The sequence below is a fragment of the Coregonus lavaretus genome (assembly GCF_964263955.1).
Source record: "Coregonus lavaretus genome assembly, chromosome: 20".
In the NCBI taxonomy this organism is placed as follows: Eukaryota; Metazoa; Chordata; class Actinopteri; order Salmoniformes; family Salmonidae; genus Coregonus; species Coregonus lavaretus.
The window spans coordinates 35,778,271-35,922,449 of record NC_140007.1 but is presented as its reverse complement, the minus strand read 5'-3'; the positions used below and the strand labels follow the sequence as shown (position 1 = coordinate 35,922,449).

At 42.2% G+C, this 144,179-nt stretch overlaps 1 protein-coding gene across 1 annotated transcript; it reads left to right on the top strand.

The window, feature by feature from the left end:
- Positions 1-36,808: 36,808 nt before the first annotated feature.
- Positions 36,809-108,360, top strand: LOC311148011 (teashirt homolog 2-like). Its single transcript, XM_084184890.1, has 2 exons — positions 36,809-37,093; positions 104,780-108,360. The coding sequence occupies exons 1-2, from the start codon at positions 37,054-37,056 to the stop codon at positions 107,842-107,844; spliced, it is 3,105 nt and encodes a 1,034-aa protein (XP_084041016.1). The 5' UTR covers positions 36,809-37,053; the 3' UTR covers positions 107,845-108,360.
- Positions 108,361-144,179: the final 35,819 nt, after the last annotated feature.

Genomic DNA, 144,179 nt, shown 5'->3' with positions numbered 1-144,179 from the left:
GACGTGTGAGCCCAATAAATCAGTCGGTCACGGACCTCGAGCGGCACGTACCTCCATCCCCCTGGACACTCTGGGGGAGAAGGGTCGGTACGTAACGCCCGCTCGATTTCCGTGTCGACCTCCCACACCACCGGTGCCACGAGACAAGACTCCGGTAGTATGGGAGTGGGCTCAATGGACCTCTCCTCTGTGTCATATCGTCGGGACAGGGCGTCTGCCTTAACGTTCTGTGACCCGGGGATATACGTGATCTTAAAGACAAACCGGGCCAGAAACATGGCCCACCTAGCCTGACGAGGGTTCAGTCTCTTCGCTGCCCGGATGTACTCCAGGTTACGATGGTCAGTCAGAATGAGAAAAGGGTGGTTAGCCCCCTCAAGCCAATGTCTCCACACCTTCAGGGCCTGGACCACAGCTAGCAGCTCCCTGTCCCCCACGTCATAATTGCGCTCCGCCGGCCTGAGCTTCTTAGAATAGAAAGCACAGGGACGGAGTTTTGGAGGCGTGCCCGAGCGCTGAGACAGTATAGCACCGATCCCCGCCTCGGACGCATCCACCTCGACTTGGAACGCCAAAGAGGGATCCGGATGTGCCAGCACCGGAGCTGAGGTGAACAGGTCCTTCAAATGACTAAACGCGCTGTCCGCCTCAGCCGACCACTGCAAACGCACCGGGCCACCCTTTAGCAGGGAGGTAATGGGAGCCGCTACCTGTCCAAAACCCCGGATAAACCTCCGGTAGTAATTGGCAAAACCCAAAAACCGCTGCACCTCCTTTACTGTAGTTGGAGTCTGCCAATTACACACGGTTGAAACGCGGTCAATCTCCATCTCCACCCCTGACGCAGACAACCGGTGTCCCAGGAAGGAGATGGACTCCTGGAAAAACAGACATTTCTCTGCCTTCACATACAGATCATGCTCCAACAGTCTACCCAGCACCCGACGTACCAGGGACACATGCTCGGTACGTGTAGCGGAGTATATCAGAATGTCATCAATATACACCACTACCCCCTGTCCATGCAAATCCCGGAAAATCTCGTCTACAAATGATTGGAAGACTGAAGGAGCATTCATTAGACCGTATGGCATGACGAGGTACTCATAGTGACCCGAGGTGGTACTGAAGGCTGTTTTCCACTCATCTCCCTCCCGAATGCGCACCAGGTTGTAAGCGCTCCTGAGATCCAATTTTGTGAAGAAGCGCGCCCCGTGTAATGACTCCGTCATACTAGCAATCAGAGGGAGAGGATAGCTGTATTTATTAGTGATCTGATTGAGACCACGGTAATCAATACACGGGCGTAAACCCCCATCCTTCTTCTTCACAAAAAAGAAACTTGAGGACGCAGGAGAAGTGGAAGGCCGTATGTATCCCTGTCTCAAGGATTCGGCGACGTATGTCTCCATAGCAGCCGTCTCCTCCTGAGACAGAGGATACGCCGCGCCAACCTGGAGGTTCGCACAATCCCCCTGTCAATGAGGTGGTAATTGAGTCGCCTTCTTCTTACAGAAGGCGCTTGCCAAATCGGCATACTCAGGAGGAATGTGCATTGTGGGCATTTGGTTCGGACTCTCCACCGTCGTTGCCCCTACGGAAACACCTACACACCGCCCCACACACTGATCAGACCATCCCTTGAGAGCCCTCTGTTGCCATGAAATGTTGGGGTCATGAGATATTAACCAGGGAAGTCCCAACACCACTGGAAATGCAGGAGAGTCAATTAAATACAACTGTATAGTCTCCTCATGACCCTTCTGCGTTTTCATCTTCAGAGGCGCTGTGACCTCCCTAATCAATCCCGACCCCAAAGGCCGGCTATCTAGGGCATGGATAGGGAAGGGCACATCGACTGGTAATATAGGGATCCCTAACTTATATGAGAAATGGCGATCGATAAAATTCCCAGCTGCGCCTGAATCGACTAGCGCCTTATGCTGGGAGTAAGAATAAACTTCTGGAAACATCACTTGGAGCTCTGGGTGAGTTGGGACCTTACTCACCAGGAATGACTCATCAGTGCGCTGCCTGCTGCCTCGAATCCGAGGAGACCCTCCCCAGCACCGAACCGCCGTGTGTCCTCGGCGGCCACAGTTGGTGCAGGGGACAGCCTCCTTCCTGGCCTCCCTACTACCAGCACCCCCAAGCTCCATAGGGCTCGGCTCGGAGGTGCTGGGGGATGGAATGGACGGCCCCACCGCTGGACGTCCGCGGGTAGCCAACAGGGTATCCAAGCGAATCGACATGTCCACCAGCTGATCGAAGCTTAGGTTGGTGTCCCTGCAGGCCAGCTCTCAACGAACGTCCTCCCTCAGGCTGCATCTGTAGTGGTCGATGAGGGCCCTCTCATTCCATCCCGAATTGGCAGCCAGAGTCCGGAAGTCCAGTGCGAATTCCTGCGCGCTCCTCCTCCCCTGTCTGAGGTGGAATAGACGCTCACCCGTCGCCTTCCCCTCCGGGGGATGATCGAACACTGCCCTGAAGCGGCGGGTGAACTCCGCATAGTTCACAGTAGCGGCGTCTATCCCTCCCCACTCGGCGTTGGCCCACTCCAGTGCCTTGCCGGACAGACAGGAGATGAGGGCGGACACGCTCTCGTATCCCGAGGGTGCCGGGTGAATAGTTGCCAGGTAAAGTTCCACCTGGAGCAGGACACCCTGACACCCGGCTGCGGTGCCATCATAAGCCCTCGGGAGCGAGAGCCGAATCCCACTGGATTCCGGATGTGAGACGATAGGAGTAGCCGATGGTGGTGGTATCGTTGGAGGAGGTGTGGGCAAACCTCCTCTCTCCCATCGTCCCAAAGTGTTCATAACGTTATCCATAGCGGCACCAAGATTTTGGAGCATCGCTGCCTGTTGTAGGACGCGCTCCTCGAGTGATCCAGTCGGTGCCGTCGCTCCTGCTGACTCCATGGTAAGGTGTGTGATTCTGTCACGACTGTCTGTGAGATGCGGTAAACGAAGTCAGGCGCAGGACACAGAACTCTCGGATACGTACTTTTAATACGAAAAGGATCCAAAAGGACACAGAAAATAACTCCACGCAGGGAGGAAATAACCCGCTCACAAAATAGACAACCGTGAAGGGGAAAACAATCACACACAAATTACAGATGAGAGACAGGGGTAATTATAAGGGAAACAATTAACATAATGACGAACAGGTGTAAACAATACAGACAAAACTAAACAAACACCGATAACATCGAACGGCAGTAGCTAGTACTCCGGGGACGACGAACGCTGAAGCCTGCCCGAGCAAGGAGGAGGAACAGCCTCGGCAGAATCCGTGACAGACTAGAGCAGACCCAGAAGTTCTGACTTAACGGACGCACATTTGAGCACCCCAGGATGGTCCATTTACTTTGCGCTGTTATAATTTATGCTATGAAATCCTGCGATTTCATTGGGGCAGTTCCCCCTCAAAGCAAATAGCTGGCAAAACAATCCAAGTGGGGCACTGCTTCTAATGCCCTAATGGACGGGCCGACGCTGGAAATTTCTGCTTAGCATCAGACTAATTTCTTATTTTTCAGATAACAAGTTCAAACAGGTGCCATTAATACAGGTAACGAGTGGAGGACAGAGGAGCCTCTTAAAGAAGAAGTTACAGGTCTGTGAGAGCCAGAAATCTTGCTAGTTTGTAGGTGACCAAATACTTATTTTCCACCATAATTTGCAAATAAATTCATAAAAAATCCTACAATGTGATTTTCTGGATTTTTTTTCTCAATTTGTCTGTCATAGTTGACGTGTACCTATGATGAAAATTACAGGCCTCTCTCATCTTTTTAAGTGGGAGAACTTGCACAATTGGTGGCTGACTAAATACTTTTTTTCCCTACTGTATGTCTAAGAAGGCTAAAAATGAAGCATTGAATTCCTGATTGACCATACTGCCATGGCCATATACTGAAAAAATAAGCTGTAAGAGTGCTTCCCTGGTGGCTCAGAGGATAAAAGACTTGGCTTGGGAACCAATCATTGCAGGTTCAAACCCCATATGTGCAGATTGTTAACATATATTAAGTGTAAAGAAATATGGTTGTGTTTGTATAATTAAATGCTGTTCAAATGTCCTATGAATGAAATTAAAATGCCATGTGTCTATATATCACATTCAAATATGAATTGCCATTAAATCTGGAGAGAAAGATAATTGGGATGTATTCCAATCTGCTGTCTTATGCTTTAAGGAGCTACAGTTTTGCATGCGCAGATTATTGTGGGAATATTAGTTCAAATTTAAATATAACATTTGCGAAATGTTCTAAGGACCTCCAAGACAATGTAAAATGTATATTGTGTGAACATCAATGGAATATTATGTTTAACCTAAAACAAATATGCTATGAACGTCATAAAACTGACTTATTTGGAAATTGTGGAACGTGCAGCATTGTGGGAATGTTCTGTGCAACCTATGTGAATATCACAATAGTATTTTTGCAACATTCCAGACAACTCCCATAACTTCATGAAATGTTCTGGGAACCTTTAAACTACTTAGACCAGGTGTTCTGTTAACATTCTAGGAATGTCTTGTGCAACCCAACTTAAACATTGCATGAATGTCATCACAACTGAGCATATTTTGTGTTTCGGGAACCGATGTACCCACACTGTTCCCACAACCTAATGAAATGTTCTGGGAACCTTTAAAGAACTCAAAGGCTGTTCTGTCAACATTCTTGCAGCATCAAAGGATGTTTTTGTACGCCCTGATACAAATATTATCTGAATGTCAACACAACTGGACAGTTTTAGTGTTTTGGGAATCTGTCTCTTGGCATATCCCCACAATGTTCCCACAACCTAAATAAACATTCTGGGAACCTTTAAAGAACAGACAAAACTTTCAAAGAACCAATTTTGGTTTGCTGGGAAGACGTCAATATTCTTGATCTGTTTTTTGTATGATTAAATGTAGCAACTCAACTAAATTATATTTTTTTATCATTTGACAGCCCTAGTTATTACCCTAAGACCATGTACTTACCTGGTTATTTCTGTACTGTACCAGAAATATAACATTTGTCAAAGAAATTATTACAATCAAGAACTATCTTAGCCCTGTAACCGGCCATGAGGAGGAAAGGCAAAGTCATATGCTAAAGTACCTAGCCAATATAACGAATCTCTTAGCCCTGTTGTATCCTCAGTAGCTCTACAAGCATCTGACTAATTTCCAGTGGCAATTAGGAGCCTTCTTACATTCCAAACTGTACTGCTCCTACAGCTGCTACCTCTGAGTTAATATAAGGAGCTTAAACATGAGATGTGTTCATTGGAAAGTGAGACATCAAGCCTTTGCCTCATCACATTAGTGCCAGCCCTCAAAGTGACTGTTTACCATGAGGTAGTGTTCACAGCTTTTAATGAGCTCTCTGCCTGTTCTAGTATCATTCCAATTAGGCCCTCTTCTCAGACTATGGCATGATAACCACCATGTGAAGCCTCAGACTCCATTGTTCTAGGTACAGCAGTGACTGGAGCCCAGACTGTTTTTCCTGTATAAGCCAGCACCTGGAGAATTACACCTAGTAGCGTATGATCACACAGGTATTGGTTAATTAATACAGAGGATAGGAGTATACACATCCCTTAGGTCACACCTGTGAAAATTCATATGCGAATTGAATATTATTTTCTAGAATTGTAATTATAGACCACAGGTGGATGGAGGTTATGTGCCACCACAGGTTCAATGTGTTGGATGCCTCCTATCTTACAATAAGATGGTATTGAATTCTTTAAAAAACATGGATTGACAGATGTTAGTAGTATAGATTTTGAATGACATCATTAGATCTCTGATGTGATAACATTTACATTTTAGTCATTTAGCAGACACTCTTATCCAGAGCGACTTACAGTTAGTAAATACATCTTTTTTTTATACTGGCCCCCCGTGGGAATCAAACCCACAACCCTGGCGTTGCAAACGCCATGCTCTATCAACTGAGCTACATCCCTGCCGGCCATTCCCTCCCCTACCCTGGGCCAATTGTGCGCCGCCCATGAGTCTCCCGGTCACGGCCGGCTGCGACAGAGCCTGGATTCGAACCAGGATCTAGTGGCACAGTTTGCACTGCAATGCAGTGCCTTAGACCACTGCGCCACTCAGGAGTTTGATAACAAACCATCACTAAGAATAGAATAGGCTGATCCGATGTGGTGCAATTATCACAATTCTGGCCACTGCCATATCCCCAGCTAGCAGAAGCTATTGTATTTCTGATCAAAACACAGACAGGAGAAGAGTCAGTCATTAGCTGCAGCCATTTACACTGTCATCTTGTTTAGACAGCTTCCGGCTCCCACATCACGATGGTTGTGGCTCTCCAGGAAATGTACCCTCTTTGCCCATTTTACCCCACCCTTTATAGGAGACTACTTTTTATCAGGGCCCATAGGGATCTGGTCAAAAGTAGTGCACAATATAGGGAATATGCCACTTGGGAAGCACCCTTAATCTCATCCTATCGTATGCTGTGTCTGTGAGGATGCTGATTTGTCAAGAAACACACTATCCAGACATTAAAGTGTTTATATTTTGATGCAAGAGAATGCTGTGGGAGAGGAGAGTATGATGGAGGACAACATTATATAGGCTACTTTAGTTATTAGCTATGTTAGTTGCCGCCATCACTGACAGAAAGCAGTATTAGAATTTAATGTACAGTAGCCTATAATTCAGGAAAATGCTACTAAAACAGAGCAAAACAGGAGACATTGATAATGGCTAAAACCAACACCAGATTTAGATTTAGCCTAGATTTGACACTATTCAGATGAAGAAGAGACAGGGAAAAAAATTATACAAGAGAAAGACCTAGGAATGTGACTTCATACAGCACTGTCTCCCAGAAAGAGTAGGATGACTGTCTCTCTTCCACACTGACAGGCAGGCTGGGGCCAAATTGACAGTTATTTAAAGCAGCTGACAGAAAGCGGAATTAATGAAGTCATTGCTGGACTTTAATTGTGTTAATATATATATATATATATATATATATATATATATATATATATATAATATAAGAAAAGGTTACCAAGTCCTCTGTGGTGTCAGATTATCTACTTTCTATGAATATTAATGTAACTAATGAAGACAATGTTTGCTTCATTACCTTCATTATTCTGTATTCAGGTGCCAAGCTTCCACTGCCATTGATTTGTTGTTAAAAAACAAATATGTCATGGGGAAAATGACAGTCATGCCTTTTATCTGAAATGTATCAAAATGTCTTTCTTTTCACATGATGGGATTTTTGGGGGGGATCTTTTTTCCATGCATATTTTATTTTCAAAAATAGATTTGAGTGTGTATGTAATCATGGCACACTTGCAAGTAGACTATTTTGGATAAACTGGATAAGCAATATTATTTAATGGTGAATTATTTAAAAGGGGCAGAGGGAATGTAAATTCTATATGGACATTCCACACTCCATTCCACTGGACAACAAATAAACAGGAAGCCACCAGATCAAAATTGTTATAAGGGTCAATTACTGTTTAGACTTATGTTCATATTTAGATCATACTATAATATATTTCCTTCCTGATTCCAAAACATAAACACAGCTATTCTGTTGTGTCTTAGCAAATAAATATAAGAGAACAAATAGAGAATATATAAGTCTGAAGGTCATCAGCTTTGCAAGGTCGGGGAACGCAAATGTCGGCCATTGTTGGCAGATACCGTTATGTGATAAGATGTTTGATGACAAGTTACGTGCTCCTTCTGCATGCTATGGGCCCTGGGGGAGGGAAACACCAAGTGCTCCCCAAACTTCAATATTAACCGAGCATTATGAACGCCAGCTTCATTGAAGAGACAGAAATACAGAAATTCAAATGAATCTCGTTCTCCATGACAAGGCAACCTGCGTCCTTGTGAAGGATGAGCTATGGCTATTTCTGGAGAATGAAGTGCTGAGTCTTTGCCACAGGGCAAACCCTGAATAGCCAGGGCTGGAATTACTTGAAAAGGGACAGGGCTGATGTACTCTCCACTTGTCATTGAAGGAGTGTCTTTTTTTCCAGAGATCATAGATCAACATGGAGATCGACTGACTGTACAAGAGGACTGATATACAATGGTGAAATCTTATGTGGGAAATTATCCTCCCAAAGTCTTAAAAAATACAACGAGGAAATGTATCTTCCTGATAAAAATGTATGTTTGTATGCAATATAATGTACATCTACAGTACGTGTAAGATAAATTGTATGTCATTCACATTGTGCACTCAATGTGAGTTGTAAATATAATCATCAGGAAAGTCTAAAAACTACTTGGAAGATTGAAATCCCTGTTTTGTTCTAAACATGTCTGGTTGAGGAAGGATATACTGTCATAATATTGATATATTATGACAGTAAATATTAATATTTGTCCAGATGTCTTTCTTTGTCCTGATTGGTTAATAAAAAGGAATAATCACCTTAGCTAATTTATGTCTTGGAGTGGGTGTATACAACTGTGTGAAGAATGGGAAAGTATGTGCCTATGGCCTTCGCTTTACTGCATCTGACAGAGATGACTTTTTAATGTTGTGTCTTCGTCTGTACTGTGCATGTGGGAGTTCCAAGTCTATAGTTTCCCACCAGAGGAGATACAGGAACACACACGATATTTAGTCAAAGCTACAACAATAAACTTTGGCCATCATCATTGAATTACTGTTTTGATGATGATTTGAAGCGTGTTTTTGGGAAATAGTAATTCAGGCCAAGATGATTGTGTTTGTGGACACAGAATAATTTAGGAGGAACATGATGAAAACTTCAGATTTTTTAATTCTATAGATTTGTTATTTTCGTGTAGTTTTATGTTTCAGCAGTCTGTGTAACAAATGGAACCCACGTTACACTAATCTTAAACAATTTAGAAGAGATAACTAAGTCATGGAGAATATTTAGCTTCATTTGAATGTTTGACTTTTCACCATGCACAATGGCTTTTGTTTGAGATGTTGCTCAACCTCAGCCATTGTATGGCACAGCAGTCTGTGACAAATTCATTCTGTTGATTCAGATAGCGTTATTCCTTATTCCTGTTGAAATGTTTAAACATTTACTTCGTGTTAAATTGAAAAAGGTTGTTCTCCTTTTTCTCATGAGGAATTGTTGAATAAGCAATGTTCTCATCACAAAGTTTATTGACTTCCATGTCACTGTAAATACCATTAGACTTTACAAGGAATATACAGTACACTGTATGGTAAACAATGCAGAATATCTTATCATCTCACAGTTTATTTACCATCTTATGAATGTATGAATTACTAGTAGTGTGCCGTTTGTTTTTCCCTCCGATCTCTGCAACGCCACAGACGACCCAGGAGACTGTAGGAAGCGCCTGATCTGAGAGAAAAGCCATGATACGTCCTTCAACAACGCTTTGTCTCTCTTCCACAAGCCTAGTCTGGCCTACCTATTAACACTTCCTTTAAATTATTCATGCTGATGGATAAAACACCTCCACAATTAATTGCGTATGAGCCACCAGCGCCACCTGAAAACGACTGATAGGGCAGATACTGCAGTCACCACATAGCCAACCCCCATTCATTTACTTTGAGGCGTTTTCAGAATTTTACAGGCTCAGTTGTTGCAAAACAAATATAACAGCAATTTGATACTAACACTATTATGTAAACATCTCTTTGGATGCTGGAATGAATTGTATCAGATATTTGGTAGGATACAGTAGATACCCACAGTAAATTAAGGTCTGGTGTCACATCCTTTCTTCATCCTGGCCTCCTCCAGTGATAATAAGCATTGAAGAGAGAGAAAGCTAGACCCTTAAAGATATGAAACTTTCCTAGCTTTTATATTCTGTTTCATGGACAGAACATCAGAGCAAATGAGCCCCACACGTCTGACATGCTCATGTAAATTAGATTAGATTAGAACCCCAACCTTGAGCCCATCCGCTATGCAAAAAGGCATTTCATTTTATATATTCATTATAAAACATTACATGGATGCAGTATTAGTCGCCCTACTTATTTAAGAATCTTAAAGATGGTCTGTTGGAGAGTTTTGGGATCACACTTCATACTGTATACATGTGTGTTCTTCAAATCAAACTCAGTGGGGCATCATTTTTCCCCACACTATGTATCTTCAGTAAATGCTCATATCTGGACAAAACTTCCAAACGTGTCCATTTGAACAGTATCTTAGCTAATTCACTTCAGTGACCAACCACTTTCATGTAGTTGTGGCAGGTAGCCTAGCAGTTATAGCGTTGGGCCAGTAACCAAAAGGTCACTAGTTTGAATCCCTGAGCTGACAAGGTGAAAAATCTGTCGATGTGCCCTTGAACAAGGCACTTAACCAACATTTTCTCAAGGGGCGCCATACTACTACGGCTGACCCTGTAAAACTCCACATTTCACTGCACATATCCGGTGTATGTGACAATAATAAAACATCTTTAACATCTCAGATGCAATTAAACATAAATTAAATCAAACATTTGAACCATGATGTAGTCAGTGTTGTTATTAACAGTTAATAAACAAAACTTTTCTTTAGATTTCTTCTGCATTTTGGGCTGTAGATTCTGTATCATAAGACATACAATACACAAGACATAAAATAATTGTATTTTCAACTACAGTACCTCCATCTAAGACTAATGTGTAGCCCAGCTTTTTATTGCTGTGCTGCTGAGTGCAACACCATGCATGCAGCCCAAAAGGCTTCAAATCATCTGGAGATTGTTAGGCTTTTGTGGAAATTACGGAAATGCAGGGGGAAATGGACGAGCAACACTTCATAACAATTAATCAGAGTCCGCTGATTAATAACGTTTTTTATTTTTTTTATTCTCGATGATTCAGTGGATTATCAAAAGGACACTGTCCTTGTCATATTGATTAAGAGAATGCTTCTGCAAGAGGACAACGCGCTAAAGGGAGATGCTCTCTCTCTTGCCCGTAAAATAAATATTAAATGAGAATATTAACTCGTTAACCTTGACAAGTATTTGCAATTTTCATAAGGAGGGAAAACTATAGCAGATTCAGCACAAAAAAATGCTGTGGGGGTTTAAGAAAGGGATGGGAGAGGGTGAGATGGATGACGACAACACAACAAATGATAGAGAATGAAGAATGCTACTGCATGAATCCTGTCATTTTTATGGGCTGAAATGATTCATTTGTTTGTTAAAATTCTCAATTAAGGCAGTAGGAACTGGGGAGAAATAGAGGATGAGAGCACTGCAGTGCTGTGCAGTGCTGTATTGGCTTTACTAGGACCCAAGGGAAAGATACCTGATACAGTGCATTCGGAAAATATTCAGACCCCTTGATGTTTTCCACATTTTGTTACGTTACAGCCTTATTCTAAAATGGATTAAATCAAAAATGTTTCTCATCGATCTACACACAATACCCCATAATTACAAAGCATAAACAGGTTTTTAGAAATTGTTGCAAATGTATTAAATATAAAAAAACAGAAATACCTTATCCAGCCTGACAGAGCTTGATAGGACCTGCAGAGAAGAATGGGAGAAACTCCACAAATACAGGTGTGCCAAGCTTGTAGCGCCATACCCAAGAAGACTCAACGCTGTAATCGATGCCAAAGGTGCTTCAACAAAGTACTGAGTAAAAGCTCTGAATACTTATGTAAATGTGATATTTAAGTTTATTTTATTTTATACATTTAATTTTTTTTCTAAAAACCTGTTTTTGCTTTGTCATTGTGGGGTATTGTGTGTAGATTGATGAGGGAAAAAACTATTTAATCCATTTTAGAATAAGGCTGTAACGTAACAAAATGTGGAAAAAGTCAAGGGGTCTGAACAATTTCCGAATGCACTCACATAGGCTGAAACAGGGCTAAATATCTACATACATAGGCATTCATATGGGATATTTCAGACATATAGTCCCCTGTAGCTCAGTTGGTAGAGCATAGCGCTTCCAACGCCAGGGTTGTGGGTTCGTTTCCCACGGGGGGCCAGTATGAAAATGTATGCATTCACTAACTGTAAGTCGCCCTGGATAAGAGTGTCTACTAAAATGTAAAATGTAAATAACATAGTAATAATGTATATGTAAGATCAGGCAAATACAAATATTTGTCATTCCTCATATCATTCTGCCTACTGTACTTATTTGTCCAGGTTTCTCGATCAAGCGCAATGCCCTTAAAATGTCAGTTGTCTTCTATTAGAAATAAAGTCCAGATTAACACACACACAGCAGCCTTGGCATCACACTCACAGAACATAAAATATGGAGCTTGCACTTCCTTTTCCCCAGATGGCCAGTGCACTTATTATTTGTCAGAGTGACAGATGTTTTTCAAGTGACGCTGTCCCGTGTGTGTTGAACCTTTACCGAAACCATGAGAGACGATAGCATCCTCTATACAATCTGATTGAAGAAACCTCCATGAAATTAGGAGTCTCATGAGTCTGAGGGGTGTTCCACTTCCGTTGGATGCCCTCGGGTTGTAAAGATCTCCAGCCACCAGCAGAAGATCTCTTGACGGAAGGTCTTGTGGACAAACAGCAAATTCTAGTGAGAATATCACCAATTATACGTGGACAATACAGCCCCTCTTAGCTGGTACATTGGATGAGGCATATGCTCATATGTTCCTAGAACCTCTCTGAGATGGAGACTTCACATCATTCTTGTCACTGATTTGACAACATTGCTGCATTTCGATGGCTTATAATGCTAAGTGTCTTGGGGGCAACCTGCCCAAAAACCCAAACAACAATCCTTTACTGTCCACTCAACGTTAAATCATCAAAACGTTTCCTGACAGCCCAAGTTATTGCATTTGACATACACTACAGTTTTTTTTTTTAAGACAAAGCGCAACTCCGCTATGACGTTTTATGATTTTCCTAATGAAATCACAGTGTGTTTTCCAGATCAGTGGCTGCATTTAATGGTGTTGGCCACCTTTTCCTCCAACAAGGTGTCCTCTACAAATCCAGAACGGCGCGGCATTGACTGGAGCCAGCACTTCACAGTGAAGTGAAAATGCTTATTAGTCAAACAATGCCATGAGAATAATACCAGCGTCAGCCAGTAGTGAAGGATAACTCTGTCTCCATGACACTCTGGAGCCTGTGTTCCACACCAGTCCTGCTTGAGTACACAGAGTACACACATTATGTTTATGAGTAAACCATACAGTACTGCAGGCTAGGCCACGGTAAAGGACAGTCATTTTTAGCAGCAGGCCTCCTATGAACTATGAGTCTTAAGCAAATTCATGAATTTGCATACGTTTTGGGGTTTTACTGGTCAGCTTTTGCTCATTTTTTACTAATTGGGCTATCAGATAGCTAAAGTCATGTCATGCTAATCATCTTGTACTATGATTCTAATACACCAATCCCTTGTTTCCACATGTTTAATACAAAGAGGTATGTCAAAGCAGTGTGTATTTATGAGGAACAATTGCTGGGTACGGAAAAGATGGGAATCAATTGCCCGCTCCTACTGATAATTGATGGCTTTTCTGAGTGTGCTCCCAGAGAAAAATATGACAAGCCAGGTCTATCATAGTTGGAACGGTAGTAAAGCTGCCAAGGCCTCATTTCCTGGAGGCTTCTGACCCCTGAGCAACCCAGTGTCTCTCTTACTGCCTAGAACCAACACTCATTCATCAACCAGGCCTGGAACAGGTCCAACGTGTCAATATCACTGCCACACATATCTTTCTATCTATATGGACTGTATGTATCTACTGTATGTGTATCTATGTATTAATCTATGGGTTATGGTAAATGTGTAAAATCAGAGATTATACATATACACTGAGTATACAAAACATTAAGAACACCTTCTCTTTCCATGACATAGACTGACTAGGTGGATCCAGGTGAACGCTATGATCTCTTATTGATGTCACTTGTTAACTCCACTTCAATCATTGTAGATAAAGGGGAGAAGACAGGTTAAATAAGGATTTTTAAGCCTTGAGACAATTTAGACATGGATTGTGTATGTGTGCCATTCAGAGGTTGAATGGGCAAGACAAAATATTTAAGTGCCTTTGAAGAAGGTATGGTAGTAGGTGCCAGGTGCACCGGTTTGAGTGTGTCAAAAACTGCAACGCTGCTAGGTTTTTCACACTAAACATTCTGTATCAAGAATGCTCCACCACTCAAAGGACATCCAGCCAACTTGACACAACCGTGGGAAGCATTGGAGTCAACATGGGCCAGCATCCCTGTGGAACGCTTTCGACACCTTGTAGAGTCCATGCCACATCGAATTGAGGCTGTTCTGAGGGCAAAAGGGAGGGTGCAACTTAATATTAGGAAGGTGTTCTTAATGTTTGGTATACTCAGTGTAGTTTTCCCAGTTTTACACACTTACCGTAACATATCTATCAATCTATTCATCCATCAATCTACAATCTATCTCTAACAGTGGAGTGTAAACCATCAGTTAGATTTACTGCTTCGCTGCATTTATGTTTGTTTAACATTTTCCAAAACACTTCATCAAGTGAGTCTGCCATCTCAAGATCAATGTCATCCGGTAAATCTGTATGTCCAAGGGAACCTGATACTTTTAAAGTGACAACAACGATGACCTTGAGATTTATTTTTGTCAGACCCAAAACTGTCTCCCTCAACAGTGAGAGACGCGAGTGTCTGTCCAGATGGTTTTGTGTGGCACCGTCTTGCTAATCGTCAGTGATGCCATCAAAGAGATAAAGCAGACCTGACAACATACCTGATGAGCAATGAGATGAGCATGATGAAATTAGAGCTGAAAAACATGTGACTGTTATTTTGTGCAGCTTACCCATGCTATAAAGTACATGAAAATGCCAATTTACACTCCTGAATTTTAAGAATTTTTCATTTGTATCCCCCAAAGACATGAATGATATTATGATACTCAATACTTATTTATATGATGGCACTGTTCAGTTAGCATCTAAAGACTAGTTATCCTGTAGTACATTAACGCTCCTTTACAGTATAAGTAGGGCTATGATGGTCATGATTTTTTTTTTTTTATAATGTCCTCTCCTCCGCTCCTAACTGCATGTGCTGCCATAGAAATAGAATGAATAAAACCGGCGTCCCCATTCAAGTCAATTATGACATAATGGGTGGACTGGCGGCCATTGCGAGGAGCAAAGCAGGAAGTAAAAGCAGGAAGTGTACCCATCAATATGTGCTGGGATTTGTTGATTCAACTCAACTGACATTACAAAATAATACATTCCATTGCATGTGCCACATCAGTTAACATCATTTGAATGAACATTCTACATTACAATGGAAATTAGTGACTCACAATACCAAGCAGCCATTGCGAGTGTACCCATGAATTTACCAGTCAAATTGCCAGGGTTAGTGGCCTTCAGTCCCCTGGAGACACCCATTCATAATATATTCATATGCAGTACAACTAAATAAATATAAAAAATAATTAAAGCTGCAATATGTTACTTTTTAGGCGACCAGACCAAATTTCACATAGAATGTGAGTTATAGATCTGTCATTCTCATTGAAAGCAAGTCTAAGAAGTGGTAGATCTGTTCTATGTGCACCATTTCTATGCTTCCCGTTCTTAAGTTTAGTTTTTGCATCTTTTACTTTCGGTTTGGTACACCCGTTTCAAACAGCTGAAGATACAATCTTTATGGTTATGGAAAATATATTTCACAGTGGTTTAGATGGTACAATGATTCTCTACACTATACTTGCTTGTTTTGTCACAAACTGAAATTAGGAGAACTATTCGAATTTTAGCAACCAGGAAATGGCGGAGCATTTCTGCATAGTGCATCTTTAAATGTTACCAAGTTGGTTAGGATGAAACACCAACCAAACCCATGGCTGTCCTTGCTGATTGCATTACGTACAAAACAAACCACATGACACTTCAGACTGACATGTGCTAAAGTGCATTACAGTTATAGCTGGGATAAAGGTCAGGTAGCCTGCTGTTATAAATGAAATCGGACAGCTCGAGCATACATGCAGTGTCAAGTCTGAAGGAAAATCCCTTGGATCTTTTAGGGACACGCAGATAGACCTCGAAAGATCTCTCCTTCCTTCTTTGTGAGTAGCAGACACTTAATCATCAAATTAAACAGAGAGAGAGAGAAGTCTTTTAACCAGTTCATGTTATAATAGAGAGATAATAAACATGACATGGAGATGCCTCTGTGTTAAAATGTGAAAATGCCCTTTTGATTTTCACTACTGTCTTTCTGAACTAGAAGGTTTGAATCCTGCCAGGGGGTCATCAGTATACTGCATCATGCAGGAACAGTCAACGAACAGTTCATTCTGGCTAATTCAACTCTTCTCCATGATATTGTCTGGTCATCATGTAAATTCAGAGGTCTTATTTATTCTGTTTCTAGAATTTAGTATATCTACATATTCATTGCAGGCATAATGGTCTGTCAGCTACCCTGTCCGGTGAAGCCTGTATAAGTGTGCGAGTAGCAGACTTTTGCTCCGAGGGAGAGAGACTTGAAAGGAAGTAAGCAAATTAATGCAATGCCTCATTAGCATGGTTTTATTTGACCATGCCTCCGCGGCCAATTAGAGAGCATCTGTAATTTAAAACATTCAACCTAAATAAATAAAAACTTAAACCAAAAAAAAACGTTTTTCTCATGGGACTCCATCTTTGCCTTGTTTTAATTCAAATTAAGTTTTTCCCAGTAAAACAATTTATAGCATTACTGAACTGTATACAGATAATATTATGGGTATATTGAGGCTCAAATGCATGTAGATGGCTTATCTACCTTTGCCCTAACGACACAACGTGCAGCTCTGCCCTAACGACACAAAGTGCAGCTCTGCTTGAGACTAAGTCGCAGTCAGAAATAGATTGACAGCCAGTTCGCCGATGAATCACTACCTCACTGAAGATTAACAGGGCATACCTCACAATCACAAACAGAGACAGCAGGGACTGAAAAATGTACAGAAGTAAAAGGCTGCTGGGACATAAGACACATTTAGCAACTGATCTGCACCAATGATAGCCTTACGACCAAAGCAAGATCCAGGTCCCAAATTCTTACTGTGCAGCGGACTCAGAGCCTTAGCCACGTGAAAAATAGTAACACCTGTATTGCTTATACTGGTTGTGAAGCATTGGAATAAAATGTTGAGCAATATGCATAACCAAATGATGGAATAATGAGACATCTGCATGTGTGGTCTCCTCCTTGGAGATACCAGGAACGGAGCCATCTGTGAGGCTGCTGCCAGCTGTTTTCGTTCTTATAACATGTTTATTAAAAGCTGGAGTTGTTGTCCTCTTCAAGAAAAGGAAAAAAATATAAAGTATTGGTGGCAATTGTCACCACTGTCTTCATTAGAAAAGGAGTTGGGATACATTGTCTCCACTGACTTTATTAGAAAAGGAGTTGGGATTTATTGTCTCCACTGACTTTATTAGAAAAGGAGATGGGATTTATTGTCTCCACTGACTTCATTAGAAAATGAGTTGGGATTCATTGTCTCCACTGACTTCATTAGAAAAGGAGTTGGGATTCATTGTCTCCACTGACTTCATTAGAAAAGGAGTTGTACTCCATTGTCTCCACTAACTTCATTAGAAAAGGAGTTGGGATCCATTGTCTCCACTGACCTTATTAGAAAAGGAGTTGGGATTAATTTCCAACTCCCATAAAATATGTTTCTTTTTTAAGAGAGCTATACAAAATAATTCAGAGCCACTGTAAACACAAATAAAAACTGGATAAATATAAATAAAATATCCCTTATGAATTATGATCGCCTTTAATATTGAAGATAGATTGTAGCTACCATCAATTTAATTGTCTGCATCACTTCCAATCCCTCATATATTTTTTGGCAAATATATACACTACCGTTCAAAAGTTTGGAGTCACTTAGAAATGTCCATGTTTTCGAAAGAAAAGCTAATTTTTTGTTCATTAAAATAACATCAAATTGATCAGAAATACAGTGTAGACATTATAAATGTTGTAAATGGCTATTGTAGCTGGAAACGGCTGATTTTTAATGGAATATCTACATAGGTGTACAGAGGCCTCCTTCACTCATGCTGCTAAACATGCCCTCGTAAAACTGACTATCCTACCAATCCTTGACTTCGGCGATGTCATTTACAAAATAGCTTCCAACACTCTACTCAGCAAATTGGATGTAGTCTATTACAGTGCCATCTGTTTTGTCACCAAAGCCCCATATACTACCCACCATTGTGACCTGTACGCTCTCGTTGGCTGGCCCTCACTACATATTCGTCGCCAAACCCACTAGCTCCAGGTCATCTATAAATCACTTCTAGGCAAATCCCCGCCTTATCTTAGATCATTGGTCACCATAATAACACCCACCCATAGTATGCGTTCCAGCAGGTATATCTCACTGGTCATCCCCAAAGCCAACACCGCCTTTGGCCGCCTTCCAGTTCTCTGCTGCAAATGACTGGAACGAACTGCAAAAATCTCTGAAGCTGGAGACACTTATCTCCCTCACTAACTTTAAGCATCATATGTCAGAGCAGCTTACTGATCACTGCACCTGTACACAGCCCATCTGTAATTAGCCCACCCAACTACCTCATCCCCTTTGTTATTTATTTTGCTAATTTGCACCCCAGTATCTCTATTTGCACATCATCTTCTGCACATCTATCACTCCAGTGCTAAATTGTAATTATTTTGCACTATGGCCTATTTATTGCCTTACCTCCATAACTTACTACATTTGCACACACTGTATATAGATTTTCTATTGTGTTATTGACTGTACGTTTTGTTTTTGTTTATTCCATATGTAACTCTGTGTTGTTGTTGTTTTTATCGCACTGCTTTGCTTTATCTTGGCCAGGTCGCAGTTGTAAATGAGAACTTGTTCTCAACTGGCTTACCTGGTTAAATAAAGGTGAAATAAATAAAACAATAATAATAAATAAAAAGGCCCATTATCAGCAACCATCAGTCCTGTGTTCCAATGGCACTTTGTGTTTGCTAATCCAAGTTTATCATTTTAAAAGGCTAATTGATCAGTAGAAAACCCTTTTGCAATTATGTTAGCACAGCTGAAAACTGTTGTGCTGATTAAAGAAGCAATAAAACGGGCCTTCTTGAGACTAGTTGAGTATCTGGAGCATCAGCAATTGTGGGTTCGATTACAGGATCAAAATTGCCAGAAACAAATAACTTTCTTCTGAAACTCGTCAGTCTATTCTTGTTCTGATAAATGAAGGCTATTCCATGCGAGAAATTGCCAAGAAACTGAAGATCTCATACAAGAGGACAAATACATTAGAGTGTCTAGTTTGAGAAACAGACACCTCACAGGTCCTCAACTGGCAGCTTCATTAAATAGTACGCGCAAATCACCAGTCTCAACGTCAACAGTGAAGAGGCGACTCCAGGATGCTGACATAGGCAGAGTTGCAAAGAAAAAGCCATATCTCAGACTGGCCAATAAAAATAAAAGATTAAGATGGGCAAAAGAACACAGACACTGGACTTCCTCTTTGCAACTGAAGCTGCCAGTTGAGGACCTGTGAGGCGTCTGTTTCTCAAACTAGACACTCTAATGTATTTGTCCTCTTGCTCAGTTGTGCACCGGGGCCTCCCACTCCTCTTTCTATTCTGGTTAGAGCCAGTTTGCGCTGTTCTGTGAAGGGAGTAGTACACAGCGTTGTATGAGATCTTCAGTTTCTTGGCAATTTCTCACATGGAATAGCATTCATTTCTCAGAACAAGAATAGACTGACGAGTTTCAGAAGAAAGTTATTTGTTTCTGGCCATTTTGAGCCTGTAATACTCAGATACTCAACTAGTCTCAAAAAGGCCAGTTTTATTGCTTCTTTAATCAGCACAACAGTTTTCAGCTGTGCTAACATAATTGCAAAAGGGTTTTCTAATGATCAATTAGCCTTTTAAAATGATAAACTTGGATTAGCAAACACAACGTGCCATTGGAACACAGGACTGATGGTTGCTGATAATGGGCCTCTGTATGCCTATGTAGATATTCCATAAAAAATCAGCCGTTTCCAGCTACAATAGCCACTTACAACATTAACCATGTCTACACTGTATTTCTGATCAATTTGATGTTATTTTAATGGACAAAATAATTGCTTTTCTTTCGAAAACAAGGACATTTCTAAGTGACCCCAAACCTTTGAACGGTAGTGTACAGTGGGGAAAAAAAGTATTTAGTCAGCCACCAATTGTGCAAGTTCTCCCACTTAAAAAAATGAGAGAGGCCTGTAATTTTCATCATAGGTACACGTCAACTATGACAGACAAAATGAGAAAAAGAATTCCAGAAAATCACATTGTAGGATTTTTTATGAATTTATTTGCAAATTATGGTGGAAAATAAGTATTTGGTCAATAACAAAAGTTTCTCAATACTTTGTTATATACCCTTTGTTGGCAATGACACAGGTCAAACGTTTTCTGTAAGTCTTCACAAGGTTTTCACACACTGTTGCTGGTATTTTGGCCCATTCCTCCATGCAGATCTCCTCTAGAGCAGTGATGTTTTGGGGCTGTCGCTGGGCAACACGGACTTTCAACTCCCTCCAAAGATTTTCTATGGGGTTGAGATCTGGAGACTGGCTAGGCCACTCCAGGACCTTGAAATGCTTCTTACGAAGCCACTCCTTCGTTGCCCGGGCGGTGTGCTTGGGATCATTGTCATGCTGAAAGACCCAGCCACATTTCATCTTCAATGCCCTTGCTGATGGAAGGAGGTTTTTACTCAAAATCTCACGATACATGGCCCCATTCATTCTTTCCTTTACACGGATCAGTCGTCCTGGTCCCTTTGCAGAAAAACATTCCCAAAGCATGATGTTTCCACCCCCATGCTTCACAGTAGGTATGGTGTTCTTTGGATGCAACTCAGCATTCTTTGTCCTCCAAACAAGACGAGTTGAGTTTTTACCAAAAAGTTATATTTTGGTTTCATCTGACCATATGACATTCTCCCAATCCTCTTCTGGATCATCCAAATGCACTCTAGCAAACTTCAGACGGGCCTGGACATGTACTGGCTTAAGCAGGGGGACACGTCTTGCACTGCAGGATTTGAGTCCCTGGCGGCGTAGTGTGTTTCTGATGGTAGGCTTTGTTACTTTTGTCCCAGCTCTCTGCAGGTCATTCACTAGGTCCCCCTGTGTGGTTCTGGGATTTTTGCTCACCGTTCTTGTGATCATTTTGACCCCACGGGGTGAGATCTTGCGTGGAGCTCCAGATCGAGGGAGATTATCAGTGGTCTTGTATGTCTTCCATTTCCTAATAATTGCTCCCAAAGTTGATTTCTTCAAACCAAGCTGCTTACCTATTGCAGATTCAGTCTTCCCAGCCTAGTGCAGGTCTACAATTTTGTTTCTGGTGTCCTTTGACAGCTCTTTGGTCTTGGCCATAGTGGAGTTTGGAGTGTGACTGTTTGAGGTTGTGGACAGGTGTCTTTTATACTGATAACAAGTTCAAACAGGTGCCATTAATACAGGTAACGAGTGGAGGACAGAGGAGACTCTTAAAGAAGAAGTTACAGGTCTGTGAGAGCCAGAAATCGTGCTTGTTTGTAGGTGACCAAATACTTATTTTCCACCATCATTTGCAAATAAATTCATTAAAAATCCTACAATGTGATTTTCTGGAGAATTTTTTTTCTCAATTTGTCTGTCATAGTTGACGTGTACCTATGATGAAAATTACAGGCCTCTCTCATCTTTTTAAGTGGGAGAACATGCACAATTGGTGGCTGACTAAATACTTTTTTTCCCCACTGTATATAGAGACAGGGAATAGAGATCAAAGGTTATTATTATTCTACAATGTAGAAAATAGTAAAAATAAAGAAAAACCCTGGAATGAGTAAGTGTGTCCAAACTTTTGACTGGTACTGTACATATACATACATATATATACATATCTTTATTACTGTCTAACCCTACCACCCCTTCCCCTAATTGGAGTAAACTAGTGAACAACAACGCTTAGGCCTCTACTTCCAGCTTATACATACTATATACATTTTATGGACACAGTCTATTTTACAATAGTTCTATTTTGTTTGTTTTTACTTCCTCTACCCTCAACCTCTCCCATCTATGTATGATGTCCATCTGGTTTGATTTCTATTTGTCATATCTTTCAAACTGTGCTCTTTCACAAAGGTTCTTCACCTATAACTTATACACGTTTTACGGACACAGTATGTTTTACATTAGTTATCTTGTTGTTATTAGTTGTTATTAGCCCCAACCTTCAGCTCCATTCAACCCCTCCCATCAATCTCTTAACACTATCCATATTGGATTTCTATTTGCCATATATTTTTCAACTGTGCTGTGATGTTTCACAAAAGCTCTGAACCTTTCTATTCTCATTGTTTCTACAGATTGTAAAATTTTTTTTGCTAAAAGTATTATTATATTATTGATCGATTGACTATGACTTTTCAGATCACCCAGTAGTGCTATCTGCAGGGTTAGCTCCAGGTAAATATTGCAATTCTTCAGCCATTCATGGACCTGTGACCAAAAACAAGCTACATATGGACAGTACCAAAACAAATGATCTAATGATTCTGTCTCTTCGCAGCAAAATCTGCAGAGCTGGGAAGGTTGTATCCCCATATAAATAACATTAAATTGGTTGCAAGAATTTTGTATAATAATTTAAATGGAAAAATTATACGTTTTGAATCTGGCGTTGTTTTGCGTATCAGTTCATAAACCCTGTGACATGGAATCGGTACATCAAAAATCTCTTCCCAACTATTTTGCAATCTATATGGCACGGCTGTACATTTTGTGGTGTTTAAATGAAACTGGTATACTTTTTTTATTTATCACAATTTTCTTTAACCAATTATGGTCATTAATGCAGGGCCGACAGACAATTTCCTTACTTTTTCCCCCTTCCACTTTCCTCTCCCATTTTTGCGGTAATGCTGCACTTAGTTCGTTGTAATTTTGGGTAAAGCAGACATTTCCATATGTTTTTGTTAGCTGCATGTGCGACATAACTCCACCAGTCCTACCAATATAATTTACGAAGATTATACCTTTTTTTTTTTTATCTAAAAAAATAATGGCTTCTTATAAAGTAGTATATTTGAGTTTACCCACAATATTTGTTGCATTATTTGTTCTGTCCTTTCTGGTGGATGAAATTAAAATTGTAACCAACTTTCTATAGCTTGTTTTAAAAATTGCGATATTTGCGAGATTATTTCCTTTTCAAATAACTGAAAGTGAGAGGTTGGAATTTGAATAAAGGGAAAAAGGCCATTCTTGAACATAGGGTGAGACATTCTTACTAATTTACTAGAGAACCAGTTCAGATTTAAGTATAACTTTTGTATGACTGAAGCCTTTAGTGAGAGGTCCAATGCTTTAATATTTAATAATTTCTACCCTCCGAATTCATATTCATTATATAAATAGGCCCGTTTAATTTTGTCTGGCTTGCCGTTCCAAATAAAATGGAATATTTTTTTCCTCATATAATTAAAAAAACTGTTCGCTAGGTGTAGGCAAGACCAAAAGCAAATAGTCCCGTGTAGCTTAATTTGTAGAGCATGGCGTTTGCAACGCCAGGGTTGTGGGTTCGTTTCACACGGGGGACCAGTATGGAAAAAAAAATGTATGCACTCACTAACTGTAAGTCTATCTGGATAAGAGCGTCTGCTAAATGACTGAAATGTAAATGCAATATTACTAAAGAGTTAATCAGGGTGATCTTTCCACAAATAGACAGGTATTTACCTTTCCATGGTAGCAAGATCTTATCTATTTTTGCTAACTTTCTATAAAAATGTATTGGAGTGAAGTTGAAAACTTTCTGAGAAGTAGCCATTATTTACTATTTTACACCTAGGGTTACTATACATGATTTTAACCCATTTTATAAGAGATTCTCCAATATTGAAATGTTCCAGGCATTTATATATAAACTCCAGTCGTACTTTATAAAAAGCCTTTTCCAAGTCAGCAGGCCAGGTTTCCCAGATTTTTCATAGTGTTCTATTGTTTCCAGTACTTGCCTTATATTATCTCCAATGTATCGTCCATGTAAAAAACCTGTCTGATTAGAATGAATAATGTCTGACAATACCTTTTTAATTCTATGCGCTATACATTTTTCTAGAATTCTTGTATCACAACACTGAAGTGTAAGGGGCCTCCAATTTTTTCAAAGGACTGGATCTTATATTTCCCACTTGTATGCTGTTTCAGTAATAATGAAATCAGACATACTTGTTGAGTGTCTGATAATCTACCATTTACATAGGAGGGGTTAAAACATGCTAATAACGGTCCTCTGAGTATATCAAAAAAGGTTTGGTATACCTCAACTGGTATGACATCCAGCCCTGGAGTTTCCCGGACTTAAAGGCTTTAATTGCATCAAGAAGTTCCTCCTCTGTAATTTTGCCTTCACATGAGTCTTTCTGTATGGCTGTTAATTTTACATTATTAATAGAAAAAAATCCATACAATTAGCTTCGGATAGAGGAGATGGAGGAGACTGAAATGGAAACATATGCTTAAAGTACTTTGCTTCCTCTTTCAAAATATAATTTGGTGAATCATGGGTGACTCCGTCATTTCAGTAAATTATTTTTGGTAGCATTTCTATGTTGAAGATAAAAAGTGTATTTTTCCCCATATTCCATCCAGTTTGCTTTATTTTAATAATATATTACACTTGATCTTTCTTGAATAAGTTCCTCCATTTCTTTTAGTTTTTCCTCTAACTTATTCTGAGCCTCTATGGTACAGTTTGTATTGCTATCTATCTGTTCTGTTAGACCTTCTATTTCCTTTGTTTGTGTTATTATTATTGTTATATATATATTTTTGTTAGTATGGACTCTTTTGACCTAAATTGCTTTTGTTTTAGAGATGAGTACTGAATTGCATGGCCTCTAAAGGCACATTTAAAAGTGTCCCATACAATAAGGGGATTTGCTGTACCTATGTTATGTCTGAAAAATTCGGTTATAAATTCCTCTGTCCTAGTTAAAAACAAGTTATCATCCAATAGGCTTTGATTAAATTTCCAATATCCTCGCTCATGTGGAAATTCAGTAAGAGAAAAGTATATGCCAATTATATGATGGTCCGACCGCATTCTGTCCCTTATCAACACTTTTTAAACTTTTGGTGCCAACGAGAATGACATAAGAAAGAAGTCAAGACGACTAGCTTGATTGAGTCTCCGCCATGTATATCTCACTAGGTCAGGATATTTAAGCCTCCATATATCCACTAGTTCCAATATATCCATGACATTCATGATTTCCTTAAGAGCATGGGGGTGATAGATGTAGTGTGATTTCCTTTACTGTCCATTGAGGTATTTAAAACAGTGTTATAAACTCCCACCATAATAATAGAGTTGTGTATTGCTTGCAGGGTTGATAATTTATTATATATATTTTCAAAGAAGCGTGGATCATCATTATTTGGTCCGTAAAGGTTAATGAGCCATATCTGTTTATGGTACAATAACATATTTTAAATCATCCATCTACCTTGCGGATCTGTTTGGACAATTTGCACATTGCCGTTCCCCTTGAGATACAAGTTTCAAATCTATTTATCATAATATATGTTTGTTAATGTACCATTAAAGAGCACCATATTGATTGAGTGTCCATATAGCTGTACCATGATATTTGCATTGCTACTAAGTAACCCTCCAATTGTTCTCCACTACTCCACCCACTAAAGCCCCTCCCCAACCCAAGTTGGGTTGTCATCCCAGTGACCGGCAGACCACCCCCGTCCCCCCGGATCCCTAGGCCCCCCAAGAGGCCAGGACCCATCCTTCGAAAACAGCACACAGTGCCACCCACAGAACAGAAGCAGATCAACCGCTAAAAGTATTTCCAATGCTCTCACCTCAATTTGCTTTATATATAGCTTTTAAAAAATATATATATATTCAAATATCTTAAGTATCTTAATTTCCATCATTAAAAATGAATATGCGTAATAATGTCGGCAGTTCATGCAAAGTATTCTTACCTATAACCAGGATTGTCATTGCATTACATTACATTTTTGTCAAGCAATTATTATTTTAGCAAACAATTATTGTGATTCATCCTATATTCTCCCTAACATCCTTAGCCCCTTGCAACAGATGTGGGATACATACACACACACATACTCTTACACACTCAACCCCTTTCCCCCACAATCAACCATAAGCTAAGATGCTCAACGGTTGTTACATCCCAGAGCCCAACTCAAGAAAGGACCTGATTTACGAGTGTATATACAGTTACAGCTGTTTGAGAAAGCATGCAAGATTGAGCAAAAATGTGCAACAATTTGAGTTGGGCTCTGGGATGTCCAAGATGATGGAGATCAGATCCTCCCCCTTCCCCTGAACCATAAACGCTGGTCCCCCGTTGTGACCATTTACCCAAGCATCTCTGTGCAGTCAGACCTTTGATTATTTTGTGCCACCAGGACGTATGATCGCATTTGTATGATACTACTATATCAACTGAGTCATATCCTCATTATGCATGCATAATTATTGATTTCATATGTTCAAATCAACTTACTTTCTATTTTCAGAGTCAATTAGAAAAATATCGATTGGCCACAATCAGGCACATTTATGGACAGCAGGCAACCTCCAACCTAAACTCCTCAAGTTAGAATCAAATCAGATCTCCCATAATTAAGGGTGGCAGAACAGCAGACCACCCTCTGTAGCTGTCAACAAGATGCGTCAGGGATGCATCCTGCCATCCTTCCTATGCTGGGTGATGGACACGGAGAAGGAGCACTGGAAATGTCCATCAGCATCCTCTAGCCAGTGCCATGTGCTGAACAAGACAGCTCAGGTCTGAACAGACACTGACAAACCCAGGGTGGACACTGTCGACACAGACTAAAGCAATGCCAAGAGACAAGTGACAGGTTGCTTTGATGCCATACCTAACTGCTCACTGCAGTAGGCCCACATGCAAACAGGGACTCAGAAATAGGCACATGGAGTGGATGCTCCCACGCTCACACATGCATGCACGCACGCACACACACACACACACACACACACACACACACACACACACACATTATTGTAAATCTACAAACCCTAAAGATACATGATACATATAGGCCATCACAAAGGTTTAAACTGCAGGGAAAGGCAAAACGATGTGCAGGCCTACAGTTCACCAACATGTACAATACCTAGATGTACAGCTCTAGACTAGGTATGATGTACAGCTCTAGACTAGGTAAGATGTACAGCTCTAGACTAGGTATGATGTACAGCTCTAGACTAGGTATGATGTACAGCTCTAGACTAGGTAAGATGTACAGCTCTAGACTAGGTAAGATGTACAGCTCTAGACTAGGTATGATGTACAGCTCTAGACTAGGTATGATGTACAGCTCTAGACTAGGTAAGATGTACAGCTCTAGACTAGGTAAGATGTACAGCTCTGGACTAGGTATGATGTACAGCTCTAGACTAGGTATGATGTACAGCTCTAGACTAGGTAAGATGTACAGCTCTAGACTAGGTATGATGTACAGCTCTAGACTAGGTATGATGTACAGCTCTAGACTAGGTATGATGTACAGCTCTAGACTAGGTATGATGTACAGCTCTAGACTAGGTATGATGTACAGCTCTAGACTAGGTAAGATGTACAGCTCTAGACTAGGTAAGATGTACATCTCCAGACAGTGTGTTCAATGCTCAGTACTTTAATAAACAAATGCTCTTTTTCTTTTCAAGCAATTACCTGCCACAGGGCAACCTTATAGGATCAAGTGAAATGTTAGAGATAAATCATTAAAGACACTGACAGGGCATTTATCTTCACTCCTGCATTACTGCCTCAAGCGCACAACACACACACACACACATCAACACGCACGCACACACACACACACACACACACACACACACACACACACACACACACACACACACACACACACACACACACACAAACACACACGCACACACACAAACACACACACACTCCCTGAACCCAGTGGAGTGTTTTTGAACAGCCCTGCTGCCTGGTCCCAGTGTGCCTCAGTGTGTGTTCTTGTAAGAGCACCGTTGCATGTGTCAATCCTCCAGTGGAACCATGTTCTTAAAGCGCTTCATTTTGAAATCAAGCATGAATAATTAAGTCATTTCACGAGGCTGCTTTAACAATATATTACAGGAGAGGAAATAGGTCAAGCGGCTCGATGGTAGAAATATTGTTTGAATAGGATATTATTGGGTTAAAAATACACAGTTTAATCTGGTAAAGAATAACCTAACTTCCACACTCTCTCTCTTCCCAACACCACAACCACCTTCAACCACCGTAGTAAAACATGTACTAACATGGTTGATGTAGCCTATGCCAAAACGGATATATTAGGATATATTATCCTAAAGATATCAAGGCCATTGTTTAGTCAACTTAGATAATAGACACCAAATATTGAATAAAAAAACAACAGAGATATTTAGATCCAAATACATTATTCTTGGAAATAGAGCAATGTCACTATCAAACATGTTAGTCTTGGTGAACTTGGTGAATTACTCCAAATTGTGCAAATTGAATCCTTGATTATATACAAAGTTCTCATGCAGCTAAATGTAATATAGTTTGATATTTAATTGAAGCTCTTTGTTCTTTTAGCTAGTTTTTTATTTTCTAACTGGGTTATATATTTGATTTTGAAATCGGCATCTGCTGTTAACAGTATGCATATGTTGTTGTTCTACTTTGAAAACTATGACTCTCAAGACGGATCACTGGCTGTCCGTCTCACATGAAATTTCAGCGTTGAATCAAAAACAGGTTTGGATTCCCCAGGCCTTCCTTCTTTCATCATGGCTAGAGCATTTTAATTAGACTGGCTATGCAGCTCGGATTTGTAGCAAGCCTACGTAACGAAATAGTTGAACCAAAGATGCAAATGACTACTGGGTTGTTGGGTTGTTGCAATATTGGAAACAGTCAGGAGGAGGTGAAACTAACTGCTCTTAGTGAATTCTGGAACACTGATTTCCTTAAATAAGAAAATCCATGTTCAACATGAGGTAGTGTTCAAAAGGTTTTTGTTTTGTTTCACATTCACTGTATATACGAAAGTATGTGGACACCCCTTCAAATGAGTGGATTTGGCTTTTTTTTTATTTTTTTATTTCACCTTTATTTAACCAGGTAAACCAGTTGAGAACAAGTTCTCATTTACAACTGCGACCTGGCCAAGATAAAGCAAAGCAGTGCGATAAAAACAACAACACAGAGTTACATATGGGGTAAAACAAAACAAAGTCAAAAATACAACAGAAATACATATATACAGTGTGTGCAAATGTAGCAAGTTATGGAGGTAAGGCAATAAATAGGCTATAGTGCAAAATAATTACAATTAGTATTAACACTGGAATGATAGATGTGCAGAAGATGATGTGCAAATAGAGATACTGGGGTACAAATGAGCAAAATAAATAACAATATAGGGATGAGGTAGTTGGGCGGGCTAATTTCAGATGGGCTGTGTACAGGTGCAGTGATCGGTAAGGTGCTCTGACAACTGATGCTTAAAGTTAGTGAGGGAGATAAGTGTCTCCAGCTTCAGAGATTTTAACAATTTGTTCCAGTCATTGGCAGCAGAGAACTGGAAGGAATGGCGGCCAAAGGAGGTGTTGGCTTTGGGGATGACCAGTGAGATATACCTGCTGGAGCGCAGACTACGGGTGGGTGTTGCTATGGTGACCAATGAGCTAAGATAAGGCGGGGATTTGCCTAGCAGTGATTTATAGATGGCCTGGAGCCAGTGGGTTTGGCGACGAATATGTAGTGAGGATGTATTTCAGCCCCACCTGTCTGTATAAAATCGAGCACACAGCCATGCAATCTCCATAGACAAACATTGGCAGTGGAATGGCCTTACTGAAGAGCACAGTAACTTTCAAATTGGCACCGTCAAAGGATGCCACCTTTCCAACAAGTCAGTTCCAACAAGCCTAAGATCACTATGCACAATGCTAAGCGTCGGCTGGAGTGGTGTAAAAGTCGCCGCCATTGGACTCTGGAGGAGTGTAAAAGCGTTCTCAGGAGTGATGAAGCACACTTCACCATCTGGCAGTCCGACGGATGAATTTGGGTTGGGCGGATGCCAGGAGAACACTACCTGCCCCAATGCATAGTGCCAGCTGTAAAGTTTGGTGGAGGAGGAATAATGCTCTGGTGCTGTTTTTCATGGTTCGGGCTAGGCCCCTTAGTTCCAGTGAAGGGAAATCTTAATGCGACAGCATACAATGACATTCTAGATGATTCTGTGCTTCCAACTTTGTTGTAACAGTTTGGGGAAGGCCCTTTTCTGTTTCAGCATGACAATGCACCCGTGCACAAAGCGAGGTCCATACAGAAATGGTTTGTCGAGATCGGTGTGGAAGAACTTGACTGGCCTGCACAGAGCCCTGATCTCAACCCCATTGAACACATTTGGAATGAATTGGAACACCAACTGAGAGCCAGGCCCAATTGCCCAACATCAGTACGCTTTTGGTTCTGGAGGTGGCAGGCAGGGCACTCTCGCATCACCCCAGGTATCGAACACCCACACTTGTTCAGAGCCCTCTGCTGCGCACTGTACCCTACCCATCCACTTCCCTGATCACATTGTAGTTCCCCAGTTTAAGGCACTAGTCGATTCAGGCGCAGCTGGGAACTTTATGGACAGGGCATTCTCACACAGTCTAGGCATTTAATTGGTTCCCCTATCCATTCCACTCCCCATCAGAGCACTTGACAGTCGACCATTAGGGTCCGGGTTTGTTAGGGAAGTTACCGCACCAATCACCATGGTTACCCATGAGACTCATGTCGAGCAAGTCACGTTTTTTATCACTGAGTCTCCTGCTTTCCCTGTGGTACTAGGTATCCCTTGGTTAGCTCTCCACAACCCCACATTCTCATGGCCGCAGAGGGTTCTCACAGGGTGGTCGCGAGAGTGTCAGGGTAGGTGTTTCGGTGTTTCCGTTGGTGCAACCACGGTGGAAAGTCCAGACAGTACCTCCACCGTGCGCATTCCCCCCGAATACCTCGATTTGGCGCACGCGATTTCCAAAATGCAGGTGACCAAGTTACCACCTCATCGGGCGGGGGATTTGCGTGATAAGCCTCCCAGGAGTCATGTGTATCCCCTGTCACAGGCTGAAACGGAAGCTATGGAAACATACGTCACAGAGTCCCTGCGCCAGGGGTTTATACGTCCCTCCACTTCACCCGCCTCCTCAAGTTTATTTTATGTGAAGAAGAAAGACGGCAGTCTGCGCCCTTGCATTGATTATCGATCACTGAACAAGGAAACGATACGATTTAGTTATCCTCTCCCCCTCATTCCTTCAGTGATCGAGTCAATGCATGGGGCGCGCTTCTTCACCAAATTAGATCTCCCGAGTGTGTACAACCTGGTGCGTGTCCGAGAGGGGGATGAGTGGAAGACAGCATTCAGCACAACCACGGGGCATTATGAATACCTGGTGATGCCCTACGGTTTGATGAATGCTCCATCCGTCTTCCAGTCCTTTGTGAACGAGGTGTTTTGGGACATGCTTAGTCGCGGTGTAGTGGTCTACATGGATGACATTCTGGTGTATTCCACTACGCGTGCCGAGCATGTGTCCCTGGTTCGCAAAGTGCTGGCCCGACTGTTGGAAAATTACCTCTATGCCAAGGCAGAAAAGTGTCTGTTTTTCCAGCAGTCCGTCTCCTTCCTTGGATACCGCATTACCACCTCAGGTGTGGAGATGGAAAGATATTGCATTTCAGCCGTGCGTAATTGGCCGACTCCAACCACAGTTAAGGAGGTACAGTGCTTTATTGGCTTCGCCAACTACTATCGGAGGTTTATCCGGGGCTTTGGCAAGGTCGCAGCTCCCATTATATCTCTGTTGAAGGGTGGGCCATCCCGGCTCCGCTGGCCTGCTGAGGCGGACAGGGCCTTCAGTAACCTGAAGGGTCTGTTCACTTCAGCCCCGGTACTGGCCCACCCCGATCCATCACTACCGTTCGTAGTGGAGGTGGATGCATCCGAGGTAGGGATAGGCGCTGTCCTATCTCAACGCTCGGGAACGCCACCCAAGCTCCGCCCCTGTGCCTTCTTCTCTAAGAAGCTCAGCCCGGCGGAGCAGAACTACGACGTTGGTGATCGGGAGCTGTTGGCTGTTGTCCGAGCCCTGACAGTGTGGAGGCATTGGCTCGAAGGGGCGAAACACCCTTTCCTCGTCTGGACGGACCACTGTAACCTGGAGTACATCCGGGCAGCGAGGAGGCTGAATCCTCGCCAGGCCAGGTGGGCCCTATTCTTCACCAGGTTTGATTTCACACTATCATACATCCCGGGTACAAAGAACGTGAAGGCAGACACATTGTCACGGCTGTATGACACAGAGGAGAGGCCCAGAGACAACACCCCCATACTCCCGGCCTCCTGCATTGTGGCGCCGGTAGTATAGGCAATGGACGCGGATACGCGTTACGCACAGAGCAATCTCCACCTCAGTGTCCAGCTGGGCTGCAATACGTGCCTGCTCTTATCCGTGACCGTCTGATCTACTGGGCACACACATTACCATCCTCTGGTCACCCAGGTATCGGTCGTACAGTGCGCTGCCTGACCGGAAAGTACTGGTGGCCTACCTTGGCTAAGGACGTGAGGGTGTATGTCTCCTCCTGCTCGGTGTGCGCCCAGAGTAAGGCACCTAGGCACCTCCCAGCGGGTAAGTTATAACCTTTCCCAGTTCCACAACGACCATGGTCTCACCTGAGTGTTGATTTCCTTACGATCTTCCCCTCTCCCAAGGTAACACCACCATCCTGGTTGTTGTGGACCGCTTTTCCAAGGCCTGCAGCCTCCTTCCTCTGCCCGGTCTCCTCACGGCCCTGCAAACTGCGGAGGCCCTGTTTACACACGTCTTCCGGCACTACGGGGTACCAGAGGATATAGTGTCTGACCGGGGTCCCCAGTTCACATCCAAGGTCTGGAAGGCGTTCATGGAACGTCTGGGGGTCGCGGTCAGCCTGACATCTGTTTTCCACCCCAAGTCTAATGGGCAGGTGGAATGGGTAAATCAGGATGTGGGTAGGTTCCTGCGGTCCTACTGCCAGGACCGGCCGGGGGAGTGGTCGGTGTTCTTGCCATGGGCCGAATATGCCCAGAACTCTCTCTGTCACTCCTCCACTAACCTAACGTCATTCCAATGTGTTTTAGGTTACCGTGGCACCAGAGCCAGACCAAGGCTCCTGCGGTGGATGACTGGTTTTGGCGCGCGGAGGAGACGTGGGACACTGCCCACATCCACCTCCAACGCGCTGTGCGTCATCAGAAGGCCAATGCTGACCGCAACCGCAGTGAGGCCCCGGACCCGGGTGATCGGGTCTGGCTCTCAGGAGAATCAACGAGGTTACCTATAGGTTATTATTCCCCCATGATTACCGTATTAACCTCTCGTTTCATGTGTCTCTCTTCAGGCCGGTGGTGGCTGGTCCGCTCCAGGAGTCTGAGGTGTGGGAGGTCCCTCCGCCTCCTCTGGACATCGAGGGGGCCCCGGCGTACTCTGTCCGTTCCATCCTGGATTTGAGGCATCGGGTGGGGGGCCTTCAGTACCTCGTGGAGTGGGAGGGGTACGGTCCGGAGGAACGGTGCTGGGTCCCGGCGAGGGATATCCCTCCCTGTTGCGGGATTTCCACCGTCGCCCTGCTCCGCGTCCTCCTGGCCGTCCCCGATGCCGGGGTCGGCGCGCTGCTGGAGCTGCGTGTCAAGGGGGGGGGGGGGGGGGTACTGTCACAACTTCCTCCGAATCTGCCTCCCCTTCTTGTTCGGGCAGGCTTCGCCGTTCGTCGTCACCGGCCTTCTAGCCACTGCCGCTCCATATCTCATCATTCCATTTGTCTTGTCTTGTCAATTACACTCACCTGCTTCATATTCCTCTCATTAGTACGTGTTTAAGTATTCCCTCTGACCCCCTTGTCCTTGTGGGTGATTGTTCATTGTGAGGATTAGTAGCTCGGTTGAGCTCAGTATTTTGTATTGCCGGGTTATTTTCCCCATGTGCATGTTGCATTGTTTCAGTGCGCCTGTTTTGCACACTGGACTGGTTACGCTGGATTACGGAATAAACTCTGTATACTGTGATTTACCCTCCTGCTTCTGACTCCTTCAAATCACGCATCACACTGATTAATGTCGAAGTGCATGTTTGTGCCTTTCTTGTGTTTAGCGAACATCGACTACATGTTTCATCATTGAATGAGTACATGTGAGCAACATCATCTGCAATTAAAATTCTGCTAACAAATATGTGATTTTATTCTATAATGTCGGGGCTTTGATATCCTCAGACAGACATAGTTAAAACTAAGTGTACACACATCAATGTGTCTTTGTTTACAGCCTTCTCAGCATGCAGGCAACACAATGCATTTAATTGCTGCAACACGGAAAATTATGGAAGCTTGAAGCCACAAGTGTCTACAGTTAGAAAAATAATCCCACTAAAACAGGTTTGTTAGCATATGTTATGGTGGTGGATCATCAGCTATATGGTGGAAAATCCATAAGCAGCAATGTAAAACTGAAATGTTTGACAAAAAGATGTGAAATCGTACTATAGCGACTACTAGCAATATACTGTGTGTACAAAACATTAGGAACAAATCAAATCAAATCAAATTTTATTGGCCACATGCGCCGAATACAACAGGTGCAGACATTACAGTGAAATGCTTACTTACAGCCCTTAACCAACAGTGCATTTATTTTTAATAAAAAAGTTAAATAAAACAACAACAAAAAAGTGTTGAGAAAAAAAGAGCAGAAGTAAAATAAAATAACAGTAGGGAGGCTATATATACAGGGGGGATTCGGTGCAGAGTCAATGTGTGGGGGCACCGGCTAGTTGAGGTAGTTGAAGTAATATGTACATGTGGGTAGAGTTAAAGTGACTATGCATAAATAATTAACAGAGTAGCAGCAGCGTAAAAAGGATGGGGTGGGGGGGCAGTGCAAATAGTCCGGGTAGCCATGATTAGCTGTTCAGGAGTCTTATGGCGGCAGGTAGCTTAGTGGGTAAGAGCGTTGTGCCAGTAACCGAAAGGTCGCTGGTTCTAATCCCCGAGCCGACTAGGTGAAAAATCTGTCGATGTGCCCTTGAGCAAGGCACTTAACCCTAATTGCTCCTGTAAGTTGCTCTGGATAAGAGTGTCTGCTAAATGACTAAAATGTAAATGTAAATGTTATGGCTTGGGGGTAGAAGCTGTTGAGAAGTCTTTTGGACCTAGACTTGGCACACCTGCTCTTTCCATGACATAGACTGACCAGGTGAATCCAGGTAAAAGCTATGATCCCTTATTGATGTCACTTGTTAAATTCACTTCAATCTGTGTAGATGAAGGGAAGGAGACAGGTGAAAGAAGGATTTTTAAGCTTTGAGACAATTGAGACATGGATTGTGTATGTGTGCCATTCAGAGGGTGAATGGGCAAGACAATATTTAAGTGCCATTGAACAGGGTATGGTAGTAGGTGCCGGGGTGGGTGTTAAAAGCTGTCAGACAGGTATGACTGGGATTGGATCTAAGCCGTGATTGATCACTCCGGTTCAGGCTGAGTTCAGGGGAGGTTGCTGGCATTGTGGGCAAAATGACTGATATCAACATAAATGGGATGATGGAATATTATTATGAAGCCATTTATAATGTAGGGATGGACTGGCCAGGGCAAACCAGTTTCTCCTAAAGGGGTGTTGTGTCAAGTTTGTGAGATCATGTTGCACTGTGAGGACCACCAAAATCATCCATCATATTACCTAAACCTAGTTTCTGATTATGTCATGAGTAGCTTCTCTATGTCATAGGAACACACTTTGTCTAAACATACAGGTACCTACTTATCTCAATAATCTAGTGAGGACATTTCTGGTGAAGCAGTTGGTCAAGTTATCCTTCAGCATCGCAATTCTCAAACAGAAATTGTAGAAATGGGCAGGGTTTAGACATAATTATCACTGTACAAGATATTTCAAAAATATTAGGGCACACACCTTTACAGCACAAAACATGTTTTTGTGAGGGTGAATGTGAGGTTGATGAACATGATGCTGCGCAAGGCTGAATCACAGATTATAAAGACATACACAGGTGTTGTATACTTCTTATACAGCTCCATAACCTCAAAATATAGCATTTACGATGTTTGGAAATAATTTAAGTTTTGAAATGCCTCTTTCTTTCTTCCAACATCTCAGCAAACCATTGTAAAAACAAAAGGGAACTTAAATCAATGACAGCTACTACCTTTTTACAGTTTCGGCAGGCAATATCCTGGCGTTTTCTCTGGCTCCTGTCCCTTTAATAAGTTATTGAGTGTAACAAATGTCTGGTTTCCACTAGCTTACATAGCCACGAAGTGAAAATTGCCAATAAAATACAATAGCTTTTTGGTCTTACTTTAAGGTTAGGGTTAGGCATAAGCAGTGTGTTTAGAAAGGGGCGGGGTATAGACATAATTATGACTGTGTGGCTAGTGACGACCAAATGTCTCACTGCTATCATGAAGTCCAGGCGAAGAGGGAGGAGATTTTAATGTTCCGTTTGTTCTATGGATCGATGTTTGCTGGCATCGCCTCACCCTGCCTGCTCCGTGCGTGATATATAAGCCTACCATTACCCAAACGTTTTACCTATCGATCTGACGGACGTCGTCCTATGGCTTTGGTGGACCGAAACGGAAAGAAAAGGAGAAGACAGTCCGCCCTAGATGATCTAGGAACGGTGAAAGAAGAATAACAGCTTTGACATCTGCATTGCACAGGCAACGTTTTCTGACTCTGGATTTTAGAGTAAGAGGAGAGAAGTAGGCTACTCTAAATAAAGAGTCGCTCGCGCTGCATGGACTATCTTACTAGACCGCATACTGATTTCACCTGAGCAGAGTGAGCTACGTGAACTACGAGTTCAAAAATGCCAAGGAGGAAACAGCAGGCGCCGAAAAGGGCTGCGGGTAAGAGGACATTCACACCTATATTGGTCTTGAACAATATTATATGTTATTCTTATCAAATTGATATCGTATCAGTAGCCTCTTTACTGGCTCAAAGCGAATATCAAAGTGACAGTAATACCAGATGACAAAGGTGCAACTTATTCAAATATGATACTCGAGTCTTTTTGTAATAATAAGTTAAAGTTTTCCGTTTTTGAACGAGAGAGAGATATATATAGGCTATTATGCGCACATATGTGTTGGTCATTTCATTGAATTAGTCTACTTTAGGGTTTGTAATTTAGTCCAAGTTATTAAAAAATAGTTTTACTAGAAAGCAAAAGTGACGTGTATTGCCATAAACAATTAAGACGTGCTTAAAATGATATTTCAGATGTGTGCTTCTGGTAGGCTGTCTGAAACAGTTGAACTTGAGAGAGAGGGGAAATATTTTAATGTTCTCAACGACAACACTTTTTGGTGTGTGTACAGTGTTTATAATGTTCATATACACGTTTTTTCACCTAGATGGAGAACACCTGAGACAATCACTGTAACAGTGTAATGCAAATGAAATGTAAATAGTTATACCTGGCTGTCACTCATGTGGATTCAGTAAACTGAATACATACAGTAGGCCTACATCATCTACAGTGGAAGGTGCAAAATATAAACACAAGCGTAGACCAAACTCTGTTGCCTACTGTAGGTGTTAGGGGTCATCAGGAAAAATACATGCACATCTTTCAAATAAGGTTAGAGTTTGTGTTGCCCGTAGTTTTTGGTGTGTGTGTACTTAAGCATATGTTCTCAGTGTGGCCTTTCTTCATGTCATGACCAATAGTGGTATAGTACTGTAGTGTTAGGGGTCATCAGTGTGCCAATACTGTGTTTGTTATGGTGACCAACTCATTTTAGTGTTAACAAATCGGGTTACTTAAGCCAGATAGATCAAAACCAACTAAGTCAAAAGCATCAGGCTGTCCTACTCCTTCTTTCATCCTTTGTTACCTCACTCTGCTAAATAATTGGTGTTAATTCTCAGTAATTCAGGCCATATAAGTCACCTGTATGATTAACCTTGACCTTGTTCTTGATAGTGTTTCCACCATTGTAATAGACCAGTGGCGTTATTAAAATAGGGACTCAAAATAATTGAGATGATGGATATGAATGAGTTGATAAAGTGTATTGTCAGTGGGGGTAGCTGCATGCTGTTCAGTGGGTTTAGAAGTTATCACTGCTTATTATGGTTGCGGATTTAGGCACCAGATGGTGATTGTTCTCTGCCAATAATGGCAGATCTTTATAGCCGCTTAAGATAATGAAACCCTTATCTAATAGACACACAGTCAAGTGTATGGACACACACACACAAACACCCCCAAACACACACACTCATCCTTATACAGCACAAGTCAAAAGTTTGGACACACCTACTCATTCAAGGGTTTTTCTTTATTTTTACTATTTTCTACATTGTAGAATAATAGTGCAGATATCAAAACTATGAAATAACACATATGGAATCATGTAGTAACCAAAAAAGTGTTAAATCAACATATATTTTATATTTGAGATTCTTCAAATTGCCACCCTTTGTCTTGATGAAAGCTTTGCACACTCTTGGCATTTTCTCAACCAGCTTCATAGGGTAGTCACCTGGATTACATTTCAATTAACAGGTGTGCCTTGTTAAAAGTTAATTTGTGGAATTTCTTTCCTTCTTAATATGTTTGAGCTTATCAGTTGTGTTGTGACAAGGTAGGGGGGGTATACAGAAGATAGCCCTATTTAGTAAAAGACCAAGTCCATATTATGGCAAGAACAGCTCAAATAAGCAAAGAGAAATTACAGTCCATCATTACTTTAAGACATAAAGGTCAGTCAATCCAGAAAATGTCAAGAACTTTGAAAGTTTCTTCAAATGCAGTCACAAAAACCATCATGCACTATGATGAAACTGGCTCTCATGAGGACCACCACAGGAAAGGAAGACCCAGAGTTACCTCTGCTGCAGAGGATAAGTTCATTAGAGTTAACTGCACCTCAGAAATTTCAGCCCAAATAAATGCTTCACAGATTTCAAGTAACCGACACATCTGAACATCAACTGTTCAGAGGAGACTGCGTGAATCAGGCCTTCATGGTCGAATTGCTGCAAAGAAACCACTACTAAAGGACACCAATTAGAAGAAGAGACTTGCTTGGGCCAAGAAACACAAGCAATGGACATTAGACCGGTGGAAATCTGTCCTTTCCTCAAAAGTTGAGATTTTTGGTTCCAACCGCCGTGTCTTTGTGAGACGCAGAGTAGGTGAACGTATGATCTCCGCATGTGTGGTTCCCACTGTGAAGCATGGAGGAGGAGTGTGATGGTGTTGATTTATTTTAATTTACTGTCTGTGATTTATTTAGAATTCAAGTCACACTTAACCAGCATGGCTACCACTGCATTCTGCAGCAATACGCCATCCCATCTGGTTTGCACTTAGTGGGACTTTTTTTCAACAGGACAATGACCCAACACACCTCCAGGCTGTGTAAGGGCTATTTGACCAAGAAGGATAGTGATGGTGTGCTACATCAGATATCCTGGCCTTCCAAATCACCTGACCTCAAACCAATTGAGATGGTTTGGGATGTGTTGGACCGCAGAGTGAAGGATAAGCAGCCAACAAGTGCTCAGCATATGTGGGAACTCCTTCAAGACTGTTGGAAAAGCATTCCAGGTGAAGCTGGTTGAGAGAATGCCAAGAGTGTGCAAAGCTTTCATCAAGGCAAAGGGTGGCTATTTGAAGAATCTCAAATATAAAATATATTTTGATTTAACACTTTTTTGGTTACTACATGATTCCATATGTATTATTTCATAGTTTTGATGTCTTCACTATTATTCTACATTGTAGAAAATAGTAAAAAGAAAGGAAAAACCCTTGAATGAGTAGTTGTGTCCAAACTTTTGACTGGTACTGTATGTATTATTATTATTCACACACGAAATATTTTTGTACCACATTCCACTCAGAAAAAGCCATTTTCTTTCTCCCCAACCCACTATTATCCTGGGAACTTTTGAGAAGATGCCTAAAATCTCTTTAAACGCTCTCAGCTGCCTCGCCTGTAATCTGGTAAATGTGCCAGCCCTATAGAGAAATAAGCCTTCCTGAAGAGTTTCTTCATTGTTGAGGTAATTGTCTCCTCTTTGACAGGCTCATTCATCAGTGGCTTAATGGTCAATCAGAAGTTGGCAGGCAGAGTGTTTCCATTCTTTCCTATCCACTACATTAGGAATACTTAATCAAAATGTCTACCTGTAATGGTTGTGAAGAGTTCATGACTGACTGATCCGTTGTCTGTGCCGATAGAAAATTAACAGCTCGGCACCAGAGAGATGTTGGCCTGCAGATAAACAAATTGTGCATTAATATTTCATCTTCAAGACCTGGGATGTGCTACCAGGCGGCTGAATATTCCTGGGCTGTGTTGTCATTTCTCTCACTCGCTTGTTTCCCTCTGTATTCTCGAAGGCTCTTTGCAGCTGTAACTCATTTCGCTTGATGATTTTACTGGGGTTACAGAGAGTGACGACAAATTGATTACCTGGCAGAGCAAGAATGGAGCGAAGAGAGACACGGGCTGACAGTCATGTTATAATAATATGTTTAATGATGTGTGGAAGGGAACAAGGAGAGAGGGCTATTGAAATAAGAGATGCAAGGATTCTTTTTTTCATAAAAAAAAAAAAAAAGATGTAGTAGGCCTATCCCTCAGTGAAAATGTGATTTTGAAGGTGTAATAAAGAGAATATCCTCAGCTACAGCCCATTCATTTATGGGACATTTGGTTTGAGGCTACAGACATTCAAGTAAAGGCCAGTTACAGTATTACATTTGCTCATCATTCATTGAACGTAAGGGTAACGTAAAGTGACAATTCCTTCCTGGCACACTGCAGAACACACTAAACCTTTAGATTTAAGTCACATTATGCAATTGTGAAAATATTAGAAAACGTTAAGGAATATGGGATGGAATATCGCAAAGCATTTATGAAATGTGTGTTTTGGTTTCATATGTTGCAGACACATGCAACCCTATGAGTGGTTTGTATTTATAAATTGACTAAATAGCTCTAGCTGTGCCTCAAACCGTTAGCCCAATTTGCTTTTAACAAGAAACATTGGACAACAGACAAAGGCTTTAAGTGTTGCAGTGCCAATAAGTGAGAGACAGTAGCTTGTGGGGATTGGCTAGCTGAAAGTTTTTTTTTTTTTCTGGAAACATCTTATCATCAAGGCAGATGTTGTTTTTCATAGTTTAGGTAAAAAGAAAAGGAAGTCCAATTCAGCAGTTTGATTTGAGTGACATAAGATGAAAGGAAAGGGCACATCCAAATAAAGAAGTGTTAAATTATCTGGCCTATTTTTCTGTAGAAGATTACAACCTTTGCTAATTATTGTGTTTTGTACCAAAAAGTGACTTTGTCGAAGGTCTTGATGGCTTAGTTTTGCTCTCCTATTGGGTTGTCCTCATATTTGGTGTAAGAGTAATATGGGGTGTGTTGTGTGATCTAATAATAAGAAATGACATTTAGCAAATGTTTTTATCCAAAGCGACTTACAGTCATGTGTGCATACATTTTTCGTATGGGTGGACCCAGCGGGAATCGAACCCACAATCTTGGCATTGCAAGCACCATGCTCTACCAGCTGAGCTATAGAGATCTCATTGCAGTGAGGTGAGGTGACGGCAGGTGTGGATAGGTAATAGTCTGAGAGGGAGTCAGCAGGGGGGCGCACTGTCTAGGTGATAAGAACAGAGACTCCTGTGCCCTCCAGCGTAGTGATCTCTCCTCCCTCCAGCTCCTGTCCTGTGTGGAAAACAGACTGTTATGATTGGTCTCAAGGTGAGTGCCTGACTGCCTGTGCAGTGTTGCACCGTACCTCCTCAGTCACAACACAACTGCAGCCTGCAACTGCTCATTCACCTTGCATTCCCTCTGAGACCTGCGCTAGTTTCCAGGCAAATTACACAATTTGATATGCCGTTGGGCTGGGTGATTCATGTGGATCATGTGTCCATGTGATCATCGCAGCAGAAAAAGTATTTATTGTTATATTATTTCCTCATTAAGGCAGACAATAACTAGAATATTGAGAGTTTATTGTAAGCAGGCTAAATCTCAAGTATAAAGGAAATTATGCCACAGCACGGTGCTTTGTCCAGGTACCAGATACAATGGTTTAAACACCGAAATGGGGAAAAGACTGAAGAGTAAGGGCAGTTCATCTAAATGTACTTTGAGGATGAAAATGGGAAAGGGCTAGTAGAGATAATGTAATAACACTCTGGTCCTGCTGTATGAAGGACGTTTGTATATTTACATTTTACATTTGAGTCATTTAGCAGACGCTCTTATCCAGAGCGACTTACAGTTAGTGAGTGCATACATTTTTCATACTGGCCCCCCGTGGGAATCGAACCCACAACCCTGGCGTTGCAAACGCCATGCTCTACCAACTGAGCTACACGGACAGTGGAGGTTGTCCACTTGCCAAGCACACTGCATTCTTATAAGTAAGCATTAAGCACGTTTACGCTGTACATCACCTTATCAAACACAGTTTACTCCAACACATGAATGAATAGGACTACCTGAGAATTGTTGACTGAAATGTATAGTTGTAGACCTACGTTTTGGACATATGTGACCGACCGGCTCGATTCGGTCTTATGTAGCAAAATTTGAAATTGTGTTTTTTACATTGGATAAAAGTAGAGACTCAGAGCTAGAAAATGGTATATTGTAGACTACAGTTGAGGAACAATGGGAAAGTAATTATGCTTTGAAAGTTGTTAAACATGTAACCTCACTTTTGACAAAATGGCCCTTGAATGTTTTGGTACCTACTGGAGAGCTCTTCTTTGTCTACACCCATTCAGCATCGTTCACACCCTTTTAAGCTTTAGCCCCACCCAGCTCTTTAAGGATTCACATGTGAGACTATGTACTAAACAACCAAAGATTTCAAGACTAAAGGCTGGTTTATACTACGGGTGTGTTCGTAAATTTTATCTGGAGTGCCAGAGTGTGCTCTGGGCGTTGATAAACTCAGAGCGTTGTCAGAATGGCCGTTCGTAAAATTCAGAGCGCTTCGCTCTCAGAGCGCACACTGGACGCTCTGGCCGAAAAGTAGGGTTGATCCGAGTGTTCTGACCTAACAACAGCAGTCAAGCACCCAAGCTAACAGGCTAACATTGGCAAGCTTACTAGCTACTTCCAGACACAAATGAGAGAACAGCTCACTCTGACCATTTTACTCGCCCTAGCAGAGCTGGTTAGGCTGTTTTTATGTTATCCAGAGCGTTGGTGACTGCAACTGTGCTGCTGGCAACAATTTAATTACGCTTTTTTTGCCAACGTTTACTGACACCGGCCACATTCAACGGGTGTTGAGCGTTCGTAAATTCGTCAGTTATTCTGCGCTCTGGCACACTCAGACGAGAGTGCTCTGAAATCGGAGTAAATAGCCAGAGCGAATTTACCAGCTACGTCTATCGACAGTTGTCGCAGTGACATCATAAATATTCTATTGAAATAGTTACTTGCATAGTGGAGTCTTTTGTTTAGACATATACAGTGAGGGAAAAAAGTATTTGATCCCCTGCTGATTTTGTACGTTTGCCCACTGACAAAGAAATGATCAGTCTATCATTTTAATGGTAGGTTTATTTGAACAGTGAGAGACAGAATAACAAAACAAAAATCCAGAAAAACGCATGTCAAAAATGTTATAAATTGATTTGCATTTTAATGAGGGAAATAAGTATTTGACCCCTCTGCAAAACATTACTTAGTACTTGGAGGCAAAACCCTTGTTGGCAATCACAGAGATCAGACGTTTTTTGTGGATGGCCACCAGGTTTGCACACATCTCAGGAGGGATTTTGTCCCACTCCTCTTTGCAGATCTTCTCCAAGTCATTAAGGTTTCGAGGCTGATGTTTGGCAACTCGAACCTTCAGCTCCCTCCACAGATTTTCTATGGGATTAAGGTCTGGAGACTGGCTAGGCCACTCCAGGACCTTAATGTGCTTCTTCTTGAGCCACTCCTTTGTTGCCTTGGCCGTGTGTTTTGGGTCATTGTCATGCTGGAATACCCATCCACGACCCATTTTCAATGCCCTGGCTGAGGGAAGGAGGTTCTCACCCAAGATTTGACGGTACATGGCCCCGTCCATCGTCCCTTTGATGCAGTGAAGTTGTCCTGTCCCCTTAGCAGAAAAACACCCCCAAAGCATAATGTTTCCACCTCCATGTTTGACGGTGGGGATGGTGTTCTTGGGGTCATAGGCAGCATTCCTCCTCCTCCAAACACGGCGAGTTGAGTTGATGCCAAAGAGTTCGATTTTGGTCTCATCTGACCACAACACTTTCACCCAGTTCTCCTCTGAATCATTCAGATGTTCATTGGCAAACTTCAGATGGCCATGTATATGTGCTTTCTTGAGCAGGGGGACCTTGCGGGCGCTGCAGGATTTCAGTCCTTCACGGCGTAGTGTGTTACCAATTGTTTTCTTGGTGCCTATGGTCCCAGCTGCCTTGAGATCATTGACAAGATCCTCCCATGTAGTTCTGGGCTGATTCCTCACCGATCTCATCTCGTTACCTGTATAAAAGACACCTGGGAGCCAGAAATCTTTCTGATTGAGAGGGGGTCAAATACTTATTTCCATCATTAAAATGCAGGGGATCAAATACTTTTTTCCCTCACTGTATATATATATATATATATGCGAGAGAAAAAAACATATGGGGGATTGGAAGTGATGCAGACAATTACATTGATGGAAGTTACAATCTATCTGCAATATTAAAGCTGATCTACACTCTAAAAAAAGAAAAAAGAAAAGAAAAATATAAAAGAAAAATAATTAGTTGTTTTAAAAACGAAAAATAACCGACATTTCGGTTAATTGCTCAGCACTACTGAATGCTAAACAAATCCAAAACACAGTGAAAACATTAATCTGATTTGCTTCTAATCAAATCCTTAATGGGCTTCAATTAAGATGTATTATGCAAATTAACTCTTAGCACTTACTGTCTACAGTAGCAGGAGCTAGGACAATATTGTGCTAATGGTGTGATCTGTAACAATTACAAAGGTAAACTGACTCTATACTGTGGCTCTCTGCTGTTCCTAGAGGTCAAAAGGCAGTTCAATTTGCATTTTAAATGTTGTTCACATTTAGCATACACTCTCTGAAGAACCCTTTTTGGTTCCAGGTAGAATCCTTTTTGGGTTCAGGTAGAACCTTTTTGGGTTCCATGTAGAACCCTCTGTGCAAAGGATTCTACAAGGAACTCAAAAGGGTTTTACCTGGAAGCAAAAGGGTTCTACCTGGAACCAAAAAGCTGATATCCCTGGCCTATGCTCTCCATTCTCTAGACTGGGGTCAAACGGAGGCTTTTACAATAGAACATTTTTCACCAATTCAATCACATTTGGTGTCTAGAAGAATGATGCTTGTACATGAACCTCTTAGTATACAACCAATCAGGAATATAAAGTGGGCAAAGAAAAATGTTATTTTCAATGTCATTACTGTATTTGACAATCAATCAATTCATTGATCAATCAATGGACTAAACAGAACCGTATATCGGTTTCTTCTGATTTTGGCCATTTCAAACCATTTTCCTATGGTAGCTTCAGTATATAATGTCAGTTGATGGGCCTCTAACATATTACAATAAACATTCATACTGTACAATATTCCTAAAATTCAATACAGTAAATGTAGTATGCTATTTTGCTCTTCACTTTCCATTGGTGTGCATTTCAAGCCTTGAGTTATTTGCCTGCATGTGCTGAGCCAGTCTTTTGAAACGAACATCTTAATTGAATCTCATTAAATAGCACTGACAGCTTAGGTGTCCGTGTTGAATATAGAATAATTCTGCTGTGCTTGCAACTTGATTAAGAGGATTCAAGAGAACATATTATTGTATGTCTTAGTTTACTCTGGTACGTAAAATTTATAAGTAAATCAGTGAACGGAATAACCTGTTTTAATGACTTTTTACCAGGTACTAGGTAACAAGTAACAGTTATATGTTAGTTAGAGTGCATTTGGAAATTATTTTGACCCCTTGCCTTTTTCCAAATTTTCCACAGTTACAGCCTTATTAAAAAATTTGATTAAATTAAATTTTTCCCTTATCAATCTACACACAATACCCTATAATGACAAAGTGAAAACAGGTTTTTAGAAATGTTTGCATATGTATTAAAAATAAAAAACAGAAATACCTTTATTTACATAAGTATTCAGACCTTTTGCTATGAGACTTGAAATTGAGCTCAGGTGCATCCTGTTTCCATTGATCATCCTTGAGATGTTTCTACAACTTGATTGGAGTCCACCTGTGGTAAATTCAATTGATTGGACATGATTTGGAAAGGCACACCCCTGTCTATATATGGTCCCACAGTTGACAGTGCATGTCAGAGCAAGCACAAAGCCATGAGGTCGAAGGAATTGTCTGTAGAGCTCCGAGACAGGATTGTGTCGAGGCACAGATCTGGGGAAGGGTACCACAAAATGTCTGCAGAATTGAAGGTTCCCAAGAACACAGTGGCCTCCATCATTCTTAAATGGGAGAAGTTTGGAACCACCAAGACTCTTCCTAGAGCTGGCCGCCCGGCCAAACTGAGCAATCGGGGGAGAAGGGCCTAGGTCAGGGAGGTGACCAAGAACCCGATGGTCACTCTGACAGTGCTCTAGAGTTCCTCTGTGGAGATGGGAGAACCTTCCAGAAGGACAACCATCTCTGCAGCACTCCACCAATCAGGCCTTTATGGTTGAGTGGCCAGACGGAAGCCACTCTTCAGTAAAAGGCACATGACAGCCTGCTTGGAGTTTGCCAAAAAACACCTAAAGGACTCCCAGACCATGAGAAACAAGATTCTCTGGTCTGATGAAACCAAGATTGAACTCTGGCCTGAATGCCAAGCGTCACGTCTGGAGGAAACCTGGCACCATCCCTACGGTGAAGCATGGTGCTGTGAGCATCATGCTGTGGGGATGTTTTTCAGCGGCAGGGACTGGGAGACTAGTTAGGATTGAGGGAAAGATGAACGGAGCAAAGTACAGAAAGATCCTTGATGAAAACCTGCTCAGGACCTCAGACTGGGGGCGAAGGTTCACCTTCCAACAGCACAACGACCCTAAGCACACAGCCAAGACAATGCAAGTCTCTGAATGTCCTTGATTGGCACAGCCAGAGCCCAGACTTGAACCCAATCGAACATCTCTGGAGAGACCTGAAAATGGCTGTGCAGCAACGCTCCCCATCCAACCTGACAGAGCTTGAGAGGATCTGCAGAGAAGAATGGGAGAAACTCCTGAAATACAGGTGTGTCAAGCTTGTAGCGTCATACCCAAGAAGACCCAAGGCTGTAATCGCTGCCAAAGGTGCTTCAACAAACTACTGAGTAAAGGGTCTGAATACTTATGCAAATGTGAATAAATAAATTTGCAAAAAATGGAAACAACTTTTTTTGCTTTGTCATTATGGGGTATTGTGTGTAGATTGATGAGGAAAACAACAATGTAATCAATTGTAGAATAAGGCTGTAATGTAACAAAGTGGAAAACGTCAAGGGGTCTGAATACTTTCCGAATGCGCTGTACGTGCCTATTAGTACTTACCGCTGTTATTTTCATTTTCCAAGAAAATACAGAACTATACAAATGATTGAGCATCTTAGACAATTATTGCATGAGTTCATAATATGTATTTAATATATTGTAGTATATAATGTTTTGTAATATGTCATGTTTTGTAGTATGTCATGTCTTGTAGTATGTCATGTCTTGTAGTATCTTGTATCTTGTAGTATGTCATGTCTTGTAGTATGTCATATCTTGTAGTATGTGATGTCTTGTTGTATGTCATGTCTTGTTGTATGTCATGTCTTGTAGTATGTCATGTCTTGTAGTATGTCATATCTTGTAGTATGCGATATCTTGTTGTATGTCATGTCTTGTTGTATGTCATGTCTTGTAGTATGTCATGTCTTGTAGTATGTCATGTCTTGTAGTATGTCATGTCTTGTAGTATGTGATGTCTTGTTGTATGTCATGTCTTGTTGTATGTCATGTCTTGTAGTATGTCATGTCTTGTAGTATGTCATGTCTTGTTGTATGTCATATCTTGTAGTATGCGATGTCTTGTTGTATGTCATATCTTGTAATAGCCTGTTACTTTGTTATTACATATAGGTTATTCCACTGGAACAGTGTTACCTTGGAAACTCAACATGCACAACAACTACGTACTGTATATACAGTAACAGGACAGTTTGCATGCAACCCAAAATGTGAATCATTTTCAATTATTGCATTTATTCATGCAGGGCACAATGTATCATCTTAGCTACAATAACAGAGTCAATAGTAGACAGAGTTATGAAAAATATGCATCCTGTATCATCTAAGCTAGCAATAAAAGGCAATTGAAATTGTTTCAAAATTGTCTGTCCTTGTAATGAGCGGATGACGAATGGTATAATTTAGGGAAAGAAAATGAATGCGGGCAAACCAAATAAATAATGATTCTGCTGCATTTTTTTAACACCATGAAGATTCACTAATTCCGCTAAATATACCAGGAAATGTATGATAGCCAGTTACTCATTAGATATTTTCTAACATTGTTATAGTCTGGTGGTAACACAAATAGATAGATCGATGAACAGGGCATAGATAGTCTGTGTATGAAGACCAGTAGGCTACACAAATATTTTCAAAATTGAATCCATTTCTTAGGCCACTTTTTTTTCTTCTTGACCATGAACTCGAATCATCCTGTACATAAGAACATTATTCATTGCAGATTCCAGTACTTGGCCCATGTAGGATCTCAAATTGCAGACATCTGATTAAACCACACAATTCAAATGGAGTCCTTTCACCATTTTTAAGATCATGAAAGGGGGGGATTTCCGAAAGAGATGGATTTAAAGCTCAATAATTTTGTCCTCACATGATTAATAGTAGACAGGGAGGGCTTTGTACAGGAAAGGGCTAAATCTAATTGTGGGCCAAGTGTATCCTAGTGAAAGAAAACATGATGCCAAAGGCTTCCTGTATGAAGTGACATGACTAATCATGAAAGGTTCACTTGGTTGTTGGATGCTGTGATGATGTCACAGACGAGATTTAGGAGACCGCATATGTTTCATGACGGATTGGACAAATGCGTTTCTGGCATTTCCATACAATTCTAAAGAACACCCAGGCAACTTTTTCCAAAGAAATGTTGTTGGTTAAAAAGGTAGGGATTTCTATTGAAAAGGGATGATCTGATGATGGCCAATTTTGTGTTTGTGTGTGTGTCAGGATTTTTTTTTTTTGGGCGATAAATACAATTGGTGCCAGCCAACTGTCTGGGAGAAGAAGAAAAACTCCTTTTGCGAAATAATGCTTTTTAGTCTATTCTTTGCAGGAAATACCAGTCGATGGAAATACATTTGACTGGTCATGCTTATCGGTCTATAGGTACATTTGCATAATTTAGTGGAATTAAAATGGTGTACATAGTATATTCGTTATGTATCTTATTTATCACACTCGTACAGCATACAGATATAGTGGGGAGAACAAGTATTTGATACACTGCCGATTTTGCAGGTTTTCCTACTTACAAAGCATGTAGAGGTCTGTAATTTTTTATCATAGGTACACTTCAACTGTGAGAGACGGAATCTATAACAAAAATCCAGAAAATCACATTGTATGATTAAGTAATTAATTTGCATTTTATTGCATGACATACGTATTTGATACATCAGAAAAGCAGAACTTAATATTTGGTACAGAAACCTTTGTTTGCAATTACAGAGATCATACGTTTTCTGTAGGTCTTGACCAGGTTTGCACACACTGCAGCAGGGATTTTGGCCCACTCCTCCATACAGACCTTCTCCAGATCCTTCAGGTTTCGGGGCTGTCGCTGGGCAATACGGACTTTCAGCTCCCTCCAAAGATTTTCTATTGGGTTCAGGACTGGAGACTGGCTAGGCCACTCCAGGACCTTGAGATGCTTCTTACGGAGCCACTCCTTAGTTGCCCTGGCTGTGTGTTTCGGGTCGTTGTCATGCTGGAAGACCCAGCCACGACCCATCTTCAATGCTCTTACTGAGGGAAGGAGGTTGTTGGCCAAGATCTCGCGATACATGGCCCCAACCATCCTCCCCTCAATACGGTGCAGTCGTCCTGTCCCCTTTGCAGAAAAGCATCCCCAAAGAATGATGTTTCCACCTCCATGCTTCACGGTTGGGATGGTGTTCTTGGGGTTGTACTCATCCTTCTTCTTCCTCCAAACACGGCGAGTGGAGTTTAGACCAAAAAGCTCTATTTTTGTCTCATCAGACCACATGACCTTCTCCCATTCCTCCTCTAGATCATTCAGATGGTCATTGGCAAACTTCAGATGGGCCTGGACATGCGCTGGCTTGAGCAAGGGGACCTTGCGTGCGCTGCAGGATTTTAATCCATGACGGCGTAGTGTGTTACTAATGGTTTTCTTTGAGACTGTGGTCCCAGCTCTCTTCAGGTCATGGACCAGGTCCTGCCGTGTAGTTCTGGGCTGATCCCACACCTTCCTCATGATCATTGATGCCCCACGAGATGAGATCTTGCATGGAGCCCCAGACCGAGGGTGATTGACCGTCATCTTGAACTTCTTCAATGTTCTAATAATTGCGCCAACAGTTGTTGCCTTCTCACCAAGCTGCTTGCCTATTGTCCTGTAGCCCATCCCAGCCTTGTGCAGGTCTACAATTTTATCCCTGATGTCCTTGCACAGCTCTCTGGTCTTGGCCATTGTGGAGAGGTTGGAGTCTGTTTGATTGAGTGTGTGGACAGGTGTCTTTTATACAGGTAACGAGTTCAAACAGGTGCAGTTAATACAGGTAATGAGTGGAGAACAGGAGCGCTTCTTAAAGAAAAACTAACAGGTCTGTGAGAGCCGGAATTCTTACTGGTTGGTAGGTGATCAAATACTTATGTCATGCAATAAAATGCAAATTAATTACTTAAAAATCATACAATGTGATTTTCTGGATTTTTGTTTTAGATTCTGTCTCTCACAGTTGAAGTGTACCTATGATAAAAATTCCAGACCTCTACATGCTTTGTAAGTAGGAAAACCTGCAAAATCCCCACTGTACATAGCCTTTGAGCAGAAAATCTGTCAGACAGCGCAAGAGCTGCTGCCGCATCTCAAACAGAACACATAGGCAACAGAAGGCAGGCTTCATCAGTGCATCACACACCACTTTGCAATGAGCTGGAGGTAGTATGCATTTTGAAAACATATACTTCATTGTTTGAAACTTGAATGTTTTACTACATATTATGAGGCATATCCTACCTTGCTTCAAAGTAGCCTCGCCAAAATCAGACCACATCCGTGGAGGCAATTTTTTAATATTATAAACTGGGTGGTTCGAGCCCTGAATGCTGATTGGCTGACATACGTGATATATCAGACCGTATACCACGGGTATGACAGAAGATGTCTTTTTACTACTCTAATTATGTTGGTAACCAGTTTATAATAGCAATAAGGCACCAGGGGTTTGTGATATATGGCCAATATACCACAGCTAAGGGCTGTATCCAGGCACTCCGCGTTGCGTCGTGCATAAGAACAGCCCTTAGCCGTGGTCTATTGGCCATATACAACACCTCCCCGAACTTTCTTTCATTGTCCAGTAGCCAAAGGCACAATTTTAGTCATACTAGCAACCCATGCTAGTTGTTTTTTTATGTAGCCCAGGCCTACTGGTAGTATGAATTTGGGATCTATCGTCCCACAACTGTCCCAGAGTCTGTTGGGAATAGGCTATTTATTTCTCAACAAGCTGACTAATAGAATAGGTAAACTTTTCTACTATGGGGGATAGTAGATTGACATACAGTGAGGGAAAAAAGTATTTGATCCCCTGCTGATTTTGTACGTTTGCCCACTGACAAAGACATGATCAGTCTATAATTTTAATGGTAGGTTTATTTGAACAGTGAGAGACAGATCAACAACAACAAAATCCAGAAAAATGCATGTCAAAAATGTTATAAATTGATTTGCATTTTAATGAGGGAAATAAGTATTTGACCCCCTCTCAATCAGAAAGATTTCTGGCTGCCAGGTGTCTTTTATACAGGTAACGAGCTGAGATTAGGATCACACTCTTCTCCAAGTCATTAAGGTTTCGAGGCTGACGTTTGGCAACTCGAACCTTCAGCTCCCTCCACAGATTTTCTATGGGATTAAGGTCTGGAGACTGGCTAGGCCACTCCAAGACCTTAATGTGCTTCTTCTTGAGCCACTCCTTTGTTGCCTTGGCCGTGTGTTTTGGGTCATTGTCATGCTGGAATACCCATCCACGACCCATTTTCAATGCCCTGGCTGAGGGAACGAGGTTCTCACCCAAGATTTGACGGTACATGGCCCCGTCCATCGTCCCTTTGATGCGGTGAAGATGTCCTGAAAAACACCCCCAAAGCATAATGTTTCCACCTCCATGTTTGACGGTGGGGATGGTGTTCTTGGGGTCATAGGCAGCATTCCTCCTCCTCCAAACACGGCGAGTTGAGTTAATGCCAAAGAGCTCGATTTTGGTCTCATCTGACCACAACACTTTCACCCAATTCTCCTCTGAATCATTCAGATGTTCATTGGCAAACTTCAGATGGCCCTGTATATGTGCTTTGTTGAGCAGGGGGACCTTGCGGGCGCTGCAGGATTTCAGTCCTTCACAGCGTAGTGTGTTACCAATTGTTTTCTTGGTGACTCTGGTCCCAGCTGCCTTGAGATCATTGACAAGATCCTCCTGTGTAGTTCTGGGCTGATTCCTCACCGTTCTCATGAACATTGCAACTCCACGAGGTGAGATCTTGCATGGAGCCCCAGGCCGAGGGAGTATGACAGGTATTTTGTGTTTCTTCCATTTGCGAATAATCGCACCAACTGTTGTCACCTTCTCACCAAGCTGCTTGTCGATGGTCTTGTAGCCCATTCCAGCCTTGTGTAGGTCTACAATCTTGTCCCTGACATCCTTGGAGAGCTCTTTGGTCTTGGCCATGGTGGAGAGTTTGGAATCTGATTGATTGATTGCTTCTGTGGACAGGTGTCTTTTATACAGGTAACAAACTGAGATTAGGAGCACTCCCTTTAAGAGTGTGATCCTAATCTCAGCTCGTTACCTGTATAAAAGACACCTGGGAGCCAGAAATCTTTCTGATTGAGAGGGGGTCAAATACTTATTTCCCTCATTAAAATGCAAATCAATTATAACATTTTTGACATGCGTTTTTCTGGATTTATTTGTTGTTATTCTGTCTCTCACTGTTCAAATAAACCTACCATTAAAATTATAGACTGATCATTTCTTTGTCAGTGGGTAAACGTACAAAATCAGCAGGGGATCAAATACTTTTTTCCCTCACTGTAGGCTAGTGACTTTGCTGTTCGTTACTCGTCTTGTTGGCTGAGGAAAAGTACATTTGGAAAGTTATTCTAACATCTTCAAAGTGCACATCAGAATTTGGTAAGAAGGACCGCACATTGTTGCTCCCTCGACTTGCATGTTCTGTTAATATTAATACCATAATCTAAATTATGGCTTCCTGCCATCCAGGACTTCTATACCAGGCGGTGTCAGAGGAAGGCCCTATAAATTGACTCCAGCCACCCTAGTCATATACTGTTCTCTCTGCTACCGCACGTCAAGCGGTACCGGAGCGCCAAGTCTAGGTACAAGAGGCTTCTTAACAGCTTCTACCCCCAAGCCATAAGACTCCTGAGCATCTAATCAAATGGCTACCCAGACTATTTGCATTGTGTGTGTGTGTGTGTGTGTGTGTGTGTGTGTGTGAATTTAATGTTTTTTTGGTATTTATTTGGTATTCATTGTTAAAATTGCATTGTTGGTTTAAGGGCTTGTAAGTAAGCATTTCAATGTAAGGTCTACACCTGTTGTATTCGGCGCATGTGACAAATAAAATTGTATTTGAAATGTTCGGAGCGCCACATTTTCTTAACGGAAACCCTGGTGTGTGTGTGTGTAGGCCAGGGAGGCAGGGCTTTGTGGGATCAGCAGTCTAATACCTGCCATTACATTGCCAGAGGGAGTCATTAACGGTTAGCAGGATCCTGTTCCACATCATACTGTAGTCAAATTAATTCTGCGGGATAACGACAATATGCATTTCTGTGGAAACCAGACCTTGATGTTCTCAGGCGTTTCCGCTGTTGTTCCCTGAATGTACAGTGTACATATTTATTTGTCCCTTAGTGTGTTTCAATAAAATGTGGAAAAGGGAAATATCAATAATATTGAGATAACAGTGACGTGATCAGGTACTGGTGGGAAGTCTACAAATTCAGATGGAGTGTTAAAACGAGTCCAAAAGCCATTTTAACTGTAAAAAACAATATTTTTTCCCCTCCCTCTCATATCCTAAAAAACATGCTGACTCAGCATTTCCTTTTTGTTTTGATCAAAGTTCAATAGTTTATATTTCTATTTTTTTATCTTTAACTCTGCATTGTTGGAAAAGGACCTGTAAGTAAGCATTTCACTGTTAGACTACACCTGTTGTTTACGAAGCATGTGACAAATACAATTTGATTTTATTTGAATTATCTCACAGTCCCCTCATGTAATTTTGTGCAGTAGATCACAGCCATTTTCTCCATGACAGTCTGTGGTGTACTGTTTGGGTAAGAGGGAAGCCATTGTGTCTGGTGGTGAAAGTGATCATGTTGGGAGTGAACCATGAGCCAGTCGTCTCCTTGGCCATAATAAGCCACAGCAATCCTCTGTCTGTGAGTCTGTGAGTGACATGACCAGAGCTCTCTTTGGTAACCGTTGCCCGTGGGAAGATCATCTCCACGACAACGTAACAGAGGTCACACACAGATCAAAGCACATTGCCCAGAGCCATGACATCAACACTGGACAGGCTCTTTCTCAGCTGGACAGGGTACTGCATATCCCTTAATATCTACTGGAAACATACATCCAAACTGTCTGCTCCTATACCATTGTTTTGAATTGAGCCAGACTTTTTCAATTCTGTATGTACCCAACAACAATCATTGCATGTCTCAGTACAATATATGCATTCATCCATGGCCCTGTAAGGCTGGCTGAACAAGGCTTAGTGACAGGGGTTGATTCAATTTGAAAAAGGGGACTTTGTGATCGGCTGTTTGATACGTGAAACTGTATATCAGATATATGGAGGATGTAAGCACATTCATTTCTGACGTCTATTTAGCGCCTATATTAGTCAAGGAGTGAAGGGGTTTGGGAACACATTTGATGTAGTTTATATAGATCTGACTTTGTGTTTGTAAACAATGTTAAGTGCATTTCCCTCGGATTTTGACAACACCCCCTCCCCCTTCAGAACACCTTTGAACCTGAACCCCTACCCCTGTTTGCTGCCACTTCCATTTGCTGAAACACGAAAGGGGCGAATCCAGAAGCGCTGTGTTATGACTCATGACTTCCGGTCCTGTCCACTCTCTTACCTTGTCAATCAAAGAGACGCATGCAGCTGTCAGGACACATGTACTATGGCCAAAACAACAGCTGCTATACATTGTCTTAGAAAAACTCTTATCCTTATGTTTGTTGTTTTGTATTGTGTTTGTTCTCTACTGAACATAGGCAATGGCAGTCCTTATACATTGTGTCAGTGGCATGTGTGTGTTTGTATACGAACATGTGTTTGTGCACTTGTTTGTGCGTATTTGCATACATACATGTGTTTCTTTTTGCATGTTCCCTACATGCTCCATGGCAGCCCTCCCATTCTGGCATGGACCCAGCTGAGAAGGTTCCGGCAGTGTCCTGATGCATCCTTTAGGGACCTTATCAGGCCCTGAATGTCTTTCCCCCTCTCCCTCTCGCCTGCCGGAGGGCGTCCATATTAATTTCCTCCTCTGATTTGGGGGAAATGATACAAGGCTAGTTTCTTCACTCCGCTCTTATTTCCTGCATGCGTTAATTACAACACGAACCTGCACACTCATTCACATTTTTCTTTTTCATATTTCTTAAATATATTTTCCTAATTTATTATTTCCCCTAACCCTACCACCCCTCCCCTAATTGGAGTAAAGTAATGGACAACAATACTTAGGCTTCTACTTTCATCTTATACATTCCCATTTGATTTAGACCCTAGACTGTTACACATGATCATCATGCCATGTCAGAGGGTAGGAAGAAGGAAAGCTCCATATTAGGATCTGTGATTACTGAGTGTAGTGTTAGTGAAGTCTTTGTTGGGTGCCGCATAGTTTTTACAGATTTAAACAGTAATAATAATAATAATGGCATTCATCACCCCAGATATCCATATCTTAGTTGCTTCATATACTAGTACACTTTTGTGTCATCTTAAAGATGTTTCTCATCCTGAACCGAAAACCCTCTAAATAAAGTTATTAGAGTTCGATGATATAGAGATTTGAAATAAATAACTATGATTAGACTGCTGGCTGTATATTTATTTTCTTACTGAGGACGTTCAGGAAATGAATGGTAATGAAAATAACAGTCAGTCAGTCATGTAACTCAACTCTGTAATTACTGGCATACTTTGATGATGCCATATGATACAGACAGCATACGCATCTACCTATTTATCCAAAACTCCGGTATCATTACATCTTATCCAGAGCGACTTACGGGAGCAATTAGGGCTAAGTGCCTTGCTCAAGGGCACATTGACATATTTTTCACCTAGTGAGCCCAACGCTCTTAACCACTAGGCTACCTTCCACCCTATCATCAGCACAATTAAGTATCCTTCCTCCTTCTCTACATATGCAGGCCTGGGCGGGGTAGCTTAGCTATAGCTCTGTGATTCTGTAGGCTGTAGTCTGTATGGTTGCCAAGTCAACCAGAAACATACATACACACAACAGCTGCACCTTTAGCTTTGAGAGGATGATCTCCACCTCTGGCTCAGATCATGATGGGTCTCTGTCTCGGCTCTGTTCAGTCAGACAGGAATGTGCTCTCTGCCTCCCTCCTGCCTACAGGCACATTGAGCAGAATGTGTCTGCGGTCTTCAAACAGCCCACATTGATCATTATTCATGACAGAAAGTCATAGGAAGGTTTATGCTTATTCTAGTGAGAACGGAACAGTGCGTTTGTGTTTCGATCTGAGTAACAGAAACGTAACTTGTATGGTAGCTAGGCCTTAACTACAGTTACTGTAAAGACACCCACTTCTTCTTGTAATAGGTGGTGCGATTCAAATGTGGATAACGAAATGGAAACTGAAACAAAATAAATTGCTAAATATTTCTGAGTACACTTGCTAATAAGGTCACAAGATATACCATTGTTCATTATCTTATTTGCACATACCGGTACTTTATAACTGTGGAATTATACATGAGAGAGAGAGATGTGCTGTATTGGTGTATGGGCAGTCTATATACTGTATATGAGCTCTGTTGGGCTGTGACTGTGTGCACCATCTTAAGTCCCCTCTCTGCAGGGGCAGCAGGCAGCAGGCTGGCTATGGCGTCAGTAAGGCACTGGGCTGGCTGAGATTCCGGCCTGTGAGTAATTGACCTGCTCTGGTAAACTCCTCTGAATGACACTGGCATAATTCACCTTAAAAGTTTGCACTGTCACCAAGATGAGCCAACTGTCTCCCACAAAGATATGGGTGCAATTTTCAAAATTGGGTTTATAGCAATTCTTGGGAGAGGAGAGCGAGATGGTGATATTACTGACTTTATTACTGCAGCTGAACACCATCTAGCACCTTAACCCTAAGTATCTCTCTATTCCTCTATTGAGCACTATTGCGAAGCATCGCATGGCCCATACATTTGAGATATTACCAAAGTGAAGATTTGAAACGGTACTTCAGTACAATACAAGATAGAAGGATGAAAAATCACCATATTATTACCCATTCCTACCGTATATTCTATTACTGATGTAATAGTGTCAGAAATTGTGTTCCAGTTTCCTGGTCCTCTAGTACATTACTGTAGTTGCAGCCCTTGGTTATTGTGGTGGTGTGTCTGCTAGCATTACCTTGTTTTCACCATTGTTGGTAATTTTAGAGTGCCTTTGACATTTAAAGTAGAAATTGTGCACCAGTATTGAATTTTAAAAGCTTGTTATATTCAGTGAAGTTCCCTTTAATATTGACCACATGGAGAATGCAATAAATCTGAAAGCTTGCTAAAGTGCCAAAATTCCGCATTTTGACATGTCCCTCTGTTAACCCTGTGTCACTTCTAGGAATTTTGAACTCACTTAATCCCAAAGTTTCACCATCATTGTAAAACCCTAGTTATTTTGTTGCTTTGACGGTCATTTCTGAAGATGATTATTTATTTCATATGATTAGGGATTCATTTACATCTGTCCCGCATTTTAAGGTCAACCCTGTTACGTGAACTGAACTCTCATTTTAATATTGAAACTATTCATTTTACAATATTTTTTTCAAAAGACACATTGAACATCTAATAGTCAAATCATAGAGTAAAAGCAGGTGAGGTGGTTCTACTCTTTGGCAATTTTCTGGTGTTTTTGGTGGAAAACTGAGCGGGTTGAGCAAAACGCTGTTATACATAGACAGGCTAGAAATGTTTTAACAATTTCTTTGTTGTTGTGAAGGTTGCATTCAATTGCCACTCCCTGTTGCACATAACAAGATTCCATTCCCCCTGTCACAAGGGGATTGATTAATGGCTGATTTTAAGAAGAAATTGTCAACCCTGTTACAGCACTTACAATAGTATATTTTTTTATTTAACCTCTTGAGATGGGAAAACTTGTTAATGTGCTCTTTATAAAAGAATGTTAAAATTAGGTGAAATCAAACGTTTTTTTTTCACCAACTTGCACTTCTCGAAAGGTAATGAATTGGTGGAAAGAGCCATTAACATTTATTGAGTTGGCTTGTATTATGTTTCATGTTTGCCTTTTAGTACCCCAGACTAAAAAGGCAAACGTGTGGCTCAGTTGGTAAAGCATGGCCCTTGTAACGCCAGGGTTGTGGGTTCGATTTCCACGGGGGACCAGTACAAATAAAATATGAAAATGTATGCACTCACTACTGTACGTCGCTCTGGACAAGAGCGTCTGCTAAATGACTAAAATGTAGAACGTAAGAACAGCACCACAAAAAAATAATAATAATCAGGAATTAATTACTTTACTTTACACATACAAAATAAGAATTTGTGCCAAGGACTACTATAATATGGAGATTAATTAGAATTACCAATGAGATCATTACGTATGAGTTGTTGTTGAGCTATAAAGCAAAAACACCATTTATTTAAATGTCATCTACAAAAACGTTCCCTACTAAAGCCAACAGGTTCTTTTTCAATCATGATGCATTTTCAATCGTCTTTTTTATTCAAATCAAAACAAAGATTATTGGTCGCGTAGACAGTTTAGCAGATGTTTTAGCGGGTGCGGCGAGATACTTAAGTTACTAGCTTCTAACAATGCAGTAAAATGTCAAACAAGTACACAAATAATCTACAAATATATATAAAATAAAACGAAATCAAGAAATGTTGGAATGAATCGAATTAACAACCCAAGTAGCACTGTAACAGTAATCCAAATGCAATCTTTAGGTATATACACGGATTAATTTCCACAAGATATACTAAGAATGATATGTACAGCAGTAAAGACAGTATATTAGAGTGAGCTATGTCAAGAATCCAGTATATAAATAAATATGCAGTGTTTATAAACAGTGTAACTAAAATGCAATGTACAGTGGTAGAATGAACAACTCATTGTTGAACCCTCTCATTGGATAATGTTCTCATCTTTACTCATGTTCCAAAACGTTAATGTGAACTCATAACAAATCTAATATACAGAGGCTGTATAACACATCCCATAAATTGATTTTGACCCAAGCGTTTGAACAAAAGGAACACTGTTACATTGCCCATGTTAGAGAGCTGATGCCACTCCCCTCTCTGGCTCCCTGTGAATACTCTCCTTTAATAGTATGATGGGTGGTAGCTGAAAAGGTGGCTCACTTTGTGGGTTGAGGGAGAGGAGAGGTAGGATGGGGTTTCTGTGACTGGCAGCAATCAATCACTTTGTGAGTGCAGGCTAATGAAGCGGCCTGTGGTTTATTAAAGGCTAGCAGGGAAAGATTACTGCAGGGCCTGGATTTCCCAGAAACCAAACAGAGGGATACAGACAGACAGACAGAGAGACATACAGGGCTGCTATAGCTGACGGTTTGAGGGCTAGCCATAAAGCAATCAAGGTCTTAACTCAACACTGGCTCCTATAATGTGACCTGGGTGTGAATATGAATGCAAAGCTTTATACATTCTGTCTTTTAGTAGGAGGAGAGGGAGAAAATAGCAATAATTGTATGATTTTTATTAGGATCCCCATTAGCCGACGCCAATGGCGACAGCTGGTCTTCCTGGGGTCCGACACATAATGAAAAATACATTACAGACAAAAAGGCTTTACAATTTACATACATTTAAAACATTAACAGAGACATTACAGACTTATACATCAATATATTTTAAAACTAAAGACAAACAAATGTACCCCTCCCCACAAAAATACATAAACATTGTGTTTGTGCATGTTGTAGGCTGGAGTTGAAAATTACACTACATAGCTGACACTACAGATTGACAGTGTGTACACTGGGAAATTCAATTTAAGATGGAAAAAGATGATAAACTAATCACACTAAGTTGGTTATTTTATTGGTTTATCATTTCATGTAATAGTGGTGTACACATACAGATGTAGGATCTTCATTTTAGCCAGTTTGCTACAGCAGGAAAATAATCCTACAGCAACAGGAAATGTAAATTATTATGTGGATTATAATTAATGGACATTTTTGTAGCGGTTGATACATTTGTCTTAAGGGAAAGTGGAAGTGAAAATTACAAACTTTAGAAACCTTTTTAAACCTCAAATATACAAGTAAACAAAAATGTCATGCTTTGCAGGAAAGTTCGCCTGCAACAGGGTGATCAAATTAAGATCTGACATCTGTATAGCTGGATCCTTTGAAAACAGAGAGACAGGATACATAGTTGCAACTTTTGTAAAGCATTGTCAATGATAACGATGAAACAAATTCTCGATAACCACCAAACAAATTCTTGTCAGACATTCTAACTACATATTCTGATCAGATTGACATGTGGTGGGCTGTGAGACATACGTTTGCTTCGTGTATCAGGTCCAACCTGCAGGTCTCCCAGGGGTCTGACTCTGGGATGGGGGAGATGAACTATATGGCTCCATCCCACAGTCCAGACGGTAGTATATGAGCGGAATCGCAGCCGCATGGGGCGTGTGTGTGTGAACGCGCTGCTCATAAATATCCCCTCCCCCTTTAGGGGCCCCTCTGATGGCGAAAGGATGTTGCTGTCTGAGTGATTGAGTGCTCCTGATCCTGGCCCTGGGCACATCCCTGTACTCAGCGCCCGAGTGGGAGGCCAACCGCTGAGCTGAGCAGAGCAGACCACTGGGCTGGCTGGATGGCCTGAGGGGGCTCTTCTACTAACGCAGGCCGATCAGTTGCAGTCATACAGCTACACACAGCATAAAAGCTGCGGAGACCCTTTCTCCCTTTGAGACCATGGACAAAGGAACACTCACAGTGCAGCCAGCCACACCGTGAACACAGAGTGTGAATGGGGTGTTGTCTCATAGTAGGCCTACATCTATGGGGAAAAACATACATTAATTTATTAAATGTAAAACTTGGTGTGTTGAATTGTATTATTGTTACCGTGACAGTGAGACGTATTGACATGGATATAGTGGAAAAACATGATAGAATTTTGTTTGTAGATCATGTGATAAATGTGTCTTCACGTAACCTAAAGGCATCAGCAGACTTCAGTTCAGCTGGCGGCTAGGCAAACTGAACGAGTGTGCTCGCATACTCCCTTAAAAGACGCTGTTTGTCCATTTTGAGACGCCGTAGCCAGTATTCACTTCCTCAAAATAATCAGAATGAATCTAAGATGACTCAAGAAATCCGTCATTAATTTAGACGTTTTTGCAGAGAAGATCTTAGTCACGCAATTTTAAATTTAACTAAGATGTTTGGTGCGGTATTTTTCAATGAAAAATGTCCCTCGTTGAATGATAACAAAGAAGAATCCCTAATGTTGATCAATCACCGACGAAGGGGTGTAGACTTCGGCTCCGAACTTCGGCTTGCCTCTAGAATTTTTTTTGTGCCAGAACAGCCCCCCCAAAAAACTAACCGAACTCCAAAACAAAAATGCCACAAAATGTTGTCATAATATATGCACAAACTCTTCCGAACTGTTTCAGCTGGGAAGCATGCGGACACCTTAAGTACTGTAACATTATCAATACAGAATCTCTCTCCCCCCTCTCTCTCTCTCTCTCTCTCTCACCTCTCGCTCTCTCGGTCTCTTACTTCTCTCTCTCTCTTTCTCTCCATCTCTCTCTCACCCCTCTCTCTCTCCATCCTTCTCTCTATCACTCACTCACACAGGAATCTGAGATAATCAAGGAGCGGTAATTAGCCTGACTTGCTTATGGTAATTGGGGGCAGGAGGAGGTTGATCTTTCGCTAATGTTTTTCTTTTCTTTCTGATAATTACGTACTTTAGGTTGCTCTAGACAGCTTTTTTCCTTCAGTCTTTTCCTCAACTCGTTCCGCTGAAGTGGATAGCAGCCGTTTTACAGGGTCCTGACCAATTCTGCTGTTTTGTGTGTTTTTTACGCTGATCTTAACCTTTTTGTACATAATGTCTCCGCCATGATTTCCTATCACAGAAAAGAGCTCCTAATCCAAACACTTATAAGAAATCCCGCTATGACTTTCGAACCATCAAACAGGCAAAGCGTCAATACAGGACTAAGATTGAATCCTACTACAATGGATCTGATGCTCGTTGGATGTGGCAGGACTTGCAAACTATCACGGATTACAAAGGGAAACCAAGCCGTGAGCTGCCAGTGACACAAGCCTACCAGACGAGCTAAATGCCTTCTATGCTTGCTTCGAGCCAAGCCACACGGAACCCTGCATGAGAGCACCAGCTGATGACTGTGTGATCTCGCTCTCCGTAGCTGATGTAAGACCTTTAAACAGGTTAACATTCTCAAGGCCATGGGGCCAGACGGATTACCAGGACGTGTACTCAGAGTATGCGCTGACCAGCTGTGAAGTGTCTTTTCAACCTCTCCCTGACCCAGTCTGTAATAACTACATGTTTCAAGCAGACCACCCTAGTCCCTGTGCCCAAGAACACCAAGGTAACCTGTCTAACTACGGGACTATCGCCCGTAGCAATCACTTCTGTAGCCATGAAATGCTTTGAAATGCTGGTTATGGCTCACATCAACACCATCATCCGAGACACCCTGGACCCATTACATTTGCATACCGCCTCAACAGATCCACAGATTATGCAATCTCTATTGCACTCCACACTGCTCTCTTCCACCTGGACAATTGGAACACCTATGGGAGAAAACTGTTCATTAACTACAACTCCACGTCAACACCATAGTGCCCTCCATGCTCATCACTAAGCTCCATGATTCTGGTTGGGATATGTACATATGGTCACTGTGGGGACCCTGGGACTGAACACCTCCCTCTGCAACTGGATCCTGGACTTCCTGACGGGCCGCCCCAGGTGGTGAGGGTAGGCAACTACACATCCGCCATGCTGACCCTCAACACGGGGGCCCTTCAGGGGTGCGTACTTAGTCCCCTCCTGTACTCCCTGTTCACCCATGACTGCGTGTCCGCGCAAGATTAAGTTTGCTGACGACACGACGGTGGTTACTGTTAGTCTACACCTATTGTTCAAGAAGCATGTGACAAATACCATTTGATTATTTTGTTATGTTTTTTTTTTAAACGCAATGACTCTTGTCTTTCATCATCAGCAGCTCAGGCATTTGAGAAATGTTCAGGTTTTGAAACCACTGTCTATTCCTGTTTAGGTTTAGTCAGTCAGTGACCCAGTCCTTCTGCTGAGCTTTCAGCCTGAGCATTGACACTGTCCAGGTCCATCCCACTTGGCAAAAGATGCTGCAATAGAGAAAGGGAGAGTTTATTTCCTGTTCTTGTGAATCATATATCAGTACAATTCCCCTCTGTGCTGTTTGGCAATGGCATAATGAAGGGTGTCATTTATCATACAGGTTGAAAGAGGCTGTGGGAAAAGGGATTTGAATTATTTCGGAGGTGTATGGATTCTCCTTAGTGGAGGATCATTAAATGCTGGAGTTTTTCAAGCAGGGATATGAGTAGCACCTCGTCTAGATGTTACTTTGTGCCCTGTTGCACTGCTTGGCTCAATCACTCATTGTCTCAGAAAATTAGATTTAGATAGTTTCGTATGGTGATGAAGACAGAATGATTGTGACATATCGTTAGCAGTATTATTTTTAGTATTAGGTTTATTAATAGACATTGCAGTATTTATTTGTTTGGCGTTATGATGAGTGGTGACCCCGTCATTCAGGGCCCCACCTGTTTAGCTAATATATATATATATATGACCAGTCAAAAGTTTGGACATACCTACTTATTCCAGGGTTTTTCTTAATTTTACTATTTTCTACATTGTAGAATAATAGTGAAGACATCAAAACTATTAAATAACACATATGGAATCATGTAGTAACCAAAAAAGTGTTAAACAAATCTAAAATATTTTATATTTGAGATTCTTCATACTAGCCACCCTTTACCTTGATGACAACTTTGCACACTCTTGGCATTCTCTCAACCAGCTTCACGAGGTTGGAATGCATTTCACTTAACAGGTGTGCCTTGTTAAAAGTTAATTTGTGGAATTTCTTTCCTTATTAATGCGTTTGAGTCAATCAGTTGTGTTGTGACAAGGTAGGGGTGGTATACAGAAGATAGCCCTATTTAGTAAAAGACCAAGTCCATATTATGGCAAGAACAGCTCAAATAAGCAAAGAGAAACAACAGTCCATCATTACTTTAAGACATGAAGGTCAGTCAATCCGGAAAATTTCAGAAGAAGAACTTTGAACGTTTCTTCAAGTGCAGTCGCAAAAACCATCAAGCGCTGTGATGACTGGCTCTCATGAGGACCGCCACAGGAAAGGAAGACCCAGAGTTACCTCTGCTGCAGAGGATACGTTAATTAGAGTTAACTGCACCTCTGATTAAAGCCCAAATAAATGCTTCACAGAATTCAAGAAACAGACACATCTCAACATCAACTGTTCGGAGGAGACTGCGTGAATCAGGCCTTCATGGTCGAATTGCTGCAAAGAAACCACTACTAAAGGACACCAATAAGAAGAAGAGACTTGCTTGGGCCAAGAAACATGAGCAATGGACATTAGACCGGAGGAAATTTGAGATTTTTGGTTCCAACCGCCGTGTCTTTGTGAGACGCAGAGTAGGTGAACGGATGATCTCCGCATGTGTGGTTTGCTGGTGACACTGTCGGAGATATATTTAGAATTCAAGACACACTTAACCAGCATGGCTAACACAGCATTCTGCAGCGATACGCTATCCCATCTGGTTTACGCTTAGTCCCACTATCATTTGTTTTTCAACAGGACAATGACCCAAAACACACCTCCAGGCTGTGTAAGGGCTATTTGACCAAGGAGAGTGATGGAGTGCTGCATTAGATGACCTGGCCTCCACAATCACCCGACCTCAACCCAATTGAGATGGTTTGGGATGAGTTGGAAAAGCAGCCAACAAGTGCTCAGCATATGTGGGAACTCCTTCAGTGCTGTTGGAAAAGCTGGTTGAGAGAATACCAAGAGTGTGCAAAGCTGTCATCAAGGCAAAGGGAGGCTACTTTGAAAAATCTTTTTTTAACACTTTTATGGTTAGTACATGATTCCATATGTGTTATTTCATAGTTTTGATGTCTTCACAATTTTTTTACAATGCAGAAAATAGTAAAAATAAAGAACAACCCTTGAACGAGTAGGTGTGTCCAAACTTTTGACTGGTACTGTATATATTCTTTTTTTGTGTGCCTGTTTAGCATGTTATTTTGGCCTAGCTCAGTGCTTTCTGTGGTGGTGGGGCAGCCAGCTGAAAATACAGAGCGTAGGGGTTTGTAATGTTCTCTAGTTGCGTCGCGATTGACTCCGTGTTCTACCGTAGTGTTGATTGGACTGATCATGTCAACATCATGCTTTCAAAATCTTAGTTAGCAAGCTAGACGAGCAGTCATCATCATGAATCACGTCGACAATCTACTGGCAAATCCTTTTCAATCCTTGTCATATGAAGAGAAATTATAGTTAAAACTAGTCGATGCTCATCGGCCATTGGACATAAACATTATACAACAAGTTGGAAATCGCAAATTCAACAATGAGTGGTTTGGAAGGAAACAGTGGCTAACTGCAAGCGTTGCAAAGCAATCACTAGCCTGGCATTCAGTGGAGTGGGTGTGTGGTCAAAGTCTGGGTCTAAGGGTCTCTTTTTCAAGCTTAAAAGGATAAACATTCATGCTGTCAATCCATCATGACTTCTGCCACGTTCAAAACAACTGGAAACTCAGAACTGGGAAATCTCAGACTTCAGTGCGTTCAAGACAAATGGGAACTCTGAAAAAAACGAGCTCCGACTAGGAAAATACGTTTTGAAAGGTCATCCAACTCGGATTTCCAAGTCGGGAACTCGGGCCTCTTTCTAGAGCTCCTACCTGAAGATCACTAACGTAATGATTCAACCTTGTTTTTTTCTGAGTTCCCAGTTGTCTGGAAAGCACCATAAATCCAGAGAATGCCAGACATTGATGACAAAGTTTGATGACAAAATTTCCCCACAAGCACTGCCGCGCCACCTTCCTGTTCAAGTGAGCACAGCACAACAAGGTGAGTTCAAAAATGTATTTTATGCTGCTGCATAAATGATGTAATATGCCAGGGAGATATGTATACTGTAGCTAAGAAAGTAATACTAAGTGTATGTTGTGTAGTAAGCTGAAGAGTAGCCCATGTGCCTCACCCTAATAATTTGGTCCCTTTCCCCCTCATAACTTAGCCTACTGTTCTGACTTGGTGGTGCACATGTAGGCTATAGCCTGTTTTAGAAAAATGTAATCATCAAATATTGTAAGAGCTTTCATTGTCTGCTTATATGCCCCCTTTATTTATCCTACTGTTTTGACTTGGTGTACAGGGAGAATACTGTAAGAACGGCCCATGTTCTGAATTCTGTCGCTGTACATGTCAAAAGTGCTGAATAAATAGTTATATTGACTTTGTCCGTCCTAGCTTGCTCATTAATGTCTTTATCGAAATTACGGATTGCCTCTTACCTGCTCGTTGTCCCCTTATGCCATAGTTTGTACATCTCAATTGTCAGTAGAAACCACATTTGTTTAAGCAAGTCAGCCATATCAGCTATATATTTTTTTAAAGGCAGTAAATGAGGCTGAATGAACTGTTTCGCTGCCAGACAAGGCTCCGCTGATAGCCAGGTGTAGCGGTGGTAAGGATTCACTCCATGGTGCTGAAAAGAAAGCTCTGCTATTGGGACAGCTTTATTTAGGCCCTAACAGTTTGTGGGCACCATTTGTCACCGTTATAGTGCAATTCATGTCACCAACTGTCACCAGTATTTACCATTCTCACGTTTTGAATATGGTGATCACATAAAATCATTTCTGATGCACTGTCACCAAGTCTTCAGCTGTAGTAGCAGAAGTAAATGTGTCAAGCCTTAACTTATCCTCAGAAAAAATACTTATCCTTCTACTCTACCCCCAGCTGTTCTAATTGACTGTAAATCCCTGAAACCTGTGAACACACATGCTAAAGTAAGTACATCATGAATCAGGTTTCTATAGACAGACCCAGCCTCCCAACCCCCAACCCTCCTTTCATCTCAACCCCATCAAGAAAAGCTCCTAAACCACCACTATATTGGTTTTCGTGGGTTTGCTGGAATGTGGAATGCAACCTTTGTTGGTCGTATTTCCCCACCAACCCAACTAAATGTTTTATCTGGAAGTAATACTCTGTCGCCATTCCAATGAAAAATGACAAACGTAGACCTAGGCCTATAGGAAATTGCGTGTTCAGAGCATTTAAACTGTCAGCAGTGTTAACTGTCTCTCTCATATGGAGATCACAATGTTAAATGTGCTGTCACCAAGTCCTCAGCAAGAAATACATGTGTTGAGCTTAGCTTATGAAGTACCTCCACCTCCTGCTGCCCGGCTGGTAAACACATAAGCAAACCTGAGCATACTGTAAATGTGGAATGGATTGAATATATTTTCAGTTTTCACTATGTTGTTACGTACTGTAGAGTATTAGAATCTAGGTTCTATGAAAAGGCATATTTGGCCTGTATTTTTAGTCCAATTGGGTTTACTTCCTAGCCACTGTAGACAGACATGGTCCATATCCCTACACAGCCTTCACCTTCACTGAGTGCAGAGTAGAACAGAGGTGTGTCGGGGTGTCTTCTAAACCCAACTCGGAGTGTATGACCTTTTCCAGTAGCAATAGAGTCTGGAGCCGGTATCTTGACATGTAAGGCTACCACTGCCTGCTGAAGAAGAGTGTAGCTGCCCCTGAGGTAAATGAAAACATTTGGTTCTTGCCAGACCTGCTCAAGTCACGTCTCAACTGGGCCACATGGGCAGGCAGGCGGGCAGGCAGGCAGGCAGGTGGCACGTGTACCAGAGGAGAGGAGATTTAGACTAGAGACTGTACCGTGGTGGTGGTGGCCTACTTCTTCTACTGTCTCCGTGCAGGCCAGCGCCACAACCCAATTAGTCCATTCTTCTTGTCTCAGAAACACACCTGTATAAAGCATGACCTGCATGCATTGAGGTGTGTTAACCCTCTACAGACTAAGCCCTGTCTAAACCGGGGGATCGGGGGGGGGGTTCTACTAAGCCATATGGAATTGTTTTAAGAAGGTCATACCAAGGATCCTTTAGCTATTTGATTTTGAATTTTAAGACCTCTTGAAGTATCAAAACAATACATTTAAAAATAATAATTTGATGAACATTTATTTTTGGCCTTATATGAAATTGTTTTAAGGCCATACCAAGGAGCATTTAGCTATTTGATTTAGAATTTTAAGACCCCTTGAAGTGTCAAAAAAATATTATTCTTTTTTATTTGATGGCCTTACTGCTATAAGCCCATACAAACGCATTGAAAAACAGTTTCACTACATGGAACAACAGATAGTCCTCAGTTTGTTCTGAAGTATCTGTGACCTGTACGCTCTCGTTGGCTGGCCCTCACTACATATTCGTCGCCAAACCCACTGGCTCCAGGTCATCTATAAATCACTTCTATGCAAATCCCCGCCTTATCTTAGCTCATTGGTCACCATAGCAACACACACCCGTAGTATGCGCACCAGCAGGTATATCTCACTGGTCATCCCCAAAGCCAACACCTCCTTTGGCCGCCATTCCTTCCAGTTCTCTGCTGCAAATGACTGGAACGAACTACAAAAATCTCTGAAGCTGGAGACTCTTATCTCCCTCATTAACTTTAAGCATCAGTTGTCAGAGCAGCTTACCGATCACTGTACCTGTACACAGCCCATCTGTAATTAGCCCAACCAACTACCTCATCCCCATATTGTTATTTACATTGTTATTTATTTTGCTCATTTGCACCCCAGTATCTCTATTTGCACATCATCTTCTGCACATCACTAGCTCATCCCAGCCTTGTGCAGGTCTACAATGTTATCCCTGATGTCCTTACACAGCTCTCTGGTCTTGGCCATTGTGGAGAGGTTGGAGTCTGTTTGATTGAGTGTGTGGACAGCTGTCTTTTATACAGGTAACGAGTTCAAACAGGTGCAGTTAATACAGGTAATGAGTGGAGAACAGGAGGGCTTCTTAAAGAAAAACTAACAGGTCTGTGAGAGCCGGAATTCTTACTGGTTGGTAGTTGATCAAATACTTATGTCATGCAATAAAATGCAAATTAATTACTTAAAAATCATACAATGTGATTTTCTGGATTTTTGTTTTAGATTCCGTCTCTCACAGTTGAAGTGTACCTATGATAAAAATTACAGACCTCTACATGCTTTGTAAGTAGGAAATCCTGCTAAATAGGCAGCGTATCAAATACTTGTTCTCCCCACTGTACGTGTTCGTGAAACTCTCACCTTTCCACAGAGGGGTCTTATTAGTGTGTAGCCCAAACAGTTCGGACACTACAGACAGAAGTTGGCAGATCGGCTGTACCGACTTCAGACGAATCCCAAGACGTTTGTGAGGTTTGTAGAGCAAAACGGAGAACACCATCGTGTTCAAGTCTCATCTTTCCATAGAGGGGTCATAATAGTTTTATAGGCCAAACCATTCGGACGCTACAGACGATTTTGTGAGAAGACCGATTTTTTGGGGGGATGTCTCATGGTCTGACAAACACCGCTCTAGCTCTGTCACCTTTTACCACAGATGCGGAAGTGTGACATCGGCGGATGTGGTGGATTGAGACACATCCAATGCAAAACAACAGATGTCGCAAGCTTAAACTGACAGATTTTTATGGGGATATTTTATTATTATGCAAATTCCTTTTCCGCAGGGTGCGGACATTGACTCTAGGGGGTTTTAAAGGGTTTATGCAACCTTTAGCCACAGCCTTTACAGCATCAAACCATTATCTAACTTACACTCTTAGAAAAAAGGGTTCCAAAAGGGTTCTTTAGCTGTCCCCATAGCAGAACCCTTTTTGGTTCCAGGTAGAATCCTTTTTGGTTCCAGGTAAAACCCCCTGTGCAAAGGGTTCTACATTGAACCCAAAAGGGTTCTACCTGGAACTCAAAGTGTTATTTTATGGGGACAGCCGAAGAACCCTTTTTCTAAGAGTGTATGATGATAAAAGGCATCGTACTACAGTAACCTATATGTAGTGTAAGTATCCTGTGTAAAATGTTTCTATAACAATATGTTCTTATGTATTTACATAGCTTTACTGCAGTGGTGAGAATGGAAACACAGAGCATATTATTCCTGTCATCTAGTGTAGTGATGTTCTGTAGACAGGCATGACTAATCAACCTGCTGGCCTATCTGTTTTCTACTCTGAAAATTCACCATGGAGGGTTGACACTGTCACCAACTCATATCAACGTTCGCAATTACTGAACAGCCCCTGTATGAGTCCCTAAGGGAACCATGATTGCAATTAAAAAGCATGTGCCAAAAGTTAATTAAGTAAACTTGAAAACAGGAAACAGTGAATGCTTGAAATTCCTTGACCTATAACCCTGTGCTACAACTTAACTTCATTTTATCTTTGTTGCCTGTTGCCCATTAAGATAATGATAATGCTTTATTTCACTGGCATACTCATTATAGTCCCGGTGTCTTAAAACAAATTGCTTTGTTTTTGTTTTTGAAATATTGCTATGAAACATAATTATGTTAAGGATAGCTGATACTATGGATATCATAATTAACAAATTAAAAAACTGTAATTTACAGCTTTCTTTTAAAATCAAACCCCCATCAACTGCATGCAATGGTTCATGTTTATTTTTGTGTTGCTCTTCAGCTGAATGAAATTCTGTTGTAGACAGGGAGAGGAGAGACGAGGAGAGCACTGCAGTTCATGGGGTTATTAAAATCAGTAGAGCAATAGCAGCTGAACTTCTGGCTATCCTCTGTGATTGATGACCCAAGCCTTATTTGCTGAGGCAGAGTGTTTGTTCCTGTGTAATTGTCTACCAGATGGCTAAGCTAAGTGTTCTTAAATGCCTTTAGACCTGCAGGGGTCTGGGGTTCAAACATTTTCAGTACTAATGGTATTGTTGTTCTTCTTAACGTCCTGCAGTTTGAAATGCTGTTTGAGATCACGATTCACTAGCAAGCATTGAGTTGAAATAACTCCTGCTAAATTCCACCTACCTAATGTGTTCAACCTAGATCTTTTCCAGTGACGGTATTTGTAAAACTAAAACAACCCGTCTTGAACGTTGAGAGAAGGCAAAAGAGGAAAAAGCAACAGAGTATATGTATCCACTAGCTAGGCTATCTGAGGTAGAGGAGTCAGATTGTGCAGAAAAGTGGATCTAGGTGGCAGTGTGATCATCAATCACAGGCTCTCAAGGGGAGCTGCAGCTACAGCTGGGCTGAAGTGTTATCTGTCAGCTGCTTCTCTGATACAGGCCCGGAGAGGAGAGGGGCCCTATCAGCGGCCATCAGCTCATATCCCAGCTACAGACTGCCATGTAAACACATACAGGTGCTCCTGTCAAAATAACCCCTGTCCCAGTTCAGCAGGTCACACATATTTCCACAAATGGATGGATAATCGGGCATCCTTGTTTAGTGGGATGAAAGAGGACATGTCCTGTTCTCCTTCACGTTGCATTGGGATGTTTTACATCTTGTCTCTTCTAGATAGACACTGCTGCCATTTTATTTATATTAGGTTGTTTTTCTGTTGGCAACAATAACGTCTAGTTTTAAACTACTGTACAATATTTGTAATTTATAAGGGAATGTACTGTGTGTACTGTCTCCCTCCCTCTGCATCCTACTCTTGAATAAAGCCACCAAGAGCTTCTCCACCGAGCCGCTACTGTCAATACCTCTCAAGATGGATAGTTGTTCTGCATGCTTGTTTATTCGGCACAGGCCAGATATATACGTATCATTTGTCATTTCTGGAATTATTTGGAGTCCTAGTTAAAACCCAGAGTGGGGTGAGATGGCATCCCTTGGGGGGTGGGAGGTAGGTGGGGGTGGGGAGGTTGGGGAATAGCGAATTGTCTTACGCTTTGACGAATGACTCCACAGGTTTTTGTTTTTTACTGCGAGTGCCGGGTCCTTTTAGCTGCTATTTGCTTTCACCACGGTCCAAGAAAAACAATGTGATAGGTCCAAGGACTGAGTAGCATCATCCTGTCATGTGCAGCTGCAGCCACACAGCGAACAGGGTGGTCCGAGTTGAGCAGTAGTTACATGCTGCGTATGCACAGGCGCGCAGTACACTTGGCTGCAATCTGCTGGTCTATGGACCTGGTATGAATTTGCCTGTTTAAATACAAATATTCAGGATATGCTGAATATAAATATGCAGGTTGTATTGACCATTTTCGTCAGTTGGAAGAGAAACACTACAAGGAAGAAACACTGTTGTTTAGTAGTCAAAGCTGCAGTACTATCCCCTGTGACTCTACTTTGATTATGTTCCACTTTGGGCTTGGAGCCAACGGGAGTGCTCGCTTCGTTACTGTATGGATCATCTTTTAAGACCATTTAAGATCACAGTGCCCAGAGTCACAGAGTCCAGTAATGACTGCTCCAATAGCCTCACAGAGGTTCATTAAGCTCTTTCATTCAACTTGAGGAGCACTTCTTCTTTGATGTGCTTGTCTTTTTTTTTTTTAATCTCTATACAGAATAAACATACCACTGGTGTTATGACATTAATTATTATTTTTATTTAAAGCAGATATGTTATTTGTGTGACTTCTGAGATCTCCCTCAGCAGTTTGAATTAGAAAAATGATTATACGAGTTGGGACAACAATAAGAAAACAGAGAAAGAAAACTGAAACAGATGAATGACAAGCAATTACTTCAGTTGTCCATCAAACTGTTTTGATTCCATTGTTGGATCAAACATGATTGATATACAATATCAAATCTCGCCTGAAAATGATTACTACTGGTTTTGAAAAGCTGTTTGTGTCAGTGTGCATGTGAGCTTGTGCATGTGAGCTTGTGCATTCAATATCCACAATATTCCAATGCCACAGCGTTTCAATTCTAGATGGCCATTGTGTCTTCAGTTCCATTTTAACTTGACAAAATGTATTTTCCCAGCTGGAATGAGTTTGCTTTTTCTGCCGTTCAGCAACAAAAGAGAATATCCCACGCCTAGTACACTGTGTATCTCGACTGTCCCCAGTCTCCCTCTACAGCCATTGAATATAGGACAGTTAGGACAGTCCACCAGGCCTTGGTAATCCTATTACATACTCATCACGTAGGCCTTTCCTCTCACACACATTTAAAACCTGGTTGCTGGGATCCTGGATGCTGATTTGTTGATAGCAGGGAGTTAACACACGATAATTCATGTAAAATACCATGATGCCGTCAGTGGCGGCTCCTGAAAAAATTCTCAGGGGGGGCAATTTTTCTGATGATTTAGGTGACCTACACACATTTAAAAAAAGATATGTCCAGCAACAACATGAAGACAGGGGCAGCATATAAGTCAATACTGATATACACATTACTTGCTTCAAAAAGGCCTCATGGTTGAATTGGAAATATGTGCACCTGAGCATAATTCACAACAAGCAAGCAGGAGCTTTTGATAGAGGCTACTGAAAACATTGATGCAAGTTATTGGTAATAAGAAATTTTTATAGACTTCCATATTCTGCCCTCTTGTATAGATTTGTGAAAATGAACAGTGATAGACATTTTGCCTGAAAACAGAATTTGAAAATAATTTCTAGAAAAGGTAAACACAGCTATCTGTATGGCTTTGTAAAAATGAACAACCATATTCTGGCCAATTGTATAGATTTGTAAATATGAACAACCATATTCTGGCCAATTGTATAGATTTGTAAAAATGAACATGAACAGATTTTTTATTTTATTTTTACTTAAAAAAAAAAGAAAAATAACTATTTTAAACAACATCAACTGTGAACTGATTTGGGCGTGTGTGTGTTAAAGAGACAGACAGGGAGGGACAAAGAGAGAGAGAGGCTACATTACTTGTACTGAAACTGTTCTAGCTTGCTGCATGATCAAATTCAGCTGATGCGCATAGCAATGCACGTAATGGGCATTCTTGAAATGCTTACGCACCTTTTGCTGCACACCAGCCTTCTCTCCCCTCACACTGGCTCCATCGTAAGCTTGCGCAATGAGTTTGACTTTCTCGTCGTCGGCAAAAAGACCGTTCAGTCTCTCCAAAAGCACACTGGCGATTGAGACTGAGGTTGATTCCGAGATGGGAAGGAACTCAAAAAAGCGCTCCTGCACTTTGTGGTTGCTATCTATGTACCTCAGCACAAGCACCAGCTGTGTCTGTGTAGAAACGTCCGTGGTCTCGTCAGCTTGGATAGCTACGAAGTTCGCCGACTTCACCTCCTCCACAATATGTTCCCTCATGACCGCTAGCATACACTCCAGTAGCTCGTTTTGAATGGTCTTTGATGTGCCCTTGAAAACTTTAGCATTTTTAAGATGGTCATCAAACACCTCATCTAATTGTGCCACAAAGTTGACAAGTCCAAGAAAAATACCAGGGTTGGTGGAACCCTCAGTTTCATCTTTGCCTCGCAAAGCTAGCCATCTTGACAGTTGTACGTGAATTGATTGACGCTGCTACCCGCTCTTTTCTTAGTTATGTTCATGGTTACTTATGTTACGTATGACGAAAGCGCGTAAGTGCAAGCCCTCCCGGAACCCATAGAGATTGTATTGAAAGCTCTGATATTTGAAAAAAAATATATTTTACATGATAGTCTATGAGAGACTCCTGGGCGATTTTCAACCTGACTGAAATCGCCCCAAAAGGGGCGGGGCCATTTGAAGCACGACTTTAGCCTGATTGGACATTTAGTGGCAGATCAGACGTCTAGATTAGAACACTGAAAACTACTGTTGCCGTGATATAATTGATTAGAAAAAAAATCCCTTCCTTTTCCCGTTTGGCAGTGCGTCGCCCATATCGCCCTAATGAACACACCGCCCCTGGATGCCGTAATGCCATAACTCCATTTCAAGTATCAATGTGCATCCACTGTCCTGCACCCCAGCCAGGCAATTACACTTAATCTTCCCCGGGGGGGGGAGAAAAGCATCTAGAAATGATTTCCCCATGATTCTTACCTAGCATTTGGTTTGGTACAGCGGAGGTTAATGTAAGCCTCGCTGTCTGCCTATCCGAACTCGGAAACAACATTTCACTTTTCAGTTGCGATCTGCCCTGTACGAGTGAACGGTGCCCAGACGAGACAAGACACATTTTTCTGAACCAAGCAAAATCACACATCAATGTCATTATCATGGATATATCCAATTAAATGCCAATAGAAAAAGCTCAAACAAATGAAAATGCAGCTAGTTTACCGTCATTCCAGTGCAATGTTAGACGTGACTGATTTAGCTGAGTTGGCTAGCTAGCTAACAAGTTGCTGTTCATATCAACATCACCAACTACTAGCTTGCTATCCTATGGGCTCGCCAACCATTTACTATTTGTTGCCTACCAGTATGTAATGAATATTTATTAAAGAGATTCTCTGTTACTTTTGTATGCTTTTTAGTCAGTAGTTGTGAAAGTAGCGCTCACGAGCCAAAAGTGGTCCCCAAAAATGGCGTACTACATCACATATGACATCACATATTTGCAGATATGTGCACCACGACATTGCTCTCTCTCTCTCTCGCTCTGCTGTGTGTGCATCTTGCTAGCTGTCACTCAAATGGTGAGGCGCTGAAGCTCACAGTTTGTAGAAAACAGTCGCTTTCAAACTAGAGATTTTGTGGCTAATTGAGGTAAGACAGTAATTCTGCTCATAAAGCATGTATGAACTACACATACTTACTAGTTGCCAAAGTTACAGAACATGTCTTTAAATCATTATTTATTGAAGTTCTTGTCTCTCATCATCATTGAATCTCTGCTAGCTAGCTAATTACAGTTAAAGTCGGAAGTTTACATACACTTAGGTTGGAGTCATTAAAACTTGTTTTTCAACCACTACACACATTTCTTGTTAACAAACTATAGTTTTGGAAAGTCGGTTAGGACATCTACTTTGTGCATGACACAAGTCACTTATAATTCACTATATCACAATTCCAGTGGGTCAGAAGTTTACATACACTAAGTTGACTGTGCCTTTAAACAGCTTGGAAAATTCCAGAAAATGTCATGGCTTTAGAAGCTTCTGATAGGCTAATTGACATCATTTGAGTCAATTGGAGGTGTACCTGTGGATGTATTTCAAGGCCTACCTTCAAACTCAGTGCCTCTTTGCTTGACATCATGGGAAAATCTAAAGAAATCAGCCAAGACCTCAGAAAACAAATTGTAGACCTCCACAAGTCTGGTTCATCCTTGGGAGCAATTTTCAAACGCCTGAAGGTACCACGTTCATCTGTACAAACAATAGTATGTATAAACACCATGGGTGTGATGGGTGATTTGAAGGAGTCAGGCGCAGGAGGGTAAATCACAGAATAACAAAATGTATTCCGGAATACAGAGTTACGCAGTTATGGGTCAAAACAGTCCAGTGCGCAAAACAGGCACACTGGAACCAACAAGGCACACAGGGAAAATACCCCAGCAATAAAAAAAATACACAGAGCTCAACCGAGCTACATGCTCCTCACAATAAACAATCACACACAAAGACAAGGGGGCAGAGGGAACACTTATACAAGTACTGATGAGGGGATATGAACCAGGTGTGTGTAATAAACAAGACAAAACAAATGGAATGATGAGATGAGGCGCGGCAGTGGCTAGAAGGCCGGTGACGATGAACGCTGAAGCCTTCCCAAACCAGGAGAGGAGGCAGCTTCGGAGTAAGCCGTGACAATGGGACCACGCAGTCGTCATACCGCTCAAGAAGGAGACGTGTTCTGTCTCCTAGAGATGAATGTACTTTGGTGCGAAAAAGTGCAAATCAATCCCAGAACAACAGCAAAGGACCTTGTGAAGATGCTGGACGAAACAGGTACAAAATTATCTATATCCACAGTAAAACGAGTCCTATATCCACATAAACTGAAAGGCCGCTCAGGAAGGAAGAAGCTACTGCTCCAAAACCGCCATAAAAAAGCCAGACTACGGTTTGCAACTGCACATGGGGAGAAAGATCGTACTTTTTGGAGAAATGTCCTCTGGTGAACTGTTTGGCCATAATGACCATCGTTATGTTTGGAGGAAAAAGGGGAAGGCTTGCAAGCCGAAGAACACCATCCCAACGTGAAGCACTGGGGTGGCAGCATCATGCTGTGGGGGTGCTTTGCTGCAGGAGGGACTGGTTCACTTCACAAAATAGATGGCATCATGAGGAAGGAAAATTATGTGGATATATTGAAGCAACATCTCAAGACCTCAGTCAGGAAGTTAAAGCTTGGTCGCAAATGGGTCTTCCAAATGGACAATGACCCCAAGCATACTTCCAAAGTTGTGGCAAAATGGCTTAAGGACAACAATGTCAAGGTATTGGAGTGGCCATCACAAAGCCCTGACCTCAATCCTATAGAAAATGTGTGGGCAGAACTGAAAAAGCGTCTGCAAGCAAGGAGGCCTACAAACCTGACTCAGTTACACCAGTTCTGTCAGGAGGAATGGGCCAAAATCCACCCAACTTATTGTGGGAAGCTTGTGGAAGGCTACCCGAAACGTTTGACCCATGTTAAACAATTAAAAGGCAACGCTACCAAATACTAATTGAGTGTATGAACATTTCTGAACCACTGGGTCTTTCTCTTTACTATTACTCTGACATTTCACATTCTTAAAATACAGTGGTGATCCTAACTGACTTAAGACAGTGAATATTTACTAGGATTAAATGTCAGGAATTGTGAAAAACTGAGTTCTAAGGTGTATGTAAACTTCCGACTTCAACTGTATATAGCTAGCTAACTAGCTACATGCCAATGATTTGTTTAGCATAGCAACGTGTAATAAATAGAATGAACGACTGCATCAAAACATAAGAATAGAACGGACAACCAGCCCATTTGGCTATCAACAAAATAATCTCAGAACTAACGATTTGACTTTTGCCCATATTTATTTTGTATGGTGGAATTTACTCAATAACATTTTGTTTTTAACACTTTACACTCGTGGGAATTGGCCTATATTTAAATGTTTCTTACAGAAGAAATATGAAAAGCATACAGTATGCATATCCACGATAGCAATTTAAAGGGAACAGTTCGGAGATAATGGGAAGATTGTTGAGTACACAACAGTTCACCTGACACAATACTGAATCCAAACATTAGCATTTTAGAACGAAATCTGAAAATAATCTGGATACATTCAGAAACATGATAAGATTAATCCTGCAAAATGTGGGGCAGGTGCAACATAAGACAAAAAAATTACTAGGGTTTCAGTGAGAGGACTAACTGGTGTCTCCAAGTGGCCACACACCTCACCAAAGTGTGCACAGTTCCTAAGCAATTTCAATGCACTTTTATGACTCAAAGAAGAGTCTTATAAGGTATTGTTTTAGCTTTCATAGCTGTGCCGTTGAGGAACTACTAGAGCAAGCACACTTGTAGTTGTTTTGTTTGGAACACAGCACTGCATCCCTGCCATCACACAATTATTGTTGTTGTTTATGCAATCCAAAAAACTTGCAATCTGGGTCAGGTGGGCATGATTTGAAAGCTTGTTCTATTGGCAACATGACTAGCTAAGTTATAAAAGACGATCTTACTGTGTTAGGCTTTCACAAGGCAATTCAGTTAAACAGATTTGTAATTTTGGTGCGCATAGAAAGGACTCATGAGTGCGTTCAGGTGCGTGTGCCCCGGCAAATTTTCTTCACAATAAACAAACATAGGCTCATTCTGTTCAGAACAACTCAGGGTATGGCGCAATGTCATCTTGTAACTGTACATCAAACATAGTGATCATAAACGTTGACACTGTATATGATTTGGAAAGTGCACAATTGGCTTGCTTGTTTGACATCAAAGCAGTATTTATAATAATCCTCAACGTCTCATCTTTCAAAATACATAGAGTCATCTTAATTTACAGCATTTCCATCACTCAGACATTATTTTTTGTTGTTGCAAAAGTTGAGGGAGGGATGGGGGCAACTTCTTGTCACACGCAGTGCTTAAGTTCAGTCAAAATCCATAGAGTGCTGTGAACTGCAGAGCCAGAGCTCTGACATCATGTATAGCATGTTACTGTAGAGCCACTACGTTCCAATGTAGGCGCTTATTAGTGCCCAAATCTGCCATTTTCAACCCGTATACGGGTACGAGTGTAAAGGGCTACTGAAAACATGTCGTTAATCTATTATCTATGTTCGCAAACCGGTTTATAAAAGCAAAAAGGCCCTCAAACCCAGGAATTATTGTGTGATAACTCCCTCCTAAGGGCTGTTTCACCAGCCCTTGTCTTTGCCTCGAGCCTAATAACAGCCCTTAGTCGGGAGTTATCACATGATAATTCCTGGGTTCTCATGCATTATTGCTTAAACAACCCACCCACTAATGCCCCTGGGCACAGTCCATTCTGTAGGCTACTTGATGTCACAGTATGTCAAAGCATCCATATGCAAACAGAGATACAGTGGGGGAAAAAAGTATTTAGTCAGCCTTCACAAGTCTTCACAAGGTTTTCACACACTGTTGCTGGTATTTTGGCCCATTCCTCCATGCAGATCTCCTCTAGAGCAGTGATGTTTTGGGGCTGTTGCTGGGCAACACGGACTTTCAACTCCCTCCAAAGATTTTCTATGGGGTTGAGATCTGGAGACTGGCTAGGCCACTCCAGGACCTTGAAATGCTTCTTACGAAGCCACTCCTTCGTTGCCCGGGCGGTGTGTTTGGGATCATTGTCATGCTGAAAGACCCAGCCACGTTTCATCTTCAATGCCCTTGCTGATTCTCCCAATCCTCTTCTGGATCATCCAAATGCACTCTAGCAAACTTCAGACGGGCCTGGACATGTACTGGCTTAAGCAGGGAGACATGTCTGGCACTGCAGGATTTGAGTCCCTGGCGGCGTAGTGTGTTACTGATGGTAGGCTTTGTTACTTTGGTCCCAGCTCTCTGCAGGTCATTCACTAGGTCCCCCCGTGTGGTTCTGGGATTTTTGCTCACCGTTCTTGTGATCATTTTGACCCCACGGGGTGAGATCTAGTGTGGAGCCCCAGATCGAGGGAGATTATCAGTGGTCTTGTATGTCTTCCATTTCCTAATAATTGCTCCCACAGTTGATTTCTTCAAACCAAGCGCTTACCTATTGCAGATTCAGTCTTCCCAGCCTGGTGCAGGTCTACAATTTTGTTTCTGGTGTCCTTTGACAGCTCTTTGGTCTTGGCCATAGTGGAGTTTGGAGTGTGACTGTTTGAGGTTGTGGACAGGTGTCTTTTATACTGATAACAAGTTCAAACAGGTGCCATTAATACAGGTAACGAGTGGAGGACAGAGGAGCCTCTTAAAGAAGATGTTACAGCTCTGTGAGAGCCAGAAATCTTGCTTGTTTGTAGGTGACCAAATACTTATTTTCCACCATAATTTGCAAATAAATTCATAAAAAATCCTACAATGTGATTTTCTGGATTTTTTTTCTCTCAATTTGTCTGTCATAGTTGACGTGTACCTATGATGAAAATTACAGGCCTCTCATCTTTTTAAGTGGGAGAACTTGCACAATTGGTGGCTGACTAAATACTTTTTTCCCCCACTGTATAGAGCACACCATTTGCTTTTAATTTTCAAAAATCTAAGTGTTGGTATTAGTAGAGCAGTCATCTCCATTTTGTTTGCCTGAGCAGTGACACAACTCACAACAAAATAATATTTTGCATGCCGAATCTCTTTGGAAATCTAGTACATGAAATGATACATCCCCTCTCTCTCTCTCTCTCTCTCTCCCTCTCTTTCCTCTCCTTGCTAATGCCTTTCCTAGAACTTCAACAAACAGCGTGTGTGTAGGACACATAAGACAGATGTTTAGGATTACCTTCACCTTGTTTGCACTTTAACAGAGCTCAGCTGATGTGGAATGCCACTCATTCATCCTCCCTGTTACCTCAGGGCTTTTCTAGCCTTTTTTTCTTCCGTAGAGCCATCTGTACTGGACAGAGTAGCTCTAACTCACGTCTCAGGACATAATCTCCACAAGTGGGATTTTTATCCAAAGAAAAAGGTTAAATAGACTGTGTTACCTTAAACACAACCAACTTCTGTTATCAAAGACTGAACTGATGTGTATTACTCTATTGAATAGGCCTTATTCAAACATGGTTTACTATTTGCATGGCTATGTTATCACTGGTGTATAGGTGTGTAGGCCCGCTGTATGCTTTTATCAGTGTGTGTTGTCGGGTCTGTTTGCAGACTAGGCCCGCATTGATATGAGTGACTATCTTTAAGCAGTGCACTTATCTAATCCGTCTGCTGTGCTTTGGGAAGCTGGAGGAAGCGGCTACGGGACAGGAGCAGGGAGAGGGGACAGGGACAGGGGCTGTGGATGCTACTGCATCTTTAATTACCATTGCTATCGCCACAGAGCGAGAAGGAGAGAGAGAGGCAAGAGGGGAGAATAGAGGAGCAGAACGAGGGAGGTGGTGTAGAGGGAGAGAGGACCCGCCATGTTCACTTTTTAATTAAGGCTCCGTAGTGTAACTCGTCAATGTACATTATTGGAAGAATGAACGTCAATGCCATTGCTTTTTCTCCCCCTCCTTTATCTCTGTCAAAGACATGATTTATGGTTCGTCTCCGTCTTTCAGGATCATCCATCAAGTTCCGGCTCTGCTGCTGCGCCACCCGTTGTAAATCATCCTGAAAGCCTGTCACTCATTACCATTAACCACTCTTCTGTCGCTCTGGTCTGCGGCTTCCTCAACCTCTCTTTTTTTCTCTCCTTCCCTCCCTCCTTTTTCTCCCCCTCAGTGCACAACCTACAGCCACACAGGGTATCAGTTCCGTTTCGCTGCCTCGTCCGTCCGCCTACCTTCTTTTCAATAAATTAACCAATGAATAAAAAAGGCCCTGTACTCATCAGGCAGGCAGGCAGCTCCTACTCCTACTCCATTACTGTTTAATGCTGCTTTCATAACCAAGTGTGAAGTGGGAATTTACCACTGATGACTGGGAAAAATCCACTTGAGCGGCTCTCCAGCTTGTAATTACTAGTGGGAAACTGGTCTATTGCCATGTTCACGTGCTAGTCGGAACTAGAAAACTCAGAAATTTCCGACTTGCTAATTGGTTGAACGCGGCACCTGTATAACTACAACCAGTTAGCAAGTCAGAAATGTCAGCGTTTCCTAGTTCCGACTAGTACGTGAACACAGCATATCATCCTGAGCCCCCACTTCTCCCACATGGTGACCTCTGACATCGCCTACTAAGGAAATTACCTTGATAACAGCATTTTCAGCAGTTAAATGCAACATCAAAACATTATTTATAAAAAGCAATCTATTTAATATGGTTTTTGAATGCTATAATTTGTTAGCGTTTCTCAAGAAGGTCAAAGCACATGAATGCATCCAACTGGTATTTACAACTTCACAACGGGTACATTTTTGTGTTGTGGTTTTGCAATGGAAATATTTGAACACCTATGATATGTGCACATAATAATAAGCATAGTCTACTCAGATTGTCCATATGTGTTTGGCCTTTAGTTCCACTGCTCAAATCTAAACTAAAGTAGCCTAAGGGATTTTTTTTACTCAGTTACATACAGTACTTACATAGATTTAAATAGTAAATATTTATTTAATAACCAAACAAACTAAAGGAATATCATCGCAATGATTTTGTTATTTGTAGCCAAGGTTATAGAGTGACACTGTAGTTTCAAAACAGTATTTGTGGTAGGCCCTTCCACTAAATGATATTGCTTTACTGGAAACGTTAATGCTTTACAAACCGAGGCTTACACTTACACAATGACTGTACTCTTTAACCAGCTCTTATAGAAATAGGTTTTTATGAACTGAAACATTGACTCAATAGAGTGACTGTCAATCTCTCAACAATAGCTGATGTGCCGCCGCAGGGAGCTTCAATTCACTGGCTTCTTTCTTTTATCATTCTAATCAACATCTAGATATCAACGCTACAGAATATCCACAAACAGCGGAAAGAAGCCATGAGCCACAGTTTTGAGGGGAAACTTTCAGAGATTGGGTGCCAACACATTTCACTATTTGGGCAGCCATTGTTCTCAAAACGGGCTGTCAAAGTGACAATGCAGCGGCAGGCAAATCCAGAAGTTTTTTTTTCTCCAGAAAAACAGCGAGCCCTAATCCTTTTTGCAGAAGGACATTTGACAACAAATTTGCCATTAAAATGAATGGGAGGGAGGCTGGGTTGTTTTGAAGCATTTCTGCCTTTCGTACTTTTTAGCTCGTCTCGTCCCCCAGAGCTGCTGCAGGCTTCTCCCCTTTACGCTTGCCATGAAACAGCCTTTGGTCCCACAAGAAACCGTCTGACAGTACCACGCTTCTGTTGTATTTAATAAAGGGAAAAAGTGGCAGTTTACTATTAATGAATTTGGAATATACAGAGAGGGAAAAAAGTATTTGATCCCCTGCTGATTTTTGTATGTTTGCCCACTGACAAAGAAATGATCAGTCTATAATTTTAATGGTAGGTTTATTTGAACAGTGAGAGACAGAATAACAACAAAAGAATCCAGAAACGCATGTCAAAAATGTTATAAATTGATTTGCATTTTATTGAGGGAAATAAGTATTTGACCCCCTCTCAATCAGAAAGATTTTTGGCTCCCAGGTGTCTTTTTATACAGGTAACGAGCTGAGATTAGGAGCACACTCTTAAAGGGAGTGCTCCTAATCTCAGCTTGTTACCTGTATAAAAGACACCTGTCCACAGAAGCAATCAATCAATCAGATTCCAAACTCTCCACCATAGCCAAGACCGAAGAGCTCTCCAAGGATGTCAGGGACAAGATTGTAGACCTACACAAGGCTGGAATGGGCTACAAGACCATCGCCAAGCAGCTTGGTGAGAAGGTGACAACAGTTGGTGCGATTATTCGCAAATGGAAGAAACACAAAATACCTGTCAATCTCCCTCGGCCTGGGGCTCCATGCAAGATCTCACCTCGTGGAGTTGCAATGATCATGAGAACGGTGAGGAATCAGCCCAGAACTACATGGGAGGATCTTGTCAATGATCTCAAGGCAGCTGGGAACATAGTCACCAAGAAAACAATTGGTAACACACTACGCCGTGAAGGACTGAAATCCTGCAGCGCCCGCAACGTCCCCCTGCTCAAGAAAGCACATATACAGGGCCGTCTGAAGTTTGCCAATGAACATCTGAATGATTCAGAGGAGAACTGGGTGAAAGTGTTGTGGTCAGATGAGACCAAAATTGAAAATGGGTCGTGGATGGGTATTCCAGCATGACAATGACCCAAAACACACGGCCAAGGCAACAAAGGAGTGGCTCAAGAAGAAGCACATTAAGGTCCTGGAGTAGACTTGAAACCTTAATGACTTGGAGAAGATCTGCAAAGAGGAGTGGAACAAAATCCCTCCTGAGATGAGATGTGGCCAACTACAAGAAACATCTGACCTCTGTGATTGCCAACAAGGGTTTTGCCACCAAGTACTAAGTCATGTTTTGCAGAGGGGTCAAATACTTATTTCCTTCATTAAAATGCAAATCAATTTATAACATTTTTGACATGCGTTTTTCTGGATGATTTTGTTGTTATTCTGTCTCTCACTGTTCTAATAAACCTACCATTATAATTATAGACTGATCATTTCTTTGTCAGTGGGCAAACGTACAAAATCAGCAGGGGATCAAATACTTTTTTCCCTCACTGTAAATAAATGCCTCCCTTTGCTGAAAACTGCACAAAACTGCTTGTATAGGGAAAGCCTCGGCTGGAGGGAGAGTTAGTGAAATGCAGATTGTTTTAATAGAAAACACACTCTTCCCAGGCAGCTGCAGTATCAGATTCATGATGGCCAGCATTTTGGGCTCATGTAAAGTTAATGATGCTGTGACTGTATACTGTATATTCACTTATCTCAGAGGAAGAGGAAATGTAACAGAGAGCGACCCATGTAGAGACAGAGGTGGATCACCAGCAGCCTTCATATTTCATGTTGTACACTGAACAAAAATATAAATGCAACATGTAAAGTGTTGGTGCTATGTTTCATGAGCTGAAATAAAAGATCCCAGAAATTTTCCAAACGCACAAAAATCTTATTTCTCTCAAATTTTGTCCACAAATTTGTTTACATCCCTGGACAGAGCTCTACAGAAGGCAAATAAAATAGCGGTTGACTCTTCCCACCCACTCCACTCCGAATTCCAGCTCCTTCCCTCTGGCCGCAGGTACAGGCTACCTAAGGTTAAAAAGAATAGGGCATGGTACTCTTTTATTTCGAATGCAATTATGCAACTTAACAAGATGTTGGACTAATTGCACTTTAGCACTTGCACTATGAAATTGCACTTACCCTGCCTACTTTTTTATATACAGTGGGGGAAAAAAGTATTTAGTCAGCCACCAATTGTGCAAGTTCTCCCACTTAAAAAGATGAGAGAGGCCTGTAAGTTTCATCATAGGTACACGTCAACTATGACAGACAAATATAGATTTTTTTTTCCAGAAAATCACATTGTAGGATTTTTAATGAATTTATTTGCAAATTATGGTGGAAAAGAAGTATTTGGTCACCTACAAACAAGCAAGATTTCTGGCTCTCACAGACCTGTAACTTCTTCTTTAAGAGGCTCCTCTGTCCTCCACTCGTTACCTGTATTAATGGCACCTGTTTGAACTTGTTATCAATATAAAAGACACCTGTCCACAACCTCAAACAGTCACACTCCAAACTCCACTATGGCCAAGACCAAAGAGCTGTCAAAGGAAACCAGAAACAAAATTGTAGACCTGCACCATGCTGGGAAGACTGAATCTGCAATAGGTAAGCAGCTTGGTTTGAAGAAATCAACTGTGGGAGCAATTATTAGGAAATGGAAGACATACAAGACCACTGATAATCTCCCTCGATCTGGGGCTCCACGCAAGATCTCACCCCGTGGGGTCAAAATGATCACAAGAACAGTGAGCAAAAATCGCAGAACCACACGGGGGGACCTAGTGAATGACCTGCAGAGAGCTGGGACCAAAGTAACAAAGCCTACCATCAGTAACACACTACGCCGCCAGGGACTCAAATCCTGCAGTGCCAGACGTGTCCCCCTGCTTAAGCCAGTACATGTCCAGGCCCGTCTGAAGTTTGCTAGAGTGCATTTGGATGATCCAGAAGAGGATTGGGAGAATGTCATATGGTCAGATGAAACCAAAATATAACTTTTTGGTAAAAACTCAACTCGTCGTGTTTGGAGGACAAAGAATGCTGAGTTGCATCCAAAGAACACCATACCTACTGTGAAGCATGGGGGTGGAAACATCATGCTTTGGGGCTGTTTTTCTGCAAGGGACCAGGACGACAGATCCGTGTAAAGGAAAGAATGAATGGGGCCATGTATCGTGAGATTTTGAGTGAAAACCTCCTTCCATCAGCAAGGGCATTGAAGATGAAACGTGGCTGGGTCTTTCAGCATGACAATGATCCCAAACACATCGCCCGGGCAACGAAGGAGTGGCTTCGTAAGAAGCATTTCTAGGTCCTGGAGTGGCCTAGCCAGTCTCAAGATCTCAACCCCATAGAAAATCTTTGGAGGGAGTTGAAAGTCTGTGTTGCCCATCGACAGCCCCAAAACATCACTGCTCTAGAGGAGATCTGCATGGAGGAATGGGCCAAAATACCAGCAACAGTGTGTGAAAACCTTGTGAAGACTTACAGAAAACGTTTGACCTGTGTCATTGCCAACAAAGGGTATATAACAAAGTATTGAGAAACTTTTGTTATTGACCAAATACTTATTTTCCACCATAAATTGCAAATAAATTCATAAAAAATCCTACAATGTGATTTTTCTGAAAAAAAAAATCTAATTTTGTCTGTCATAGTTGACGTGTACCTATGATGAAAATTACAGGCCTCTCATCTTTTTAAGTGGGAGAACTTACACAATTGGTGGCTGACTAAATACTTTTTTTCCCCACTGTATGCTATATTTTATGACTGCTGCAAAATGAATTGCCTCTCTGAGGACATTCAAGTGTTCTGAATCTGTTAGTGAGCATTTCTCCTTTGCCAAGATAATCCATCCACCTGACAGGTGTGGCATATCAAGAAGCTGATTAAACAGCATTATCATTACACAGGTGCACCTTGTGCTGGGGACAATAAAAGGACACTCTAAAATGTGCAGTTTTGTCACACAACACAATTCCACAGAAGTTTTGAGGGAGCGTGCAATTGGCATGCTGACTGCAGGAATGTCCACCAGAGCTGTTGCCAGAGAATCTAATGTTCATTTTTCTACCATAAGCCGTCTCCCAGAGAATAAGCCGCCTAGAGAATTTGGCAGTACGTCCAACCGGCCTCACAACCGCAGAATACATGTAACCACGCCAGCCCAGGACCTCCACCTTCTTCACCTGCGGAATCATCTGAGACCAGCCACCCGGACAGCTGATGAAACTGTGGGTTTGTACAACCAAATAATTTCTGCACAAACTGTCAGAAACCGTCTCAGGGAAGCTCATCTGCATGCTCGTCGTCCTCACCAGGGTCTTGTCCTGACTGCAGTTCAGCGTCGTAACCGACTTCAGTGGGCAAATGTTCACCTTCGATGGCCACTGGCACGCTGGAGGAGTGTGCTCTTCAAGGATGAATCCAAGTTTCAACTGTACCGAGCAGATGGCAGACAGCATGTATGGCGTCCTGTGGGTCAGTGGTTTGCTGATGTCAATGTTGTGAACAGAGTGCCCCATGGTGGCGGTGGGATTATGCTATCGGCAGGCATAAGCTACAGACAATGAACAGAATTGCATTTTATCGATGGCAATTTTAATGTACAGAGATATCGTGACAAGCTCCTGAGGCCCATTGTCGTGCCATTCATCCACCGCCATCACCTCATGTTTCAGCATGATAATGCACGGCCCCATGTTGCAAGGATCTGTACACAATTCCTGGAAGCTGAAAATGTTCCAGTTCTTCCATGGCCTGCATACTCACCAGAAATGTCACCCATTGAGCATGTTTGGGATGCTCTGGATCGACGTGTACGACAGCGTGTTCCAGTTCCCGCCAATATCTAGCACCTTCGCACAGCCATTTGAAGAGGAGTGGGACAACATTCCACAGGCCACAATCAACAGCTTGATCAACTCTATGCCAAGGAGATGTCGCGCTGCATGAGGTAAATGGTTGTCACACCAGATACTGACTGGTTTTCTGATCCACGCCCCTACCTTAACTTTTTATCTGTGACCAACAGATGCATATCTGTATTCCCAGTCATGTGAAATACATAGATTAGAGCCTAATGAATTTATTTCAATTTAATGATTTCCTTATATGAACTGTAACTCTGTAAAATCTTTGAAATTGTAGCATGTTGCGTTTCTATTTATGTTCAGTGAATATTACGTCAAAATCACTATGATATGTAGTAGCTTATTGTCACAACACAATGTGTCATATAGCAAAATACCAAAATACAATGTATATGTAAATTATTTCATTTAGGAATATTCTCTAAAAAGATTCAATTCAACCAATTTCACTTTGTAAAATGAAAATAGCTAAATCATATGAAATATAAATCACTATTTGCAAACAAATTACCTGGTATATGTATAATGCATGTTTTTTTAATTAGTCTGTATGTGGCAGAACTACTGGGCATCATAAACTCCCAGTCCGGTCAGACAAGTGTAGAATAGATTGTCCCATCATCCTCCTCCCAGCCAGTGGCTCATAAAAGCTTTGAACAAAGACCTAATCTGTGCGAGGCAGTGGTCCTTTAAACGATGGTCCACTTTCCCCTACCCTGCCTGCCGGCCTGCCAAGCCACGCAAACATTCCTGACTGACATTCAATCAGGGAAATTTGAACCGAAGCAAGATGGTATTTTATTAGTACCTCCGTTTGCTTGACTGGTCAGCTCCAATATGCACGGTTTGGATGAGTGGCGTACAGTAAGATGATGGGTTCTCTCACTGATAAGGGTGAATGAGGGGTAAACTGCTGTTCTGCAGAAAGGAACCATCAGACCTCATCACGTCACTGGAGAGCCATGTCACAAGCTCTTCAAAAACCAAGTGACAGAGAAAGGAGCAAGCAGCAGCACACTGGGCTGGGCAGCAGCTCTCTCTATTTCTCTCTCTCTCTCTCTCTCTCTCTCTCTGTCTTTCTCTGTCTTTCTCTCTCTCAGATAAAAAGATCATGTAGTAATTTTTCACAAAGGTGTAATTGTTTTTTAAATCAATTTAAATGCAGTTTTGTTATTATATTGACAATACCCGTTTTTGCTGTTCATGATTAAATGTACTGTTTTCCTTTTCCTAAGAAAGTATTTGTTGCATTTGCCAGAACCAAAAATCCTTGAACTAAACAAATGGACAGCGGTGCCACTAACAGTGAGGCAATATTCACGTGGTTCCATCCATGTTATTTAGGAGAGGGTGTAAAACCTCCCCTGCCAGCCCTGAAAGGGTGGCCCTCTTCTTCTGGTGAGATGCAACATGAGGCAACAGTACTGCATGTGAGGCGGTGGCAGGCAGGCGGCATGGCGGCTGGGGATAGCACGGTGGCACGCTTAAGTGATGACTTAGGTGCTGGAGTGCAGATTGCATTGCTCTCCTGCCATTCACTTCCAATTAGGCAGTGGGCCGAGTGATGCGTCTCGGAGCAGGAGCTTCTAGCAGCTAGGCATCAGAGACATCATGGAGGGAGGGAGGGAGGGAGGGAGGGAGGGAGGGAGGGAGACTCCTGGAGATACAGTAGGATGGCAGCCACAGCTTGATGTGACTATGTGAGAATTGTGATTAGTATCGATGAAGAGACAGGGACACTGAGGATTACCAGCATTTTTATTTTGAACATGAAAATCCCCAAATCAGAAAGATACAAATCTCCAAATAAACATGCAGATTCAGCTCCTTTTTAGTCTTACAGGCTTGAAACATATTGTAGCTGTTTCAGGATCGTGACGTGTCAATGGTGTAGGGTAGTAAGGTTTTCAGTGTTTTACCTTCATTCACTAACAACATGTTGTTTTGATAAAAAAAAAAAAAAAAAAAAAAAAAATTGCCATAATTATTGTGAGCATTTTTGCCCAAATCAACCGCCAGGTGGTATGGTATGGTCTGGTGTCATATTTGTGATCATAAACATCTGGGTTCATGACATTGTCCACGTTGTCTGCTTTGAAATGTTGAGGTTCTCTGTTTGATTATATTACACTATTAAATATTGAATGTGCCTGTGTATGAAAGCAAGGCATTTGTCTGCATGAATAGCCCCTGTTTAGTTAAGTCGGTAATGCGCTTTAAGTATCATCCCTCTCATGCATACAAAAATGTACAATAATCTCTCTTCACATAGAAATTTGAGTTATATATCTGTCAGTCTTGTTGAAAGCATGTCTAAGAAGAAGGTAGATCTGTTCTATGTGCATTATTTCTATGCTTCCCATGCTTAAGTTTCATTTTTGCATCTTTTACTTTCAGTTTTGTACACCAGCTTCAAACAGCTGAAAATACAATATTTTTGGTTATGGAAAATATATTTCACAGCGGTTTAGATGGTACAATGATTATCTACACTATACTTGTTTGTTTTGTCACATAAACTGAAATTATGCGAACTATTAGAAATGTAGCAACCAGGAAATTGTGAAACCGCTGTATGACTGCATTCTGACTGCATCTTATGGTTGTTGGTAACATAACAGTGTTCTGGGTGTATTTATGACTGTGGGGGTGATGTACTGTATCAAGAAAAATAAGAGTGTGAGAAGGGTCGTAAAAGTTATGTAGGCCTACTGAATTCACAATCAAATAAAATTGATATTTTGTGTTTTGTCTATTACTTTCCAGTCATAGTTAACTGGATTACATATGCTAGGCAGTCTACAGGGTTCACAAACACGTACCTTTCATTGTTTCGAGACAGTATAAAAGACAAACACTCCCCCAAGTCACATATACTGTCTGTAAAATAAAGTGATGATTGAGTTTACAGTAAGCAATTGTCCCGGATTAAGAATTAACTCATGCAATGTCAGCCGTTTATCCTGTCTCAGATTGATCTAGATAAACAGCATACTGTAACCTGACTTCATCTGACTGACAACTCTGTCAAATAGTACATCTCTGTCAAATATTACATAGCTGTTATGTGTCTCAGTCTTATGACAAGCTTGTGCATCCAGCATAAGCTAATACTGTACATAATGATGACTAACCACTAGAAAACATGTAGCTGTCTTGCAGACACTATGAAGTCAACAACAAAAGTATCGTTTTAGAAGATATTTGATCGAAATTACAGTGTGTCAGCCCCCCACGGCCTCTTTTTGAGAAGTACCTCCCTTCACACTAGAAGGACTCCAACTCCATAGAGGGCTCTGGACTAGGCAAGTCAGTTAAGAACAAATTCTTATTTACAATGACGGCCTACCCCGGCCAAACCAGGACTACGCTGGGGCAATTGTGCGCCGCCCTATGGGAGTCCCAATCACAGCCGGATTATGATACAGCCTGGAATCGAACCAGGGTCTGTAGTGACGCCTTAAGCACTGAGATGCAGTGCCTTAGACTGCTGCGCCACTCGGGAGCCCATGAATCTACAACATATCTATCTCACTTACCTTATTATAGAACTGAAATCTATTGTGACAACAAATTAAACAGCTCATTTATAACAATATATCAACAAAACTCTTCCAGAGGTTGGGGAGAAAATGTGACTCCAGAAGACCGAAAAGTATGTAGATTACTTAATTTGCCTGACCTGTTTTATTAACGTATAGACTATAGAAGCTGGTTTCTTATGTGGGACACCATAGACGGACGGATGGCATAGACGGACGGACGGGCCTGCTGTGTTTTCTTTTTTTCTATTTAGCGTGGCATAAATCCGGGAGATGAAAATGTCATGGAGCAGGTTCATTTTCCAAAGAGGTTTTGATTGCCATGTGCGTGTAATTGATTGTTCCAAGGACAGGGGGAAATCTAGAAATGTCATAACAGTCCCGCTTAGGTCGGTCCCACCGCCAGGCAATCAATGTGAAGTAAAAAGGGATATTGATTTGTGAGCAGCGAAAACTGTAGCTTGAGACAACCGGAGAGCAGTTGGGGAAAGTGGCACAGACATGCAGACCTGTCACTGGCACCTATGAATTACCCAATCTTCTGTGAAGATAGTATTTCCTGGGATATTCAGGGTATTGCAGGCAGCTGTCCATTAGCTAACCCCATCAGGCTGCTCACTGACTTTGCCTTGTCACTTAAATGAGGGAAATGTTGACCATCCATGGGATAAATGTTGATATCTTTACCATTACAAAGTTAAAAGTAACAGGCTAATAGTGTAAGTTAAATACTGTTACTGGGGAAACCTACAGACTAATTTCAGCATGATTATTGTCCTGTGTTGAGAGTAGATTGAAGGGAAAATGCCAAGATTGTGTGGTACATTTGAAAATCTTAGTAGTACTGTATTCTGACATGTTTAATATCCATTCAGTATTGTTTTAACTGAGAATAAAAACATCCTGTAAGTGTGAAAACAACATGATTTCTTATACTACGTCTACCACTACTCATTCACTATGCTGTGTTCTCATCATTGAGGAAAAATTGCCTTGGCTCAGAAACTGGCTGCTTGTCCTGGAGTCTGTTCTAACGGATTAATGTTATAAACACCTCAAGTAGCTGATTCATGATGGACACCCTAGGTTTTTTGACCTTTGCATATCCCTGTCTGAAGATATAAATTTGTAGTGACACAGATTGGAGGCTTTACAGGGGTTTATGACATGCTAAATCTCAGCCCTGGCATGCCAACCCTCTTATTTTATAAGCCTAGTTAGACTGAATGCTTCCTACACCAGACTAAAAGGCACAACATTTCCTCATAAGGTCTATTTTGTAGTTTAGGAAACATTCATAAAACTTGATGATCACTGAAATGATGTCACGCCCTGACCTATGGAACTCTTGTTTGTTGAGTCAGGGTGTGAATGTCTATTTGAGATCTATGTTAGTCTATTTCTATGTTGCTGATCTAGGTTGATCTTTCTATGTTTGGCCGGGTGTGATTCCTAATCAGAGGCAGCTGTCACTCGTTGTCTCTGATTGGGGATCGTACTTAAGTAGCCTGGTTGCCTACCTTAGTTGTGGGATCTTGTTCCATTTAGGCTTGTACAGTGGGGAAAATAAGTATTTAGTCAGCCACCAATTGTGCAAGTTCTCCCACTTAAAAAGATGAGAGAGGCCTGTAATTTTCATCATAGGTACACGTCAACTATGACAGACAAATTGAGGAAAAAAAATCCAGAAAATCACATTGTAGGATTTTTAATGAATTTATTTGCAAATTATGGTGGAAAATAAGTATTTGGTCACCTACAAACAAGCAAGATTTCTGGCTCTCACAGACCTGTAACTTCTTCTTTAAGAGGCTCCTCTGTCCTCCACTCGTTACCTGTATTAATGGCACCTGTTTGAACTTGTTATCAGTATAAAAGACACATGTCCACAACCTCAAACAGTCACACTCCAAACTCCACTATGGCCAAGACCAAAGAGCTGTCAAAGGACACCAGAAACAAAATTGTAGACCTGCACCAGGCTGGGAAGACTGAATCTGCAATAGGTAAGCAGCTTGGTTTGAAGAAATCAACTGTGGGAGCAATTATTAGGAAATGGAAGACATACAAGACCACTGATAATCTCCCTCGATCTGGGGCTCCACGCAAGATCTCACCCCGTGGGGTCAAATGATCACAAGAACGGTGAGCAAAAATCCCAGAACCACACGGGGGGACCTAGTGAATGACCTGCAGAGAGCTGGGACCAAAGTAACAAAGCCTACCATCAGTAACACACTACGCCGCCAGGGACTCAAATCCTGCAGTGCAGACGTGTCCCCCTGCTTAAGCCAGTACATGTCCAGGCCCGTCTGAAGTTTGCTAGAGTGCATTTGGATGATCCAGAAGAGGATTGGGAGAATATCATATGGTCAGATGAAACCAAAATATAACTTTTTGGCAAAAACTCAACTCGTCGTGTTTGGAGGACAAAGAATGCTGAGTTGCATCCAAAGAACACCATACCTACTGTGAAGCATGGGGGTGGAAACATCATGCTTTGGGGCTGTTTTTCTGCAAAGGGACCAGGACGACTGATCCGTGTAAAGGAAAGAATGAATGGGGCCATGTATCGTGAGATTTTGAGTGAAAACCTCCTTCCATCAGCAAGGGCATTGAAGATGAAGCATGGCTGGGTCTTTCAGCATGACAATGATCCCAAACACACCGCCCGGGCAACGAAGGAGTGGCTTCGTAAGAAGCATTTCAAGGTCCTGGAGTGGCCTAGCCAGTCTCCAGATCTCAACCCCATAGAAAATCTTTGGAGGGAGTTGAAAGTCCGTGTTGCCCAGCGACAGCCCCAAAACATCACTGCTCTAGAGGAGATCTGCATGGAGGAATGGGCCAAAATACCAGCAATAGTGTGTGAAAACCTTGTGAAGACTTACAGAAAACGTTTGACCTGTGTCATTGCCAACAAAGGGTATATAACAAAGTATTGAGAAACTTTTGTTATTGACCAAATACTTATTTTCCACCATAATTTGCAAATCAATTCATAAAAAATCCTACAATGTGATTTTCTTGAATTTTTTTTCTCATTTTGTCTGTCATAGTTGACGTGTACCTATGATGAAAATTACAGGCCTCTCGCATCTTTTTAAGTGGGAGAACTTGCACAATTGGTGGCTGACTAAATACTTTTTTTCCCCACTGTATGTGTATAGCTGGAGGACTTCACGTTACGTTGTTTCTTGTTTTGTTGTATGTTTATTTAGTTAATAAACATGTTTGTTTTTCCCGCTGCACCTTGGTCTGACCCGTCTCTCAACGATCGTGACAGAAGATCCCACCACCAACGGACCAAGCAGCGTGCCCAGAAGGAGCAAATGCCTGGGACTCAACAGGAGGTAACCTTAGTAGATGTTCTCCTTGGTTGGGGTAGGATTACTAAGGAGGAGGCCGTCCGTTATCGGAAGGTGATGAAGGAGAGTGTAGCCGATATAGGATCCTGGGCGAAGGAGGAAGCCCGGGTAGGAGAGGATCAACGACGACGCCAACAGGACCAACCGCTGAGAAAGCCCGAGAGGCAACCCGTGTTGGGGGGGCTAGAAGGGTGGTCGGGGATCGAGAGAGAAGAGCCCTTGACCACTGCACCCGGTGGGGTTCCAGTTGGAGTCCCTACGACCATGGGAACAGGAATGGGAACAGTTTTACACGGAGGAGTCGGAGGATGACGACGACGACGATGAGTTTCTGTTCCCTAACTCGTGGGGGCTCCCAGAGGAGTCCTCACTGGAGGAGGATTGGCGAGAGAGAGAGAGAAGGACTAGAGCAGTCTGAGAGAGGAGGCCACGTTACGGGGGCTGTTAGCTCAGAGGGAGCAGGAGTTATCCGTTCAGAGGGAGGCGCTACAGGAGGCTCAAAGAAGGAAGGAAGTAGTGGAGGCACGGAGAGAGGAGCTGGTCAGGCAACAGAAGGAGCGTGTGTTCATTGAGGAACCTAGGTATGCGGAGATACGCACTGTGTCGCCATTGCGCATTCACAGCCCAGTGCGTCCTGTGCCAGCGCCCCGCATGTGCCGTGCGAAAGTGGGCATCCAGCCAGGACGGGTTGTGCCAGCTCTAAACTCCAGACCTCCAGTGCCCCTCCGCAGGCCGGTACGGTGTGTGTGTCCAGTCCAGTGCGGTCCGTGCCTGCTCCCCGCACCAAACCAGTGGTGTGTGTGTCCAGTCCAGTGCGGCCTGTGCCTGCTCCCCGCACCAAACCAGTGGTGCGTGTCGCCAGCCCGGTAAGCCCTGTACCTGCTCCCCGCACCAAACCAGTGGTGCGTGTATCCAGTCCGGCACAGCCCGTGCCTGCTCCTCGCACAGCCCGTGCCTGCTCCTCGCACCAAACCAGTGGTGCGTGTCTCCAGTCCGGCACGACCCGTGCCTGCTCCTCGCACCAGACCAGTGGTGCGTGTATCCAGTCCGGCACGGCCCATGCCTGCTCCTCGCACCAGACCAGTGGTGCGTGTGCCCAGTCCAGCTCCGGTCAGCGGCTCCACTCCGGAGCCAGAGCAGTCCGTTCCACCGGTGCCTAGTCCAGCTCCGGTCAGCGCTCCACTCCGGAGCCAGAGCAGTCCGTTCCACCGGTGCCCAGTCCTGCTCCGGTCAGCGGCTCCAATCCGGAGCCAGAGCAGTCCGCTCCACCGGTGCCAAGTCCAGCTCCGGTCAGCGGTTCCACTCCGGAGCCAGAGCAGTCCGCTCCACCGGTGCCCAGTCCAGCTCCGGTCAGCGGATCCATTCCGGAGCCAGAGTAGTCCGCTCCACCGGGGCCCAGTCCAGCTCCGGTCAGCGGCTCCACTTCAGACCCAGAAGTCAGCCCCTCTCCAGGGTCGGGGTCTCCCACACCAGGATCCAGACAGGGCTCGGTGCATCGTGGGAGGAAGGAGAGGAGAAGCATCGCGCCGAGGTCCAGACCAGACCAGGGGCGCAACGGGGAGGCAGATAGGGAGAGGTCGTCACGCCCGGAGCCGGATCCGCCTCCGAGGCTGAAAGCCCACCCGGACCCTCCCCTGTTAGGTCAGGTTTGTGCAGCCGGAGTCCGCACCTTTGGGGGGGTACTGTCACGCCCTGACCTATGGAACTCTTGTTTGTTGAGTCAGGGTGTGAATGTCTATTTGAGATCTATGTTAGTCTATTTCTATGTTGCAGATCTAGGTTGATCTTTCTATGTTTGGCAGGGTGTGATTCCCAATCAGAGGCAGCTGTCGCTCGTTGTCTCTGATTGAGGATCATACTTAAGTAGCCTGGTTCCGTTTAGGCTTGTATGTGTATAGCCGGAGGACTTCATGTTACGTTGTTTATTGTTTTGTATGTTTATTTAGTTAATAAACATGTACGCTTTTCACGCTGCACCTTGGTCTGACCCGTCTCTCAACGATCGTGACAAATGATGACATCAGTATTATTGCATCTTATTTATTCTTGTGCTGTATTTTGACAGTTTTAGCAATTGTAAACTACAGGTATTCAGTTGACAATTTACTACTAGGGTGGAGTGTTCCAGTATTGCAGTGACACATGTTTTGTCATCATACAGTTTTAGGATCTTAATTTGAGACGATTTGCTACAGCAGGAAGATAATCCAGGAAATGTGGATTATGATTAATGAACATTTGTGTAGGAGTTGATATATTTTTCATAAGAGAAATTCAAGTCTGAAATTTGTAATTTCCACTAATTTCCAATCTTCAGAAGCCTTTTCAAGCCTCAAATACACTACAAGTTTTAAATGTTCTGCATTGCTGGAAAGTTCTTCTGCAACAGGTTATCAAATTAATATCCTACATCTGTATCAGAGATGTAGACTACACTGTCCCTAAGTAGAATCAGAGAACGCTCTGCCCTTGCATTTGAGAGGTGGAAGTAGACGTGTGGGTATCTTGGAGTAACCCCTGCCGGGTGCCTTTGTATGTAGATAATAGGGGTGGGCGATATGAGCTAAAATTCATATCACGATATTTTCCACTGTCCAGACGATATCGATATGATATCACGATATATGACGTAAAAAAATATGAATCACATTTTAATATCCCTTCTTGGTTAAATTATATTAGTTAAGGAAAAATATGTATTTGAACCTTATATAACCAGAAAGAGTGAGGCATTGGACCGTATGGACCTGAAAAGTTTTTATTTGTATTGTGCAAACATGCATTCCGTAAACATGAGGTAGGTAGGCCTATATATATATATATATATATAAATTAGATATTAAGTAAAATTAAATAAAAAATAACAGGAGATAAAGAAAATAAGGTAATTACAAATTCAAATACGTGTGTTTGTTTTGGCTACGGTCCGTAGATATGTAAAAAACTAACCGTTTGAAACTAAACCTTTCAAGCCTCAACCATCAATTATCAACAATATCAACAAATCTTCACTAGAACTTTCTTCACAAGTTCCGTGCCAGGAATACCAGCATGTTGACTGTTTCTGGCTTTAGTGCTGCCCTGTGACATGTCACCACATTGCCCCCAGTGCTGAATGCCCTCTCAGAGGGGGCACTTGTGGCAGGGATGCATAAGTATTTCTTTGCCAGACAACTCACACGTGGAAAATTAGATCCGTGAAATCGCCACCACTCCAAAGGATCAGACTCGCTGTCTGCTGCCGTTGCCAGAATGTAGCTATTCAGCTCTTGCTCAATGATCTGCCTCTCTGAACATGAGGCAGGTGCACTGCTGGTCTGCTTAAAGAAGCTCCCAAGGCTCTTCTTGGGCTTCTTGCCTGATTGATGAGCAGTGGAAGCTTCTTTCTCCCTGTCAGTGTGATCCTCTGCAAGAGACGATTTTCCCAGGGCTGTGTTCTCCACCAGGAGGGCTTCGGTCTCTGAGGCAGCTCTCACCTTAAAAAATGAAAATAATTAAACTTTATTTGTATAGCACCTTTCATACATAAAATGCAGCCCAAAGTGCTTTACATTTGAAGCAATAAAACAAGAACAAATGAATAAATACCTTAATGTCCTCCAGTTTCTCAGCGGACATGTACCTGGTCTTGAACCTTGGATCTAGAAAGGTAGCCATGGAGAGCAGCTCATCTGTTGCAGGGTCAGTGTACTTGTTATTCAAGTAATCAAGAACCTTGATCTTGATCTCTTTGGTCAGTTCTGTATCGTCCTTGCTCAGATTTAGAACCTCTGCATTTAACAGATTGATGACAGGCTTCAAATAGGACACGCTCACATACGCTTCTCCTGACAGGGCATCTGTAAAGTCCTGGAGTGGCTTCAGTGCTGCTGTGACTGATTCCAAGACCTGGATGTCTTGCCAGGTAGGTACAAGGTGCCGTGTCTTTTTGTCCCCTGCCAGGACCTGTGTAATGGCCTTTTCCTGCTCCAGGACTCTTTCCATCATTTTCAGACGAGATCCCCACCTTGTCGGAGATTCTGTGATGAGCTTGTGCAGGGGCAGGCTTAGTTCATTCTGTGCTGTCATCAGGGCCTTCTGCTTTTTCCAGCTGTATGAGAACGTGCTAACCACCTTTTTGCAAACCCCTGTGGCCCGGGAAATCGCACACCCCTGTGGCCCGGGAGCGTTTTGGACACTCCTCTCTGGAAATTGGGAATAAGAAATCAAAATAATAGGGTGAAAAATAATCGAATCACAATACAATAATAATTAATAATAATGCATTTTTATATAGAAATCACAATACAATATAACTTTTAATCTTTGTTTGAGGATTTACGGCATTTACATTCAACTGTTACACATTTTACAAATCTGATGTGCTTAGATTTAGCCTACGGTACATGGCTGATGTGAGCTGTATTTTTTCTTAATAATAAGCATCATACAGGGTAGGCCTAGGCTACAGTCCTGAAACTTACCAATAGCATTGTGCAGCCTGTGTCCGAAACATCCAAGGTTTGCCCACTTGTTCAGCTGCAATGCCTTGATCATGTTCGATCCGCTGTCGGTCGTCATACAAACTTGACGCGACTCTTTTAATCCCCAGGACGACAGTATGTCCCTCAGCCCACCTGCAATTATTTCCCCGGTGTGGTCGTCTGGGAAATAAGACGTCTGTAGGCACTTACTTTTCAGTTTCCAGTCACCGTCTATGTAATGGATTGTGAGGCTTATATAAGGTTCTGTGGTACGACTTGACCATAGATCGGCAGTAGTGGAGAAGAATGGAATGTTATTTATCTCACTGTAAACTCTGTCCCAGCATTCTGTGTAAAGCTGTGGCAGGCATTTTTGGCTAAAATATTTGCGGCTCGGGATCTCATATCTTGGGTCCAGAGTTTGAATCAACTTTCTGAACCCCTCTTTCTCCACAGTTTGAATCGGTACCATGTCCTTCGCTATGTGATTTGTAATCGCAGCTGTGATGTCTATCCATTTTTTGCTCGTCTTCTCATAGCAAGTACCGGCAGCAAATGATGATATAATTGATTGTTGAGTGCGAGTCTGGCTTGTCTTCGGGCGAGCTCCTGGGCTTACTGTCTCACGCATTCTGGTGCATTGTTCATACTCACGGACATGTATGTTTTTTAAGTGATTGAACAGGTTGGTCGTGTTTCCACCTTTTGCTAAGACAACACGACGACACAACTTGCATAGGGTAGTGTTTTGGTCGGGGTCGGAGATTTTAAAGCCAAACCAGTTCCAAACAACAGAGGTGCCCCCTTTCTTCTTAACCAATTTATCCTCCTGCTCTTGAGCAACATCAATTTCTGTGTTTTCGCTCATCCTGGATTGTAAAGTTTTCCCCCAATAGTTAACCTGCCTCCTAACTGCAGCTGCCTGCACACTTCTTTGTTGCTAGCACTACATGCGTGCAACAAGTGCATGCGACGTGCGCTCATAAAAATAGGTCAACATATTAACATACATTCTTTTATTCGTAAGAACCAAGAAAGGTTGGATAAAAAAAAAAAAAAAAAGATGTAGCTACTTAGTACTATCACTCAGTTGAAATTTGGAACAAAAAAATATTGATGCAAAATTCGAATTTATGAATTCTGAATAAATCGCGGTATCCATGATATTGCTAAATCCATATCATGGCGCGGCACAATACCGGTTTTTACTATCAAACCGGTATATCGCCCACTCCTAGTAGATAACCAGAGATACTGTATATAATGACAAGATGGTCTTGTCTCCGCCCTAACAATGGGAGTCATTGTCCCAAATGTGGGAAGGCAGGCGGTCTGTATTCCTGCATGGACAGATTTTGACGTGAGTGGACCCTCTCGCTTCGCCTCTTCCTCTCTGAGATAACTTCTGATCAAAGGGGCCAAATGGGAAAGAAATGTGGGCAGGAAATGCTGCTGATAATTTCTGTGTCAATTTCATCTGGAAATACAAAATACAGTATACTGAATGTAGACTATTCTCACATTCTGTTACCTTAGGATTTTAATTCCTGGAAATGTAGGTATTATCTTAATAAGTTTTGGTTTCATTAAATAGGCATGCTGAGTTTGGTAGGGCTCTATGGCAGTGTAGATGAAGCTACTTGAACATAGTAAATCATATCATCTAATTGCCATGAAATAACAATTTATCGGATGCGTGTCAGCGTACTCCATTGCTGTATGATTGCTAAGTGTCTCTTAGTGAAATATTTATTAATGCTAATTCCTAATCCATTAATTAGTTAGAAGGTTCACTATCTGCATGAAGTATGCTAAGTAAAGCTGTTTTGCTATATCTGCAATATGTCACCAGACAATCCTTGAAACTTCTACTTGGAAATTCTCTTTTATCAATCAATATTTGGTAATGGTTGACATAAATGAAAGACTTTACGGTAATATGCATTTGGCAAAAAAGCTATGTGCTATAATTGACTTCCGTCCATAGTCTCTATCAAGACATTCAAAAGAGAAGACGTCAACTAGAAGCTTGTCATAGGCGATAGTGTTCTCGTGTATCTATGATAACTATTTATAAAACGATCAATAAAAATGTATCTGTACTCTGACAACACTCCCTCTCCAGCATGGGGGGGTGGGGGGTTGGAGGCCATCAGTGATCTCAGTTGGCCAATCCAGAAGTCTCTCTTGCGGTTGAGGGTCACAGCACATTGGGGAATCTCTGGTGTGCTGTGTTGCTCCTTGTTCTCCATGTTTGTTTTGAAAGGCCCAGTCCCATTAGAGTCCCATTACCATCTTCATCCATTAGCTGGCAACCAGTTCACCTCCAGGGTTTCTCCTGAGGCACTTATGAAATATTGATACAAAATTATTATTTTCAGAATGCGAAGGAGGATGACATTCTATGGGCCGACCCAGTGTTCTGTAGTACTTGGAGTGCTCCTCACATTCAGCATTCCAGAGTGCCCCTAAATCAAAAGAGAAATATTACCCACATGAAATGCATAGGTGCCTGGACAAGGCCGTTATGTCCTATTCATATTTAACTAAAAGCACATCTGCCATAACTTCTCCCAAAATGCACATTTTCCAAGATGAATTTGAGGACATTATATGTATGCATATACTGCAAGATGTCTCTTCAAAAGTGTTGTGACCATTTTTTAAGTATTTTGTGTATTCATATTGTGGAGTGGCTAAATGTGAGAGGGACCTTAATTCAACAGAGACGAGTTTGATTGTTTTATATTGATAATAGTTTTACTTATTCATTATTACTGTATGAATATCTGATCCTCCAGCCTTGTTCAAAACTGCTTAATATGCTTTGTCACAAGTAATGCAAATTAGATGATGGTAAATATGTCAATTAGAAATACTGTTGTTTAATTATCAGTTAATTGATGCAATAACATTGAGCCCTATGAGTGTGAACAAACAGGTGAATAATGAAATAGATAATTGCTGTTTATGAGCCTGTCAAGGACAATATAACGATGTGACAGATTGCCAGCAACTTCTAGAAATGTTAGATAATGATCTAGTTATAATAAACACATCTATTTTTCAACAATTTACTGGTTCTTTGTTGTGCTGTGATTAATTTGTTAATAATTGTCCAGATTTAGGTTTAAATTTACATCAAGAATTCAAATTTCTCTGTCAAGAAAGTCACTCTGTAACCACTTAAATGGAGACAGGATACATTTCAGCTAATTTTGAAATGTGAAATTTAAGTAAACCCCTCTCATCTTGCAAGGCTCAGGCTTTTTCATTTATTCATAGAACACTTGTGGGATATTAGAATATCTCTCAGTCTGTGTAATTTGCTGCAACACAATCTGGTGGATCCAAGCATGGAAAGATATTATCCAACAGAGAAAGCTTACATTTTTTCATTGCAAGTTCATTGCAGTTTGGAGACACTTATAATCACTTTGGAATAGGCCACTAGCAATAACACTTAGCAAAACCCCAGCAGAAATCAATTGCATTTTGTCAGTCATTGGCCAACGATTGTTGTAAACATCTCAACATGAGGCAGGGAAAGCTTTGACACAGCACTAAGTTAATGGCTCTCCATGAATCACAAGGAGCATCTTGACCACCAGCAGTTTGTTAGTAAAGGCATATGTCCATCCATAGTGTTGATCCTCTCAAGTAGCTCAGTCCTGCATTGTTGCATGCAGCCTTGTGTGGATTCCACAGTTTCTCTGAAAACAAAACAAAAAAGCAAACAATAACTATTGTTTTGACGTACCTTGCATGTTTTGCATTCTTAGAAATATTGAAAATGCTCAGTAGTGATTGCAACTCAACTCATGTCCCTCTCCTATGGTGATGTCTTACTATTATGTAGTCTAAACAGAGATAGGGGTATTGTAAAGAGTAACCTCGTCCCCAGGCTATTGTGCACAGCGTATATAAGCCTGGGATATCAACGATCCAAAGTTGGCCTTAGTGGGAGTGACCATATAATTCTATGGGAGTTGCCTACTGAGTAAAGTATTTGTCATCATTTAATTTTTGTGAATCACATGACTGTGAGGCGTGGGGAGGGTTACAAGGAAGGTGTTGTAGATTAAGACGATTAAGCCAATGCCTATGCACCGGGAGTTTCTTTATTGGCTAACGAAAGCACAGTTTGACACGTTGGTCCACCAGACTCTTCACGCATTTGGTCGGAAGTGTCTGGGAATGAGATTATCTAAAGAGTGATAACAAAGGTCTATAAATTGTATCTCTCTTTCTCCTTCTTTTTCAGTATACGAGCCTGATGAACATGGCATCATGCGAGAGACCATCCCTGAGGATGACGGAGAGAATGATACTCCAACTGAAGAGGAATGCTCTGAGAACACAAGTCCCAAGGCCTCAGAGGACAAAGAGATGGACAACAAAAGCAGTAACAGCTACAGCTACCAGAACTCCCCCCTCAGTGTCCTTTCCCATCAAGAAGCCGAGTTGGAGTCGCGCCTTAGCGACGCCAGCGATAGACTCTCACTCTCAGACTTCAAAACTTCCTCACCACCTGAAAAACAGAAGAACGAGTGGAGCAGCGGTTCGAAACACAAGGATGACATGCACAGCAGCCTGGAGAAAATGAGGGCCGCCTATGCTAACTTTCTCTCAGATTCCTACTGCACAGGGATCGGGATGGACTTGAAAATTGGCAAAAGTCCCAGCAAAGCTAACTGTGACAGCACCAATGTTAGCACCAAGAGTGAATTTGACTGGCATCAGGATGCACTCTCCAAAACCTTCCAGCAAACACACTCCCCAAAGCCTGTGTCCAAACCCAACCTCTTCAGCTCGGTCCATCTCTACAGACAAAGCAGCAAAGCAGGTGGGACGGTGTTTACAGGGGCCAGTCGATTCAAGTGTAAGGACTGCAGTGCAGCCTATGACAGTATTGTGGATTTGACAGTGCACATGAGCAAGAGTGGACATTACCAGGACAACAATCATGGCAAACCAAGCAATGCCTCCACATCCTCTTCCAAATCAAGAAAACGAAATTTGCAAGACATGGAAGGGAAAGAGGATGCACAGAAAGTTCTGAAGTGTATGTTCTGTGGCCATTCTTTTGAGTCCCTCCAGGACTTGAGTGTCCATATGATAAAAACTAAGCATTACCAAAAAGTGCCTTTGAAAGAACCTATCCCAGTACTCTCACCCAAATTACTGCCACCAGCAAAGAAACGGGCCTATGAGGCCAACAGACCTTGTTCTCCTGATTCTACCACAGGGTTAGCTGGCTACAGCGAGGCCCAACGGTCCGCTGCTATTTCAAATGCTAACAGTAATCGCTATGGTTATCAGAATGGGGCTAGCTACACTTGGCAGTTTGAGACATGCAAATCTCAGATTCTAAAATGCATGGAATGTGGAAGCTCACACGATACCCTGCAACAACTCACCACTCATATGATGGTCACTGGACATTTCATGAAAGTTACAAACTCAGCCTCTAAGAAGGGGAAACAGTTAGCTCTGGATCCTTTGGTTATAGAAAATATGCAAGTATTAGCTGAGCCACTTGCTAACGTAACTGAAGGCGATAAAGTGTCTCCAAAAACTTATTCCCCAGGGGGCAGTAAGAAAGATAGCCAGAGGGAAGGCACATTGGACAAAATGGAAGAAAGTGAAGTGAAAGATGACAAGGCAGAGAGTGAGGATCAAAAGACAGGGAACAGGGTGATTAAATATCCATATCTTCGTGAGGAGGATCTGGAGCAGCAGGGATCGTCAGATGGAGGAGGGGATATCCTCAAGTCTTTAGCCAACACGGTGGCCTCTGCAATCAACAAGGCTCAGACTGGGACCCCCAGCTGGAGTGCCTACCCCAGTATCCACGCTTCTTATCAACTCTCTGGGATCATCAAGAGCAGCACTCCTCTCTCAGCGTCTCACCCCATTCAGATAAAGCACACATTCAACCACAAGCTAAGACCGATCACCCCAAAGGGGAAGTTTCTTCAGGGTGCTGAAGTTGACACTCCACAGGGACAGCAACAGTATCGAAAAGCGGACATCAAGAAAGAAAAGGTTGGCATTAGCGATGGTAAAGAACATCTGAATATTAAGTTTGATCTGGTGGAGAATAATGACAGCGATTGTCAGGACGATTCCTCTACCTCTTCAAAGCTCGATGCAGACTGTCTGAATGAAGGGAGTGATGTGATCAAAGGGAAGTGGAGCCCAGATTTCTCAGACAGAGGCAAGATACCAAGCCCTTCTGCCAGCAGTGGACGAAGCACTACTTCAGAGCTTGTCAATGACACCCCGGAAATACTTGGCATAAACCCTCTAAGTTCACTGCAGTCAGTTCTGAACAGCCATTTGGGTAAAGCAAATAATCCCACCAATTCAAGATCTGAAAATAGTAAACTATCTGCTCGCTCTCAATCTATATTCGCTGAACTCAACCAGAGTATGGAGAAACCAGCAGTGGTGCATGCTACCCCAGCTAGGAACAGCGCTAACATTGCCTTCCTGTTTGCTAGCAATGATCAGCCAATAGACCTGACAAAATATAAACCTAACAAGCCAAGTTCCTCCCATCTACAACCATTTGCCCCAATGCCACAGAAACACGCTCTGTCTGACATTGCTGACATGGTCAAGGTTCTTCCTAAAGCCACCACACCAAAAGCGTCTATGCCATCAAGGATACCCACCATGAAACTGGAATCAGACGTGAGACGCTTTGAGGACGTGTCGGCTGAGGTATACTCGGTTCACAAGCGCAAAGGAAGGCATTCGAACTGGAACCCCCGGCATCTTATCATCCTCCAAGCCCAGTTCGCCTCCAGCCTCTTTCTGACTTCTGAGGGCAAGTACTTACTCTCAGATCTTGGTCCTCAGGAACGAATGCACATCTCTAAGTTTACTGGACTGTCCATGACAACCATCAGCCATTGGTTGGCCAATGTGAAATACCAACTTAGGAAAACAGGGGGGACCAAGTTTCTGAAGAGCATGGACACTGGCCATCCGATCTTCTACTGCAATGACTGTGCTTCCCAGTTCAGGACACCACCAGCCTTCATCTCCCACCTGGAATCACACCTAGGGTTCCAAATCAAAGATATGCGCAAATTGCCTATCAAGCATCAGACAAAGGTCGAGGATCCAGAACTGTCTAAGGCTCTCAGTGTCCGTGCGACAGGGACGCTAGTCACAGAGGAGGACGTTGACACTAAGTTCAAATGTAAGCTGTGTTGTAGGACATTTGCTAGTAACCATGCGGTTAAACTCCACTTGAGTAAAACTCACAGCAAATCACCTGAGAACCATTCACAATATGTGGAAATAGACAAAGAGTAGGAGTTGTTCATTTTTGCTACCTTTTTTGTTGTTATTGATTTTTGATATTTCAGCCATGTTTCCAGTAGCATTGTGTAGTAGCATAAAGACATTGAAAACATTTGATTGAAGATGACATGGACACACTGGCTAGACTAAACCCTAAAATGTTAAAGAATACACCAACTTATACCTTTGCACCCTTCTCAAATGCATCACCAGTAATGAAATGTTTGCATGCAATAGCTCTGGCTATGACTACTATTTATTTGTATAATATGTCAAGTTTCAATTGTATTATTTCAAAGACAATGTAATGGATAAATTGTAATGTTCAACTCCAATGATTCACCTTCATAAATATGCAGCTGTTTTAAACAGGTAGCCAGACAAATGTTAACACATTTATTGAACTGTACAGTGAATTGCTATGTAAAAATGTTTTGTGTTTCAATGATAGAACAGAAAAGCACTTTAATAAATGTTAAATCACCAGTTTAGACTCAGATTATGTACATGAACCCAACAAATTTAGACAGGTTGGAAACAAGGAAAAATAAAATATTAGTGTGTTTCATTTTAAAAGGATGGCAGTGAGACAAATGATACCTGCACCTTTTTTTTAACCAATTGAAATAAAGAATTAACATTTGCTACCATCCTGTGTTCATTTTAAATTAGTATCCTGTATGTCTCCTGAAATTCTGTAGATTAACAATATATGCTTAGATCAATGTGTGGTTGGGAGTGACTGTGTTCTTCATAACAAGTAGACATTTCCTTCAGCTCTCTTATTTCACAGCTATTAAAAATAATTGCCTGCTAAATTCATAAACATTTTACACAATTAATCTCTTTTCTTTCTAGCAATCAAGTCCCTCAATTACCACCACCCATCAAATCTCTGTTTTATAACAGGCGGCTGACATTTGATGGCAAATGGAGAAAAGCACATGGGCGCTATGGTGATTTGAATACTGTGACACCAACTTGCCCTCTGTTGGAAATGAGCAGGCAATCACAATTGTTCAGCAGATGACTCCTAATGCAGTTAAAGTATTCAGCTATAATTTCTTCTTGCATTTATAATTACTGTCATAGACCACACATCTCAGTGAGCAGATTAAAGCTATAAATTATGTAATGCCTCGCCTCACCAATGGATCCCCTGATTCATCTGTAGAGCCATTATGTTGTAGAGTAGCAACTTATTTCAAATTGAGACCAGCACAAATGATAAGATATGGGAAGAACATAGTGGAAAAACTGATTGCAATATTCAGATCATTTGTGTTTATTCATGAAAATTAAAATGTGAGATTGAATTGTCTTATTAAAGAGGAGATATGCCTCAGTACTGCTGCAGTTGTAATAATTCAGAATGTCACAATTTTGTTCTTTTATCCTTTGTGAAATGACTATAGAAATTCACTGCAGTATTGGATGTGGGACAACAAGCTTATACAGTAGTCTGGCTCAATCAGCATAGCATGCAAGTGATCAACATTAGGTTTACCATTGATAAAATGCTGTCATCAATGCAGTTAACAGGATTGTTTCTTACCATAATTTGGTCTAATAAGTCAAAGTCACATTGGTGATTTATTTTTACTGTACAGGGAAGGGATACACTGAGTGAACAAAACATTAGGAACACGTGCTCTTTCCATGACATAGACTGACCAGATGAATCCAAGGCTATGATCCCTTATTGATGTCACTTGTTAAATCCACTTCAATCATTGTAGATGAAGGAGAGGAGACAGGTTAAAGAAGGATTTTTAAGCCTTGAGACAATTGAGACATGGATTGTGTATCTGTGCCATTCAGAGGGTAAATGAATAGGCATGTCAAAAGATTTAAGTGCCTTTGAACGGGGTATGGCAGTAGGTGCTATGCGCACCGGTTTAAGTGTGTCAAGAACTGCAACGCTGCTGGGTTTTTCACGCTCAACAGTTTCTCGTGTGTATCAAGAATGGTCCACCATGGGAAGCATTGGAGTCAACGTGGGCCAGCATCCCTGTGGAACACTTTCGACACCATGCCCCAACGAATTGAGGATGTTCTGAGGTCAAAAGGGGATGCAACTCAATATTAGGAAGATGTTCCTAATGTTTTGTACACTCAGTGTATAATCTATAAGTAAAATATATGTACTGTATATGTGACCATGAGCTAAAACAAACATTCCACAAGGTTCAAATGCCATTTTATCAAACAAAAAACAGACTCATATCAGGTAAGTAAGTGAGTTGCTAAACAGTCCATTTGATGCTGCATGATTTTTCATTTGAGATGTTTCCATTTTAATACAGTTGATCTTTGTGCACTGGGCATGATTATTAAGAATTGTGATCTTCATTTGCAAAATAACTGGACACCTCAGCAATGGCTGAAGGTAGTAGTATTGTATCCCTACTGCACTTCATGGACATAAATATATGGTTAGCAGCAGGGGCGCAACTTTGGTTTTAGAAGTGGGGGGGGGGACATAATTTATTATTATATATTAATTTTTTTATCCAGTCGGGTAAACACCAAACAGTCTACCCGACCGCTCGGAGGCATCCGCATTGTCCTAAAGCACACCGTTGGCTAGTTTTGTATCACATTCCAATGTTAAACTGGGGGCGACAAAAATGCAATTTCAGAATGTGGGGTGTCCCGTCCGTCCGTCCCCCCCCGTCCCCCGTCCCCCCCCCCCCGTCCCCAGTGAAAGTTGCGCCCCTGGTTAGCAGAGACAGTGGTATACACAGTACTGTACATCCAGCAGTTGTGGTGAACTGTTAAAGCTAGATTGTATTATGTGTCATCACATTCCCTCTCATCCATGAAAATTGAATGAAGGAAAAGTAAATGAAATAAACTTTGGAAAAATATATGTGCCGGTATGTGAAATTCTTTATCTTAGTCATATCGTGTTTAAGAAATTATTCTTATCCAATGTTTTGCAGACAATGAAAAGTAACAGCCTGCCTAAACATGATGCGGTATGTCTAGCTGTAAAAAAAAATTGAAACATTTAAACTGTCTTAAGGTCTATAAATGTCATGATTCTGATGATTCATAGTCTGACGGAAACGAAACATCAGAACAGCTTTCACTCTCCACACAGGCCAGGGCTTGGAGATTCTTTCTAAAAACTGTACTAATAGCTTAGTAGAAAAATCGAATTATGCACATATGTATGCTTGCATTGCAGAGGCGGCTGTGAAAACCGAACTTAGCAAAGTTGATGCCAGCTCGCATTTGCAAATCCTTTGTCAATCTGCCATTAAACATGTTATCCCATTGCTTGGTTCGCTCTGATGTTGATGTGCTGTAATGGGACAAATGTGCATTGGAATTTGCCTGCTTGGATACACACAAAACATTAACTATCTGCCTGACTTTGCTTCCTTCTATGGGTTAGACAAGGATGTGTTTTCTGCTTTATCTGTGAGTCACAGAGGAAAAGAGGGTTGAAAATCTCATCACACAACATCATCATAATAAATGAATCTCATTTGTTTAATGAATTACCATAAAAATAATTACCTGTTAGAGATAAGGGACAGAAACCGAGCCCTTGAGTATAATTTCTTCTTCCCTGAAATCATTATGATTTGTAATGTCCGTTTTAAGACATCCCGGACCTCACCATTACACCTCTACTTCTAGACCTCCATTTTCAGTCTTCATATACATGGCTTATTGCATCAGCTAAGACTGGATTGCAATTTTCACATAAAAGCACTCATTGCACAGATTTTACCTAAAGATGTGGTCAAAATTAGTAGCAATCTCCATTACACCTCCTTTCGTAGACCTATCTGTCATGTTATTTCTGTTAGATTGTTGTGTTGTTACAAATATGCTAATGTCAAACACTTGATTAATATACTTCAATACATTTAATCAATGAATTAAGCTGCATGATACTGCATATTCATCTTGCATCATGAATTGTAAACTCCTTGTCATTTAGCAATTATGGCACATGCATGCCTTATCAATCATGTAACCTGATACCTGATTCTAAAAAGAAAGGGTTGATAAAGTACTTGCGAACAGGTGAAAACTCAGGAACAGTGCTGTATTCCATTAGAAATCTTCAAAACTTTCTATCACAATAGTTCAAACATTGTTTTCATAATTTAGGCCTACTCATGATTTCTGCCTCTCTCTTTTCTTCTAATCATCCTCTCTTCTTTGTGCTTTCTCTGTCTGTCTCTTATGGTTCAACTTGTAATGGTCGTCCTTAATTATTCATTTTGTTTCATTTCTGTGTTCAATGCGGAATACATAGGCCAGTCAATGATTGAGTCATGTCATTTCTTCTCTGTGAGAGGTCAGTCAATTGAAGTCAGGGAGATTTAAAGAGCCTCCCTCCCTCTTGAAGTACTGTATGTTGCACAGAGTCCAATGCGGAGGGGTGTCAGTGACATGTATTCATGGATGCCAAGGGAAGCCAGGCTTCCCCCCCAAAAAGTACCAATTAAATAAAAAATCTAACAAATCAAAAAGATATTTGATCTCTCTGTGTTTCAAAATTTTCCATCAATTTGCAAGAGGCTGAATATATCTCACAGGAGAAAGCATCCGAGCGAGCGAAACTGTGCCCCTCTGTCTCTCTACATGTAGGCCATCTACAGTGGGGAGAACAAGTATTTGATACATTGCCGATTTTGCAGGTTTTCCTACTTACAAAGCATGTAGAGGTCTGTAATTTTTATCATAGGTACACTTCAACTGTGAGAGACGGAATCTAAAACAAAAATCCTGAAAATCACATTGTATGATTTTTAAGTAATTAATTTGCATTTTATTGCATGACATAAGTATTTGATACATCAGAAAAGCAGAACTTAATATTTGGTACAGAAACCTTTGTTTGCAATTACGGAGATCATACGTTTCCTGTAGGTCTTGACCAGGTTTGCACACACTGCAGCAGGGATTTTGGCCCACTCCTCCATACAGACCTTCTCCAGATCCTTCAGGTTTCGGGGCTGTTGCTGGGCAATACGGACTTTCAGCTCCCTCCAAAGATTTTCTAATGGGTTCAGGTCTGGAGACTGGCTAGGCCACTCCAGGACCTTGAGATGCTTCTTACGGAGCCACTCCTTAGTTGCCCTGGCTGTGTGTTTCATCCTTCTTCTTCCTCCAAACACGGCGAGTGTTTAGACCAAAAAGCTCTATTTTTGTCTCATCAGACCACATGCCCTTCTCCCATTCCTCCTTTGGATCATCCAGATGGTCATTGGCAAACTTCAGATGGGCCTGGACATGCGCTGGCTTGAGCAGGGGGACCTTGCGTGCGCTGCAGGATTTTAATCCATGACGGCGTAGTGTGTTAATAATGTTTTTTTTTTTAGACTGTGGTCCCAGCTCTCTTCAGGTCATTGACCAGGTCCTGCCGTGTAGTTCTGGGCTGATCCCTCACCTTCCTCATGATCATTGATGCCCCACGAGGTGAGATCTTGCATGGAGCCCCAGACCGAGGGTGATTGACCGTCATCTTGAACTTCTTCCATTTTCTAATAATTGCACCAACAGTTGTTGCCTTCTCACCAAGCTGCTTGCCTATTGTCCTGTAGCCCATCCCAGCCTTGTGCAGGTCTACAATGTTATCCCTGATGTCCTTACACAGCTCTCTGGTCTTGGCCATTGTGGAGAGGTTGGAGTCTGTTTGATTGAGTGTGTGGACAGGTGTATTTTATACAGGTAACGAGTTCAAACAGGTGCAGTTAATACAGGTAATGAGTGGAGAACAGGAGGGCTTCTTAAAGAAAAACTAACAGGTCTGTGAGAGCCGGAATTCTTACTGGTTGGTAGTTGATCAAATACTTATGTCATGCAATAAAATGCAAATTAATTACTTTAAAATCATTCAATGTGATTTTCTGGATTTTTGTTTTAGATTCCGTCCCTCACAGTTGAAGTGTACCTATGATAAAAATTACAGACCTCTACATGCTTTGTAAGTAGGAAAACCTGCTAAATCGGCAGTGTATCAAATACTTGTTCTCCCCACTGTATATGATGCTGTCTGGTCCAAACGAGTATGACATTGTTGCCGCCCGTAGCATTGAAGGTAAGGGAAGCCAGCGAGCATTTGGCCTCCCTTGAAAAATAAAGTATAAAAACATTAGCCAATCAGCGTTGAGCTAAACTGTGCGAGCTCTACTGTAAATGGTCCTGGCGCACCCAAAAAAACTGTCAAAGGAAGCAAGCTTGGATTTTGGCGTCACTCCTATCAAATCCCATTGACAGCATACGTCATTGACAGAAAAACTTGAATTGTTGCATCTTGTTTTGTTGTTGTCCTCCGGTGGCTAACTAGCTAGCTAAAATTGGCGCTTTCCTAAATTAGCCATGGATGGAGATAGGGATTTGGACTTGTGGTTTTACTTAATTCTCCATACTAGCCAATTATTAAAATGGCGATTCTGATTCGACCATTAATTTCATACATTGTTGTACCCCTGGTCTGAGAGGATGGAAGTTCAATATATAGCTAGATGTAGAAGGCTAATGTTAACTAGCTAACGTTGCCCATGAATGGAACAGTGGCGACCCGTCATTCAGAGCAGAGCCCCACCTGTTTTGAGCCCCAAGTTTTTATCTAAATAATATTATTTTAAAATACAAAATTGTGGGGGTTGCCTGTTTTGCATGTTATTTTGGTATTAATACATGTCACATATCAGTTTGTAAACAATGTAAAAAACTATTATTTTTTTTATCATTGAGTTAATAAAGCCGCATACAAACATGGTCTCTTTTTTGCTTTTGAGTAAGGCAGCTCCAGTTTCAGCCTAGCTCAGTGCTTTCTGTGGTGGTGGGGCAGCCAGCGGAACATACGGTGCATAGGGGTTGGTAATGTTCTCTGTTCTGTCACTCATGGGGACACTACTTCACTGCCAAATCTAAGGGTAGAGCTTGTAAATTCAAGCCCCTTGGGTGCTGCCATAGAGTTACATTAGAAGTGCCCATCCATGAAGGCTCAAAGTCATTGGCCACAGATAAAATGACGTCAAATCACTTTATATCTACAGTAGCTTTGATTGAACTGATCATGTCAACATCATACTTTCAAAATCTTAGTTAGCAGTCATCATCTTGAATCAAGTCGACAATCTACTGGCAAATCCTTTTTAATCCTTGTCATATGAAGATAAATAATTAAGAGAAATTATAGATAAAACATATCGTTCCTCATTGGACATTATCATTACAAAACAAGTTGGAAAACGCAAATTCAACAATGAGTGGTTTGGAAGGAATCAGTGGCTAACTGCAGGCATTGCAAAGCAATCACTAGCCTGCTATTCAGTGGAGTGAGTGTGTGGTCCAAGTCTGGGTTTAAGGGTCTCTTTTCCAAGTCTAAAATGATAAACATTAAACATTGGCCATGCTGTCAATCCAGCATGATGTCTGCCATGCTCAAAACAACTTAACTGGGAAATCTGACTTCAATGAGTTCAAGACAATTGGGATCTCCGACTGGGAAATACGTTTTGAAAGGTCATCCAACTCGGAATTGTAAGTTGGGAGTGCTGGCCTCTTTCTAGAGCTATGACCTGAAGATCACTGACGTTTTTTTCAGAGTTCCCAGTTGTCTTGAAAGCACCATAAATTCAGAGAATGCCAGATTTTGATGACAAAGTTTGATGACAAAATTTGCCAGCGAAGGACTGCCGCGCCACCTTCCTGTGCAAGTGAGCACAGCACAACAAGGTGAGTCCAAAAATGTCTTATATATTCTGCTGCATAAATGATGTAATTTGCCAGGGGGATATGTATACTGTAGCTAAGAAAGTAATAATAAGTGTATGTTGTGTAGTAAACTGTTAGCGGTGCACATGTAGACATTTACATTTTTGCAGACGCTCTTATCCAGAGCAACTTACAGTTAGTTAGTGCATACATTTCTTTTCATACCCCCTGTGGGAATCGAACCCACAACTGAGCTACATCCCTGCCGGCCATTCCCTCCCCTACCCTGGGCCAATTGCGCACCGCCCCATGGGTCTCCCGGTCGCAGCCGGCTACGACAGAGCCTGGATTCGAACCAGGATCTCTAGTGGCACAGCTAGCACTGCGATGCAGTGCCTTAGACCACTGCACCCCTCGGGAGACTGACTGAAATGTAATCATCGAATATTGTATGAGCTTTCATTGTCTGCTTATATGCCCCCTTTATTTATCCTACGGTTCTGACTTGGTGTACAGGGAGAATACTGTAAGAACGGCCCATGTTCTGAATTCTGTCGCTGTACATTTCAAAGGTGCTGAATAAATAGTTATATTGACTACGTCCGTCCTAGCTTGCTTATTAATGTCTTAACCCAAATTACGAATTGCTTCTCATCCCCTTATGCCATAGTTTGTACATCTCAATTGTCAGTAGAAACCACATTTGTTTAAGCAAGTCAGACATATCAGCAATGTTTTTTTTAAAGGCAGTAAATGAGGCTGAATGAACTGTTTCGCTCCCAGACAAGGCTCTGCTGATAGCCATGTGTAGCAGTGGTAAGGTGTTGGGACTGCTGTTGGGACTCTGCTGTTGGGACAGCTTTATGTAGGCCCTAACAGTTTGTGGGCACAGTTTTTCACCGTTATAGTGCAATGAATGTATTGTTTAGTGTTGTGTTGTATTGTGTAGTGGCTTTGCTGGCATGCATCCCCAACATTTTTGTTTTGTTTGACCCACCATGATTTACATGCTAAAATCGCCACTGGAATGGAAGTTAGGCTAGTGAGCAAGCATTTTGGCCAGGTAGCCTAGGACAACAAAAAATGAAAGTGTGTACTGTATGACAGAGATAGACTGTTTCGTCAACATGAAAGAGAGGAGGATGGCATTGGCGTTTCTCTACAAGTAGGGTGAGTCAACATGTCTTTCTACTTGCACGAACGCGCACGCACGCACGCACACACACGCACGCACACAGAAATCAGATCCATGGACAGCCACATGATATTTAGCTTACGTTGATTGGACTAAATTGTTTTTGTTATCTTTTCGTTGTCACTGTATTAGACTAAGCAGAGGTGATTTGATGATGTTGAAATGTTAAAGTTGAAATGTTGCTGGAATAGTGGAGGCAGCTCTTCTTTTCTTTGCGACTTGCGGTAACTCTCTGTGGTTCTAAATCAATAGTTGTTTAGTGGTCCTAAAATGGAAACATCAACTTGCTTGACCATGCTGTAGGTCATGTAACTGTCTGTTACTGTACATGCAATATGCTTTGTGGACTTCACTGGACAGAGGTTGCTATCCGGTTTTGTGATAAAAACAAAGGTGTAGTTGAATTTATTCTGTCACTGTCTTCTTATTGTCTCGGCCTTTAGGCCTATATATCACGGTCGCAAGGCATATTAATTAACAGGTTATAGAGCAAACAACTATCACAACACATAGGTTGTAATACAGCTTTTTTTGGGGGGGGGGGGCTTGACTTCCCCAGTGATTTTACCCATGCACCGCTACTGTGGGGTGTAGTCTTTTACGTTGTTAAAAAGAAGAGAAAGAATGGTCACATTTTCCAGAATAACCTAACACATCTTCCTGAATGTCCTGCAGGGCAGAGCTTCAGGAGTTCATATTCTTATACTTTGTCACTCTTCAAAGTGAGACAATCTACTGTCTGCTGCTGTATTGCCTACTGAAGAGAACATGTTAGTGCTTCTTTGATGGTTTTTATATATATATTTAAAAAACAAACATTTTAGTGCCCCCCCCCCCCTCTTGGCGGCGGAGAGAAAAATGTGCAGCTTTAATGTAAATGTCCTGCAATTCTAAACATTTTGCCATGGGTCGTAGATCAAATGTTGCAGTTTTAAAGCACATTTTCTGCAATTCTACACATTTTTTCATGGGGCAGAGACAAAATGTTGCAGTGTTAAAACTAAGGTAACACTTTATTTGGATAGTCCATCTGTAGATGCTCTAGAGATTATCTACAGACTATCAGTAACATTTCAACTAACTATCTACTAACCCTATCCATAGCTCTAACCCTAACCTTAATCCTTATCCTAACCCTAAACTTAACCCTAACCCTAGCCCTAAACCTAACCTTAACCCTTACCCTAACCCTTATTCTAAAACTAGCCCTAACCCTGACCTTAACCCTTACCCTAACCCTTATTCTAAAACTAAACCTAACCCTAACCGTAGCAAGTAGTTGCTTATTAACAGATAGTTTGTTGATAGTATGACCATCTGTAGATCATCTACAGATGGAAAATCCAAACTATCCAAAAGAAAGTGTGACCAAAACTAATTTCATGCGATTCTACTCATTTTGCCATGGATGGAGATAACATTTAGCAGTTTTAAAGCTAATTCCCTTCAGTTCTACACATTTTGCCATGACTTAAGCCATGTTTATATGATATCTGAGTGAGAGTAACTGACTAAATCAATGGGGGCCCCCTGAGGTCAGGGTCCCTGAGCCCGGTCAATAATTCGCCCATGATTACTACAAGGTTTAAAAAGCTGGCTAGACTAACTTACCTAGCGATAAAAAAAAAATATCTGACATGGGCTAATTGAGTAGTTCAGAGGACGATAAGGTAGCTAAGGTGAAACAGTCCCTCCCGTTTATCCAATATTCTCCTATTTGCTTTGGATAGTGTGATTGTTTTCAGTCAGACATAGACCATCTATACAAATCTAATTCCAAAGTCCACATTTAGCATTTCTGTATTCCCCTTCCAAAGTTATTTTTAAACAGGATGAGTTTGCCATAGAGAACTGTGGACGAATTTCAGCGTAGGAATGCACGGCCAACGTTTTCATTGCCATCATATACTGGAGGAGAAAACTAACACTTGATTGCCAGCAGTTCATCAGTGAATCCTTCAAATGTGTCACCCAGCCTGCCTCAAGGCAGCATGCTGGCTCAAATTGAAGCTGACATGTCCCAAATATGAACGCAACAAATCACACATTTTTATTGGAGTCTAATCTGCAGCCTAGCCCCCTTGTAGACGTCAGCACAATCACAGACACCTCTCTAATTCCTGCCGAATGGCTGCTTGCACCTCCCAAGCATCTTCGGACTCACAGACCAAACACTAATGGCTGGGCGCCAGAGATGGGGGTGACACCTATGCTTATCAGATGACTTTAATACACTTGTAAAGATGTGTGAGGAGAGAGGGGAGAGAGGGGACAGAGGGGAGAGAGGGGAGAGAGGGGAGGATTCTGCCTGGGTAAATACATGGTTGAGATGTAACTAGAGGTTTCATCTGCAACAATGTCTGTGTTCAGTCTAATCAAATGAGGTTGTTTGATGGAAGATAATGTGGGTGCTAAATCAACTCTGAATGTAGCTATATTGTCTGTATGGTATTTGGTCAAAAGCATTAAACAAAGTATAATGTTCAAGGCATTAATGAAACCTTTATAAACCCTTTATAAGGCCTACATATGGATTTTTCAGAAAGGATTCATAAAAATATATCATAATATGTACAGTTGAAGTCGGAAGTTTACATACACCTTAGTCAAATACATTTAAACTCAGTTTTTCACAATTCCTGACATTTAATCCTAGTAAAAATGTCCGGTCTTAGGTCAGTTAGGATCACCACTTTATTTTAAGAATGTGAAATGTCAGAATAATAGTAGAGAGAATGATTTATTTAAGCTTTTATTTCTTTCATCACATTCCCAGTGGGTCAGAAGTTTACATACACTCAATTAGTATTTGGTAGCATTATCTTTAAATAGTTTAACTTGGGTCAAACGTTTCGGGTAGCCTTCCACAAGCTTCCCACAATAAGTTGGGTGAATTTTGGCCCATTCCTCCTGACAGAGCTGGTGTAACTGAGTCAGATTTGTAGGCCTCCTTGCTCGCACACACTTTTTCAGTTCTGCCTACACATTTTCTATAGGATTGAGGTCAGGGCTTTGTGATGGCCACTCCAATACCTTGAATTTGTTGTCCTTAAGCCATTTTGCCACAACTTTGGAAGTATGCTTGGGGTCATTGTCCATTTGGAAGACCCATTGCAACCAAGCTTTAACTTCCTGACTGATGTCTTGAGATGTTGCTTCAATATATCCAATTTGTAAGTCACTCTGGATAAGAGCGTCTGCTAAATGACGAAAATGTAAATGTAAATCCACATAATTTTCCTTCATCATGATGCCATCTATTTTGTGAAGTGCACCAGTCCCTACTGCAGCAAAGCACCCCCGCAGCATGATGCTGCTACCCCCGTGCTTCACGGTTGGGATGGTGTTCTTCGGCTTGCAAGTGGCCCCCTTTTTCCTCCAAACATAACGATGGTCATTATGGCTCAACAGCTCTATTTCTGTTTCATCAGACCAGAGGACATTTCTCCAAAAAGTACGATCTTTGTCCCAATGTGTAGTTGCAAACCGTAGTCTGGCTTTTTTATGGCGGTTTTGGAGCAGTGGCTTCTGCCTTGCTGAGCGGTCTTTCAGGTTATGTTGATATAGGACTTGTTTTACTGTGGATATAGATCATTTTGTACATGTTTCCTCCAGCATCTTCACAAGGGCCTTTGCTGTTGTTCTGGGATTGATTTGCACTTTTCGCACCAAAGTACGTTCATCTCTAGGAGACAGAACGTATCTCCTTCCTGAGTGGTATGACGGCTGCGTGGTCCCATGGTGTTTATAGTTGCGTACTATTGTTTGTACAGATGAACGTGGTACCTTCAGGTGTTTGGAAATTGCTCCAAAGGATGAACCAGACTTGTTGAGGTCTACAATTATTTTCTGAGGTCTTAGCTGATTTCTTTTGATTTTCCAATGATGTCAAGCAAAGAGGCACTGAGTTTGAAGGTAGGCCTTGAAATACATCCACAGGTACACCTCCAATTGACTCAAATGATGTCAATTAGCCTATCAGAAGCTTCTAAAGCCATGGCATCATTTTCTGGAATTTCCCAAGCTGTTTAAAGGCACAGTCAACTTAGTGTTTGTAAACTTCTGACCCACTGGAATTGTGATACAATGAATTATAAGTGACATAATCTGTCTGTAAACAATTGTTGGAAAGATTACTTGTGTCATGCACAAAGTAGATGTCCTAACCGACTTGCCAAAACTATAGTTTGTTAACAAGAAATGTGTGGAGTGGTTGAAAAACGAGTTTTAATGACTCCAACCTAAGTGTATGTAAACTTCCGACTTCAACTGTAGCAAATTATTTATGCTTGATGATGATATGTCTATGATTAGATTGATGAAAAACAGAAAGGTGAAGTTTCGGCCTTAGGATGCTTTTCAACTGCTCTTCTGTACATTAGGCCTAAGCTGTCTAAGAGCATACAGAGATAAATAAAAGGGAGGATGGGAGGATGAATGCAGGCCAAGTGTTGCCTCTCCACCTCTTGCCCTCCTCTCCTGTCATCTGTTGCCCCACAGCAGGCCAGAGGTTGTTGGCGTTTTGCTCACTTGTAATCTGTCTCACTGTCAGACCGGCAGCTCCTGGATCACCCGTCACTCACAGTGACATGAATCAGGGTTGACGCCAGCAGATTTAAGCCATTTCTCTCAGTCTGTAAACACAGGCAGAGTTCACATAGCAGGCGCAAATCGAAAGAACAACCTTCCCTGCCCCCACCATTGCCTGAATCTACTGGCCTCAGGACATGTGCATGACCCACAAGAGCAGTTATACATTCAGAGCAGGGGTTTGGACCGGTTCAGGGAACAGAACCAAACACTGGAAAATAAAGACATTTTTCAAGGAACAGAAGCGAGAATGAAAGTGATCTACACTGTTCCGGAACAGAACCATTATTTTAAAAGCATATGAACTGGTTAATAACGTAATTATTTATGTTCCGAGCATTTTTTTCCAGTACCTCAGAAAAAAACGCAACTAAGCGCCTATGCAAAGTCCTCACTGTCACTAAGAAACGTATTCTAGTGTTTGTCTGCCTGCCAGCTGAACAGCTTTGCCATTGTGTGTGTGTAGGCTACCTGCCCCTCCCCCTCCCTCCAAAGCATGCATAGTCTACTGTAGCTACTGACGTTACAGGTGTGACAACAACTTATCCAGAACGCTGCAGCCCGTCTGGTGTTCAACCTTCCCAAGTTCTCTCATGTCACCCCGCTCCTCCGCACACTCCACTGGCTTCCAGTTGAAGCTCGCATCTATTACAAAACCATGGTGCTTTCCTACGGAGCTGTGAGGGGAACGGCACCTCCTTACCTTCAGGCTCTGATCAGACCTTACACCCAAACGAGGGCACTACGTTCATCCACCTCTGGCCTGCTAACCCCTCTACCTCTACAGAAGCACAGTTCCCGCTCAGCCCAGTCAAAGCTATTCGCTGCTCTGGCACCCCAATGGTGGAACAAGCTCCCCCACGATGCCAGGACCACCTTCCGGAGACACTTGAAACCCTACCTCTTCAAGGAATACCTGAAATAGTATAACAGTAATCCTTCTACACCCCCCCATTAAAAATAAATAAAAAAAAGTCCCACTGGCTATCCTAAGTTGAATGCACCAATTTGTAAGTCGCTCTGGATAAAAGCGTCTGCTAAATGACTTAAATGTAAATGTGTGATTCAGAAATTAGGGAGAGAGATGTTTTATTAGAGAACAATGGATTAACTTTTAAAATTATAGTTAAGGATAGTATAGTTATCACTTTCACATTGGATTAACTACAAAAAGGAATGACGTGTTTTTATTTTAATTCTGGTGCCGCTCTGCACACACAAGCTTGTTAGCTAGCTAGCTTGTTAGCTAGCTCTGCTCTAGCTCTTGCAAACTCCAGGCGGCGTTATGTGTAATGTAATGTAACTGAGAGTCATGATCAAGGGCTAGCTCTGGTCCAACGTTAGTTAAGCCAACTCTCTGAAGTTCAAAGACATTCAAAGTTCCTTCATAGAAGCCGCTCGTCCGTAGGTATAATTCTGTGGGCCTAATTCAGATAATGCATGGCATAACAACAAGCTGCCCAAATCAAATCAAATCAAATTGTATTGGCCACATGCGCCGAATACAACAGGTGCCCTTAACCAACAGTGCATTTATTTTTTATAAAAAAGTAAAATAAAACAACAAAAAAGTGTTGAGAAAAAAAGAGCAGAAGTAAAATAAAATAACAGTAGGGAGGCTATATATACAGGGGTGCAGAGTCAATGTGCGGGGGCACCGGCTAGTTGAGGTAGTTGAAGTAATATGTACATGTGGGTAGAGTTAAAGTGACTATGCATAAATAATTAACAGAGTAGTAGCAGCGTAAAAACATGGGGTGGGGGGTGGGGGTGGGGGGCGGGGGTGGGGGGCAGTGCAAATAGTCTGGGTAGCCATGATTAGCTGTTCAGGAGTCTTATGGCTTGGGGGTAGAAGCTGTATTGGCACTCCGGTACCGCTTGCCGTGGGGTAGCAGAGAGAACAGTCTATGACTAGGGTGGCTGGAGTCTTTGACAATTTTGAGTGCCTTCCTTTGACACCGCCTGGTATAGAGGTCCTGGATGGCAGGAAGCATGGCCCCAGTGATGTACTGGGCCGTACGCACTACCCTCTGTAGTGCCTTGCGGTCGGAGGCCAAGCAGTTGCCATACCAGGCGGTGATGCAACCAGTCAGGATGCTCTCGATGGTGCAGCTGTAGAAGTTTTTGAGGATCTGAGGACCCATGCCAAATCTTTTCAGTCTCCTGAGGGGGAATAGGCTTTGTCGTGCCCTCTTCACGACTGTCTTGGTGTGTTTGGACCATGATAGTTTGTTGGTGATGTGGACACCAAGGAACTTGAAGCTCTCAACCTGTTCCACTACAGCCCTGTCGATGAGAATGGGGGCGTGCTCAGTCCTCTTTTTTTTTCCTGTAGTCCACAATCATCTCCTTTGTCTTGGTCACGTTGAGGGAGAGGTTGTTATCCTGGCACCACACGGCCAGGTCTCTGACCTCCTCCCTATAGGCTGTCTCATCGTTGTCGGTGATCAGGCCTACCACTGTTGTGTCGTCGGCAAACTTAATGATGGTGTTGGAGTCGTGCCTGGCCATGCAGTCATGGGTGAACAGGGAGTACAGGAGGGGACTGAGCACGCACCCCTGAGGAGCCCCCATGTTGAGGATCAATGTGGCAGATGTGTTGTTACCTACCCTTACCACCTGGGGGCGGCCCGTCAGGAAGTCCAGGATCCAGTTGCAGAGGGAGGTGTTTAGTCCCAGGATCCTTAGCTTAGTGATGAGCTTTGAGGGCACTATGGTGTTGAATGCTGAGCTGTAGTCAATGAATAGCATTCTCACGTAGGTGTTCCTCTTGTCCAGGTGGGAAAGGGCAGTGTGGAGTGCAATAGAGATTGCATCATCTGTGGATCTGTTGGGGCGGTATGCAAATTGTAGTGGGTCTAGGGTTTCTGGGATAATGGTGTTGATGTGAGCCATGACCAGCCTTTCAAAGCACTTCATGGCTACAGACGTCAGTGCTACGGGTCGGTAGACCTCTACATGCTTTGTAAGCAGGAAAACCTGCAAAATCGGCAGTGTATCAAATACTTGTTCTCCCCACTGTATATATACAGTTGAAGTCGGAAGTTTACATACACTTAGGTTGGAGTCATTAAAACTTGTTTTTCAACCACTCCACACATTTCTTGTTAACAAACTATAGTTTTGTCAAGTTGGATAGGACATCTACTTTGTGCATGACACAAGTAATTTTTCCAACAATTGTTTACAGACAGATTATTTCACTTATAATTCACTGTATCACAATTCCAGTGGGTCAGAAGTTTACAAACACTAAGTTGACTGTGCCTTTAAACAGCTTGGAAAATTATGTCATGGCTTTAGAAGCTTCTGATAGGCTAATTTACATCATTTTAGTCAATTGGAGGTGTACCTGTGGATGTACAGTGGGGGAAAAAGTATTTAGTCAGCCACCAATTGTGCAAGTTCTCCCACTTAAAAAGATGAGAGAGGCCTGTAATTTTCATCATAGGTACACGTCAACTATGACAGACAAATTGAGAAAAAAAAATCCAGAAAATCAAATTGTAGGTTTTTAATGAATTTATTTGCTAATTATGGTGGAAAATAAGTATTTGGTCACCTACAAACAAGCAAGATTTCTGGCTCTCACAGACCTGTAACTTCTTCTTTAAGAGGCTCCTCTGTCCTCCACTCGTTACCTGTATTAATGGCACCTGTTTGAACTTGTTATCAGTATAAAAGACACCTGTCCACAACCTCAAACAGTCACACTCCAAACTCCACTATGGCCAAGACCAAAGAGCTGTCAAAGGACACCAGAAACAAAATTGTAGACCTGCACCAGGCTGGGAAGACTGAATCTGCAATAGGTAAGCAGCTTGGTTTGAAGTGTAGTGTCGAGATAACGATGCTAATTATGCTGTGATGACAAGAAATCCGCTGACACTGTCCTTGATTATAATGGTTTATTACATCAAAGATTTCAGCATCAATTTACAGACTCCTGCAGACATCTGGAGAACAACTGACCCAATCTCTAATATGTTATATTCTCCCCGTCCTTTGTTTCAACCATGGTATTTATAATATGTAACATAATATGGGTGGTTCTCCTACAGACCAATCCCTGGCCTTCACATAACAGACTTCCTCTGTTTTAGGGGGCCCCTATAGTAATGCTTTCCAGATGCTTCCGCAAGCTGAGTCAACTTCCTCTAACACACCATTTGCAAACGTCAGCAAAGTCATAAACTGTTTAGATACTACATATTTCCCCCCTTCGAGACTAATTAAGTCTCAAAAACAAAAAGAATAGGATTATGACAAATAACAATTTTTCTTATTGAGTAACTTTAGCAATAAACCAACATTTATGGAGAGTAAACACATTTTTCTATGGAGTGTAAATAAATTTCTATGAAATATGAACAAATCTTTATGGAGTGTGAGAGCGAAAAACCTGTCTGGCAGCTTTCTTTCCAAATATCCATCAATCAATCAAGACAGTAAAATTCTCTCACGGCCCCTCTGCCCCAGGCGACCACCTAAGTACTCCAGATCAATTCATAAATCTTTATCAATGCATTTTAAACTAAGATGCTTTTGAATACACATGAAAGCCTCAGAAAACAAAATACAATCAAAAATGTCCACATTCAGGTTGGTCGACCCATCGGACTCTCCTGTGGATTCTCTCTGTCCCTGCCTAGACCCAATATCCCTAGGCATCCACGAAAAAACAAAAACATCTGAGGTCCCCACATGTACCCAACAACAGAAAACATCATTCTTCAAAAATTAATACAGAAAGAATATGACACAAATTATGCATTACACATGCAAATATGTCTATATATCATTGCAGACACATCTCCTCAGCAGTGTCGACTTTCAATGCAACGTCGATGATGGAATCTGAACATTTCCACACCTTCCTTGTTCCACTTCCTCCAGTCCATTCATATTGTCCATGTTTAAGTATTTGAATCCCCTCTACACATTCCCACATATGCTTCTGGAAGAAAAGAAAACACCAACCAGTATCTTTTGCAAAACAACACATATAAATTAAAACATCAATATCAACAATAATATAAAAATGATATATAAAATGAATCACATTCCATTTCCCCCCTTTGATTCATAAGAAAATACTAATTATCACAATAATATGTAAAGACGTGAAAAATGATCGGATATTCAAAATGGATATCTATCCATCAATACTCCATCCAGTCCCACTTGTTTATCTCCATCTAGATCAGTTACAGTTAACAACGGCATCTGAGTGTTGTCTCCAGGCATCACAACTCCAACTCATCTCAATATCATAGACTTTGCAAAAGTCAATAACAAAGTACAAAAGCAAAACATCACACACAGCGCTATAAGAGCGGCCACTAAAATCTGAACTATCACTGCTCCCACTGGGCCTAACTGATCTTGCAACCAAGCCTTCGCTGACCATCCAGCTCCTTCAGATCTACCAAACGCATCCCTTATATTCTTCAATGCATCTATAACACTAGTGATATTATCGGAACTATCGGGGATCAAAGTATAACAATCATCCCCCGTCAAGTTCATAGCCAAACATAAGCCACCTTGTTTTGCTAAAATATAGTCAAGAGCCATGTCATGTTTCAACAGCGTCAGTCTGTGACTTCTTTGAGTATTTGACAGAAGGTAAAACCCTCTTATCGTTTCATTTGTAAAACCCTGCAAAGTATAGGTAATATTACCAATGTGATCTGCCAAAAATGTTACACCATACCATGGAAAAAGTCCAAGTCCCCACTTCTCTCCTAGACTTATCCTTCAATGGTAGGATTCCAGACTATGAAATTGCGCCATTTCCCCTTTCACCCAATTTCCAGACCTAGAATCAGATTTATCTGTGTCCAGTGCTTCCCCTCTTTGAATGGTAAAAACCTCATATGGAAGCTTCAACGTCGACATGTAACAACATCCTTTCCATCCATAGGGTAAGAATATATATGCTTTATCACCACAAACCCACCAAATATCTCTAAAATTCCCAATAGTCACATTGCCAGGGAAAAGCTGATCTTTCACCATCAAAGTCCTGCTCATCTTACTAAATGGAACATAAAAAGGTACATTATATTTCTCATTACTAACCTTACGTTCATGCTTACCCAAAGTCATCATATAATCATCACAATCTGATATTCCCATAAACATACCCGGTCCATCATATGTTTTATTTGAACAAAAACAGCTTTTAGCCCTCACGGTTTTCACCTCCAATGCTTCAGGAATCGCTGTTAACTGATTTTCCTTCTGATCTAACAAATTCACATAGGGTAATTCATTTAACCAAGAACACTTAAACATAGGCCTAAACAAATGCTTCGACAACGACATTATTATATCTGTTAATGATTGTTGCTGATACAACAGCCATGATAAAGCATAAGATTGACACGTACTTGATAGAGGTTGAGCCACCGTCTCTAAGATTGAACCCCATGTGCCTGGTGCTGGAATTCTCAACAGACATGGACCCTCAAGATTCCTCACTGATCTTACAGAATGAGTTAACTGCTGGAACCATAGATTCCTACCTGCCCATCCATCTTTAATTTGCAAAACAGAAGAATCAAATCCATATGCCTTCCATTTAATTTCTCTCTTCCCTAACGAGCGGTATTGATCAGATATATCTTCTGGTGTTCCATCAAAATTAAAGAACTCATCCTTTACCTCCAGGATAGTATTCTGCACTACCATCTGCTCTCCTATTTCAACACTATCCTTACTACCATTCACAGCACTCTCCATCCGTATCATAAACTTCTGAGTCACTCTTACTACATCCTTTAGTTTCAGAAAAGTTGTTGTTGGTGTCTGTGTCACATTTCCGAAATTTGTTATCGCCGTCGTAACATTAATCTCTTTCAAAGTTACTGTTAAAATAGTTGCTTTAGTTGATGTATTAACACTCTTAATTATTTCCAGTGGCAAAGTGACAGATATCCTCTGTGTATTATTTACTGTTGGAGTGGCTACTGTAATATACTGCTCCTGAACTCCTTTGGTGACTGTGGAAACTTCAACAGACTTTAAATCTTCCACCATAAGTGTCACCTTACGAGTTACATAGCCTTTTAACCAATAATTCTTAACCGGTACAAATTTTAACGCTGGCTCTAAATAAGTACACATATATTCTCCCTGATCTTCCCATGTAACATTACGCAAAATAAGTAAGCAATCACTCATAACCCTCTTCCACTTCATATCATTGTACAAAATATACTTCCTTTGACTAGATGAAACAGCTTCTACTTCTGGTCCTGATAACAACACTTCTTCTCCATAATTATCTCTCCACGTGGGAGGAATGTCACCACCCCCACTCCGTCTCTCACATCTACAAGGAAGATGAGCTGTACCACCCATCCTAACCCTAATGACAGTCTTTTCTTCTAAAATTGGTGTTGGAGCAATTTTCTGAGGCGCCATTGTAATCAAATGTGATACATTTATAGCTTTAATATCTGTCAATGTTGAAAGAGTTGAATTGCTTCTCACTGTTGTTGTATTAGGCTGAAGTGTTTATGTCATTGTTGTTGATTCATCTATTTTCCCTACAGCTTGGAGCTCTTTACTTATATTTCCATCTATCACCACTAGTCTCACTACATTAACTCTCAGTCCCAACTCTAATCCCTCACTTTCAAACTGTGGATTATAAAAAATACATTTATAATCACCTTGATCCTCCGTTGTGGACAACGTTGATGATAATGTTTACACTTCTGATGATGCCAGAGATGACTCTGCAATGGATGAAAAGGAAAGGAGATTTGGGGACATTGATTTTCAATATGTCCCAGAAACAACAGGGAATATTTCAGTGGAATGTGAAACAGCGGAGATCACCAAGGGCAATTCTGTTACAGGAGAAGCTGGTGATTCGGTTAGACAAAGTAGGCCTAGACCAGTTAGGAGAAAAGTCAGACCAAAACGTTACGAAAACTAGAGTTGAAGTAACTCTAGGAAAGTCAGCTCAGCTTCCACTTCAGTGCACGAGACCCTTTAACCTTGACAGCTGTTCCAGTACTACGAACAACTTCAAATGGTCCTTCACGACGTTCGTTATACCACTTCCTTCTAAATACCTTCACGAACACCTTGACCCCAGGTTGCACTGTACTCCTTTTTTGCTCATCAAGCTTCTCCTGCACCTCTTCTTTTCTTTGCCTGTCAGAAACATATGTGGACAACTTTTTATGAAAATTGGCCATATATGTAACGTATGCTCTCATTTCATCTTCCAAAAGAGCCAAGCTTGGACCCTTTCCGCTTGTTCGCAAAAAGGCGTAGGCATCCTTCTTCCTGTTACCAGTTCATGGGGTGTCATACGTAGATCACGCAACTCACTTGAGCGACACACCATTAATGCTAAAGGAAGCGCCGCTATCCAGTTTAGACCCGTATGCTGACAAATTTTGACAATGCGATTTTTCAAGACACCGTTCATTTTTCCACAAATCCCTTGACTTTGTGGGTGATAAACTGCTCCAAGACGTTGCTTAATTCCCAATTTTTGCAACATCAATTTCACTGATTTATCCACAAATTCCTTCCCATTATCTGAGGATATTCGATCGGGTAGTCCCCACCTGCTTATGACTTCTTTACACAAGAACTTGGCAACCGATTGAGCATATTTTAGCTTAGTTGGACATCTTATGTACCTCTTGGTGTAGGAATGTAACCAAGAATAACAGTCACACCCCTGCGAACATTATTTTTCAGACAGATTGTGCACCTGCCTATGACATAGTTAACCTGTTCAAGCAAATATGGTGCCCAAAAACCATACTCCTTTGTGATCTTACTCCTAACCTCCCCCCTTGCAACATTAGCTAACCCATGTGCTTCCTGAATCATCAGACCTAATAGGTCTAGAGGCGCTACTATCAACCCCTCATGGTTTCTCCAAAGACAACAAAGGATTGTTACTCTGAGGATTTTTGTATTGTCTTCAAAACACCTGCTTTCGAAAGTCCTTCAATTTGTGGTTCAATCCCTTGGATTGCTTCATCTTTCAATGGATACTGATTCTTCCAAGGAGGTCTGGCTCCTGGTCGAAGTTCAACTTTCACCTCAATTGGGCTGATTTCACAAGTCCAATATCGGAACTGTGTTGAGACCACAAACATTCTTGAACTTGTTGCAACATCTCCTCTTTCATAGGGTCTGAATCCATCTTCACACTGCAAATAGATTCATGTGTCATCCGTACAGCTTGTGGCTCTCCTTGTCCTTGAGCCAAAATCATGATTTTGAGAAATCGCTGATCTTCACTCCTCCAAATCCCCAAATTATCTTTCATCGGTACGAAAACAGCTTTCTCTGCTTCTGTCATCATTTCTCCTATTTGCTTCTGCCCATAGCCTTCAGAAACCAACAAGGTCACATGTGGCACACTCTTCTCAATCTCAAATTCTTTATCCAGATAATCGTCTGTGTTTATCTTCATAGCTGCTCCTTGTGGTCCTAAAATTATGCAACATGAGCTGAGTTGAACTTTCTTTGGTTGATTACTCAACCATTCCTCTGAGTTCGATTGGGCAGCATTCTTGAAATACTTGAGCGTACAATGAAATGGATATTCCGGAAGCCTCGCATCTGGCATATTTGCCACAATGAATTTCTCCCATATCTTAGCCTGCTTCAAAAAATCTTCACTGAGATTTCCAATCCAGAATACTGAAGAAGAATCCATCTCTGTCATCATCAACAATTGGTAAACCTTTTCCTTTGGCACTTCTACCAGACAGCCGTCTGGTGTACATTTTATTGTACAGTTCAACTTACACAATGCATCTCTTCCCAACAATGCAATAGGTGTATGTTCTGATACGAGTATGGGTATTGTAATTTTCTGATTTTTATAGCAGAGCTCAATTGGTTCCGTAAGAGGAATCAGCTGTTTCACTCCCTCAAATCCAATTGTCCTAATTAGTTGATTGGACATAGGGAGATGTGTAGCATCTTCAGGCCGAACACAGGTAAAAGCAGCTCCGCTATCCGCCATCACTTCCAATGGTCGGTTGTTTATTTTCACCTCAATTGTTGGATCTTTTTCCGATCCTGATGCTACCAGCTGACAACCCCCTTTCGGATCTTCTGGGCACCCCTAGAATCCTTGCTCCGGGCCCCTATAAGGGTTCACCGGTCCTCCAGATGATCTTGACTGGCCCCTGTATCTTCCTCTGAAATTCCCTCTGGTGTTTCCTCCTGGCCCATTACACTCACGGGCAAAGTCACCAACCTGTCCACAATTATAACACACTTCTGAAGATTGCTGGAAATATGGCTTAAATATTCCTCCTCTTCCTCTTCCTAAGCCTTCTCGTCCTCTTCCTCTCCGATTCTGTGTCTGTCCAGAAACTGGCTGTGGATATGAAACAACTGGTACCGCTATTGGTGGCTGGTACAATTGCGGTTGGAACTGGTCCGGTTGAAGCTGTGGCAGTGATTGTTGATTTGGTGCACACTGATTCTGCATAACCAAAGCTTGTTTCTTCTCCTTCTTATTCTCCACCAGTTGTATTTGATTGAGTTTTCTGAGAGTTTCTTGGTCCTGTTCTTTCTGGTTGTGTTCCTTTTTCCTGTACAGATCCACTTGATGGGCTATATGATCTGTATAGACACCTTTTGTCATGCTTCCAAGTCCAACCACCTCTGCCAGTTTGCTCCTTACTGGTGAGGGCAGTCCCATCTGCAGTTTAGCTCTCAAAATTGACTGCTCAATTTGACTCACATCTGGATCATTTCCAGTAATATTTCTCCACACTTGATGAACTCTTGACACATAGGCTCTCGGATTTTCTTGTTGTCCTAGTGGGTCAATCAGAATGTTGTCAGGATGCACATTTGTTGGAAACATATCTTTCAGTGCTCTCCACAGCCGATTTCTACTTGCAGCCAACAATTCAGGATCGTTCACCGCAGTCCCCACATATCTATTAAGTCCAGCTCTCTGAAAAATGTCTTCCATATCTGGAATCACAAGGAGATTAGCAAAAAGTATCTTAATGTCTCCTATGGCAGACTGTGTTCCCACCGTAATTTCTTCCAATTTTGAAATCCAAGGATATGCTCCATCTTGAAGAGTAGGCAGCTTCTCAAGTATATCTGACATATCGGTATTCTACAAAGGCTTATACTCCAGGTTCTGTCCTCGAATTATCACTGGCATCATCTTCTTACTTGTGCTCTCTTTCCTTGGCCTCAATGTATACCTCTTCTCCAATTCTACTGTATCTTCAGCTTCTTGAGTTGTTCTTCCAGTTCTCTTACTTCTTCTAAATTATTATCCTTATCCAGGCATGATACGCATCGGTCTATATTTCTTTCTATTTCTTCTGTGCTAATCATTGTAGGATAAAATCCTCTTGAATATGAAGCACCTTTAATCTCTAAATCTTCATCGCTGTCTTCATCTTCACTTTCATCAGAACTCGAATCTCTTGTATTCTTCTTCTTCCAACATCCATCACCCCTTCTTTCCACTCTGGCCAACCTTCGTCTGATCACAGGGTCATATCCACCCATGATCTCTTCTGAATCACTCTGATCATCATCATCATCATCTTCAAGTTCCATCCTCCTGAACCTCACTCCACCCTTAGTTTCCAGACATCTCGTTTTCTTCTTACTTTTGGAGTTTGGATTCATCTTTATGGTCGTTTCTGCTTGTCCTCTCTCTATTATTCGTTCATCTTCATCTCTGATGCAATACTCACCCTCCTGAATGATCATTGGAAGCTGAGGATAGACGTCCTTAAACTCTACTTCCTCGTAAGGTGGGGGTCTTTTTGCTGAATCTGTATGTGAGAAAGGTGTATTGACTTCTGCCATTAGTTTTTCTGTCACCTTCACCTCTTTTGACATTTTCTCCATACCTCTGTTTCTTTTATCTTTGGTATCTTTTATCAGTTTTTGTCCTTCATTTTCAAACAGCTTAAGAACACCCAGCTCTCTTTGTCACTTTTCTTTACGTTGTTCCCTTTTTTTCCCCTTCTTTTGATCTGCCTTATAAATCGACACAAGCACTTTCATTATGTTGATGACGTCAGGGTTAAGAGTCCCTTCCACTGGCCATGCTTGTTCAATGTCAGGCCAACATTTATTCCATTTTCCAGATAACCTTGCAATACCATTAACTAGAGGATTACTATTTTCTACTACATCAACAGGAGTAATTACTTTCATAGTTTTGATGTCCTTTTCCCCCATTGTAACAACTCTTTTATATTCCTTTATTGTGAATTATTTTATTATTATTATTATTATTTTAAACCAATTAATTTGTAAACCAAAAAATACTTTTAGAATATGTAGCTTATGTTTCCCTCCCTTTTTTTCTTTTTTCTCTCCAAATAATCTATTTATTTGTATTAATTTATTAATTAATTTATTTATTTATTTCTATTTTATTTTATTTTACCAAATGATTAATTAGTGGCAATCTTACCACATCTGATCAGGAAAAGTAAATGAAAGTAGTCAACTTCAGAGCAATCCAAAAAAGAAAGACCTGTAATCCAGCAACACTACAGCACTCACAAACCAATTGCTTAATAATCACCCAATTACCTTAATTTTACAGAATAATGTCAGTGCTGGATTTCCAACACAACTCTAATCAAACCAACTCATGCACAAAAAACTCCAATGTGCAATTCTTAATTACATCAATTGATCAGTCTGTTGCCAAGTCCCTGTCAAATTGTCACAACATGAAATATGCTAGGCACACACAATATCCTGTATGGGAAGGTAAGTTTTGTGAACAGAACAGTACTGGCCTTGATTGGACTTGATCCGTGGCAGCACACACTGTCGCGTGACGCACTGGTCAGCACCTTCTCTCTCTCTCTGTCTCCTCCTTCTCATCTCTCACATGACAGAAGAACAAAGGAACAGACAAGAATTTAGTCTTTTATGCACTCACTGGGTTATTTCAACCATACAATACCCTTTTAGACATACCTATGTTCACACTCGCGCTAAGAAATAAGCAAACAGCTTAACTCAGGAATATTATAAATAGCTCAATAACATTTAATTTAATTTATTTATTTAATTATTTTTATTTTTAATCCGTCACCATATCTCTCATTTATAAATTCAATAGATCTCAATCAAATAGTTTCATCGTTAAGCAACAGCCGATTTAACAAACAGAATACTTTATTCGTGTGTAACTCTCCCCCTCCATCTCTGTCTGCATGTCACAGCAGCTCAGTGCAGGCAGGGGAGTGGCATATTTGCTCTACGTAACTCTAAACTCATAAAATCCCACGCATGCGTAGTTCATTCACCAATGCGATTTCAGAGTGAGAAGAGCTCCCAAGCAGCTCTCTCCAAGCTAAACAACAGAAAGTAGACAGAACAGCTGTCCCTCCATTATTTCCAACACAGACAAACAGTAACACTTAACAAAACTCCCAAACCAACACAGAACATAGAACACAAATCCTACTTTGAAGTTTCTTATCTTTACTTATCCTAATCTGCAGATTTATAGTTATTTTCTTATCCATTACAAAACATCTCTATACACTCTTAAAATCCTCCCAGGGGGCTCATAGTTTTTTAACAATTATTAACGTTCTCGCTAATGGAGACTCATAAGATTTTAACCTTAACTAACATATTTCCTTACAAAAAACTAAAACCCCTGTTCTCAACCAAAACATATATACGTATATATATCTCTAACATAAATCTTATCATACCATGAGTCGACACACAGCTGAAGCACAACAGAGACGTCTTTATTTTATTATTATTTTTCCCCCACACACAATTCAAGAGGAATGCATCCGTTCCTACGGTCCTCTAAAGCATGCTACCGTCGTTCCTTATTTCTCATAGTTCCTTCCTAAATTTCTGCTACCTCGAGTTTGCAGATATTCAATGAGAGGTTACATCGAACATATACCTCGTCAACTATATGTCGAGGGGTAACTTACAAATGAATGTATCTACCACAAACTCCAGTTCCCAGAACTGACCTTAAAAATCAACCTAGTGAGTTTTCAGGATTTTCGGCCCATCCTAATGATCGCCTCGTTTGAGGGCTTCCGTAGATCAACGACGTCCTAATTAGTATACATTTTTCCTTAGTTCCTGGCCTTATTCCTTCATTCTATTCTTTTTCAATTTTATTCAAGCCAAATATCCCTGTGCCCAGTGTTATCAATTCCTATAGACACTCCCCCCTGTTTGCGTTGTTTTCAACGCAAACAAATTTAGAACGGATTCTCATCACACAGCAAATAACAGCAAAGCGCACACGCAAGTTCTTAACGGTGCAGTCATTCAACGCACACACACGGACACACGAACTGACCAGTGCCCAAAGTGGTGAGAAAACTCACCCTTACCTGCCGGACTCTGGAGCGAGAGTCAGCCCGGCGCCCATGATGCAACGTTGAAACAGACGCAACACGTCCAAAATACCTCGTCGCCATTAATGTAGTGTCGAGATAACGATGCTAATTATGCTGTGATGACAAGAAATCTGCAGACACTGTCCTTGATTATAATGGTTTATTACATCAAAGATTTCAGCGTCAATTTACAGACTCCTGCAGACATCTGGAGAACAACTGACCCAATCTCTAATATGTTATATTCTCCCCGTCCTTTGTTTCAACCATGGTATTTATAATATGTAACATAATATGGGTGGTTCTCCTACAGACCAATCCCTGGCCTTCACATAACAGACTTCCTCTGTTTTAGGGGGCCCCTATAGTAATGCTTTCCATATGCTTCCGCAAGCTGAGTCAACTTCCTCGAACACACCATTTGCAAATGTCAGCAAAATCATAAACTGTTTAGATACTACAGAAGAAATCAACTGTGGGAGCAATTATTAGGAAATGGAAGACATACAAGACCACTGATAATCTCCCTCGATCTGGGGCTCCACGCAAGATCTCACCCCGTGGGGTCAAAATGATCACAAGAATGGTGAGCAAAAATCCCAGAACCACATGGGGGGGACCTAGTGAATGACCTGCAGAGAGCTGGGACCAAAGTAACAAAGCCTACCATCAGTAACACACTACGCCGCCAGGGACTCAAATCCTGCAGTGCCAGACGTGTCCCCCTGCTTAAGCCAGTACATGTCCAGGCCCGTATGAAGTTTGCTAGAGTGGATTTGGATGATCCAGAAGAGGATTGGGAGAATGTCATATGGTCAGATGAAACCAAAATATAACTTTTTGGTAAAAACTCAACTCGTCGTGTTTGGAGGACAAAGAATGCTGAGTTGCATCCAAAGAACACCATACCTACTGTGAAGCATGGGGGTGGAAACATCATGCTTTGGGGCTGTTTTTCTGCAAAGGGACCAGGACGACTGATCCGTGTAAAGGAAAGAATGAATGGGGCCATGTATCGTGAGATTTTGAGTGAAAACCTTCTTCCATCAGCAAGGGCATTGAAGAAGAAACGTGGCTGGGTCTTATTAGGAAATGGAAGACATACAAGACCACTGATAATCTCCCTCGATTACGGGGTGAGATCTTGCGTGGAGCCCCAGATCGAGGGAGATTATCAGTGGTCTTGTATGTCTTCCATTTCCTAATAATTGCTCCCACAGTTGATTTCTTCAAACCAAGCTGCTTACCTATTGCAGATTCAGTCTTCCCAGCCTGGTGCAGGTCTACAATTTTGTTTCTGGTGTCCTTTGACAGCTATTTGGTCTTGGCCATGGTGGAATTTGGAGTGTGACTGTTTGAGGTTGTGGACAGGTGTCTTTTATACTGATAACAAGTTCAAACAGGTGCCATTAATACAGGTAACGAGTGGAGGACAGAGGAGCCTCTTAAAGAAGTAGTTACAGGTCTGTGAGAGCCAGAAATCGTGCTTGTTTGTAGGTGACCAAATACTTATTTTCCACCATAATTTGCAAATAAATTCATTAAAAATCCTACCATGTGATTTTCTGGATTTTTTTTTCTCAATTTGTCTGTCATAGTTGACGTGTACCTATGATGAAAATTACAGTCCTCTCTCATCTTTTTAAGTGGGAGAACTTGCACAATTGGTGGCTGACTAAATACTTTTTTTCCCCACTGTAACTGTTTGGCCATAATGACCATCGTTATGTTTGGAGGAAAAGGGGGGCTGCTTGCAAACCGAAGAACACCATCCCAAACCGTGAAGCACGGGGGTGGCAGCATTATGCTATGGGGGTGCTTTGCTGCAGGTGGGACTGGTGCACTTCACAAAATAGATGGCATCATGTGGAAGGAAGCAACATCTCAAGACAACAGTCAGGAAGTTAAAGCTTGGTCGCAATGGGTCTTCCAAATGGACAATGACCCCAAGCATACTTCCAAAGTTGTGGCAAAATGGCTTAAGGATAACTAAGTCAAGGTATTGGAGTGGCCATCACAAAGCCCTGACCTCAATCCTATAGAACATTTGTGGGCAGAACTGAAAAAGTGTGTGCGAGCAAGGAGGCCTGCAAACCTGACTCAGTTACACCAGCTCTGTCAGGAGGAATGGGCCAAAATTCACCCAACTTATTGTGGGAATGCTTGTGGATGTCACAGTTCAGAAGCAGACCAGGACGAGATTAGTTGAACGAAGGTGAGTATTTATTAACAGATTCAAAAAGATGCAGAGTAATCCAGGAGACGGAGCGGGCGGCGGAGATGAGTTGGTGGAGGTGAAGTGGCAGATCCAATGATGGCACGGCAGCCGCCGACAACCAGGCAGGGGTTGGGTGAAGGTCCCGGGAGAATGACTGTAGACAGAAAAAAACCGGAGGTAAGTACACGGCAGGCCAACAAGGTGCAAAACAACAAAACTAACGCTAGTAACTCAGAGGCTGATACACTGACAAAACATACTGTTCATGGCTAACGATCCGGCAGGGAATGGATGTCAGGTCAGAGCTTATGAAGGGGTGATGATCAGGACCAGGTGTGCCGAAGCTGATGAGAAGCAGGTGCGGGTAATCGAGAGATCACCCGCCTAGCAATGTCGCCCGGCAACCGGACAGGGTGCGTTCAGGAACCTTCAGGAAACAGGCAAAAAAAAAAACGGCAACACAGGCAGGAACAGACTCAGGACGCAGGGTTCATGACAGTACCCCCCCTCTGACGAACGCCACCGGGCGGACTACCCGGAGCGCCAGGATGGAGGCGGTAGAAGTCACGAAGGAGGTCAGCATCAAGGATCTGACGCCGAGGAAACCAACTCCTCTCCTCAGGACCATACCCCTCCCAGTCCACGAGATACTGGAAACCCCGGCCCCGCCGTCTGGAATCCATGATGCGGCGCACTGTGTAGACAGGACTTCCTCCGATCATCTGAGGAGGAGGAGGAGGAGGCGGAGGGGGCAACAGAGGGCTGAGGAGAACAGGCTTGAGGCAGGAGACATGGAAGGTGGGATGGACTCTGAGCGTACTAGGCAACTTGAGTCGAACCACAACAGGATTAATCACTCTCTCCACCACAAACGGACCAATGAACCTCAGCGACAGTTTCCTTGACTCAGTCCGCAGAGGAAGGTCCCGTGTAGCCAACCAGACCCTATCTCCGATGGCATAAGCGGGGGCTGGAATACGGCGACGATTCGCCTGGAGCTGATACCGGTCAGAAACTCTAAGGAGGGCCTTTCTGGCCCTATGCCAGGTCCGGTGGCAACGACGAATGTGGGCCTGGACAGAGGGAACCGAGAGATCCTTCTCCTGAGAAGGAAACAAGGGGGGTTGGTAGCCGTATAGGCACTGGAAGGGAGACATCCCAGTGGCAGAAGTAGGGAGAGTATTGTGGGCATACTCAACCCAAGGCAACTGAGAGACCCAAGAGGTGGGGTTGGAGGAAACAAGGCAGTGCAGCGTGGATTCCATCTTCTGGTTGGCTCTCTCCGCCTGTCCATTAGATTGGGGGTGAAATCCAGAAGTGAGACTGACTGTAGCTCCAATGGCCAAACAGAAGGATTTCCAGACAGCAGAGGTGAACTGAGGGCCACGGTCGGAAACTTTGTCACTGGGCAATCCGTGGACCCTGAAAACCTTCCTAACCAGGATCTTGGACATCTCAGAGGCAGAGGGAAGCTTGGAGATGGGCACAAAGTGGGCGAACTTGCTGAATCTGTCCACAATAGTCAGAATGACCGTGTTCCCCTCAGAAGAGGGTAACCCAGTGACAAAGTCCAGGGCCAGATGCGACCATGGTCGCTGGGGGATCGGTAGGGGGGTGAAGAAGTCCCGAGCTGGGCCGATTGGCACTCTTGTTCTGCGCACAAACTGGACAGGCAGCAACAAACCTCAGAGTATCTTCTCCCATGGCAGGCCACCAAAATCGTCTGCGTAGAAGCGCCATCGTCCGAGCCACGCCAGGGTGACAAGCCATCTTGCTGGCGTGGGACCATTGGAGGACAGCCGAACGGACCGACTCAGGCACAAACAACCGACCGGGTGGACCGTTACCGGGGCCGGGCTGCGTCCGAAGGGCCGCCATAACCTCCTCCTCAATCCTCCACATAACGGCTCCCACGACAAGGTTCCGGGGAAGAATCGTCTCAGTCTTGGCCCCCCTCTCCTCCGTCTTGGAGAACATCCGGGACAAGGCGTCCGCCTTGCCGTTCTTAGACCCCGGTCGGAACGTCAAGGAAAAATTAAAGCGTCCAAAAAACAACGACCACCTGGCCTGACGGGAGTTGAGACGTTTAGCCGATTGCACGTAAGCAAGATTCTTGTGGTCAGTCCAGACAACAAACGGTTGATCCGACCCCTCCAACCAGTGGCGCCACTCCTCCAAGGCAAGTTTCACCGCGAGGAGCTCCCGGTTACCCACATCGTAGTTCCTCTCCGCAGACGAAAGACGACGAGAGTAGTAGGCGCAGGGATGGAGTTTACCGTCAGTGGAGCATCGCTGGGACAGGATGGCGCCAACCCCCACATCAGACGCATCCACTTCAACGACAAACTGACGGGCAGTGTCAGGTTGAGAGAGAATCGGAGCGTTGGTGAATCGCCTCTTCAAATCCAGAAATGCTCGGTCCGCCTCAGGATTCCAACTGAAAGTTATGGTACTAGAAGTCAGGGCAGTTAAAGGAGCGGCCACACGGCTGTAATCACGGATAAATCTACGATAGAAATTCGCAAACCCCAGAAACCTCTGGAGCTGCAATCTCGTACCGGGCTGGGCCCAATCCAGAACCACCCTAACCTTCTCTTGGTCCATCCTAATCTCTCCCCTGGAGATGATGTACCCGAGGAAGGATGTAGTGTGGGCGTGAAATTCACACTTCTCGGCCTTCACAAACAGGCGATTCTCCAACAATCGCTGCAGAACCTGCTTGACATGCTGGACGTGGCTGGAAAGCTCCTTAGAGAAGATAAGAATGTCATCCAGGTAAACGAACACAAAAAGACCGATCATATCTCTCAGGACGTCATTCACCATACTCTGGAACACTGCTGGGGCATTGGTCAGTCCAAACGGCATCACCTGATACTCGAAATGACCCATCGATGTATTGAAACCAGTCAACCACTCGTCCCCCTCTCTGATCCGGACCAGATGATACGCATTGCGTAGGTCCAGCTTGGTGAACACAGTAGCACCCTGTAAGGAGTCGAAAGCAGAGCTCATCAAGGGCAGGGGATACTTGTTCTTGACCGTGATATCATTCAACCCCCGATAATCAATACAAGGTCGAAGAGAGCCATCCTTTTTACTCACAAAGAAGAATCCTGCCCCCAGGGGTGATGACGAGGGACGAATGAGACCAGCAGCTAGGGACTCCTTTATGTAGGTCTCCAAAGCCTCACGTTCAGGTCGGGAGATGCTGTATAACCGTCCCTTGGGATAGGCAGCTCCAGGGAACAGGTTTATGGCACAATCATATGGTCGGTGGGGAGGGAGTGACAGAGCCCTCTGCATACTGAACACTTCCCCCAAATCGTGACCTGACTGGGAACAGAATGGGAACAGGCAGTCTTGAGGCAGTTAGCATGACAATCAATGCTCCAACTAGTTACCTTGCCAGTCACCCAATCGAACGTGGGATTGTGTTCTTTCAGCCAGGGGTAACCAAGGACCAGAGGAACATGGGGAGAAGGCAGAATGAAGAATGAAATAACCTCAGAATGGTTCCCTGACAACAGCATCTTAACCGGTTCAGTCCTCATCGTGATACGTGCCAGACTACTGCCGTTCAGAGTGGTAGCTTCAATGGCTTCCGGTAATCGCTCCTTGGGAAGCCCCAGCTGTTCCACCACGTCGGCATCAATAAAGCTGCCATCGGCACCTGAATCGACGAAAGCGTTAATCGCTAAACTCTGATTCCTGTTCATGAGGGTAGCCGGGAAACGGGGTCTGACAGGGGTATTGAGAGGTTGAAACCGGCTCGCTAAAAGTCCTCCCAAACTTAGCGAGCCGGGCAGTTTGACGGCCGCTGGGAACAAGTGGAGATGTAATGTCCCGAACTCCCACAGTAGAGGCAGCGGTTGGTCTCACGTCTATGTTGGCGCTCCTCCTTGGTTAACCCGTGCCGCCCCACTTGCATGGGTTCAGAATCTGGAGGCAGGACCTCTCCACTAATCCCGTGTGGTGGACAATGATCGACGTGTTCTGGTCCACCTCCTGACCCGACTGGGAACCGAGAAGCTGATTGATTGGACGGGCTCCATTCCTTCTCCCTCCTTCTCTCTCGAACTCTGTTATCCACCCGAATAGACAAAGCTACCAAACTATCCAGGCCACTAGGCTCCGGATAGGAGATCAACTCATCCTTGAGTTGCTCCGACAACCCCTGATAAAAGGCTGCTTGCAATGACTCTTCATTCCACCCACTCTCCACAGCCAATGTCCTGAATTCGATTACGAAGTCGGCAACTCTGCGAGCTCCTTGGCGAAGAGAAAACAGGCGCTTAGCTGCGTCCTTACCTCGGACTGGATGGTCAAACAGCTTCCTCATCTCTGCCGTGAACTCCTGGTATGACGCCATGCAGGTGTCCTGTCGTTCCCATATGGCTGAAGCCCACTCCAGGGCTCTACCACGCAGCAATTCAATAACAAAGGCTATCCTAGCCTTGTCTGTGGCGTAAGAGTGGGGCTGTAGATCGAACACTAATCCACACTGCATAAGAAAGGAACGGCATCTTCCCAAATCCCCTTCATACTTATCAGGCGTCGGAACCTTGGGCTCACGGAAGGGCACAGCTCCAGAAGCGGCAGGCGAGAGGGGTGAAACCGGTGGTGGATTCTCCACCGGCAAACTGAGCTGAGCCTGGATCTTCGTCAGACTGGTAGAACAGTTCCGAACCGACAGCGCTATCTCCTGTAGCGCCGTGCTGTGTTGTCCCAACATCTTTTCCTGATGGGTAATGGCATGGCGAACAGAATCCAGGTCCGCTGGGTTCATTTCTGGCCGGATCGTTCTGTCACGGTTCACTACGACAGAACCCAGAAGCAGACCAGGACGAGGTGAGTTGAACGAAGGTGAGTATTTATTAACAGATTCAAAAAGATGCAGAGTAATCCAGGAGACGGAGCGGGCGGCGGAGATGAGTTGGTGGAGGTGAAGTGGCAGATCCAATGATGGCACGGCAGCCGCCGATGACCAGGCAGGGGTTGGGTGAAGGTCCCGGGAGAATGACTGTAGACAGAAAAAAAACGGAGGTAAGTACACGGCAGGCCAACAAGGTGCAAAACAACAAAACTAACGCTAGTAACTCAGAGGCTGATACGCTGACAAAACAGACTGTTCATGGCTAACGATCCGGCAGGGAATGGATGTCAGGTCAGAGCTTATGAAGGGGTGATGATCAGGACCAGGTGTGCCGAAGCTGATGAGAAGCAGGTGCGGGTAATCGAGAGATCACCCGCCTAGCAACGTCGCCCGGCAACCGGACAGGGTGCGTTCAGGAACCTTCAGGAAACAGGAGATTCAGAGCAGAAAAACGGCAACACAGGCAGGAACAGACTCAGGACGCAGGGTTCATGACAGTGGAAGGCTACCCGAAACGTTTGATCCAAGTTAAACAATTTAAAGACAATGCTACCAAATACTAATTGAGTGTATGTAAACTTCTGACCTATTGGGAATGTGATGAAAGAAATAAAAGCTAAAATAAATCATTCTCTCTACTATTATTCTGACATTTCACATTCTTAAAATAAAGTGGTGATCCTAACTGACCTAAGACAGGGAATTTTTACTAGGATTAAATGTCAGGAATTGTGAAAAACTGAGTTTAAATGTATTTGGCTAAGGTGTATGTAAACTTCCGACTTCAACTATATATATATATATATATATATATATATATACAGTGGGGAGAACAAGTATTTGATACACTGCCGATTTTGCAGGTTTTCCTACTTACAAAGCATGTAGAGGTCTGTAATTTTTATCATAGGTACACTTCAACTGTGAGAGACGGAATCTAAAACAAAAATCCTGAAAATCACATTGTATGATTTGTAAGTAATGAATTTGCATTTATTGCATGACATAAGTATTTGATACATCAGAAAAGCAGAACTTAATATTTGGTACAGAAACCTTTGTTTGCAATTACAGAGATCATACGTTTCCTGTAGGTCTTGACCAGGTTTGCACACACTGCAGCAGGGATTTTGGCCCACTCCTCCATACAGACCTTCTCCAGATCCTTCAGGTTTCGGGGCTGTCGCTGGGCAATACGGACTTTCAGCTCCCTCCAAAGATTTTCTATTGGGTTCAGGTCTGGAGACTGGCTAGGCCACTCCAGGACCTTGAGATGCTTCTTACGGAGCCACTCCTTAGATGCCCTGGCTGTGTGTTTCGGGCCGTTGTCATGCTGGAAGACCCAGCCACGACCCATCTTCAATGCTCTTACTGAGGGAAGGAGGTTGTTGG

Bases quoted from the DNA above. Each gene is read 5' to 3' on its own strand.
- LOC311148011 (XM_084184890.1), top strand. From the start codon at position 37,054: ATGCCAAGGAGGAAACAGCAGGCGCCGAAAAGGGCTGCGG. The intron at 37,094-104,779 runs GTAAGAGGACAT...CTTCTTTTTCAG, and splicing joins GGCGCCGAAAAGGGCTGCGG to TATACGAGCCTGATGAACAT.